The sequence below is a fragment of the Chanodichthys erythropterus genome, chromosome 17 (assembly GCF_024489055.1).
Source record: "Chanodichthys erythropterus isolate Z2021 chromosome 17, ASM2448905v1, whole genome shotgun sequence".
Taxonomy (NCBI): Eukaryota; Metazoa; Chordata; class Actinopteri; order Cypriniformes; family Xenocyprididae; genus Chanodichthys; species Chanodichthys erythropterus.
Genome location: NC_090237.1, coordinates 8,644,418 through 8,788,596, shown reverse-complemented (window position 1 = coordinate 8,788,596; position 144,179 = coordinate 8,644,418). Strand labels below are relative to the sequence as shown.

The 144,179-nt window shown below is 36.5% G+C and overlaps 3 protein-coding genes across 6 annotated transcripts in view; 2 read left to right on the top strand and 1 right to left on the bottom strand.

Moving 5' to 3' along the window:
- numbl (NUMB like endocytic adaptor protein) overlaps positions 1–57,194 on the top strand; it is a 63,041-nt gene extending 5,847 nt beyond the window's left edge. Inside the window, exons 1-10 of one of the 4 annotated variants that reach the window (XM_067365685.1) lie at positions 25,663–26,066; positions 33,924–34,075; positions 39,671–39,821; positions 41,876–41,950; positions 45,834–45,908; positions 49,999–50,139; positions 50,572–50,776; positions 50,842–51,108; positions 51,639–51,815; positions 54,071–57,194. In XM_067365685.1, coding sequence (XP_067221786.1) covers positions 39,696–39,821; positions 41,876–41,950; positions 45,834–45,908; positions 49,999–50,139; positions 50,572–50,776; positions 50,842–51,108; positions 51,639–51,815; positions 54,071–54,873 — 1,869 coding nt within the window. In that variant the 5' untranslated portion in view covers positions 25,663–26,066; positions 33,924–34,075; positions 39,671–39,695 and the 3' untranslated portion in view covers positions 54,874–57,194. Of the gene's footprint in view, positions 1–25,662; positions 26,067–33,923; positions 34,076–37,825; positions 37,899–39,670; positions 39,822–41,875; positions 41,951–45,833; positions 45,909–49,998; positions 50,140–50,571; positions 50,777–50,841; positions 51,109–51,638; positions 51,816–54,070 lie in introns of those variants that run through there. The other 3 variants (XM_067365683.1, XM_067365684.1, XM_067365686.1) reach the window with 3 other exon arrangements.
- A 6,347-nt stretch (positions 57,195–63,541) lies between these two features.
- si:ch211-11n16.2 (zinc finger FYVE domain-containing protein 1) lies at positions 63,542–78,511 on the bottom strand. The gene is made up of 11 exons (XM_067365682.1): positions 78,338–78,511; positions 74,753–75,257; positions 72,350–72,567; positions 71,594–71,700; positions 70,764–70,872; positions 69,221–69,318; positions 69,021–69,138; positions 68,768–68,938; positions 68,445–68,634; positions 66,594–66,692; positions 63,542–66,497 (listed from the first exon to the last, which is right to left on the bottom strand). Exons 1-11 carry the CDS (start codon positions 78,452–78,454, stop codon positions 66,265–66,267), a joined length of 1,965 nt encoding a protein of 654 aa, XP_067221783.1. The 5' UTR covers positions 78,455–78,511; the 3' UTR covers positions 63,542–66,264.
- A 2,138-nt stretch (positions 78,512–80,649) lies between these two features.
- Positions 80,650–142,967, top strand: dpf1 (double PHD fingers 1). Its single transcript, XM_067365689.1, is given in 13 exon segments — positions 80,650–80,697; positions 80,699–80,763; positions 97,810–97,839; positions 103,495–103,655; positions 104,008–104,115; positions 104,727–104,854; positions 108,544–108,633; positions 111,066–111,144; positions 114,998–115,129; positions 140,879–140,998; positions 141,083–141,195; positions 141,330–141,411; positions 142,897–142,967. Coding segments are annotated over 13 exon segments (1,227 nt in total).
- Positions 142,968–144,179: the final 1,212 nt, after the last annotated feature.

Below are 144,179 nucleotides of genomic sequence, written 5' to 3'. Positions count from 1 at the left end.
CACACTAAAAGTTTTTTAAAACTTATCAGATTTTTAAATTGTTAGAGACCAGAAACATGGTGATTAAAAAAATCATAGATTTAACAGTGATGTGACTAAGACAGCAACACCACACACACCCGACTGTGAACATGGGAAATTTGTCGTGGTCAAACGTGACTTTAGAGTAAAGAAACATGGCAGAAGACGGGCAAGAAGAAATGGCGATAATAGTATTTGGACTGCTTTTTACAGAACATTCATTTTGTTGGATGAAGTCGTGGAGACTGCTTCCGTCTTTTGTCAGCTCGCTTTCTGATTGGGTATCGCATCGTTTTGTTCCTTGTGACTATATATAGAGCCTGTGTGTGTTTATCCTCAGGGTTCCCTCCACACAGCAGGATTTCTGATTGTAATTATTGAACAGAAGGCCTTCTGAAGCAACGCGATGCATATGTGTAAAAAAGTATATCCATATTTAACAAGTTATGAAGTAAAATGTATAGCTTCAGCCAGACCGCCTTCCGTATTGTACTTACAAAGAAAGTGTAAAACTCTTCCCTATTCAAATTATGGAAAAAACTTAACAGTTTACACTTTGTTCATAACTTGAATACGGAAGGCGGTCTGGCAGAAGCTAGATATTTTACTTCGTAACTTGTTAAATATGGATTTTTTTTTTTATGCAAACGTATCGCGTCACTTTAGAAGGCCTTTATTAACCGTCCGGAGCCGTGTGGAGTATGTTTATGATGGGTGGATGTGGATGGAGACACTTTCTTCAGCTCATAATCATTGATCCCACTCACTGCCATTATAAAGCTCGGATGCATCAGGATATTTATTAATATATCTCCGATTGTGTTCATCTGAAAGAAGAAAGTCATATACTGACTTGAGGGTGAGTACCCGCTAGAAATTGTATGTTCCCAGAACATTGTCAGAACGTCCCCACTGTGTTAAGGACGTTGCCTAGTAAAGTTCCCAGAACATTCAGAGACGGTCACGATGTGGAGTTCTTTTGAGGTTTGGGGAATGTTATTTGGTGGACCTTCAGGGAACATTCAGGATGTTCTGGGAATGTTTAGGGGACTATTACTATAGGATGTTCTGATAACTTCTCAAATGTCCTCTTTGTAACGTTTTTATGTGACCATAAAATAACCAAAATGGAAAGTCCCCCTAAAGTCATATAAGGAACCTTGAACTGCAGCACTTTCATTACCAAAAGAGGACGTTTTAGGAACGTCCCGAATGTTCTGTAAAGGTTCAGAATTTTCGTCACCTTTAGAGAACTTTTATGCTGCGTTCACATCGAACGTCAAATTCGCACCAGACGCATCTAGTTGGACGCTTGAACATTTTGAAGTCAAACGCTTCAGATTCGCGTCATGGGAGGGGCTTCCATCTCTTTCTGCACAGATCCTCTGAATAAACACATCATCTTGTCAGTTGGAAACCAGTAGCGGCAATTTAATAACTCGGTTATGCCGGCCGGCTTTTGCTAGCTAGCAGGTGGGCTAGTATCAACGGCTAAAATCATGCAAAGCGTTTTACAACTAACAGACTGTCCGATTTCTTCTCTTATCCTCTTCCAGGCAAGGTCCTTTTTATTCCTGTCTCGATAAAAATACGATGACACATCATAGAGCTCAGGGTGGCCACACACAGCGACTATTATCTTTGTTCTGGTCTCCACCGCTGATCACGTCATAAACACGTTACTACCAAAGCAGAGTCCCTGATTGGTTAACGCGCTGCAAATTTTCGCCAAAGTTCCGATTTTTCAACTCTGGCGTCTAGGGCGTCAGACGCTCAATTCGCGCATCAGGCACGTGAACGCTCAATTTGTGCCACGCCATTCACGCGGCAACGGCCGATTTGTGCCGCGCTAGATGCTTGATTCACCCCGCAGGACGTCTAGACGCGCGTTTACATTGACTTAACATGTAAATCAGACGCCCCAAATGCGTTCAGTGTGAACGCAGCATTAGGGATCGTTGCGCAAGGTCCTGAGAACGTCGCCTTCTACGTGGGGTAAAGCTTGGGGTAATTTTTATTTGAAAGTGAACTAATCCTTTAACACACATTACACCACAGGTGTAATATCTGATAAGATAATGCGTAGAACCATCAAAATAATTGGGACTTTAGCTAGGTTTGTCAGAAGGGGAGAATTGGGCCCAAAATCAGCCCCTTTATTTTGCAGTGTGTGGGTGCCTTTATTCATTGAAATTTCGGCAAATAAAAAATATTCAGCCAAATCAGCAAAAAAATTGATTTTTGTTTTTGGAGTGGCAAAATCATTGAACGAACGTTTCAGTAGTGTTTCCCCGATGACATGTTTTTACTTTTTTAGAGTCTTTTTTATGCACAGAATGTGGATAAACTACAACAGGTAAACACTCTGGAATGTAGTCGATCTTCATTTTGAATTTCATCGTCACCAATATTGATTCTTAAATCCCAAGATGGATCTTTTAGTCTATGCTCTTTTCTTCTGATGCTCAAAGAAAACTTAACCAAACAGTACTTTTTGTAGTACACCTCCTAGTCCTATCCAATTACTGCAAACGTAAAGTTTGTGTTTGTTACGTTTGATGTCTCAGCTTTCAAATTCTGTCAGTTTTATCATGAAATTCAAAGAGTAAATGTTGTTTTGTCGCTCTTTAATGTGGCGTAACAGATACATGGGACCTGAAGTAGCATCTCAAAATCAAAGGTAGAGACAAACAGTAGATTTCATATTAAAAATGATGAGTATATGACAATGGGCATCTCAATCAGTGGTTACAGACTTGTGTGAAGGAAGGAGATTGAACTGAACGCAGTAAGAGCAGCTTGTTTGAGTCATAAACAGAACTACTGCGGATGCTTTACAAGAGCTCATGTTCTGTGTTCTCGTAGTCTTGTACTCTTGTAAAGCATCCGCAGCAGTCTGTGTGCTTACGTAAGAGAAAGAGAGTGAGAGGGCGAGAGCAACAGGGATAGAGAAACAGGAGATGGATAATCATAGTAGCGTCTATGTGTTTGTGCCTCAGAGAGCTCCCCTGTGTGGCACAACTTCAAAGTCAGCGACACCGCAATTACGGAATGAAATGAAATTCCCCTGTGATTGCGGTGGTGAGGCACTCTTCATTTATAAAGTAGCATCTTCTGTCTGATGCCTTTGTTCTTTTTAGCATTCACATCCGAAAGCCTGAATTCTAATTCTAAAGTCTAACAGCCATTGTTTTCTATCCAAAACAATCAGAAGATGAAAGTAAAGTTAATTTCACACTCTACAGTACAGAACAGTCCATTAAAACAGTACCATTAATGGCACCATCTGAAAAAATCAGGTTTCTATAATGTACTTCAAAAACCAGGGACATAGCAACCATTACAACTATTTTTTAGAAATGTCAAAGTTTGTCATAAAGTTTTTGGAAGATTATCAGTTTTAAAACAAAAACTTACCTGCAATGTAAAGTGGAAAATTGTATCTACACTGAAAAAAAAATTGGTCTAAGACTTATTTTGAAATAGTTTTTGCTCAGTAATTGCTAGCAAATTTCACAAATAATTACAAAGAAATGACACATAATGCATTGAAATTAATGTAATTTAATTTTTTCATTGTACTTTAATGGAAAACTAAGTGAGTGATGCTGGGGCATGGCATTGATTTTGAGCAGCCAGAGTTTGAAATTTTAAATTGCACGGCATTTCTCTCTGTGCGAATCCCTTTATGCTTTATTTTGCTAATCGTTGAGGCTTCTTTCAGGGGAAGGGCTCTGATAGCAATGCTATGCAAAGTGATAGAACTAGGGCTGTCAAACGAATAATCGCGATTAATCGTATACAAAATAAAAGTTTGAGTTTGCATAATGTATGTGAGTGTACTGTGTGTAATTATTATGTGTATATATAAATACACACAAATTAATGTATATATTTAAAAGAAATATGTTATTTATGCACAAAATATTTTCATTTATATATAATATAAATTATATAAAAATATAAATAAATACATATACTTGTAAATATTTCTCAAATATAAACATGAATGTGTTTGTATTTATATATACATATTAATTACACCCACATATATTAGGCAAACTCAAACCTTTATTTTGTATGCGATTAATCACGATTAATCGTTTGACAGCCCGGTCATAACCTACCAAATTGGCTAGTTGTGTTGATATGCGTTACGTGCCACAGTGGATTTTCACCCGCATTTGATGGGTTGGCGGGTGTTAATTTCAAACTCTGGTTATTATTACGTGTAGTTTTTATTCACCGTTAAGCAACAGGTTAACCAGTTAACACTGCTATACTAATAAGTTACCTTACTAATTGAATATTCGAAGAAGTGTTTAATTTGACCATCTCTAATTTTGGTGAGTAAATAAATATATTTTAAAAACCTTTGCAGTATGAGTAAATCACTCGCATATGTGACCAAATTTCAAGCAAGGCGACTAAAAAATGACTTTAATTAGCCAAAGGCTAGTAAATTGTACGATTTCACTCGTCTGTGATTGAGTTAGAGGCAAAAAATAAGTTTAGCGCAGATATAATTTCATTGCCTGCTGAGCTTTACGCACTATCGCTTGGCTGAGAGCGACCTCTCAACGTGAAAGGTCTACATGCAAACTGATGCAGAATTGACAAAGTAGATATAAAATAAATGCATGGCTCGACAATAAGGAGTGTCCGATGAACAAAATTACGGAACTGTCAGTCACTGTCCTGATCGGGCCAGTGCTGCATCGTTTATCATTTGCACGTGTTTTTAAGCATTGCCAATGTACACATTGAAGCACAAGAAGATGTGAAAGACAGCTCAGTTCGGTACTCACACGCTGCGTGAGAAGTTTTGTGTTAACTCTGAGGAGCACTTGCTATTTCCTGTTCATTGTGGATCTCAGTAGGACACAAGTTATATATAATATATATATTTTTTATATTTTAAACAAACAATATTGAAGTCTCTGGTCACAGCTTTAACATGTCAACTCCTTCATCGCAGTGTAATAGTTTCTGTAAATTGCTGTGGAATAAATCTTGCCATTTTTGATGCTTATTAAGGGAGCTACCTCTAAGGAAAAAACAAAAAACAAAATCGCTTCACTGAACAACATGTGGTTAAGGTGGAAAAAAAATAAATTTTGTCAGGTTTTATGTCTGATTGTTGAAAAGTGCTCTCAAAAGGTCTATATAATGTGATTTAATATATTTTTGTTTGTGAAGAATTGTTCTTATGTTGTTTCATGATTATATTTACGTATACTGTATATTTGGCCCCAGCTGGACCTTTGTCAACACCATCAGTATTTGTTAACTCTGTCAGTATTTAACACCGTCAAGTGAAGTTTTTTGTTAAAGGGATAGCTCATTTAATTACCCTCAAATTGTTCCAAACCTGTATGAATTTCTTTGGTCTGCTGAACACAAAAGAAGATATTTTGAAGAATGTTTTGAGCCAGACAGTTGATGGGCCCCATTGACTTCCATAGTAGGAAAAAAAAAAATACTATGGAAGTCAATGGGGTTTGGTTACCAACATTCTTCAAAATATCTTCTTTGTGTTCAACAGAAGAAAAAGAAATTCATACAGGTTTGGAACAACTTGAGGAGAGTAAATGATGACAGAAAATGTTATTTTTGGGTGAACTATCCCTTTAATTTTGAAAGAAATGTCTTATTCTTTTATTCAATTTATTGTGTAAAAATTTTAAAACATCAATGGATCTACATGGATCTATATGTATCGTTTACCTAAGAACATTGGTGATATATGTTTAATATTAAAAGGAGGGAGAAGAATTAAGGAATTTAGGAACTCTATTGTTCATAATAGTGTGAAAACAGAAAAAAAGAGAATGTACTTTATGATTTAGCTCATTTAACACCAATGTTACATAACTGAATACTTTACACTTTCTTGGATGGATTAAATTAAATTAGCATGCTTTTTAGTGTGTCTGACAGAGTTGACAAATTAAGTTAAATGAAGTGAGTAAATATTTTAATTTTTTTTAAAAAAAAGCACATTATCTGAGACATTTGCCTACAGAAATATCAATGTTTTAATAATGTAGTGTTAGTTTTTTTTTTTTTAATTTGTAACATCTAAAACATGTTTTGTCCCTTATCTCAAGAATCTGTGATATGTTCCCGACAGTTTTCTGCATCCCTTCGCCATCCCGACTTCTCACTCTCGGCTGGTTCCTATCCTAGGGGGGATTCGGGGGGAATATTCTGGGTTCAGGCCAAATTCCAAAATTTGAAGTCCTCCCCTCAGTCAGCTCGCCAAATACGCAATACCATTTTATTCTGAATATTTGTACAAATTTTACTAAATGGTGTACTCAAACAATTGGATATCGATCATCTTATGGATTTGCTTTGGGATCCAAGGGGGACTGGAATCATTGGGTGCCCAATCAGCAGCCCTGTCAAACACTTTCCCTGTCTTCCATTGTTTGGATAAACTGATAGTCACTCCCTGAGTCAGTGTTGCTTTGTCAGTTTAAAATCAATCTACGAATGCCTTAGTCTTTCGATTCTGAGCTGGAATAGGAAAGTGTTTAGTATCAAAAATATACACAGCAGCTTTAAGAAACCAAGATCACAGCAAAAGACGGCATGCACCTTGATTGCCAAGATATTTAGGCTTCTCTTCGGACTTTCCACAAATACTCATCTGAAAAGGTTAAAAGTATCACATGTCTGTGACTAGGGTAAAGGTGGGCGTGGTTTGTGCCGCTCCAGTCCTCAGTGTAATTACTCTGACTCATGCCTAATGCTAACATAGACAAATGATGGAGGGTGTGGAAGCTTTTCCATCTTTGCCTATCCTGACATTCCCCCGTTTCCAATCATGTCCTTTCCAAACATCTGTCAGAAGCCTTCAGCTGTTGAACAGATGTTGTGGATTCTCTCATCTGTAACCGAGGATCCCGCTGGAATGAGGTGGAGGAGGAAGAGTTGGAGGAAACAAACAACTGCCCAGACACTTTTACTTTTTATAGTGTATTTAGGCCAAATATGAAAATAGAAATGATGGTCCGTGGAGCACGGATGCTTCCAGTAATGCTGAGCGTTTGACATTTTGCACTTAATCAAACTGCGGTAACCCGGTGGCATCAAAATTAGAGACCCTCCCCTTGATGAAATCTGATTCAAGTGCTCATGGTGTACAGTAGTAAATGGAGATCTGTCTCGTCTGACCACATGTGATCAGTTCACATGAAACAGATGTTGTTGCTTTGGATCGATTTTAATATCCTTTCATGTGTCACCAATACCATTCCCACAAATAGTTGACTAAAGTGGCAGGACGGAGTTTATGGAAAGCTTGATTCTGTGTAAACACAGAACATGTAAACTTCTTCTCAGGGAAGAATTCTGTAGTCAGACAGAGAGACTGCAAAGCTGTGAAGAGCAAAAATTCTACAGAGCATCTACATTATAAAATAAATAACACAAAAATGCTATTCTTTTCTTCCATGGTTTGCTAAAACACATCTGTCTGTCCTGTTTTCTGTTTAGCCTCCTGCCCTCAATCAATACTTCTTGTGCGGAGCCCATCTCATCTATTATTGCAGCACTTGCTCACTATCTTGGTTTCACTCAGTTGCACTTTTTCATCAGTTTGAGTGAGGCTAGAAAATGAATGTATTCAATTCCACAAAGAATTTTCTGAACAAGAAGACCTGCCTGTGAGTGCAGTGCATTCATTAGGGAGCTTAGAAATATATGAAATATGTTTTCTCACTTTTATTGTAATGTCTAAATAGGTTTTTAGGTGTTCAGTATTGTGAAAAAGAAGCTGAATTGTTGGGTGCTATGACAAAATGGATGTCCAGACCTTTTTTCACCAGTTATTATATTATATTATATTATATTATATTATATTATATTATATTATATTATATTATATTATATTATATTATATTATATTATATTATATTATATTATATTATATTATATTATATTATAAATACATAGAACATTTAATTATTATTATTTTATTTTTAGTGTCATGATTTGTTTAAATATCAGATTTATTTTAATATCCATCCATCCATCCATCCATCCATCCATCCATCCATGTTTGTAGGGCTGCACAATTTGGCCCAAACTTTTGTGATTACATACATATATCTGCAAACTAGTCGCTTTTCGGCGAAATTCGCCGTTTTGAATCAAATGGGGTGTCGGTGTGAATTTGCAGGCACAAGAATCGAAAATGGCCTACTTTTCCATAGACTGCAGACCATATACATCTTGAGCGCACTTGAACCGATCATCTCTTCCGCTTTACAACACGAAATAAATGGGAATAAATATCCGAAGTTATGTTGAAAGATACAGTACAACTTACCGAAATCCATATCATGTCACATTAATTGATAAATCAGTGTTTCAACTGCGGAAAGGCATAAAAAAAACAGCTTGTAAAAATGTCACGTTTACCATCACATTTACCTCAGAAAAGCCGTTCAATGTCTAAAAACTCGTTAGTCAGCTAGTCACTCACGACTGTGACTAGGCTATTGCATATTTATTGTACTTAACATGTGCTTCAATATTGAATGTATAAATCTGTTTTATGACAGCCACCATTTAAATGTTTAGGCCTATATAAAAACAAGTAGAACGAGTAGATTTAAGTAGCTTACAAATCAATTAATTTTAACCTTTAATAATATATTGATGTACCGACTGTGGTTCCCTGTATAGTTTACAGCATTAATTGAGAGATATTTTTACTTTGAGGAAATAGTGTACCTGATATGCCCCAAATGAATCATTATTGAATTGAAGGTAATCAAATTGAAATCAAATTGCAAGCTTCTGAATCAACATCAAATCCAATTGTGAAATTTGTGTCAATGCCCAACGCTAGTGTCAATAAATGTTTTTTAATTTTTCTTTTCTTTTTTTTTTTACTTGAAGCAAATGTCGTTTTTTCCACTTATTTTCTTGTCAGAGTGCACCAGAATGCTTAGTTTACATGTTAAAATCATAAAATACCTTAATTATATTTCACTGTAAAATAGGCAAAATCAAGTATTTAAAAAAAAATCGTATATAATAATAATAATAATACTAATGATAGCCTTTGTGGTTTTATTTCAATTTAATTGTGCATCCCTAACATCATCACTCCATTATTTTGGTTGACAACAGATATGACAATAGATCTAATTAGTTGACTTCTAACCCCAACCAGGACACAAACCTGTGCTTTCTGGGTTTCCAGGCCATATCCTAAACCACAGCTAATGTTAGCCTGTTAGCTGGAAAAGTAAGAAGCACATTTTGCAAGCTTTTTTTTCTTCAAAAACAATGGGCCAATATGCATTATGAAAAAGTAATAAGTCAAGTATTCTAGCTTACACTGGTTTAAGCTGTGTTTTTTTTTTTTTCAGCAGGGTGTTCAGAATTTACAAACTGATTTGCTTTGCCTGCTGCACAACGAAACACACCACAACCGTGCATTGGAGAAGACAGATGATAGAACACTGAGCCAGTTCTTCAGTGATTATAATGGCGAGTCTAGCCAATATTAGTGGGAATAATTTCAAAAGGATCTGATTTTAAGTTGGAAAGAATATGTGAAGCATGTTGAACAACTTAACTTGTTGTTTTAGCGAAACTTTGTCTGCATTCGTTAGCCTGTATGCTAGCAGTTTGCTTTTTTTTGCTGTGTAGGTGCCAGGGCGAGGGTGCTTTTTACTGTTCTTATGTAGTCTTTATTTATTTATAGTGTTTGTGTATGTGGTCGCTATTGAGTGAAGTATACATTTAAATATGTCTATTTATTTTACTTTTTGAGTAAAGTGTTTTAAAGTGCTACTACAAGTACTTGAAATGCCTATTCTTATAGTATTTATGTTTGGTTGTCTTTGCAAATTCTTTTAAAATCATGACCAACATTAAATATAGGCATGACATCAATGGTTAATGATTTTGTGAATGTGTCTGCGTATTTGTTTGCTAGTAGATTAAGTTTATTATTAATATGTTTTGGTTAGATGAACAGAATTCTTTCATTTACCATTAGAAGTTTCAGTGATTCAAAATTTCCTTTTGATGGAATGCAAGAAATTTTTACTTGTTGCGTTCTGTGTGTTTTGAACTTCCTTTTTAGTACCAGCCTGCAAGTGAGGAGTCTTGAGTACCATTCAGTTGCAATTTCAAAGAAACACAGGCAGTCTAAAATTTAAATATTCTTAATAGAGTCTTTTTTCAGCTTGTTCATATCATAGGTGTACCTCAAGTAAGTCCTCATTAGCAATCCACAGTGCAGTCTTCACTTGCATTGTGAAACGGTGCCCACAGGCTGTCATTGCAGAAGTCTGGAAACATGATGTATTGTAATAAGAGCTCTACTGGAACTGTTTTTGAAAAACGAAGTGAATATTCCTCTCTACGGTTATCTGCCGTTTTACAGGACCACAGTATCTTCCTGCGCTGTGTATGGCCACTTTAGCCTCCATTATGGGATTCTTATAGACCATAAGAAGACTTAAAATGGTTAAGTGAGATGTGTCTATCAATAGAGCAAAGAGTTTCCTGAAAATACATGGCCTTTGCAAGCAGTGAGCATAGCCAGAGGTTTACGAGCAGGCTGGATAGATGCTAGAATCAATAGTTTCACTTTGTAAATGTTTTAATAGCTCTATTAATGCTAAAATAAAATAATCATTTCTAGGTAATACAGTGACAGGATTATGGATTTTAAGCAGATGGTCTCTTCAAAGGGTTAGTTCACCCAAAAATGAAAATTATGTCATTAATGACTCACCCTCATGTCGTTCCAAACCCGTAAGACCTCCGTTCACAGTTTAAGATATTTTAGATTTAGTCTGAGAGCTTTCTGTCCCTCCATTGAAAATGTATGTACGGTAGACTGTCCATGACCAGAAAGGTTATAAAAACATCATCAAAGTAGTTCATGTGACATCAGAGGGTCAGTTAGAATTTTTTGAAGCATTGAAAATACATTTTGGTCCAAAAATAACAAAAACTACGACTTTATTCAGCATTGTATTCTCTTCCAGAATCCTTTCCATTGAATTGATTCCATTGAATTGATTCCATTGAATCCTTTCATCTGTCGGCGTTGGTAATGCACTTTTACGTCATCGTTTTTGCCGATTAGGACATCCGCGACATGCACACTTACGCCCCATTTTAAAAAATATAACTTTAACACATCAAATGTGTTCTCTCTCATAATAGTGTTTTGTGAATTATTTGTTTTATTTTAGAGTTCAGACTGTGTCAGATTCGGACTGACTAGTGGTCAACCAACATAGGTTTCTCAATGACTAATGGAAATATTTTTGGGATTTATTGGTATTGATTGATACCATTGATACCAATCATATTGATGGATATTTAAAAGCCAAAATTGGATATTTAATTGTCCATTGCCCTATTTTTACATTTAGATCGCCTTTGCCGTGACGTAAAGTTGATATATATACAGTGTTAAATGTAATTGTTTTGCAAAACTAAGAAGACTCTCCATTTTTATCCCTATATTTACTTAACATTATTTATAAGCTTAGGGCGGAAACATTATTTTAATGTTTTTGAAAGAAGTCTCAGTCAGTCAGACACTGTTATCAATGTTGATAATCTCAACATAATCCATCAGTTTGCCACTATCTACTACAACTTTAGGCCCAGTTTACACCTGGTGTTTTAATCCATCTCTTTTGTCCACTTTCAACCACTTTCTGTCCTGATTTCTTCGAGGGGAGGGTCTTAAGGGCGGGTAATTGTATGGGTTTTTTCAAATCTTTCGATCTAATCGACAAAATAAGCTTGTGCAATTTTATATATAAACCTGGAATGACAGAAAAACACACTGAGAGCAGCAGCTTTCATTTCTGCTCTGACAGCCGTAATACCACGCCGAACGCTGTGAGTGCATGTTAGAAACCAGGAACGGTGAGACAAAATTGTGCTTGGTACGCTTTCGTCTTAAAACCAAACTTCTTCAGCCGACAAAGTTTGAATCCCACCTGGCTAGCGTGCTTCTCTTTTGTAACTGTTGACCACTGAGCATTAACACTATGAAAGCAATCCGGTCAAATGCGTTTTTGACTACCTCTGGAAGTGGTCGAAAGTTGACAAGCTCAAAACGTTTTAGATCCCATTTACACCTGTATTTGGCGTCGTCCACTTGTGATCCGATCGACCAAAACGCATCTTAATACCAGGTGTAAACAGAAACAAACCTTAGGCTACGTTCACACTGCAGGGCTTAATGCTCAATTCCGATTTTTTGAAAAAATTAGATTTTTTTGCAAGGCCGTTCACATTTTCAATTAAATGCGACCTTTTGTGATCTCCTGTGTGAACGTGAAATGACCCAGAAGTGACCCGCATGCGCAGAAGAGTATGCAACGGTCAACAACGTCACTCGTTGTTTGCGGAAGTAGACGGCCACTTCGTTTGTTCCAGGCTTTAACCTCCTTGTATTTGGCTCGGAGGCTTTTTATTTTTCGCTGACATTGGAGCCAGGATCGTCTGTAACCACGCTCGGCCATTCCGCTGGAAATGTTATCGTAAACCGCCCGGTTCCGATAAGAGCCCTCGAGTTTGGCCTGAATAGAGCTGTCACCCCAAATATTAATTAAATCTGTGACCTCGCTTCCCTTCCATTGACTGGTCTCAGCAGCATCGTCCGCCATGGTTGTTGTTTATCTTCTCGTTCCCGCCTACTTCAACGCACAATTATGACATTTGTAGCGTATCAATGACGTACGGGTCGGATATATGTGGCCTGGCCGTTCAGACGGAGGTCGCATTTCAAAAGATCGGATACGTATCGGATTCAGGACCACATACCCAAGTGGCCTGGGTCACATTTGAAAAGATCGGATCTGTGTCGTTCAGACTGTCATGAAAAGCTCAGATACAGGTCGCATGGGGCAAAAAAAATCTGAATTGGGTCGTTTCAGCCTGCAGTGTGAACGTAGCCTTAGAGTCTGAATGCTTTGGTGTCCAGAGCTATTTAATGTGAAGCACTGGATCCATTTGTAAATCATTTTGTATCATCCAACAGTGAGAAACAGCAATCTGAGCCATGTAAGGGTCCTAAGATTTGGACACTATGTGGACACCCTCCCCCAAACTCACTGAAACCCCCTAACTCCTCCCTTATACAGCTGGCTGTGTTTGGTCAGGGAGCGGAGCAGGACGGGGGGAGGGGGTCAGTGGAAGCACAGCTGGTCTGACCTCCCTTCAACCAGCTGCCGTAACAAAGGACCCCTGTCAGGCTTCTAGAAAGGTGGCCCGTCTACCCATCTTTTTTTTCCCTGTCCCATTTCTCTTCTGCCACTCTCCCTCCCCCACCCTGACTCCATTGTATCCCTGTAGATCTGTCCCAGCTGTTAGAATCTTTTTATGTTCCTTTCTTTTGGCGTGACCTCCCTTCCACTGAATTAACCCCGCTTCCATATGCATATACGACTTGTGCGCATACACGCTTTTACAAAACTGTTAGCACAACTTTTAAGAGACCAATGCTGATGCTGAATTGTGGGGTCGGTAAGATTTTTAAATGTTTTTGAAAGAAATCTCTTATGCTCACCAAGCAATGATTTACACAATATGCAAAAAAATAGCTTTTTTTTCTTTTAAGTCTGACAGAACGGGGTCCGACAGAATGCTGAGGCTGAAGCTTTTTGGCCAGATACCTTGAGGGTGGGCCTTGATGCCACCCAGTACCCGTCCCATTCCCTTTTGTTCCAGGCTGCGCGTGCCTAGCAATTCACAGCAATTGTGTTGGTGGAGGGGAGGCCGGGCTGTGTCCCTTTGTAGTCCAGCCATTGTTCCTGACACACGCTCGTGTTTGACAGACGCACGTGCTGACAATGGCCGCACAGCATACCTCTGCTAATTATTTGCCGGGGCCCGCTGAAAGATGAGACGCGGTGACCATCTGTGATCCGTGCTTTTAATCCCTGCATGCCCACCCGTCCGGCCCCTTCAAATCCCTGCCATTGTTGGGCCACACCTTTTAAATCTTTTTCAGTTTTCTTGGTCTGTCTCTTCTGGGGAAAGAAGAATCCAGACTGAATATGTTAGATCTCATATTGAGGATCTCACATATGTTGTCTCTTGACACATTGAACATCTTGAGCTCACAAAAAAGTATTCCCATCGTTTCATAACATTAAGGTTGAACCACTGTAGTCATGTTGACTATTTTAATTATGTCTTTACTACTCTTCTGGACCAAACATATCTTAATTTGTGTTCCAAAGATGAACGAAAGGTCTTTCAGTTTTGGAACGACGAGGTTGAGTAGTTAATGAGTAATTAATGACAGAATGTTTTAGTTTTGGGTGAACTAACCCTTTAAATGGACAATTATTAGCATTACCATTTTGTGTAAATAAATAATAAATAAAAAGTAAAACTCCAAAAGCTAAAATCAGTAATTTTAAATACTACAAATGAATTTAGGCATCATCGTGACATGGTGATTTTGAAGATTAACTTTAAAGGTAGGGTTGCCAATTTTTCGAAGAAGCTAGCAATAGCAAGCTAGCTTTGAAAGCATAAGATCCCACCCTCCCTTCAAAACATCTCCAAAGCCATGTCTTCTCCAAAACACATGAATGCGTACAGCAGGGAGCAAACAAAAGCACTACGAGAGACTGCGTTAAACTACCTCACAGGTAATGTCATGGATCGCTGTCTTGTAATTACGGTTACGACATGGCGTGAACGCAGTATAAGCTGGTTGTTTTGGTTCAGGCCTGCTGTTTTTTTTTTTTTGTGGTGTTCGCGACTGACATCTGTCTAAATCTGCATAGCATGAAATGCGCTGATTACGTCTATGTGAGCAGAAAGCGTGGACATATAAAAATGCATACATTGACAAGCAGGTAGGACATTCAGACCGATTACAATGATTGGACAAACATTTTATGGTCCTATGTCTTCCACAGATGATATATAATTACATTTAGACCTCTTAAATAGTGATTGCTTTCAGGATGTGAAGAGACTTTCAACCAGCATAACAAAAAATGTTTCTGGAACAAATCACCTATACCCTGCCTTTCAGTGAGGGTTTGATGATGGCAATCTAAGGTAATCTAAGTTTAAAACTGGGGAAATGAGCATGTGGAATTCAAGTGTTTACATGATTAAAGGATTAGTTCACTTTCAAATTAAAATTAGCCCAAGCTTTACTCACCCTGAAGCCATCCTAGGTGTATATGACTTTCTTTTTTCTGATGAACACAATCAGAGATATACTGCCCTCCAAAAGTTTGGAAACACCCCTGGCAAAGTGTGGATTTGGACGATATCAGCATAAATCCTTATCATTTTTTGGTGCAAATACATTAAAGTAACTTGACATTATCATTGAAGACCAGCAATAATAATTTTCATTTTGATTACATAATAATGGCAATATATACATGTCAAAGCCAGACTTTGCCAGCTGTGATGCCTGGTTACTGGTTTAAAGATTTTTGGGTCAGCACACCTTAATAGCTTCAACAATTGATTGCCAATTAAGTTTAGAATACAATGAACCAATTAGAACCCAGTTTAGGTCAGATAGTTGCTAATGGTGGATATTTTGATAAATCGAAAATTAAATTTTTTTCTATGTATAAACTGTTTATGTAATAAAATATGTTTTCGTAGTTTGTGCTATCCCTTACCAGTGCAAAATTATCACAAATTAGAAAGGATTCATGCCAATATTGTCCAAAAACCCACTTTTCTGGGGCGTTTCCAAACTTTTGGAGGGCAGTGTATATTAATAAATATCCTGACGCATCCGAGCTTTATAATGTTAGTGAGCGAGGATCAACAAGTGTGAGCTGAAGAAAGTGCTTCCATCCACATTCATCCATCATAAACATATTCCACACGACTCCGGGGGGTTAAAGGGTTAGTTCACCCAAAAATGAAAATTCTGTCATTTATTACTCACCTTCATGTTGTTCTACATCCTTAAGACCTTTGTTCATCTTCAGAACACAAATTAAAATATTTTAGTTGAAATCCAATAGCTCCGTGAGGCCTCCATAGGGTGCAATGGACACTTCCTCTCTCAAGATTCATAAAGGTACTAAAAAACATATTTAAATCAGTTCATGTGAGTACAGTGGTTCAATATTAATATTATAAAGCGACGAGAATATTTCTGGAGCGCCAAAAAAACAACATAATGACTTATTTAGTGATGGCTGATTTAAAAACACTGCTTCAGAAAGCATCGGAGCATAATGAATCAGCGTATCGAATCTGCTGTTCAGATCGCCAAAGTCACGTAATTTCAACTGTTGGCAGTTTGACACGTGATTTGAATCATGATTCGATAGACTGATTCATTATGCTCCGATGCTTCCTTAAGCAGTGTTTTGAAATCGGCCATCACTAAATAAGTCGTTATTTTGTTTTTTTTGACACTCCAAAAATATTCTCGTCGCTTTATAATATTAATATTGAACCACTGTGCTCACATGAACCGATTTAAATATGTTTTTAGTACCTTTATGGATCTTGAGAGAGGAAATGTCATTGCTGGCTATGGAGGCCTCACGGAGCTATTGGATTTCAACTAAAATATCTTAATTTGTGTTCTGAAGATTAACGAAGGTCTTACGGGTGTGGAACAGCATGAGGGTAAGTAATAAATGACAGAATTTTCATTTTTGGGTGAACTAACCCTTTAATAAAGGCCTTTTGAAGTGAAACGATGCGTTTGTGTAAAAAATATCCATATTTAACAAGTTACGAAGTAAAATATCTAGCTTCCACCTGACTGCCTTCTGTATTCAAATTAGGGTAGAATGTAGGGTAAGCATTTTGAAATGTGAGAGTTTTACAGAATACAGAAAGCGTATTCTATTCACAAAGTAGTAAAATACACCTAACTAATATTTCTCAGATTGTGTTCATCAGAAAGAAGAAAGTCATAGACACCTAGGATGGCTTGAGGGTGAGTAAAGCTTGGGCTAATTTTCATTTGAAAGTGAACTAATCCTTTAATTATCGGATTGTTCAAGGTTTACACCACCACTTTTAAAATCCAATCAAAATTTAATTCTGATCGAATGAGGAGTTTACATGAAGGCTTTTTAGTCCGCTTGATCATCAGTGGATTATTTGGGTTCACGTAAACGTAGCTAATATAATTTCTCATCAAATTCTAATAAGTAATTTGAAAAATAAATAGATAATAATACAATTGTCTTCTGCTCTATAGAAATTTTACCACTATTCATGATTTCTATCAAGTGGGGAAAGTTTACAGGAAGCATCTCAGCCAGGTTTGAATGAGTTTTTGTTAAGTCAGAGGCCCCCTTTCTCTCGCAAGGCTTTGTTTCCTAACAACCAGACAAAACACTCATGGAAAGGTGCGCTTCCACGGCTTAAATGACTTTCACTGACTGGTTGAGAGGTGGAGATAACAGTCGTTTCATTCTAGCATGGGACACTAACTTAATTCTGTCTGCTTCACTGTTCTTGCCTTTTAGTTTGAATCAATACATTGTATCTGCCTAGTGAAGGTCATCCAATGCACTGGGTGAAGTGCGCAGACTATAGCTAAAGCACAATCATTGCAGTCCACAGATAACAGCCGTCTGTTATTCTGGAGTATTGATGGACACCGAAGGTTTTCAAGCAGGTATTTCTGGAATATTTTCAATTTAGTTGGTTTATTTTGAGATAATGTTTTTATAGCATGGCCTGATAGCATAATGGTTTCTACTCCTCAGTGCAGACAACAGCAGTACATGCTGAACCCAAAGTGACTGACTTGCATTTTTGGTGTCCTTTAAAAAAAAAAAAAAAATTCCCAAACCTCTTGGTTGCGTACCACAACAGGGTGTCTCTGAAAACAAAAGGAAAAATGGTGCATCGTTGTAATTTCGTGTGGGAAAATCCAAACTTTCTTTAAACCCTCTTTAACTTTCTTTTATATTGTTCATCCTTAAAATTATATGAAAACAATTGTCATTTAATGGCATGGACAGGAACCAGGGTTGTCTGTGATGATAGGTTCATTAGCGTTTTTTTCAGTTCCACTCGTGCAGTGACGTCTTAAGTTCGCCCCATGACCGCAGGCAGCTGTCCCACACCATTAGCATAACAAAGTTGTCCACTTCTGCTCCCTGTGTTGGATGCCACTAGCTGTCAAGAAGGAACCATGTGGCATGTCCCAGCCCTGCTGTGGGCCATCTGTGGGCCTGTCCTCCTTTCCACTCTCTATTCCTGACTCACTCTTACCAGTGTGGTGGAAATCTCCATGTAACATACTTGAGTCATCGCCCCATTCGGCTGCAGTCTAATAATTGTGGGTACAGTTTTTGTGTTTATCCAATATATGGACTCGGACGTGGTTGGAGGTCCTGTCATACTGGCATTTGTCAGTCACTGGCCTTTTTCTTGCTTTCCCACTGTGATCCATTTATTTTCTGTCTTGAGTGTACTGTGAACTGTGCACCCAGCGGCATTTAATTAAATCTTTCAGGGAAATGTAGCCTTTGTGGGGAGAATTGAATAAAAACAAAGTGTTAACATATCAGCGAGCACTGTTGACATTAACTCTGACCTATTTTACCTTTTTAACAGTGTAATTAAAATAATTAAATGCAACAAATGTATAAAAGTAACTACTGGCTCCTCCTCTGAAATGACGTTTTCACTGTCATCACTTTGGCCCTCTTTACTCCTGGTATTAAAGGGTTAGTTCACGTATTTAGTTTCTGTCATTAATTACTCACCCTCATGTCGTTCCACACCCTTAAGACCTTCGTTCATCTTCAGAACACAAATTAAGATATTTTTGATAAAATCTGATGGCTCAGTGAGGCTCCATTGACAGCAAGTTTCATTGCCCAGAAAGCTACTAAAGACATATTTAAAACAGTTCATGTGACTACAGTGGTTCAACCTTAATGTTATGAAGCGACGAAAATACTTTTTGTGCGCCAAAAAAACAAAATAACGACTTTATTCAACAATATCTAGTGATGGGCGATTTTAAAACACTGCTTCATGAAGCTTCGACGCTTAACGTATCTTTTGTTTCGAATCAGTTGTTCGGAGCGTGTATCAAACTGACAAAGTGACGCCCCCCCAGTGGTGAACCATTGAAATTTCTAAACACTTTTGAAGTAACGAAGCCTCGTTTACTGAAATCATGTGACTTTGGCAGTTTGATATGCGCTCCAAAACACTGATTCGAAACAAAAGATTCGTAAAGCTTCAACGCTTCATGAATCAGTGTTTTGAAATCGCCCATCACTAGATATTTTTGAATAACTAGATACTGACTATATATTGTTTTTTTTTTTGTTTGTTTGTTTTTTTGGCACACCAAAAGTATTCTCATCACTTCATAACATTAAGGCTGAACCACTGTAGTCACATGACCTGTTTTAAATACATCTTTAGTACCTTTCTGGGCATTGAAAGTGTTAATTGTCTTGCTGGCAATGGATTTGGTACAACATGAGGGTGAGTAATTAATGACAGACTTTTCATTTTTGGGTGAACTAATAATTTTATAAGTTTTCTAATAATTTCCACAATTTTGTGTCTAATTTGCTATACACTCTAAAAAATGCTGGGTTGTTTCAACCCAAGTTTGGGTCAAAAATGGACAAACCCAACCATTGGGTTAAATTTTTGAATGCAACGGTTCGGTTTGTCCATATTTGACCCAAAGAGTGTAATATTCATATTGGTATTATGCAGTATCAGCCATCGAACACCCTGCTCTCAGCCAATGAAAACCACCATATGCAATTTTTCAAAAACACTCCCAGTCATTTGGCAAAGAGATTCTTTGTATAAATATTAGCATTAGGTATGTTAAACTTTCTCCTGACACTTAAGTAATTAAACTGTGAATTTTCCCCACCATGTGCCAGGAAGTAGTGTCAAGACAACAATTATTCAAAATGTGTTTGCAGTAGCGCTTCATTTCCGTGCTTCATTTCTCCCATAGCCTCATCCTTCCATGAGGCTTTGGTACTCACCCCATACACCCCTTGTAGGAGTGGTTGCCATGGGAGCTGGTTGCCATGCAGCCGAAGGAGGTGGTGATTGGGGGGTGTTGATGTAGATTGGAGTGAGGTATGACGAACAGTGAGGATTCTTAGCGTGACGGACCTCTGGGTATGATTGCGCTCTGGGTATCTTGTCAGAACCAACAGGGACCGCAATCATGCCTGTAGCAAAAATAAGAACGAGGGAGGCAAAGAGGCTGAGAGAAAGAGGAGAGGGCAGGAGGAAACCGCATTAGGGATAATAAGTTGTTTGAGACCAAGATTTAGTAATCGAATGCAATAGAGTTAGAGAGAACAAACAAGGAAGTAGCATTGCTACCGGTCTCAGTGCCTCTTTAGGCCTCGCTGGAGGCTCTCGCCTGCTTGATATCAGTGATTCTGCGTCAGATGGGCTGCTTTTTATGCCTTGAGGCTTTGAGAACAAGCAGACAGGGCCAGTGTGTTCACATAAGCCTGGGGCTCCCCTCCATGGTGATGGGACTGAATACAGGGCAGCTGAGGGAAGTCATAGCCCGGCCCTATGTTGGGATTTTTGGAAGTAAACTGCTGGTTACATGCACTCATTTATCCAAAAATAAAAATTCTGTCATCATTTGCTCACCATTCTTTCATTCCAAACCTATAAAACCAAACTTTTCTGAAGAGACAAAATCGCTTAGTTTAGGCTTTTATTCACATACACATTGATCAGCGCACATACGTAGAGCAAATCAAATATAGGAAACTGAAACTCAAACATGCAAGAACCAGTGTCATACAAATACGTTTGGGCTTTTGTACTTGTGCACTAAGCAAGTACATTTAAGCTTCTGTTTTCAATATTTGATGTGTTCTATGTATGTGTATTTATCAAAGTTTAAATGAGGAAAAAAGCCTTATTCAAATCTATTTATCGTGTGTATAAAGCGATCATGTCTCTTCAGAAGACTTGGACAAAGACTATAGAATAACACAAGACGCGTCACTCGGATTATTATGAATGGGAGAAAGTGCAACGCGCAATATGGCGGAATAAGTCCCACCTTCTAAATAAGAGCCAATCACTGACTGGTAAAGTCACACGTCACTGCAGCGACCGTTAGAAGCTCCGGTTCCTTTAGAAACAGTCAGACGCGCTCCTCTGAAACGAGACACAAAAGATGTGCACTTAGGACTGTGCATGTGCATTAGCTTGATCCAGCCTGGAAAATACAGTTTTTTGTCATGATTTGAGCATTTAGAAACAAAATTTATGAGACAGTTGTTGTCTGATTTCATTGGTTATTTCAAATATGAAATTTAATCGAAAGCTTGGCATACAGCTTTGGAGAATTTGATGTTTCCCCATTCAAAGAGATAGGAGCTGCACTTGGATGCCCGAGAGGCATTTCAAAGATGGCCGCCTAGTGAAATGACTTGTTTTAAAGGGACTTTGACTTGGATTAAACTGCTTCATGTGGATTACTTTTAAAGGGATAGATCACCAAAAAATTAAAATTCTGTCATCATTTACTCACCCTTATGCTGTTCCAAACCTGTATCAATTTCTTTCTTCTGCTGAACACAAAAGAAGATATTTTGAAGGAAAGTATTCGAAACCAAACAGTTGATGGACCACATTTGACTACCATAGTATTTTTTTTTTCTCTACTATGGGTGCCATCAACTGCTTGGTTACCCATATTCTTTAAAATATCCTCTTTTGTATTCAACAGAATGTTTGACAAACTTTTATTTTTGGGTGAACTATCCCTTTAAGATGTCTTTATGAAATTTTTGAAGCCTTTTGGGTGAATAGTGTTTCAATGAAGAGACAAATCTCAGAAAAAAAAATGACAATTTCAATTTTTGGGTGAACTAATGTTCAGTGTAGTCTTGGCTAAGATTACAAATAGTCACATTTTATTAGTAGAAATTAGTGTAGTATTTTCCACTCAGCCAAATTATTACATTTTGATGAAAGTTTACACATGCAATTTTTTTTCCCCCTTGGGAATAGTTTGCAGTGATGATTTGTATACAAAATGACCAGGAAAGTGTTACACACACACACAAAAAAAAGGGTCAGATTTGATTTAAAAGTAGATTTTAAGATTGCGGTATTGTAAGAAATAAAATTCCAATACACTGATAACTAAATTCTCAAGTAAAATTACAAATTACAATGAATTAATTGACTATCTGAGTCATTGGCAGTGGTACAATGCAGCTGTACTGACAGATTATCATGCATCGTGTATCCTCTGACGGATCAGTAAAGATACGCACGCCTGTGTCATATTGCCGCTCAGTGCAGGTAGAGGGCAATGTGCCACTGAATCATTGTGACTCTGTCATTCTCTAGTACGCTACCCTTACAGTCGAACTACATAAATCTGACCCCGCTTTCACTGACCCTCTAGAGAGGAGGACACATTGATTGCCTCTTATTTAACAGACTGGCAACTGAAAGCTACGGGAAGCCTGTTATATTCATACGAAGTCTAAATAGCATGTATAATTTCATATCAGAGATGATTGGATAAACATAAATCTCTGCTAACAAATATTACAGTAATGTATATTGTGTCAATCCATCTAAATAGGAGAGTTTCCTAACTCCAAGAGTTTCTATTTGGTGTATGTGCTGTAGGATTTGTAATTTAAAATACTAAATACTTTTGCAAGACTTTGCTCAAGATCCCTGTGTTTATTGCCTTTGGGTAAAACAACTATACAAAATGCTGGACATGATTAGTCTGGTTAAATGTCCATGTGAACACATTGATTTAGCCCTGCTGGTGGACTCTCATTTGGGTCATGAGAATTTAGGACAAGTTCAATCAACAGAGCGTGATCAATTCAGCACCAGAGGGAAGCTCCACCAGTCAGACCGGCCAAGAGACTCCCCTGTTTCAGTCTAGAAAAGCTGCAGCCACATGATCTGAAAGATAAGTGATGATATTATACAGTCAGCACAAGACAGCTGAAGTTAAAGGAACAGTTATGCTGCCTTTTAATCATTTCCAGAGACAAGTTTGTAAGTTGTAATTATGTGTGGTCAAGTGATTTTGGACATATTGAGCAATTTCATAATTTCTCTCTGCCGCTTCCAGATGAAAATGTTTTTATCACAAGTACAACAAAATACTTTTTACTATTCTAGTATAATGTGCAAGTTTGGAAAGTAAACACTATTGTGCTTTCAAAATGCTGCTTTAGCATCAGTGGTATGGTTTTAAAGGCCCGTTCACACCAAGAACGATAACTATAAAGATAACAATAAAGATATAGTTCTAAAAATCGTTCTAAAAATAAAAGAATAGCAGTGTCCACACCACAGCTATAATGATAACAATAGGCTATAGAGAAATTATATCGTTGGGATCGATTTTTTTCCAGCTGTTAAATGATAATGATTGAGTTCTAACTTAAGGACTCGCGTATTTAAAAAGGCAGACGACATTGCAGAGAAGTTAATTGCTGAGGTCCAGAAAAGCCACAGTCAAAAAATGATATCATTATGTCAGGCTAGCAAACATAGTAACATAAAATTACCGCAGGTATCCAGCGCTAGTTTCGACAACATTGTCTTTCTTCCTTTGAAGTTGCAGTGAGAAAGACTAGGTGTTGTTTTTATTCCACTATATTGACTACGTCAGCAAAATTCATTGTTAGATTAGATCGATTACACTAGCTATTCACTCGAAACATAGCATGCTGAGGACATCTGCTGGTTAAAGCTGTGTAAATGCAACAAGATCAGCAAAAAACACTAAAAATAACTGCAGTGCATGAGCTTAGAATAAACAGACCGTTATTGTTCGTTGGTGTGGACGCAAATATAGTTATCATTATAGTTATCTTTCTTGGTGTGAACAGGCCTTAAGGCGGGACTTACTGTGAGTGTTTAGGAAACATGTTTGAAAACAATTTCGGTTTGTTCGGTTTGTTCCACTAACATTGCAGAAATTACACACTGCCTGTATCTTAAGCATGACCTAGAATTTACTTCTTGATTCTTCAACTCAAAGCACGAAAAATCCACTGGTAATTGCGATATTGTGGTGGCTTTCATGTACACGTAAACAGAACCAATAACAAATAGATAAATATAGAATATATGTAGCAGGGTTTCCCAAACGGGGGGAGTTGCCGGAAGTTTGTGAGTTGAAAAAAGTTAATAATTAAATCATAATAATGTAAAATTTATTTAAAAAATAAAACTTACTAAAAAGGTTAAATATTTTTATTTGTTTACCTACTTTTCATGTGATCATTAACTGACATCAGAATACAGTGAACATGCAAATGTGTTTCTAGATGATTAATATTAAGTAAATATTTTCGTTCACAGGAGGTTTGGCTGACAGAAAATGAATTAAGTAATCTCTGTAAAATAATACAGTATATAAGTAAGCAATAAGGTACTCGAGGCTGTGCTGTATCGTGAATAAATAAAAAAAAAACAGAGTGCTTGAAACCCGTTCAGCCGTGACTTATTCACGATACAGCACTAGCCTTGAGTACCTTATTGCTTTTATAAAACGGTTAACACACAAAATATGTATCAATGCAACTTTCATGAAGTAAACTTTTACTAAAAGCCTTCCTTCCACCGGAAAAAATAGTCCCTGACCATGATCAGCAACAGAAGTTACATTATTACGCCATTAGATGGCAGCAAATTATGAGTGTGTCAGTAGTGAAGACTTTTATATTGAAAAGACTGAATTGTTGTGAACACGGAACATGACGCAACTGAAAAATGCTTTGACTAGCGCTGTCAGTCACGGGAAAACCCCTTAACTGTTAAAAGGACGAGATAATACATCGGACATTTAAACTAATTTTTTATTGTGAACATAGGACTGACCTGAAGGAAAATGCTAAATCTGAATGCAGGTAATAAACTCTCTCACTCGATCTCTTTCTCACAACACTCTTCTACATAATACAGTAAGCTTCAATGAACAATATCAATTGAGAACAAACAGTTTACGTTGTTAAGAGTGGTTGATAAGGGTGTTGTGTAGTGATACACAGAAGCGTTGGGTGAAGCGGTCATAAACGTGTTTTATCGTGAATAAAACACAGCTATTGACCAATCAGAATCAAGGACAGGAACTAACCGTTTTATAAATATTGAATAAATAACAAATAACAAATAGATTTCAAAAGTATTTCTAAATGTATTATAAATGTTAAGAAAATGTCTTTCCTAAGAAAATAACCAAGAAAACAATAAAAAGAAATATAGCAAAAAACAAAGAGGCAGTATGTGTTTAAAAGTTTGGAAGGCGTTTTGTTACGTAAGTAGTATCTTGAGCAGTATCCAGCGCACTGATGTCATTCTTCATTACTATAGCATTAATAGGCTTATAGGAATATGTGCACGTACTCTGCTCTGTCCTCAGTAACTAATCTATCAGAATAACAAAACTACGTCTTATTTACATAAGCTATTTTACGAGTACAAATAGTGCCTGAGCACAGCTGAAGAACATTGCAAGAGTACAAACACAGACAACACAGACAACTGGCACTGCAGATGGGCGACTGAAAGTGTGTCATCACCATCTCCAGTCTAATCACCTCCGCCCGCGCTCCTCCTCTGTTTCTCTCTCCCCTCCCCTCCCTGTCTCTCTATCTTTCGCTCTCCATCCTCCCCTCGCTGTCTATGTTGTGGAAAGACAAAAAGTTGATTTGTTCCTCAGAGGCTGCAGCTCAGCACATCCAGCCAAATTCGCATGTCTCTCTGCGTCAGCGCGTGTTTCTGTAGGCGAGGACACATATGGTGATGAGACTGAGCACATGTGTTATTGTCGCCTCCTCCAAGTTAATCTCTGAAGAGGAGGTGTGGTTGCTTCCTCCTTTTCTTGGATCCCAATACTGAATATTCAACGGCATTTTGCCTCAAGCTTTTCACCGAACGTCAGTTTTGACTGTGAAACATCCTCCGGTGGTTCAGTTTTGATACTTTACCTGGGTTTTAGTCTTCTGCCATCTGTCTAAAATGAGTTTCAGCAGTGACATGGATGAGACGGAAGATGGGAGGTGAGTTTTTTCTATTTAAAGAATGAGCCTCACGGGAATAGGGTTATATGGATGTTTTGCTTCGTGATGTGAAATTTGAGTTTATTAAAAAAAATCACATAGGCCCTAAAAGCAGTGCATCTTACAGATTAGTAAGCAAGCTTATTCTGAAGGCTTGTGTTTGGCTAATACTCTTACAGGAAGTAACTGCATGAGCCTCCATATGGCTCAGATTAATAGATAAATTGATATACCAACTGAATAGATTAGCTGATACTTATCTGTTTATTATTAGATTTGTTTGTTGTTGTCGCTCTTTGTGGTTATCAAATGCAATGTAGGCTGGTTATGATGAACAGAAAACAAATTAATGACTGATTATGTCTGGTGTTCCTCTCCTGGAAGGGCATCATTACAGAGAACGCAGTGGACTGTCATGTCTCTACCTATCAGTTTCTCTTACTGGTGGCCTTAAAGGGCCACAGTTACACACATGATATGCAGAAGGCAAAATAGGTCATTATAATTGTATATGAGGTATCATAATTTCCACTAAAAAATCCCCACTTTCCCCTCCTTAGCCCGTCAAACAGATTAAAACCTAGTAAGCAACACTGTCATAAAGTAAAACTTGAGTCATGTATATCTTGAACTGTTAATTTTCTTAGAATTTTTTACATAATCTTTTGTTGGTCCGGAACAACATTCATGTCAAAATTATGACGCTACCAAAAAAACAAAAACGGTAAAAATATCTAAACATCCCTAAACCAAAATATAATTACCCCAGAAGCAAAATTGTTTACATTATTGAGATTTGTTTACAGAGAATCTATCTTGAAATTGTTTATTTTTTTTATTTAATACAATTTATTTTAAGGAAATTCTAATAAGAAGAAAAATAAACGTAAGAAAACAAATACTTTTCCTTTCTAGGTTAATTTATATTGCTCTATGGATATATTTATGACAAAAAAATTTAGTTTATGTTTCTTTGACTCGAATGTCATTCCAGGACCAACAAAAGATGTTGATCCAGGATCATGTCCTGCTGATTTTGCCAAGTAGGACGATCCTGGATCAACATTTTTTGTTGGTCCTAGAACAACATTCATGTCAACAAACATAGTCCTAACCCCAACTAATTTACCAACCCTTAAATTGTCAGGAACTAATAGGTTGATAAGCATGTCATTCAAGTCCCAAGCCCCGCCCTAAGACTAACCCTACAATCTGATTGGTTGATTCTGAATGTTGCTTCAGAACAAGCAACAATATTGACTCAGGAACACATCCCAGTTGGCCAAATCACAGTAATCGACTTGGTCAAGTGTTTCAAGTGTGAAAAAACACTTCATTAATTGACGAGTCGGCCATCGTGATTCGTGACTAATCACCAGTCCAAGTTTATTTGGGTGATGGATCAGCTGGACTAAGCTAGCTTGAGGCAGCGCTACAGGCAGATCTTTGTGTGATGAAAATATATTTTATGAACATTCAAAATGGTCAGAAATGCTTTGGAAAACCAAGGTGTTTCGATTTTATCTCAAGGTTGAATTATCTCACATGCTTGTCTGGACAGGTCAATATTGCATCAGTACAGTAGCTTCATCTCTTGGAACCTTTTGGGTGTCAATCTACCCGCTGTATGTTGGGTAATCTATGAGAGACTGTGTACTTGGTTGCCATTTTGTTGAAAAAGGAACCCCAGAGCTATTTTCAACGTCCTGCCCTTCACCCAAAATAAACAAATCAATAATTCAAGTGAAGACTCATGAAGACCTTTAGCCGTTCTTTCCTTGCATTACTGTCCTGTCTGCACATTCAATAAAAGCTTGTGTGTGTCATTTATTTGGGTTTTAAAATACTTTGTTGTCTTTAAGCTGCGATAAGAAAAAAGTACACCATTCCCAGGTTGATTTCCTGTAACGCCAGGTTCACATCCTCCATTTGCAGTGCTTATTTTTTTTCTGTGCCCTTCTGACACGTCAACTTCTGGCTTAACCAACAGCATTACATTGGGGTGTGACAACATTTTTGGCTAAAATATGGGTGAATCCCTTGGGAAACTTCCTTTCTGCAGTTCCTGTAAATCACACACTGTACGTTTTAATTTATAAGGGATGGAGGATTTGGATTGAAAACATTTTTGGCCAAAGTCAGCAATGAAATGAAAATTCACCCTATGGTCATATTGTAAACAATTCATCAATGTTTCATTTGATTAAATTAGTTTTGACATTGTAAACTTTTTTTGTCACAACTCCATTATCTGTTGTTCTCTCTGGTGAAGTATGCTAGACTTCTCCAGTCATTTAAGCCCAAAGATATACTTCAGTTTTGATGCATACAGCCAAAAGCATATCCTTTCGAGTTAACTCCATTTAGTTGTGTGCGCGAACACAGGTGGTCAACATATTCACACTAGAAAGATTAATCTTTGTCCAGTGGTCTGATGTTGTTGTTTTGTCTCTTCAGTTTCTTTTTCCAGTCAGGGATAGTCCAGAAAAAAACAAAAAATGGACCAGGACAGTTTTACCACCTTATGAATTAACAAATTAGTTCGAGGCACAAGTGTACTGAGTATGTACTGTGCAGATAATGAAATGTATGTACACATAACATATCGTCGGTGTAAAAACTATACTTTGTTCTTTATTCCAGTTAAACCCCACTACTGCAAGCTTGCATTCATCTGCCTCAAGTTATGTCAAAATCAAACCTAATTTTTTTTTCTTTTTCGATAATCTGCTTGCTACACTGGTATGTGCTGAAGAATACTGAAGAGAAAAATCTCGCTACTTATGTTTCATCACAAATTTTATAGGGGTTAATTCACCCAAAAATGAAAATGATCCCATAATTTACTCATCCTCAAGCCATTCTAGGTATACATGACAATCTTCTTTCAGCCAAAGACAATCTGAGTTAAAAATAAATCAAAATAAAACCAATGGAAATGAATGGTACCCGAGATTTTGAAGCCCAAAAAAGTGCATCCATCCATCATAAAAGTGTGCATTTGAGTGATGCATTTTTGTAAGAATAATATCCATATTTATAACTTTCTAAACTGGCATCTGATAACGGCCGTCCGCGCGTTCACGAGAGAGTCGAGTTCTGGCAGAAGGGTGACCTCTGACCTGATGTATGATGTACGATGTCATTCCGTTTTTTCCATTTTAATTTTTCTGGATTCCGTTTTTTTCCATTTTATTTATTTTTTGACTCCATTTGAATGGTTAAATAAAATTTTAGCAATCAAAAAGAGTGTCTAATTTATTGAAATAATGAATCTTGTCCAATTTACCAACAATTTAATAAAAGTTTAACAAAAAAATTACATTTTTTAGGGCCCTGCGTTGTATTCTTTCCCCTCAAATTTTCTTTTTGCCAAATTCTGTTTTCTGGATTCCATTTTAATGGTTTAATTCCATTTTAATAATCAAAAAGCATGTCTAATTAATTGAATTCTTAAAAACAACAATATTAATTGATTAAAAAATATATTTTTATGATTTTTTTTTTCTTCAGAAGTTCTGTTGTGTATTTACATTTTTCTGGCAATCAAATGAACGCATCCCATTTAATTTATCTTTTAATCATGAAATTAAACTTTTTGTCAAACAATGTGCTGCACAACAGAGCTTTACTGTTAAAATTAAAACATGAAGAAACACTGAGATTATTGTTTAAAATATATTTTAATAATTTATTATTAAATTAATTTATCCAATATGTAATATGTTTCTGTCAAGTTAAATCGAACTTTTATTTTGACGGTTTGCCTAGAGCTTTGAGTTTCTCTGTGTTTATGATGGTAGTTTTCTCAAACGAAGTGGTTAAATGCTGATGAAGTGACTTTCAGAGCAGCTCTGGAGATGAATTTGTGCGTTCATATAGTGAGGGGACAGGACGAAAACACTGCGAGTGTCATACGTGCTTCAGCGTACGTGCGCCTGCGCGATTGTGTGTGAGGCGGTGTGAGGTAAATGAAACTGAGCTTCTTCATCATTCATTTTAGAGGATGTATGCGTAAGCTTAGGTGAAAATTGATGAATGCAGAAGTGCATAGGATAGAGCAAAACAAAATAAGAAGTCTAAAATGAGATGTATTAAAGAAAAATGTTGGAGGATTTCGATATAAGAGGATCAGGTCAGAGGTCACCCTTCTGCCAGAACTTGACTCTCTCATGAATGCACAGATGGCCGTATGGATATAAATGCATCGCTTTGCTTCAGAAAGACTTTATTAACCCCCTGGAGCCATATGGATTACTTTTATGATGGATGGATGTGCTTTTTTGAGCTTTAAAATCTCATGTACCATTCACTTCCATTATAAAGCTTGGAGCCAGGATATTTTTAATATAACTCTGATTGTGTTTGGCTGAAAGAAGAAAGTCATATACGCCTAGAATGGCTTGAGGGTGAGAAAATAATGGGATGATTTTCATTTTTGGGAGAACTAACCCTTTAAGTAAGGCTGCTTACATCCAAAAGAGAGTTTGATGCCTTTCCTTCACCATGTACTGCTAATAAGAAGCTATCCCTAAAATAAACGGCACAGCAAGGGAAATATCCTTGCCAAATAATAATCATGTCTCTCATGTGAAAATCCTCTCAAGCCTCTTGAGGGAAAATGTGGTTTGGGAAAAGCCTCAGAAGCCCTTGTTGGTTAGGCAGAACGTCAATCGAGTGCATAAGACTCGTCTTGCTGATAGCAGTCTCTGATTCAGCTGTCTCGCTGCATTAGAGCCCACGGCTGTCTAACTCTTTAAAATCAACTTGCACACAGACATGCATTTTATAGGAGGATTGTTTTACTAGGACATTGGTTTAGTTTGTCTGCTGAGAACATTCAGCGGCTTATGTCAGTGAATTGTGATCGAAAACTCTCATACACGATTGAATCGACAGCATGTACTGCAAACCTGAATGACCCACATATTCACACTGGCTGTGAGTGTGAAATGGTCACTGTGTCAGTGTCTTTTGTATTGATGATATTAGCACAGGCCAGTTCCTCTTAGGATAAACATTAGGTCTGACCCCCTTTCCCCCCGTCATCTGCAAACACGATTACTCACGTCTGTATCTGACGTGTGTGGGTGTCATGTTTATGTGTGTGAGTGTAACCTCATTCTCAGCAGGTGTGATACGGTCTGTGGCTTCTTTAGACGAGCTGCGGCAGATGGCCGGAGAAACGAGTTGCTTTTGCTCCCTGGGTCAGATAATATTTGCAAACAGGGTTTATAAGGTCCTAGAACTGGGTCACTTGTGTGCAGCTCTGAATCTGTTCTCCATAAATATGTGTACAACTTATGTTGGACTGGGGTTTTATTTGATGAATTATAATGAAAATGTGATGAAGTTTTGATGAAATATGACATATCTAGGGCTGTCAAACGATTAATCGCGATTAATCGCGTATACAAAATAAAAGTTTGAGTTTGCATAATATATGTGGGTGTACTGGGAGTAATTATTATGTATATCTAAATACAAACAAATTAATGTATATATTTAAGAGAAATATGTTATGTACAAAATATTTTTATTTATATATAATATAAATTATATAAAAATAAAAAATAAATACATATACTTGTAAATATTTATATGTACTCAAATATATACATGAATGTGTTTGTATTTATATATACATAATAATTACAGTATACTCACATATATTAGGCAAACTCAAACTTTTATTTTGTATGCGGTTAATCGCGATTAATCGTTTGACAGTCCTAGACATAACTTTCAAAACTGCAAAAATGCAGTAAAAATTGTGAATATTGTTTCCTATTAATATATTTTAAAATGTAATTCATTCCTGTGATGCAAAGCTGAATTTTCTCCAGTCTTCAGTGTCACATGATTCATCAGAAATCATTCTAATATGCTGATTTGCTGCTCAAGATGCATTTCTTATTATTATCAGCGTTGAAAACAGATGTGCTGTTTAATATTTTTGTGAAACAGGTATATATATATATATATATATATATATATATATATATATATATATATATATATATATATATATATATATATATATATATATATATATATAAAATTTTTTTTTTTTTTTTTTAGAATTCTTTGATGACCAGAAAGTTCAAAGTTCAAAACAAATTAATCTGTTTTAGCCGAATACAAATATTTGAAAAAAAAAAAATTACTGACCCCAAACTTTTGAACACTACTGTATATTGAATTTAGAGATGCATGATATATTGGCAACATAGAGTAATTTATTTTATCAGTCAATATTAGATAAATAATTGTGCATTATTTCGTTTTACATTTAAGTGCTGTCATGAAACTTTAAACTTTTTATTTTTAATAATTTAATATTCATTCAGTTTTCATATGTACATTATAATGTTGTGACACCTAAATTCACTTTTAAATTATTTTTTAAAGTGTATTATTCATTTATTTAGACAGATTAGTATAAAACTGAATATTGGTTATTTATCAGTTATCGGCCATAATAATGAAAATAAATACAGATTTATTTTATTGGTCCAAGTATTTATTTTGGGCCATTTATAATTGCTTTGTCCTGCTTGTCATGAAAATTCACCAAAATTTAATGTCAGTCCAAACTTGTATGACATTTTTTCTTCCATTGAACATAAAATAAGTGTCACATACTGCTTTGAGACTTGGGTTGAAGGTCCAAACACAGCTTTATTGAGGGTAATCCAGAATCGTAATATATAACAGGCATAGGGTTAAACACAGGACAAACAATCCAGATAACAACAGAATCCAAGACACAGGGAAACAAGCAGAAGATCAAAACTGACACATGGAACTAGCAGTCAGAAATGCAGTTTAACACATACAAGACTTCGCAAAGAGTGATTGAAAACACAGGGCTTATAAAGGCAGAGTTAACAAGGTAATGAGACACAGGTGGAAGTAATCAGAACATGATTAGTCCAGGCAATGGGTTATGGGAAATGGTGAGATAAAGCAGATGGAAGGAATGCCCTCTGGTGGCTATCATAGGCACTCCGGCTGGCAGGTGTGACAATAAGATATTTTGAGGAATATCTGAGCTTCTGTTTTCCATAGAATGAAAGCATATTGTGATCAGAGGCTTTCAACCTCAAAAAAAAAAAAAAAAAAGTATAATTTTAAAAAATGACCTTTTATGGAGCTTGATAGACCCTGATCACCATTCATTTTCATTGAGCAGCATGAATATTCTTCGAAAATTCTCCTTTTGTGTTCTACAGATGTTTGAATCAGTTTAAAATATAAGAGGATAAGTAAATAATAAGGACAGAATAAAAGATTACAGACTTTTCAAATTTAGTTGGTTTCCGATAATCCCTGCTGAAATGAATTATGACTATTTTCCAACCTATCCTCTCAGTTCCAGTTAAGAGGCCTGAGCACAGCCTACCGTAAGAGACAGGAGTGCCATGCTACAATTACTCCCTTTTCAAAAGCATCCAAAAAGCCTCCATTACACTGTCCACCCACAGTGTCTCTGAAATGAGTGCAGGCAGCTTCTGCGGTTCGATTCCTTGCACTGAGAGCATTGATTTTAGCAATAATGAGACAAAAGCTAAACCTGCTCCTCCGCCTCCATACTGTAGTGAGAGTCATACTGCAGCCTTTGCCTCATCAGTATCTCAGTACAGTTTTGAGATGCTGCAGGAGAGCTTAAGATGGTCTTTTGTAGATTTTGAGCCTGTTGCTGAGGAGCCCTTTTTGATTTGTTATTTACATGTGATGATATAGGGCTCATGCTCACTGAAGCGTTCAAAGTGAGTTTTTAGCCCCTTCACTGCACTTTTTTTTCTCTTTCATTTTCTTTCCCATTTACACCGTTTCTTTCTTTCTACCCATTAGGAATAGTTCACCCAGAAATGAGAATCCATTCATTATTCTCATTCTCCTTCAAGTTTCAAAAAGGACATAAAAGCATAATAAAAATAGCATAAAAGTGGTCCATTCAACTCATGCAGTGTATTCCGAGTCTTCTGAAGCCATACCTTTTCAGTGTGAGTATGCTATGATTCTAAAATAAATGTTAATAAATGTTTCACAAAGAAGTCAAGAATATTCATATTATAAAATGCATAATTTGTATGTCTTGTTTAATAAGATATTTGCTTGAATCTGATGGGGTATATGGTTGGTTCATCACAAATGTTCTGCCAAATGTTTTGTTTATGAAGTCTTGAATGTGTTGTTTTGGTTTAGTCTTGGTTCACTTTACCCATGTTGCTCCAGCTGGTTTTCATTTGGTGATGAAATCATGGAATGGCTTGGGTAGCTCTTATGGCTGTTGTGTGACTTTCACATAGATGTTGTGGAAATTTCCCTGGCGAGTCTCATAAGAACCTCTCAAGAACAAATTGTTTTCTTTGCCGTTTGTGTTAACGAGGGTTAGGACAGCAAAGTATTAGTAGGCGATACCAAATCTAGTGGAATTTCATGATTGACGAAACCAATTTTGATACCACAGCACAAACGAATATGCTGTTGAACAGTCTTATATTTAAATGTTACATATTCACGTAAACATTAAAGGGGTAGTTCACCCAAAAATCATTTACTCTCCCTCATGTTGTTCCAAACTGGTATGAGATTCTTTCTTCTGTTGAACACAAAAGAAGATATTTTAAAGAATGTTGGTAACCAGACAGTTGACGGTAGCCATTGACTTCCATAGTAGGAATTTTTTGTTCCTCCTATGGAAGACAATGGATGCCGTCAACTGTTTGATTACCAACATTCTTTAAAATATTTTATTTTGTGTTCAACAGAAGAAAGAAACTCATACAGGTTTGGAACAACTAGAGGGTGAGTGGTTACAAAATTTAAATTTTTGAGTGAAGTGAAATATCCCTTTAATAAATTAAATTAAATTGAATTAATTTTCATTTCAGCAAATTCATTGCTCAAGGCTCTTTATTATTCAGGCAAACAGTCAATCATACACATTCTGACTAGAGATTCATGGTATTGGTACCATAATAGTTTTTGGGATATTTTGTTTATTGTATTTATCGATATTGAACTTTTTAATTGTGCGTTAATTTACTGTATTTTTACATTTAGAGCAAATTTGTCATCATCTAACTCTTAAAGGTAATATTTAAAAACACTAATAATACTGTTAAATCTTTACATTTCACAAATACTAATGCGTTTTTAGGCCAAAACATTTTTTTGTCACATACAGCAAACATCTTCTCACTATCCGCTAGCTGCCTGTCCCCTGAACACACTGTAAAGAAACGCGGTCTCTGTAGTCGCCACAAGCTCCGAAAACGGCAACAAAATCAAACTGGTGCAGTCTGGACCACGAACCATAATAAACACGCTCCAGCCAATAACCGACAAGAATGATTTTAAATGCGCGTTCATGACTGTTTGAGGAAGCACGGAGGGGAGGGGGAGGAGGGAGGGGAGGAGGAGGAGGAGGGAGGGTCTAGCTAGCCTCTGTTTTGTTTGACAACACTTCGAACGTCAACAGGAAGTTACTCCACCCAGGATCGCTTAGAGAACCTTTAATGAACAAATTATAAAATTATAATATTATCTCACTAATGCCTAAATTCACTTCTAGCATTTAAAAGGATTGATTTTAGTTTTTATTTTTGTATTTTGAATTATTGACTGTAATGTTGTTAGTGTTAACTAAAACTCTAAAAAAAAAAATTCATATACTTGAAATAAATAACGCTGAAATAAAATGAAATATAAAAATTAGATGAAAAACTTAACCTTAAGACACCGAAACAAAAACTAAAAATGGTACTTTGGCAGCTAACTAAAATAAGTTGAGGTACTAAAATGACTAAAAACAAATTAAAGGTATATAGGTATATTAAAAAAATGACAAGCATTTTAAATGATTAAATTAAAATGAAAACTGAAAATATAAAAATCTAATTAAAAATATTAATAATTACTATTTTATATATATAACAATAAGGTACTCGAGGCTGTGCTGTATCGTGAATAAATCACGGCTGAAGGGTGTTGTTAGGCACGACGTGAAACAGAGTGCTTGAAACCCCTTCAGCCATGACTTATTCACGATACAGCACTAGCCTCGAGTACCTAATTGCTTTTATAAAAAGGTTACCACACAATACAATTATTAAAGCCAGAAATATGTATCAATGCAACTTTCATGAAGTAAACTTTCACTAAAAGCCTTCCTTCTGCCAGAAAAAATAGTCCCTGACCGTGAACAGCAACAGAAGTTACATTATTACACCATTAGATGGCAGCAAATTATGAGTGTGTCAGTCAGTAGCTTAGACTTTTCATTGAAAGACTGAATTGTTGTGAACACGGAACAAAACGCAACTGACAAATGCTTTGACTAGCGCTGTCAGTCACGGGAAAACCCCTTAACTGTTAAAAGGACAAGATATTGCAGCGGACATTTAAACCTGACCTGAAGGAAAATGCTAAATCTGAATGCAGGAAATAAACTCGCTCAGTCAATCTCTTTCTCACAATATTCTTCTACATAATACAGTAAGCTTCAATGAATAAAATAAATTGAGAACAAACTGTTTACGTTGTTAAGAGTGGTTGATAAGGGTGTTGTGTAGTGATACACAGAACAGTTGGGTGAAGCGGTCATAAACGTGTTTTATCGTTAATAAAACACAGCTATTGTTTATACTGTGTGTGTGTATATATATATATATATATATATATATATATATATACTGTAAATAATACTAAAATACCTGGTTATTGGCCATAATAATTTTGGGGTCTCCATATTTATGCTGTTTTTCAATGGTCCAGCTTTTTTATTATTATTTTTATGCATCTAAAGACCCATTGCACTCCATCCAGCTGTTTTTGAACACTAATACATCTATTGTAAGCACCTCCTGAGGAACGTGTCAGATGAACCTCAAACCAATTAGTCAACTAGTTTTCCAGGCAACTGATTAAAAAAAATCGTGACTGATGCAGCACCACCATCAAAAACTAAATTTGCTGCATCAGTCAGGACGTTTATGACTGGCACCACAGTGTGAGCAACACACATTAGATCTGTGACCTCAATAAGATTCAATGAGGGTGTTTAGTACTTGTCTCCCTCCCCTTCTACATCTCAAGCTCCTTCTTTCTTCTCCTTATAAAGTCTCTTCTCTTTCTCTCTCATTGGCTTTTGGCCTGTTCTCGATCTCCGAATCTCGTCTCCTCCCTCTCTGCTGTTCTGTAGCTTTGGCAGCCTTTCAGCCATTAGATCAATCCTGAAAGTAGAGCAGAATCTCGGAAGCTCCCCCCTTTCCTCTTCCTGCAAAAGCATTGACTGATCTTGATCAAGAACCCACAAACATCCAGACCCTCCTGTTGGGAATGTACTGATGTTACTGTAATGTCTTGTTGCCTCATTAAAAATGCCATGTGGTTTATTCAGCTGCCCGTTCTGGCCTCACTACCCGGACGAGCGGCAGGTGCCAGTCCTGCGTATCCCATCTGACCCCTACGGGATCTGTCGAGCTCAGCAACAGGCGTGTGCCAGAGCTGAGTAAAGCCTCCGGAGACCTAGACGCCAGGGCTATTAAAAAACACACACTCATATACAATCATTTGTTCTTTTGAATATGCGGGTGTGTTATGGGTGTAGGCATGTGGGCTTCGGGCCAGCCGTGCGTAGTGGTACTTCCGCCGCTCCATGTCTGCCACCTGTTACCCGTAATGCTTCATGGCATGGTGTGCTTTCTGCCTCTGACGTGAAGCTATAAAAGCTAAAGTGGTTTTGTGGCGTGTGGTTCACATTGAAGAGCGCAGTACAACAGCTTTTCAAGGAGAAGATATGCCAAGCCTTGTGAAAAGATGGTAATGATAACAACAAAGTCTCCTACATTTTTTTTTTTAATATTTAAAAGTTGATATGTAAAAATTATATGAGAAAAAGAAAGCAAAAATTTTCCGCCACTAAATAAAAAAAATAAAAAAGGTAATTGCAAATTTTTATTTCACAATTCTGACTTTTTTTCTCAGAATTGCAAGATTTAAATTCGCAATTGCGAGTTATAATGTCAGAATTGCATGTTTTTCTCGCAATTGCGAGTTTTTATCATGCCATTCTGACTTTATAACTCATAATTCTGACTTTTTTCTCAGAATTGCGAGATATAATTAATTGCGAGTTTTAAGGTCAGAATTGCGAGTTTATATCTTGCAATTTTGACTTATAACTCGCAATTGTTTATTACTCACAATTCTGACTTTTTTCTCAGAATTTTTTATATCTCGCAGTTCTGACTTTATAACATTCAGTTGTGAGTTTATATCATGCAATTCTGACTATAACTCGCAATTCTGACTTTTTTCTCAGAATTGTGAGGTATAAACAATTGCGAGTTATAAAATCAGAACTGTGAGTTAATATCTCGCAATTCTGACTTTTTAACTCGCAATTTTGACTTTATGACTCACAATTTTGACTTTATATCACGCAATTCTGACTTCATACCTCGCAATTCTGACTTTGTAACTTGCAATTGTGAATTTATATTTTGCAATTCGGAGGAAAAAAAGTCAGAATTGTGAGAATTACCTTTTTTATTTTTTATTTCATGGCGGAAACAAGCTTCCATATAATGTCATTACAAAACGGTATGATTTGTTTTCTTTTGTGCAAAACAAATAAGATATTTTGCAAAACCTGTCTTTTTGGGGCATGTTTAAATAGGTATATTTAGCTGAATATGGGTTATTATTATTAACTAAAACTAAAACTATTAAAAAGTATTTAAATAAGTAAAATATACATTTTTGATGGAAAAACTTAAACAAAAATTGTTGCCTTCGAAACTAAAATGAGTAAGTGAATAAAAAAAATGTGCAAAAATTTAAATAAAACCTGAAAATCAAAAAAATGAAAGCTAAAATGTTCAAAATGTTAATATTTTTTTTCACATTTTACAGTCTTTTTTTTTTTTTTACAGTCTTTTTACAGTCCCATTGACCTTTTTGTAAAAGAGCAGCTAGGACATTTTTCAAAATATCTTTTTTTGTTTTTGTTTCACTGAATAATGAAATTCAAGAATTTTCATTATTTTTCAACCATTTGCTTGTCATACTAAGACATTTTGTTTGATGTCTTAGTATGTTTACTACTGTACATTCTCCTCTATGGAATTATTATGATGTGTAACGTGGAGCTTCAGATATTTGCATTCTTCAAAGCGGCCTGGCTTTGTGGTGTTGTGCATCAGAATGTGAAATTACCAATGCAAATCAAGGGTAGAATGAATGACCTAATTATGTTGCATAAATAGGGCTCTTGAGAGCAAAGCAATTGTTTTTTAAGACAGAGGTGATGAATACATTCTCTGCAATTTCTGTTTAATACAATATACTGTGGTTATTTTCATTCAGTTAAAAATACCAAGAAATATGAAATGAATGTTGGTGGCTTTTTTGTGAAATCCAAATCAGAGTGATTACATCCTGCCTGTCCAGCATGACTGGAAATACTGCCGTCTGTATAATATGTCAACATTCAGTGTGTCCTGACTTAACAGTTGGAAGATGAGGTGAAGTAAGGGCCAATTTGTTCATGATATATTCTCCTACTAACGTGTCTTCTTTCTTGTCCTCAGCAACAGAGAGTTTGAGAGCGTGGAGATGAATAAGCTGCGTCAGAGCCTGCGCAGGAAGAAGCCCACCTACATGCCGGAGGCCAGCCGGCCGCACCAATGGCAAGCAGATGAAGAGGCTGTACGAAAGGGCAAATGCAACTTTCCTGTCCGGGTAAGTTGAGAAATCAGCTGTTTTTTTAATTCCTTGTTAATATTATTTAAATCAACATGAGCAGTGTTCGCTAAAATGTTGATTGCAGGGCTTCTAAATTCATCTAGAGTATTGTTAATAGACTTCTTGCTGTAATAATTTATAATAAGAACAATATGATCTACAAGTGCTGTCTCACAAGGCTTTCAGCATTCAAATTTACTTAAGACTAATATTGGTAAAAGGATATGACATTCTGATAAAAGATTACAAAGGCAAACATTGAAATATATGAGCACAGACGCTTTATATATAGAACCTTTTAGGGGTACCATTTAGAGTTGTGACTTTGGTACGTAGTAGGTACTGAAATTTTAAAAATGTGACACTTTGAGCGCTGTTGAACGGATTCTTAAACACCTCTGATTGGCCATTGTGTTCATCAAATATGTCTGTGATTGGTTACAATGATCAACGCACAGGTGAAAGTACACGGAAGTGTTCACGTGCATGTGTGCTCCGTGTGTGGGCACAGGAAACAGCCACACATTCAGAATTGAGTTCTCTTTTACACCATCTTGCCCTCAAATGGTTTAAAATCATTCGAATGTTTAAACTGACAGAACCTAAAACACATGCAAATGGTAAACTTTCATTGTATAATGGTCAAACTTTGCAATTTATCCGCGAATCATGTGTGTCCTTATATAAAACTTTTTTTGCATGAAGTGTTCTTTAGAATCGACCTCTAGGGTTCTATATTGAACCCCATTAAATCTTATTTTCTAACAGTGCACAATAAGACTAGGAATGTATACAAAGAAAGTAAACAGTGGCAGTTTAATTCAAACTAACTCAGGCTCAAGCCAACATAAATGTCTGTAGAGTGTAGTTTATGATGTTCCAGACTTGCTTATTTAAGCATTAACACTCATATAATTGCTTGAGACTTCAAATGGAAAAAAAAAAATGTCACAATAATGGACTGTTATTCAAAAGCAATGCTAGGGCAATAGGGCAAAAGAAAACAGGTATAATGGGAATTTCCAGATATAGATTGACTTTTGAAATGTTTGAAAGTCAGTAACACCCTCACAGTGTCTGGCTGACGGCCAAAGGCTTTAGAGCTTTGAGCAAAAGCAGACCGATCAAACCCCCACAAAATAATAACACCAAGCTGATGGCTGGAATAGGATGTTAAGGAGTAGAGTATTACAATATTGTTCACTACCATTCAAGTAAAATCTATTAAATGGGTAATTATGTGAATATTTAATGAATTAACGTGTTACAGTTCATTCATATTGTGAGATCTAACAGAACTAATCATGTCCCCTGACCTCAATATCAATATTAGCCACATTCTTGTATTAATATAAAGTAAACCAAATAAGTAAATCCATTTTTTAATCATTTCTGTATGGCTTTTCTCACTAAATACTGATAAATGCGTTTAATGTAATTAAGTAATCAGCATATTATGTCATTATTTTGGTTAAAAGCACTTGACAATCCTATTTTGAAATGAAAAGATGCTCTTTCAAGACTAAAGAAGGTTTGTATCATTAAGTAAAGTGGAGGATATATTGCAGTGGATCTTGCATAATTAAATTCAGCCTAATTTTACTCTCCAGCCTGAGGCATCAAGAATCTCTGCGAGACTGAGATGTAATCTTGTAATGGCCTCTGTCCTCGTGGCCACCATAATCACATAACCCTAGCTGGATGACTATTAATTGTGTCTGTGTGAGGACATTTGGACAAAATCTCACTTCAGAGTTTCCACAAATACATCCACTGCTGTGTTTTCAACGGGCTCCTCACTGAAATCTACTGTAGCTCTGTTTGGACAGGACTAGTTTCCCCTGAAGAGGTTGAGTAAATTTGTGTTTGTCTATTTTGATCACGTAACCTCAGCAAATAATGACAGTGTAGTGATTTTATTTTCACAACACATCATGTCATTCAGAGAACTAATGGTGTAGTGGAAGAAAAATAGAAAATGTGGATTTCATCATTCTCTCTCTCTCTCTCTCTCTCTCTCCCTTTTCCCTGTATTTTTTCTTTTTCTGCAGTACCTCGGTCTGGTGGAGGTAGAGGAGTCCAGAGGGATGCATGTGTGCGAAGAAGCAGTGAAAAAACTGAAAGTGGTGAGTACAGTAGTGCTTTTCATTCTCACACAATAAAACATACACTTGTTATAAAAAGCAATTTGGCAGCCAGAGAAGCTGGTTTAGCAAAAAATGTGATGTGTATATACAGTGCTCAGCGTAAATGAGAAAACACCCTTTGAAAAGTCACATTTTAAACAATATCTCAATGAACACGAAAACAATGTCCAAAATGTTGACAAGACTGAGTTTTATATAACATCTGTTTAACTTATAACATGAAAGTAAGGTTAATAATATAACTTGGAGAACAAAATTTTCAGTTTTACTCAAATTAGGATGATGCAAAAATGAATACACCCACTGAAAGTCCCTGAAGCAAAGCTAAATTTTAGACTACAAATGTCTAATTTAACAAGAATTCAATGACAGGCGAGTCTAATTATTCATAACACAGGAGTCCAGCAGACAGGTGACTATAAAAGGGTGTTAAAATCCCTTCCCATTTCATGCTGTCAGCAATGGCACCACATGGAAGAGAAATGTCACAAGACCTGAGACAGAAAATAATTTCTTTACACCAGAAAGGTGAAGGCTACAAGAAGATCAGCAAAGCTTTACTTATCAGTCAGAATACTGTAGCAAAAGTGGTACAACATTTTAAAAAGATGGAGCTGCAACCATCTCACAGAGACGTCCAGGTCGTCCACAGAAGTTAACACCTCGACAGGAGTGTCTTCTGATGAAAAGGGTTGAAGAAAATCAGCATGCAAGTTCAGTGCAGTTATCTAAAGAAGTAGAAAGCCAAACTGGGGTGACTGTTTCCCGTGCAGAGGAATGGCATGCATGGGTGCCGTCCACGAAAGAAGCTTCTCCTAAAGCCCAGGCACAAAAAAGCCTGTCTAGAGTTAGCCAGGGCCCATGCTGACAAATATGAAGACTACTTGAACTCTATACTTTGGAGTGATGAGACCAAGATAAATGTTTTTGGAACTGATGGCTTCAAAACTGTCGTCGCAAAGGTGAGGAATACAAAGAAAAATGCATGGTGTCTACAGTGAATCATGGTGGTGGCAGTGTCCTTATGTGGGGCTGCATGAGTGCTGCTGGTGCATTTCATTGATGGCATCATTAATTCATAGATGTACTGCTCTATACTGAAAGAGAAGATGCTACCATCACTCCGTGCCCTTGGTCATCATGCACTTTTCTGACATGACAATCATCCTAAACACACATCTAAGGCCACTGTTGGATTTCTGAAGAAGAACAGGGTGAACATGATTCAGTGGCTCCTAAACTGAACCCAATCGAACACCTATGGGAATTCTGAAGATACAAGTTGAGCATCACTCTCCATCCAGCATCCAATCTCTAAAAGATATCATTCTTGAAGAATAGAAAAAATATTGCAAAATGTCAGCAATTTGTTCATTCCATGCCTAGAAAACTTGGTGCTGTCAGTAAAAATCATGGAGGCCATGCAAAGTACATAGTTTTTGTGAGGGGTGTACTCATTTTTGCATCACCCTAATTTTAGTAAAACTGAAAAATGTGTAATCTAAGTTATATTATTAACCTGACTTTCATGTTATAAGTTAAACAGATGTTATATTAAACTTAGTCTTGTAAACGTTATGGAAATTATTTTTGTTCATTGAGATATTGTTTAAAATGTTACTTTTCAAACGGGGTGTACTCATTTACGCTGAGCACTATATACTGTATATATGAAAGAATTCATTTTTGGGTGAACTATCCCTTTAATTTTGACCCCTGGCACACCTATTCAGATCCATCTGTAAAACCCACACTGTTCCTCATTGTGTTCAAAAAAATCAATATTTATAGAGCGTAGCTGCTCTGTCATTGGCTATTGTCTTCAGTATTGCTGTTCTGTCAGTAGTCGTATCCTGACCCTTCAAATCTGAACTGTAATATATGTATTTATAATGTCTTTTTTTGTTTGTAAAACAGTTGTTTTTCATATTTAAGAAGACCTTTTTACCCACAAGTGCAGTTTGTATGACACTGACTGTGTGTGGCCTTGTCTCCAGGGTCCCTCCATCTGTTCATATACGCTTTCTCTTTCATCCCCATGTTGGTAGTTCCTGCTGTGTCTGTCTACACAGTCACTTCATTTATTTTCTCTTCTTCTCAAACCCCCAAAGCCTTCATCTAATTCTGCTCTGAGCTTGTGCTTGGTCCTTATTGTTCCAGCCAGTGTATAATGTTCTGCTGTCTTAGCAAATTTGGACAGTGACTTTTGGGCTGCTTGTAACATCAGCCGGATTCCCTCAGTTTTTTTTCCAGATTAAATTAATTCCACAGTGCCCTAACCTTCACTCTCTCAGACAGACATGCACTCACAACAGATTCAGTGAAAGATTTAAACCCTGTTCCAAAACCTAGAGAGCTGCCTTGCAGTCTTCTGAACCTGTCCTAAATGTGCACCTGATGTGTACTTTAAGGTTACGTGCGATGCTCCCTTGCTCCCTGAGTTTCCTGAGATCTCACCTTGGAATTATAAGGTTCTATCTGCATTCTAAGCAGTTTTGAGATATTGAGCTTCATTCCATATAGCAAAAATGATACAGGGAACAAGTCTCTGTCATTCATGAAAATAAATGTATTCTAAAAGTACAATATCAAAATTAAAGAAGCTTAAATTGTGTTTAAATTTGAATTTTGACAGTTGGAGTTTGAACAGTCTTGGCTAATTGGTCCCCTTGTGTGCTTTCGAAGTGCTGATTGGCTCACAAATAGAACCTTATAGAACGAAGTTAGGGTTAGACTTTGTAGATAGAACCTTTTTTTCTTCTAAATAATGAAGTCCCAAAATGTACACAACAACAAGAAAAAAAGAAAAAAAAAGAAAGAAAAAAAATCACATAATGTAAATAAGTTGTCACAGAATAAGAAAATGTGAATAACTCAAAAATAATTAAAAATGTCAGATAGAACCTTACAATTCCAAGATGATATATATATATATATATATATATAATATATATATATAATATATAATATATATATATATATATATATATATATATATATATATATATATATATATATATATATATATATATATATATATATATATATATATATATATATATACATACATACATACATACATATATGTGTGCTGGTATACTATTTTCACTCAGAAATTTCTAGTAAATTTCACAAATAATTACAAAGAAACAAGTAACACACTGAATAATATTTTGTCTCCAATCATCTTTTTTATATACACATTCTAAAAAACATTTTTTTTTTTTACAATGTAAAAAGTACTTTATACTCCACAAGTAGTAAGTACAGTACAGTAAAAGTAGAAATATTATTAAATATTATTACAGATTAAAATATCTGTTTTCTATTTTAATTTATTTAAAATTGTTATTTATTATTTGGATCATTCTGATATGCTGATTTGGTGCTGAAGAAACATTTCTTATTATTATCAATGTTGAAAATGGTTGAGCTACTTATTTTTGTGGAAAGTGTTAAACATTTTCTTACGGGATTCTTATAGAAAGTTCAAAAGAACAGTATTTATTTGACATGGTATTTATTTGACTTTTATTATTATTATTAATATTATCATATTATTATTAATATTACATTTTCCATTACTTAAATGTTTTTTTTTTGTGTCAAATTTGATGTCAAATCTGGCCTCATTCAGTCTTGTTCCTGGAACTCACTGCATTGCATCACAAGTCAGCATGTTATCGGGCAGCTACACTGTAGGTAAAATCGAGCTGACAAAAGCTAAAACTGTCATAGAAATATGTCATGGACACAAAGTCTTGTGCTAGAATGCTTGATGCAGAGCAAATCAAAGCCTCTGCAGTAGCGCTAATTTCCAATTGTGTCAAAAAGCTGATGTTGTTTCAATATTTCTTCTCAGAGTGGGAAAAAAACTGTCAAGGCTGTGCTTTGGGTGTCCGCTGATGGCCTGAGAGTAGTGGATGACAAAACCAAGGTATGTGTGTATAGACATTTTGTTGTGCACCCATGGAAAGCCATTAATCAAGGGTAAAAAGTCTTTGATGCCCCAATAAGCTCCCAAGCCATCAATTAGCCGAGTCCATCAGCAAGAGAATAGGTCTGTAGGAAACACAAAATATGCAGTAAGAGGAAGCTGGCCGACCTCCAAAAGACCCGTCACATGATCATGAGACATCACTTAGACTGTCTCAGACACAAGACGACTTTTGAGGCCAAGGGTTCCCGTGTCTCTCACGGTTGGGGTTTTCTTTTGAAAGTCAGAGGATTAATGTAACATCCTTCCCTCACACAAAACCCGGAAAGTTAACCAGAAAAGGTCAAAGGCCTCACATAATGAGTTTTCAGCTCACATAGTAGAAGGCGGAAGGCCACAAAGCTTTCTTTTTTGTTTCTCGTAAGGGCCTCAGACTCAAACGTCCATTCACTATGTCCTTCTGGTAATCCTGCCATATGCATATGAGTCAGCACTGCCACCTAATCCTTCCTGGTGCTGTCACACGCCACCTGTGTGTCCTGTCCCTCTTCTCCTCTCCCATGTTAAACTTCAGGGCTGTGTGAGTAATCGAATTTTAGTTTCATTATTTTTTTTAATTACTTTATGACGCCTTTCTTTTCCTTTACATCCCTTTTGCCCCTCCTTAAAAGATCAAACTTAATGTCCAAATCAGTCTATAATTGTGACTTTATTAGTCTATTAGAGGACGTGCTTGATATTAAAGAGTTATTAAAAGCATATCAAAGGCCCGTTCACACCAAGAATGATAACTATAGCGATAACACTAAAGATAATCGTTCTGAATTTAAGAGAATAGCAGTCCACAGCATTAATGGCACAGATATCGTTGTAATCACTTTCAAAATGATTTTCTCCAGCTGATGAATGATAAAACGATTGACAGCTAATCAGAATACAGTGGCAGACGACATAACTGAAGCACATGCTTATAATAAACAGAACTGTTGTGGATGCTAATACAGTTATCGATATTGTTATCTTCATAGTTGTCGTTCTTGGTGTGAACGGGCCTTAAGCTGAGAAAGAAAACTCAAACTCTTCCCCAGGTGAGTTTCTGTGTGTGCGCTTCGAGACGGAGCGAAACACGAACAAGCAAAGTATACCTTGGACTTCGGGTGTGTGCCTAAAAGGTCAGATTTGTGTCAGTATTGGATCCGTGTTTTGGTCTTAAAGTGACAGCAGCCTAACATACCTACTGCTGTCTGTCATTAATGCTAATCAAACAACAAAAGGCAGAGAAAATCACTCACTGCTCATGACTGAATAACCTTTGTAGCTTTAATAAGAATATTTAAGAATCACCTTTTTTATTGTACTTGTCCTGTTGTTTGTATTGATTTGTCTTTGGTATCTAAAATATCCTAACAACCCTATTTCCTACAAAAAATATATTTGATATATATAAGATTTTGGACATATCTCCAGCTCCTAATCATGTTAAATAACCATGATTAGAATATTGACCAAAATAGTCAGAATTAGCAGCCCTGCTTCACTTTCAGTGTTCATTATAGTGAAAGGGTTATTGATTACAAGACCAGACTTTCTTATTCCTGGCAACTGAGATGAGTCAGCATTCATGGACCTATAAAGTTCTTCCTGTCCACTGTAAACTCCCGTTATCCCCCACAGGACACATTCATCCATGACAAAACTTCCAGAGCTCTGACCGGGGCCCCTTCAGTCAGTAATTGGCTAACAATGAATGGGCCCCTCACCTCGACCCAGTCCTCCTCTGCTTCACTGACCCCTCACCTACCACTTCTACACTGTTCAACTCATGTATTATGCATTTAATGTGGCCCCCTAACAAGGAAACACTAGCCACTGTTACAGTGGGAGGTCCAGGCTACACAAAAAGCTTTAGTCATGTTAGAACAATCAAAAGGACAAAACCTGTACACTGTGGTTGGGTTATGGACAAATAAGATTAAATAAAAAGACAAATGTTTTAGATACATTAATTCAAATAATGTTTTTAAACTGAAATCACTTTATTACAGTCTCAGTACAGTTATGGCACTTTTGCAATATGCTCCACATACACAAAAAAAAATCTAAATTGACTTTGACAAGAGGTGTATTCAAATCATGGAAATTTTTTCGTAAATGTGTAAATTCTGAGTAATTTGCGCATAAAACGGACCTTCCCAAAAACTCCAGATTCACCAAAGCTTTGTAAAACTTTAGATTTTATAGTTAAAGGTACACTATGCAACTTTTGGCCCTCTAGCGGTTAAAAAACAAAACTGCATCTGTTTTGTGGAAGAACATTGTTTTGGTTGTGCTTTTTCTCTGTGTGAATATGGTTATCCTACTGTTCATAAAACATTCACTACTAGGCTAAGGATATATAACCAGTTTAGATGAAAGATTAGTTACCCATTAATAGACACGGTACTTCCTTGAAAATAAATTCCATCACAGTGCTACAACAACCACAATGAAATGACCCTTCACAATAGATAATGCTTTACAATGAACTACATATGACAATTTATAAATATATAAATATCTTACTCACTTGTTAAATAATAAAAACGCCATCTCAGTGTCACTTTTACATTTCAAATCCCTCAGTTCTTACTTTCTCCGAAAAACCAAGCCAATGTTGATTCTTGTTTTATTACGAACTCTGTTGTATTCTCTTTTTGCCAGCAGATGCTCCTCTGTTTTGGCATTTCTTTAAAACGGGTGATTGCCCGGAGATTGGAGATTTAGTGGCTCCATATCAACCTTTCTCGCTCGTTGTGACAACTAACCTATGCTACTCCCACATCATACAAGCTGGAGCAACTTTTCTCTATTGATAAATATATGACGAGACCTGCACGGACAAGTGACGTATGAACGCAATTTCTCGAAATAACCATCCCGACAGGTCTGAAATATAAACATTTATAATAGGCTTATCATAGTGAATCAGGGTAAGACAAAAACACGTTTTGGAAGAAGAATTTAGGCAGCTGAAAATGCCAAGCTCTTTTCTGAAAATGCCCAGCTTGAGAGCACTTTGAAGGTGCAGCGTTTTTTTCCAGCTGTTTTGGTTGCTATAGCCATGCTTCCACCGCAAGAACCTTCCCCAGGAACTAGTGATTCGACCGCAGAACCACGTTCTAAATGAAATTCCGGGTAAAAATTTCGCCCTCAGAAAGTCCCTGCTCACGAGGTAGTACTTTTTCAAAGTTCAGGAACTTTCGGAAGTGGGACTTGAGAGCTGAACATGCTGATTGGTTGACTTCATGCAGCATTTTATTTCAACCAGCATTTTTACAAGTCTGTTGCAATGCGTACAGTAAGAGTTGTTTGCTATTCGAATCAACAATAGAGTTTAAAAAGTACAACAGATGGAATATTAGCAATATTAACTCCTCCATTGTTGTTCAATCGTTGTACAAGTAGGATGTGATGGTTGGTCATTGTGGTATTTGTCCAACCCCACCTCCACTGTGATTGGACGGCTGAATAAAGAGTGAAGTCACAAGCACTGTGTTTTACCCAAAGTTGAACGTTCTTGGCGGCCAGAAAAATATGACAAGCATCCTTCCATACTCATCTTCCAAGAACTAGTAGTCCCCAGAGGTATATCAGAGCTCGAGTTGAAGCCACGTCCACAAGCTCCTCCACTGTGGACAGCAAGCCAAATACGTTTCACCTCAATAGTAAAAGATGACCTATATGGGCAAACAAACTAATGAATTAGCATTAGAGTGTAATCAAAATGCAGTCATCAGTTTGCCAAAAAGAACACAAAATGACTGAACATTTATGTCAGAATGGCCTTACGAATGATTTACACAAAATGTAGTTCTGCTCGTGTTTCATGAATAAAGCCCATTGTCTGTATAATTTTAATATGTGCAATAATAATTTGAAACCCAATACAATAATATATATTTTTTTATTAAATATTGATTGAATGGAACTGGGCATTGACACACAGCATTTTCAAAATGCTTTGTTTTTATTTGGATTTTACAACTTTTTATAGTGTTTTTTAAGATGCCACAAACAACAACCAATCTGTTCCTTTTTATTTTCTCTGTAGGACCTCATTGTTGACCAGACCATTGAGAAAGTGTCTTTCTGTGCACCTGACCGTAATTACGATAAGGCATTCTCCTACATTTGCCGTGATGGAACGACTCGCCGCTGGATGTGCCACTGCTTCATGGCCTTGAAGGACTCGGTGAGGAGAACCCAGCGGGGATTAATTCTTCAGCCTCTGTTCCCTGCAAAGTGGGATTAAGATAGGGATTATGGCAGTGTTATCTCAAGCGGAATAACCGCTTAGAGACTGTTATCTGCACTTGAGGCACAGAGAAAAACACATTAAGAATGGAATTTTGATTAGGATCCCAATACTATGTTAGACAAAAACAAACTTTTGTGACCACTTGATGTTTTTGTCCATCCCATAACAACAATAACAAAACTGGATATGTAAACACAGACTAACCTAGTTGTGCTACTCTGTAAAATATAGTTTTTCTTTCATTCAACAGTAAAAATATATAAACAACCTTTAAAACATGATACTCATAATTTATATTTTTGTAATATTTCTTTTCTTACCTCATTATGGGAAAAAATGCTAATGCAACATCATCCACAACATTAGGGTGAACGTTTGAGTCATGCGGTTGGATGTGCCTTTGCTGCCTGCCTTGAGCGGAAGCAACGCAGAGAGAAGGAGTGCGGGGTCACGGCTTCCTTTGATGCAAGCCGCACCTCGTTCGTGAGGGAAGGCTCATTCCGCATCTCCTCTGCTGGACAGCAAAATGACCGGGAGGATATCATGAAACAGCTGCAGGACAAAAAGAAAGGTCAGTCTCATTTCCGTTACTCTAAAACACCAAAGGCGTTCTTTAGTGACTCTGCCTCTCTGCAGAAGCATGTGGCATTTCTGCAATGCCACCTGGAAATGCTTCACCTCCAGAGGGAGCGGCTTCCCCAGGGGAGAGGGCAGAGCCAGGTGGGCCTCACGCCATCCCGCGCCGACACGCCCCTATCGAGCAGCTGGTGCGGCAGGGCTCTTTCCGAGGCTTCCCTCAACTTAGCCAGAAGAACTCACCTTTTAAACGGCAACTCTCCCTACGCTTGAATGATCTCCCATCAACCCTGCAGCGCAAAACGGACTTCCAGACCAAGAACCCAGGTCAGTTGTTTTTGTGTACTCAAGCTGTGTAAGTGTAAAGCAAGCATAATATTGACCCAGCCCTAACTTTATGTGCACTCTGAATCATCAACTAGAGGACTTTGGCATGTAAAATGCATCTCATTTTGAGCCTGCATACAAATATGTACAAAAGCACATATCTGAAAACTCTACTGCCATTGATTGTACTCATAAACTTATTTGAGCATGCATTCTAGGCCATAAACTGCTGCATTTACCTGTTATTTACATGAGGGACCCTTCCATTGATCCTTTTTCATGTAGAGCTCATTAAACAACATGTTTTGCACAGAATTATGCTGCTGTTTCTGATCTCTAGCTTAATCCCCTAGACTAAAATCTAAAAGGGGAATTATGGGTCATATTTTTAACAATGCCATGTCTGTGCAATTATACCTTATATCATAGATTCAGGTTATTGTAGCAAGCAAAATCCCATAAACTGCATGCATGGCCCACCAAAATGATCCACACAGGTGTGATTGAGCTTCCCTATTGGTTTGTGTCAGTTCCAGAGATGGATCTTTCGGTGACAGGAGAGGCAGACAGCATAAACGCTCTGTGCAGCCAAATCAACAGCTCTTTCACCAAACCCTCTGAGGACCTGTGTGCCAAAGCCACCGGCAACTGCTTGCCAGTTTGCAGCGCTCCACCTGCCATACCCCCTCCACCTGCTCCTCTGCAAGGTAAAACAGACTGCATAATCCAACACAAACATATAGATATATTGTGAACAGGGGTTTAGAAGACACTTGATATTCAGTAATATTATCGATCTGACTACACTGACACTATCAGTTTCACGAATAACGACACTATTGTCTTCTGTAAAGCTATTTATAGCTCAATTAAACTTCATATTTGATCATATTTGATGAACTTTCCACTGTTAATAAACTGAATTGAATCAACATTAAACTGACTCAAACTGAATAACGACAACACTGTCTTCTGTAGAGCTGCTTTTAGCTGATTTTTGAACTCATTTGATTAAGTTTACACAGTTATTGAACTGAACTGAATCAACACTGAACTGACTAAATAATAATACTGTTCTCTTTGTAGATCTGCTTTACAGCAGAATTTGCATTTGTCTCATATTTCTGTGCTTCCGTTATTTTCCTTTTAATTATTGTAAAGCTCCTTAACTTTCAGGTCCCTATCATACACTCGACGCAAGTGTTTTTTGCTAGTTTCAGCCTGTAACACAGTTCGTAAATGTGGGAAGAAGGAGGCGGGAACCGGCGAACGTTCAACGTAACTTTAATGTAAAATAAACAAAGAACAAAACGAAAGTAATGCCGGCAGACCCTCACGGACGTCTGCCGGCCACACAAACATAATAAAACATAAAATAATATCCAGGTCTGGTCCTCTCTCGTCCTCCGCGGTCGTCGCTCCTCCTTTTATGCTTCCGGAGCTCCTCCGTGAGAGACTCAAGGCCGGTGTGCCTCCCAGGTGATGCTTGTTATCACTTGCGTCACCGGCCTCGCGCCGTTCCCTCACGGCTCTCGCCCACCCTGGTCGCCACACAGCCTGATCATTTTCACGTCCTTTGCTACTTTGTTTAAATAGCAAATGCATTTGTGCCCATTTGTGCACCCATGGGCGTGCTGGTCTGAAAACGAGGTGTGTTTAGGTGCATTGTTGGCGTGTTGCTATTTTGAGGCAACTGAAATAGACGTCGCCATTGACCTCGCTTTAACCTTGCGTGTGAGCAGATCCGTTTCCTCACTAGAGAGGCGTTCTGTTTTTGCACTTGCAATTCTCCCATGTAAATAGCGAATCTGCCATGGCGCAAGCGCAGCTGGCTTTTAAAGGGAATGGGAGATGAGACTCTGATTGGTTTATTGCACGTTACACCCAAAACACACCCATTACTCATTAAGAGAATAGGGAAAACCCTTTTAGACTATGCACCATGCACACAGACCATTTTTTTCCGTCATTAAAGTAGCAAAAGTGGATTCGGACACACCCTAAGTGCACTTGCGTTGTGAGCTTTAGACCTTGCGCTTAGATTGTTAAAATAGGTGCGCTCTGTATTTCTTGCTTTTTCTCCCTATCACGTTAGTAATCATCATAAATTCGGTATCATTCAAAAGCTTAAATACTCAAAACTCATTCTGTGAAAATCATTTTGAAACTGTACATTGTGTTACCATGAAAACAGTAGTTTAATTCCTTTTAGCATGCTACACCCCCTAGTGGGTGGTCTCATGTTTAAAAGTATACTGCACTATTTAATGAACAAAAACAAAATCTCACAGGAACCTTAATTTTTGTGATATTAATGTCAAATTTGAAACACAACTAGGTTAGACTTACGGCTTTGATTTTATAACAGTTTTATAGTCCAAGTTATTTTGTAAAAGATACATTTTGTATAAATGCGACATGACAAAAGACAGTAGAACCCATTATAATCAGTGATGCTGTCTACACTGGATGCGGAGCAACACGATGCGACAAATACCCGACAGTAAACTGATGCCTCCTTCCATTTATGACATACTCCAAGCACTCGCGATACTTCTCATAGGAAGGACAAATAGATTTCCAGCTGTCGCTGGACGCGAGTCCAGTATAGACAGCTTCTATCTGTTGCGGTGCAACGGTCACGTCCTGTGTAGACACTGTGTCAGACATTCTAACGTCGATTCAACATGTTCATTTGGCAAAAACAGACGGCAACAGATTCCAAAAGGGGTAACGCACTGATTCAACAAAATCCGAAGAAGAGTCTGTTGCCGTCTGTCAGTGTGGTGTGAATTGGCCTCAACCTTGGATAGTACATTTTCACATCTATGCTCAAAAAGGGGGCTTACAGTTAACAAGTTAAAATAATCTGTATTGTATAAAATGCTATATAAATATAGATGACTTGATTTGAATAGGATAGGCATATTTTAACGTTCTTACCCCTCCTGTTGTTTCCCAGCTACAAGCTCATGGGTTCAAACAGAGCCTGCTGTCCAGTCTCCTCCTCCCGTGCCTCAGAGTGGCCACAAACGAACCCCATCTGAAGCAGAGCGCTGGCTGGAGGAGGTGGCTAAAGCGGTGAAAGCCCAGCAGCAGACTCCACCTACTCTACCGCCACCACCCACTCAGCAACCTCCACCCATGCCCACCATTCCCATCGCACCTGGTTCCCTCCCCAGCTCAATGCAGCCGTTCCCAATGGCCTTTGACGTCACTCCTGCACCTGTTGGCATGTTCGCCCAGCAGCCTCTTCAACCGGCTTTTGTACCTATGCAGCCATACATGCCCAATCTGGCCAACAGCATGACCTATCCCAATGCCAGTGTGCCAGTAGTGGGCATCACACCGTCGCAAATGGTTGCTAATGTATTCTGCACTGCAGCCAGTACAGGGGGTGGAGTGGCGATGGGAGTCGGGATGGGGCCTAAGACAGGTACGCTTGGCGGTGGCCAAAATTCATCTTTCCCCACCCTGCCCGGAGGTTTCCCAACCACCACATTTGCCTCTCCTCCAACCGTCAATGGCCACCCGCACAACTCCTTTCCATCAACGACCGCGACCACCAGTGTTACTCAAAACGGTAGTACCATAAAAAGTGGTACCAGTTGGCCAATGGAGGGTCTGAATCCGAATCCCACAAGCAGTTCCCAGGAAGCAGAGCATTTTGAGGCAAAGTGGGCTGCTCTGGAGTCCAAATCGCAACCGAAGGCGCAAAACCCTTTTTCGAATGACTTACAAAAGACTTTTGAGATTGAACTATAATTGTAAGGAGAGTCTGAAAGTCTGGAACTGTTTCATAACCCATTCCCCTTCCCCTTTTTTGGTCTCCTAAAGGGTTTTCTTATGCTCCCGGTCTGTTTAAGGGCATTGGTTGTTGTAAAAGATAATCCGGTTGCATTTTGTGTCATTTTGAGAGTCAGACTCAAGATTCGGAGAACGGAAAGACAGTCACAATGGTTCGGCACTTACAGGATGGCTTAAAAGAGAAACCTGCACATTACTTTCATCAGTAATGACCCTTGCTTGGAAAATGAATCATTTTACCTAAAGGAATTACTGAAATTAGGGGATGGTCAGAATCTATTTATTGTTTTTATTTGATTTATAATGGTTATTTTTAATCAGAATTTAATTATTCTTGGGTTTCCCTTATTTATTTTTATTGATCAGGGTCAAAATTTACAAGTGGAATAAATTGGCTACTTGAAAACTGACTCACCAAATGATGGATTTTAAAATAATTTGAGCTACAGTATCTTGTAGATCTATGAGTTTACTTTGTGATGTAAATAGCATGCTTTCAGTTTACTTTTATTTATTGCCCTTTCTGTGGCCGTTTAGTTTCATTATTTCAAATGAATCAGTCGTGAACCATTGAAGCATCCGCTCTGAACCAAGTGGTAACCAAAAGTTCCACCAACAGACACATTCCAACCCTGATTATACTATCGACTCCCATAATGCAATGAAAAACTAGACCCAAATGCCAGTGTAGTGACCTTGATCTTTGTTAATTAACCTTTTGTGCAACATCTAGAACATTTCTGGGGGTTATAGTTTTATTTTTATAATATGTTTAGCCAGACATTTTCAAATATGTGAATTTGGTCAACGATAACATTAACTTTCAATGGGTTCATGGGGCTTCTCAGTTATTAAGAATGTATTTCAAAAACTTTGTGACCATTCTAGGGCATTAAAATGACAAAATGGGTTAGAATGGGTGCTTCTGAAGAGCAACTGTATTAGAAAATATTTGAAAAAGGTTGAAGATGGAGGTTATAGTGTTCGTTTTTGCAAGCAATGGTACGACTACACAGACTCTTAAAGGGACAGAGTCATATGGTCCCGTTCATGCATGCTTAAAATATCCCATATTACAGTATGTTAAAACATTGAATATGCATATTAGTCTTGGCTTTCGTTTCTTATCACCACTGTTTCACTCTCGCTGGTCTAAGAAAGGGATAAATGGTCTTTAATTGCAGGTGAATAATGTCACGCACTCTACACAATAGATCCTCATGCAGTTATTCTGAAAACCAATCCTTCTCATTCGTGAGGTTCATATTAACCTTGTGCATTTAGGCACATTTATCATTTAAAGGGGTCATATGATGCTATTTTAAAAGTTCATTATTTTGTATATTGGGTGTAATGGAATAGGTTAACATGATTTCATGTTCAAAAAACACATTTTTCACATAAAACTGTCTTAAATAGTCCCTCCTTCCGAAAAGCCCAGAGAGATCTGATTGGCCAGCTGACCCAGTGCTTTGTGATTGGCCAAAAACCTCAAGCGTGTGTCGGAAAAGTAACGCCATATATACCATATATAGACATTCCCGGAAGTAATGTCTGGCCTTCAATAGAGGTCGATTCAATAAATCCTTTTGTGGGAGACTTTGTAAATTTGCAGATCTTACATGCACAAACCAATACATTCAAACTAAAAGCATCATATAACCCCTTTATTAATGCTCAGTGTTTGTATTTTTATTTTCATCAGAGCGTACGAATAAGATGTTGAATGATCTTTCTGGAGTGTGTTGAGCCTGCGAGGTTCAAAGCTAGATGATCAAAGTCAGACTGCACACTGTGCTCGGTGAGGTGAACTCCAGACGCTATTCCTGTGGAGACTTAATAGCAGTGGACATTCAAGGCAGGCACAATGTTTTTAACTCCTGTTTCAAAAAGCCCATTTGGACCGTAATGTGTTATAAATTGACCTCCCGGTTTTCTTATCAATTGTTTATTGCAGGGTCATGCAGGTCTATTGTGGCACAATGAATCTAAAAATAGTCCTTTTTCCAAAGACAATGCATTTGAAATTTGGCCAAGCGATATGTTGTATGGCGTTAAATGGATGAATTCATTATACTCAGTTGCCCTGGTCTTTTTGTCCACTCTCTCCCCTTGACAAAATCTAGGTTTTTCAAAACCAGGGAACTAAATTACCTCATAAAGTTGATTGTAAACTTTAGTGTAGTGATAACAAACCAGTGGAGTTTATTTTTATTCTTTATTTACAGAATTTTGTATTTAAACCTACATATTTCTATTGTAATTACATTGTATAAAAGATAAATAAATAATATAATATAAACAATGGTACGTTTGTTGGTGGCTTGATTCATGTACATCACACATGCTTATGAAGATGCATGCATATGAAAAATTATATATATATATATATATATATATATATATATATATATATATATATATATATATAATATAAACCAAAATAAAATATGTATCTACATACACAATGCTTGTGTATATGATTTCTTGATTTCAGCAGTCACTCCTACTAGCCACTTTGGTGGGTTGAATTTTATATTCTTTTAAAAAGGCATCTGAAATTATAAACTAAGTTTGCTAATTTGCTCTGGATGAATATTGTTGGTGTTACAGGGCTTGAATTTCAGCCTGGGACTGCTCATTGTGCACATAATTTTACTCATTCCCGCAGATTTTGTGCTCACACCCAAAGTGCGCACACATAAAGCCGCCTCTCATAACTAAATTCTTTTTTGCTGCTTATTTCGCTTAAAACGTCAAATACACACAAAATGATGCAAAAATTCCAGTCTTGCCGAGTTTTCACTTAAACATAGTTATGTGTTAATGGGATAGTTCACCTAAAATGAAAATTACCCCATGATTTACTTACCCTCAAGCCATCCTAGGTGTGTATGACTATCTTCTTTCAGCCAAACACAATCTGAGTTATATTAAAAAATATCCTGGCTCTTCTAAGCTTTATAATGGGAGTGATTGTAGGATGAGATTTTGAAGCCAAAGAAAGTGTATCCATCAATTATAAAAGTAATCCACGTGGCTATGGTGGGTTAATAAAGGCCTTCTGAAGTGAATCGATGTGATTGTGTAAGACAAATATCCTTATTTAAAACTTTATAAAGTAAAATAACAAGCTTTTATATATATATACACACTACCGCTCAAAAGTTTGGGATCAGTAAGATTTTTAATGTTTTTAAAAGAAGTTTCGTCTGCTCATCAAGGGTGCATTTACCTAATTAATAATACAGTAAAAACAGTAATATTATGAAATATTATTACAATTTAAAATAACTGTTTTCTATTTGAAAATATTTTAAAATGTAATTTATTCCTGTGATGCAAAGCTGAATTTTCAGCATCATTACTCCAGTCTTCAGTGTCACATGATCCTTCAGAAATCATTCTAATATGCTGATCTGCTGCTCAATAAACATTTAATGTGTACAATTGTACAAAATATTTGTGTACAATATTTTTTTCAGGATTATTTGATGAATAGAAAGTTCAAAAGAACAGTGTTTATCTGAAATCTAATCTTTTGTAACATTATAAATGTCTTTACTGCCACTTTTGATTGATTTAATGCATCCTTGCTGAATAAAAGTATTCATTTCTTTAATTTCTTTTCAAAAAAAATAAAAATAAAAATTCTTACTGACCCCAAACTTTTGAACGGTAGTGTATAATGCTATAGAAGCTTTGTATTTCAGATAATGCTGTTCTTTTGAACTTTCTATTCATCAAGGAATCCTGAAAAAAAAGTACACAACTGTTTTCAACATTGAAAATAATCATAAATGTTTATTGAGCAGCAAATCAGCATATTAGAATGATTTCTGAAGGATCATGTGACACTGAAGACTGGAGTAACGATGCTGAAAATTCAGCTTTGCATCACAGGAATAAATTACTTTGTCAAATATATTTAAATAGAAAACATCATTTTAAATTTTAATAATTTTTCACAATATTACTGTTTTTACTGTATTTTTAATTAAATAAATGTAGCCTTGGTGAGCAGACGAAACTTCTTTTAAAAACATTAAAAATCTTAGTGGTTCCAAACTTTTGAGCGGTAGTGTACATACACAAATACTACCATGATGCACATATACTTAATTATATTTTTAAAAACATAGTTTAAATTTGCTTCATGTTTATTATAAATCTTTTTTTTTTTTTTTTTTTAGTGCAATGACAAAAAAAAAAGAAAAAAAGAAAAAAAAGACCACATTTCTATGGAAATATGTAGAATTAATCTCCATCACCACATTAATGTCTTCGGTATGGTCCGTCTGGGGCTATGAAACAAAACGGAAAATGTTGATGTGCTGCTCCATTATTTCACTATACTGGTCATGTATGGTTCCTCTTGTTCACAACAATCTAATAGAGACCCTTGAAAAGATTTATGAATGGACTTTTTGAAATTAAAAAGTCACAGACCATCAGCCGCTATTAGTGCCTCTTTGTGTGTCAGAAGCTGAGGATCAGAATTGTTAAATGGACCCAAGCAAGGCGCCATATCTTCCCCGGGGAAGCGTGAGAAAATGAGAGAATGCTTTCCGCGGTGGAGACTCTCCTCTTATTGTCCTGCACCCACAGAGTGACTGTGTGGATGAGGGGGAAAACGGGACAGTGCAGGATAAGTTGCCATGGATACAGAAGCAAAACAGCCATTAATAATCATCCAAAAAGAGCCACAGTAAGCAGAAAAACACTGGGCACACGGATATAAATTAAACTCGCAAAGGCTCCCAGTATAAGAGAGGACGCTGGTGAGTATACTATATTCTTCATTGATGCATCCACCGCATCTTCTTTTTTTTGGGCCATGTGTTATATTTTATAAGCAGGCTATTTGCAGTCCATATTCAGATAAACAATGGCCCAGATTAAGTTCCAACCAAAACAACTGGGCAGTTTCATTTGACATAATAATGTGTGAAATGGGGATTAAGGAATTACAATAATGCTTTCTGCTGAACTGGCACGTGGTGCTCTTTTTTTCTGCCGGGCTGGAGCTCACGGTCCGGGCATGTGCATCTGCAGGAGGAGATAAACACAAAGTGCATGACAGCGTCCTGCAGTGGACTAATCTGTTCATGCAAATGATGTTATGCATTTCTGATTAACAAGCTTATAGTGAAATATGTAATGATTCAGACTCGAATAGAGCGGCGGACCTCAATGGCTTAAAACAGCAAACAGGCAACAATTTAGTGGAGACAGGAGCTATAGCTGTCCGAAAGTGAAAGTGACATGTAGCCAAGTATGGTGTCCCATACACGGAATTTGTGCTCCGCATTTCACCCACCCAAGAGCAGCAGTGAGTATTGAACACACACACACACACACCCGGAGCAGTGGGCAGCCATTTTTGTTGCAGCACCCAGAGAGTGATTGGGGGTTAGGTGTCTTGCTCATGGGCACCTCACTTGTGGGTAATGAGAGCGGAAGAGAGCGCTGTTCATTCACTCCCAGCACCTGTACTGAGACTCAAACCCACAACCTTCGGGTTACAAGTCTGACTCTCTAATCATTAGGCCACAACTTTGGGATGTGAATGTTTTATAAGCAGTGCATTACATCATTTCTGTTCAGTTTCCCATATTCTTCAAAATATCTTCTTTTGTGTTCAGCAGAAGAAAGAAACTCATACAGGTTTGGAACAACTTGAGGGTGAGTGAATGATGACAGAATTATCATTTTTGTTTGAACAATCCCTTTAAGATTTTCATTAAATACTTTGATGAAGTATTTGTTAGATCTTTGTCTTTGTGCGTAATCTTTCTCTTCCTGTACAAGAACAATATAAATGATAAAAGACCCATGGATTAAACAGTGGAGTCAGGTAACATAGGGCTATTTTGATTGTTTTGTTCTTAAATGAACCAAAGGTAGAAATTGCAGTTTTTTGGCAATGTGCTAAATGACTGAGGCCCGTTTAGTCCCTTTTTTTTTTTTAGTAGACTTTTGATAGCCCTTCAGTTTTTTGTATATGAATCAATGTTAAAAATATAATAAAAATGTGCAAGGTCCTAGAATGAGTGAAATCCTGAATGGGTGTCTCAGTGGGTCTCTTGTTGGGAGTGGTGTTGCTTCCCTCTGCTGGTTACAGTGTGGTAGTGCAACTGACTGCATTTTTTTTTTTTTTTTAAATCAGGGCCATAGTGTTAATTTAGTATTATTTATATACTATAGTGTTTATTTATATTGTGAATTAGCTTTTACTTTTATATTTTCATTTTAGTGTGTGTTTTAGTAGTTTTGTTATGTGCTTTTAACATTTTAATGATTATTTTTTGAATATTCCTATTCAGCTTTATTTCAGTTGCATTGACATTAGTACTTATACTAAAGCATTAAAAATGTTGCCTTGGTGTTTAAATGGAAAAAAAGTTTCAGTTAAAGTTTTTTTTTTTTTTTTAAAGTTTAATTTATTTTAAAACTAATATTGATTTTATTTTTATTTCAACTTTATTTTAATTTTGGAAAATTATTTAGTTTTACAATAGATTTCATAATGTAGAATGAATACTTAAATGAATAATTAAATAATGATATGAAATTATTGACTGCCTTGAGATATATAATATATATATATATATATATATATATATATATTATATATATATATATATATATATATATATATATATATAAAATGTATATATGTGTGTATATGTATTTTATTTATATATATATATATATATATATATATATAATTTCAGTTATTTTATGTACTTCTAAATCAGTGTCATTACATTTTATTAATATTATCAAACATATATTATTATTATTATTAAAATTTCTGAGAAACAGTGATAAACTACTATTCAAAAGTTTGGGGCAAATAAGATTATATATATATATATATATATATATATATATATATATTATTTCTATTAATACTGTTATTTAGCAAGGTTGCATCAAATTGATATTAGAAGTGACAGTTAGGACATTTATAGTGTATACAGAAAAATATATTTTTTCAACTTTATTAAAAGACTTTTTCCAAAATATTAAAAAATGTCAATGACTCCAGTAATGTATATATTGGCATTTCATCAGCCCTGCTCTCTATCAGTACCAGCAACTGAAAAGCCTATATATTTTATCACTAAAAGGAATGAAAAGTGGGCTAGTCATTTGGTAAAATACCATGGTATTCCAATAGTTAGTTTCTGACACATTTGATACCTGATACCTTCAGTAGCCCTGCTTCACATGATGCACTGTATGTGATGCTCTTAATGATACTCACACAAGTGCTGACATGACAATCAGTAAACCCATTTCCTGTAGATGTGATGAGGCCGGCTGTATGCCAGACAGTAATGTTATAAATGGAGGAAATGCGAGTACAACCTGCATGATTTAAATCAGATTTTGAGTCTGTTTCATCTATTTAAGGCCCTTGAGCAGGAAATCTAGACCTCTACCTCCAGATGACCTGGCATTTGTTCACTTACAGCGCTACAGCCTATAATTTTCCATAGATCTCTGTTATCTTGTGAATCAAGAGGGCAGGCTGTTTTCAAATAGCTTTAATGTTCTGAGTGAACCTGAAAAACAGTACCGGCCAATCAAAACAAAGATTGCAGGATTGTCAAATGCAGGTGGAGTTATATGCAAATAAAACAATTGCTTTGGTTAAACCCCTTCATAGAAGACTACAATGTTCTATTCCAGACAAAAGTACAAAGAGACTGTAAAACAAACAAACAAACAAAAAACATCAAAGTTAAGAAATTCCACATGGATCAAATATGAATAAAGTGCGTTATATAAGCCATTTTGCTGTACATGTTAGGAAACCAAGAGTAATCCTGCTGTGATGCTCAACATTCAGTCATCAACGTTCAGTTTAGTGTAAGTCCGCATTAACCCGTAAAGGGATAGTTCACCCAAAAATGAAAATTTGATGTTTATCTGCTTACCCCCAGTGCATCCAAGATGTAGGTGACTTTTTTTCTTCAGTCGAACGCAAATTATGATTTTTAACTGCAACCGCTGCCGTCTGTCAGTCAAATAATAGCAGTGATTGGGAACTTCAACTATAACAGTAAATAAAACTTGCTTAGACAAATCAAAATTAAACCCTGCGGCTCGTGATGACACATTAATATCCTAAGACACAAAACGATCGGTTTGTGCGAGAAACCGAACATTATTTATATAATTTTTACCTCTAATAGACCACTATGTCCAACTTCGTTCAGCTTCCTGTTAGTGAGGCGTTGTGATGACGGAAGTGATGTCTCGCCCATATACTTCAATGAGAGCGAGACATCACTTCCGTTGTCAGAGCGCGATCAGACCTCACTAACCGGAAGCTGAACGAAGTTGGACATAGTGGTGTATTAGAGGTAAAAATGATATAAATACTGTTCGGTTTCTCGCACAAACCGATCGTTTCGTGTCTTAGGACATTAATGTGCCGTCACGAGCCGCAGGGTTTAATTTGGACTTGTCTATGGAAGTTTTTTCAACTCTTATTGTTCAAGTTCCCAATCACTGCTATTATTTGACTGACAGACGGCAGTTGTTGCAGTTAAAAATCATAATTTGCATTCGACTGAAGAAAAAAAAGTCCTCTACATCTTGGATGCACTGGGGGTAAGCAGATAAACATCAAATTTTCATTTTTGGGTGAACTATCCCTTTAAACGCTTACCTCGGGTCTTTAGTGACCCGGGACATCATTCACTAACCTCCTCCTCATTATTTTTTTAAAGTTAGACATCAACCTCAGTTCTTAGTATTCCTCAATCAAGTCATTAAAAAAATATAACAAGAAAAAAAAAAAAAAAAAGAATACAATTCCCATGAATTTTTTTGTAAAAATTGTATATGGTCGCTAACAACCCGACGTATGTAATAATGTGAGTCTATTTTTTTCTGCACAACAATAATTGAATCTTTGATGACTGAATAAGTGCAAATTCAATTCACCTTTATTCCACAAGGTGGCAATGTCTGATACACAATGATGAAGTGATGTTTCACTCATAGTTGCCGCAGGCTCACTCACTCTGGTGAAGCTGTCAGCGATCAAAATATTGATTTTGAAGATGTTAAAAATGTTTCGAAAATATGTTTGAGATCACAAATATGAGCCATATGTAGAATGTACGAGGACAGTGATGATGGTATAAAACATCTGCTCAAACTGAACTCTTCCAAGCTCCAAAAAGTAACAAAATATGCTTTATTTTATTCTGCTGTAATCGTTACTCCAATATCAGGAAAGTTTTATATTATTGCAACAGAACCATTCGTGTTAGAAATACATCAGGGTCGCTAAAGACCCGAATATGTAATAATGATTGGCGAAACATTCATACACAGCCACATTGTGAAATCATCCTGTTATATGCCACTACTGTCTATATGCAAGATAGTTGTTGAGGACCCATTAGGCATCGCAAATGCTTCTGAATAATTCCATTTTCATTATATATGTACAGTTTGCATCGTATGTATTAGATAATATGGCTCTCAACTAAAGAAAGTTGATAGTAAAGATTAGATAAAGTGCAGTTGTCAAAAAAAAAAAAAAAAAAGAACTATACTGATAAAAAAAATAATGAGATATGAGCTCACAGGATTCATCACATGATAAACTGCATTGTCTTAACTGGAATGTGAATTCTAGGCTCTACTTCTGTTGTTCTGTTCCTGGAATAAAGTATAAAACTACCAAAAAAAAAAAAAGGTAAGGCTGATATCTCGTATTCAAATGCTTCTTTATTAGTGTGAAACATCTCCTACGTACTGTATATCAAATGATAATTTACCAAACATTAGATATGTTAATATTTACTGCTCTCTGTCTTTTAGTCTGTTATCTTATCTTTGGGATAAAAATGTAGAGATGTTTAAATTATTTACAGAAATGCACTTTTAGAAGGCGATTCGTTTTCAGTGCCAGCACTATAGTCAATAGCTAGAATCTATCAAAATCCATTCAAATTCATACTTTGTCTTCTTTTTAATTTCTGCAACAAACCTCACAAAAAATGTGAAGAAAGTTATGGGTTGTTTACTCAACCCCACAGTTAAAATAAAAAATACATACTTTACATACCAACTTTTTTTTTTTTTTTTTTTGCATGGTAAGATATATATTTATTATTTTCATGACCATCAAGCACATTTCCTCCCCTAATTCTCAGTAATGTTATATATATACACACTACCGCTCAAAAGTTTGGGATCGGTAAGATTTTTAATGTTTTTAAAATAAGTTTTGTCTGCTCACAAAGGGTGCATTTATTAAATTAAAAATACAGTAAAAACAGTAATATTGTGAAATATTATTACAATTTAAAATAACTGTTTTCTATTTGAAAATATTTTAAAATGTAATTTATTCCTGTGTTGGCAAAGCTGAATTTTCAGCATCGTTAATCCAGTCTTCAGTGTCACATGATCCTTCAGAAATCATTCTAATTTGTCAATTTGCTGCTCAAGAAAGATTTAATGTGTACAACTGTACAAAATATTTGTGTACAATATTTTATTTTATTTTATTTTATTCTTACTGACCCCAAACTTTTGACCGGTAGTGTATATTGTTACAAAAGCTTTGCATTTCAGATAAATGCTGTTCTTTTGAACTTTCTATTCATCAAGGAATCCTGAAAAAAAAGTACACACCAGTTTTCAACATTGATAATAATAACAAATATTTCTTGAGGAACTAATCAGCATATTAGAATGATTTCTGAAGGATCATGTGACACTGAAGACTGGAGTCATGATGCTGAAAATTCAGCTTTGCCAACATGAGAATAAATTACATTTTAAAATATATTCAAATATAAAACAGTCATTTTAAATTGTAATAATATTTCACAATATAACTGTTTTTACTGTATTTTTAATTAAATAAATTAAGCCTTGGTGAGCAGACAAAATTTATTTTAAAAACATTAAAAATCTTACCAATCCCAAACTTTTGAGCGGTAGTGTATATATTCCAGGATGATTTTCACTACTGTATTTCAGTATTCATTATTTCAGAACTGGATTTTTTTGTATTACAGTAATGAGAATTTGTGGATAAAATATGCTTAATTGTCATATAATGAACTCTGATATTTCTACAAATTATTTTCATTATGTAACTTAATTTCTTAGTTTTCTCTTTTGATTTTAAGCTTAAATAGAACCCACTCTCTAATTCTGCAGCTAATGCTTTGAAGAGCCTGAGTGTTTGTCTATGCAACTGCAGTGAGTTTCATATTTCCCCCATCCATGAATATTCTGTCTTAGGCTTGAAAACTGCCTGCAACCTGGTTCTGAGCACCAAGAGATACCAGCTGTATTAGGGCGTCACAGGGAATCATTGCGGTCAGCGCAGTCGTTACACACTCTCACTGGGTGGTCCCAACCACGAGAGGGCACTGGCCTGGTCTTACTGGAGCAGTTCCCACACACTCCCTGCCCACATGCCCTGCAGTGGTGCTTGGACATGCTGGGGATGAAGCGTTTAGCACAGCAGTGGCACTGAGTGATCTCATGATCCGGGATCCAATAGTCTGGTCTCGCAACCCCCTTTACGAAACCTGTATTAAAAGACAAGATGTGCAAAAAAACCTGTAATTTGTCACTTCACACTCTTGTGTAAATTCAGACACTTAATGTGTACTGGTAACACTCACAGAGAGGGTAGTCCACCGCGGTGGAGACCATATCGAGAGTGGACTGAGCTACTTCCGTCACTCTGCGGGCAACTAGTGTCCGGGTTTCCGTATTGGCCACTGCAAGGGAGAGAATGTATTGTCTCTCAGCTCAGCAAAGCAGTCAACATCCCACACTGAGGCCATTAAAAACTGTTTTGGAAAATGCAACCCTGGGAGATATTCTCTGCAGACTGCATGGTGCATTACATACACACAAATAAGCACACAGAATCAGTCGAGATGAGAAAATACAAACAGAATCTCAAACGATAGCATAATTTTGCACTAAATAAGAGTACCAAATCCCATATTTGAAATGGTTTATTCTGTGTGTAGAATATTAAAAGCTATTTTTAGGCCACTGATATTACTGGAGTCTTGGATAAACAGATGAATACACTACTGTTCAAAACTTTAGGGTAAGAAATCAATACTTTCATCCAGCAAGGACACATTAAATTGATCAAAAGTGACAGTAAAGACATTTATAATGTTATAAAAGATTAATATTTTTCAAATAAATGCTGTTCTTTTTAACATTCTATTCATCAAATGCCCTTTTCAGATGGTAATTGTTTCTCATGTTGACGCAAGGTATTTTCAACATTTAAAGGGGCTAGCCGGTGATTTTATTGCCGTCTGAATCCAGAATGTCAGTGTTTTTTTTCCACCACCCACATAAAAATCCCCAGCCGAATTACCTACTGATTTTTGACAAACACCAAGATCATGTGGTGATTTAATTGCCATCCAAATCCACAACTCTGAGTTCATAAAAGAGATCAATACAAAATTGACAGTTTAAATCCTTTCTGACCACTGCAGAACACCGTATGATAAGTGTTGAGCTTCGCATGTAATTTTTTTAGTATGGAAATGTTGGAAAGCATTTATAAGAACAATATTTCATCGCCGCTCCACCACAGCAAGTGGAACCTGTACAAAAAGACATAAAAGCACTTAACATTTAAAATGGGCCATTATTGGCAGCAACAGGTGTGCAATACCACTTTAAAATATGTATGATATACAATTCTATACATTAAATATATAAACCAAGCAGCTTTATGCTTACCTCATGTAAATAAGAGGCTGCATTAAATTATTTCGGCCAATTTCCATATTTTTAAAATGACATGCATCATTTTGAAACCATTTTAACTATATAGCATGGCTATCTTCCTATTTTTAAACAGGAGATTTAAACAATCATAGGATATTACAATTTTACATAAGATATGCAATATATAGGATATTATTATTACATTAAATATAAATTTATTTACATTTAATTCATGTGCCACTTTATTTACAACAGACTATCATGTGACTGACCATGTGAGCAGCACGCGTTCCCAGGTTCGTAGGATCACAAAACTCGTACCTTCATGTATGAGCCATGCAAAAATAATTTTTTCACATGAGAAACAATTACGGTTACGAATAGGGCTAAAGAATCCTGAAAAAATTAATCATGGTTTCCACAAAAATATTCATAAGCACAACTGTTTTCAACATTGATAATTATAAGAAATGTTTCTTGAGCAGCAAATCAGCATATTAGAATGATTTCTGATGGATCATGTGACCCTGAAGAGTAATGATGCTGAAAATTCAACTTTGATCACAGGAATAAATTACATTTTACAACATATTCAAATGGAATTGTAGTAATATTTCACAATAAAAAAAAAAAACAAAAAAAAGAAAAACAAACAAACAAACAAAAACCTTACAGACCAACCCCAAACTTTTGAAGTGTAGGGCAAAGTTTAAGAATTACTTGCTGAACATTGAAAGTGTGCTTTTAAAAGAGAACGATGTCCTCACCCTGTCCAGTTTGCTGGGGTCCTCCCTGCCGGTAACATTCATCACACACTCGTACAGGGGTGCCGCCCCAACCCCTCTCGGGAACTGGCATGCTGTGAGTGGAGCAGGCCTGACAGAAACCCTCGCCACATGAACGACAGTGGTGCTTCCTCTCCGCCTCCTCAAACGCTCGCTTACAACCATGACATTTCTGAACAGACCAACATGATGTTTATTTGTTTTTACATAATAAAACAATTGATTTGCTTGATATTTTCTTTCACATGCTGTAAGTATATTTTGACATTCTTTTTCATATATTCCTATAGGGCATATCGACTTACAATGATTTCAGCATTGGGTTTCCAGTAGGGTGGAGCCACCTGGTCTGTGAGCCAGGCAGCGACAGCTTTGGTTGGGCCTGAGCTATATTCCGACACTGACTGGATTATGTAATTCACTCCATCCAAAACCCGCTGAGCTGCATTCTGATGGTCTGTCTGGAAGCCACCGTTCTACAAGCATAAAAACAACATTAACCACTGTGAGCATCAATGGAGTCAGCATGTGGATGGGGAACACAGAGAGATAACTCACATCCTGCCAGACATGCTTGACCTCTGGCCGCACCACACTGCTCTCTGGATCCTGGTTGCCCATCCAGTACTGTCTACTCCGGTAGATGATGCCACAGCTGGCGCACTCTAAAACATAGCTGTAGAACAAGACCAGGGTTCAGAGCATGGACGAGGACCAGCTTCTGAGGTTAGTTTCAGTAGAAAAAACATCTTACTCACCCTGACCATGCATACTTGGCCAGACCAAGCCATTGATTATCTGTAGAGGCAGATGTTTTGGGTACGACAATCACTTCCCTTCCGCCCTCATAGCACTTCTGTAACAGAAATGGATTATCACTGTTTTCCCATCATCTTTTTGTTTAAAACTGAGAAATCTAATCCATGTTGGACAGTTTTTGCAAACACATTAATCTGAAACCTCAATTAACATAACAAAACAAGTGGCTAATCCGCTTAAATCTAGGGACTAGTCTTAAAGGTACGCTATGCAACTTTTTTTTTGTTCAAAATCAACAAAATTTAAATAATGAGTCAATACATCATGTCAATAGATTTTTGTATATGTATCTTACAATGATTCACTATGGTGAGCCTATCATAAGTGTTTATATTTTAGACCTAACGGAATAGTTTACGTGGGAAACTGCATACATGTCACTCGCTTGTGCGTGTATTGTCATATCTGTACGTAGAGAAAAGTTGCTCCGGCTACTTTGACGTGTGTATGGTGTGGGAGTGGCATAGATTAGTTGTCACAACGAGCAAGAAAGGTTGACAGGGAGCCATTAAATCTCGAACGTCCCTTTTTTAACAAACCCCGAAAAGAGGAGAGTCTGCTGACAAAAAGAGAATGTGAGAGCTCGTAATAAAACAAGAATCAACATTAACTTGGCTTTTTTGAGATGGCGAGAACTAAGGAATTTGAAATGTTGTAAAAGTGAAAGTAAAAGTGACATTTGTAATACTCTACAGGTAATAATGTGTTTTATTGAACTGATAAATTGCTATATATAGCTCTCGAATAGAGTTCATTGTAAAGCATCACCTATTGTGAAGGCTCATTTCATTGTGGTTGTTGTTGCGCTGTGCTGGAATTTATTTTTAAGGAAGTACCGCGTATATTAATGGGTAAAGCTACAGTAACATCTTCAGCTAGTCATCTTGAGATCCTTTACATCTAAACTGGTTATATCTAATCCTAGTAGTTAATTTTTTATGAGGCAGTATGATAACCATATTCATCCACAGTCACGCAGAGCCGAAGCACAACCAAAACAACGTTCTTCCGCAAAATGCATGCAGTTTTTTTTTTTTTTTTTTTTTAACTGCTAGAGGGCCAAAAGTTACACAGTGTACCTTTAATCAGTATTCATTTTAATTCAATTTAGTGTGATTTATTTACATGGAAAAAAACCTGCACATTTGTATTGCCAAAGTGTTCGCAGCATAGCTGTGTTGTGCATACAATGAGAAACTGTGCAAAATAAAGTAGTGCAAATGGAGAAAATAAGTAATATTAATAAATAAAATATAAACAGTACAACAGAAAGAAAAACAAACAAAACAAACAACTAAATTATAAAATAAAAATAAATAAAATCAAAACAATAAAAAGGAATTGAAATTAAAACATCAAACTAAACTAAAAGCTAAATAAAATAATGTGAAACAAAACCAAAAAACAAACAAACAAAAACCAAAAACAAAACAAAACAAAAAACAAAACAAAACAAAACAGCGATCTTAACCTTGATGTTACCTTACAGATGAGAACTTTATTGTTGTATTGGTGGGCATACTGACACAATCCATCAGCCATGTGCGGGACAGCGTCTTTCTGGTGGTTCATGCCATTTTTACACCGAACACTAAAGTCGTGGGATTTTGAAGAAGTTAGTTATGATTTGCTAGCTCTTAAAAGGTTCTTGAACAATACTGCTCTATTAAATCATACACACAAACACAAGCAATAACAACAACAATTTATGCAAAACCTAATTACATTCAAGTGCATTGACAACTTTTTGTTTTTTCTGTGCAACTGTACATTAGTTTTGCATGCTGAATAGAGATCCTAGTTCTTTATAACTGTGAATCACCAAATAATGAAGTGGCTCAGTGTTGATGCAATGAAATTAGAGTCTGGTGTATGACGCAGCAGAAATTTCCTTGATTTACTATGCATCAAACACATAGCATCTGTGAGGTGCATTAAAGTGATATTTCACCCAAAAATAAGATTCTGTCATCATTTACTCACCCTCACGTTGTTCCAAACCTGTATGAATTTATTTTTGTCTGTTGAACACAAAAGAAGATATTTTGAAGAATGTTTGTAACCAAACAGTTGGACTCTATTATTTTTTTCCCCTTACTATCCAGGTCCATCAACTGTTTGGTTACCTTCCAAATATCTTCTTTTGAGTTCAGCAGACAAAAATAAATTCACACAGACTTGGAACAACTTGAGGGTGAGTAAATGATGACAGAATTTAAATTTTTGGGTAAACTATCCCTTTAAACACAACCTGCAAATTAAACAAATCCATTCAATCTATTGCTCTGAGCATAAAGCCTGTGTGGACTTACTTGCAGCTGAGACAGACTGATGGGCAAGTGAAATATTCATCAGGAAAAAATGAGCATATGCTGATTTTGTCATCTGAGATCTCGCCACAGAACCTGTCGCTCAAGGCCTGAGAGAGAGCAGAGCAGTGAGGTCCAGTGAAGCGTAGTTTCAGAAACATGATCAGTGGACAAAGGTGAACACAAACACTACATGCATACACTGACCCCAAAAAGTACTTCAGGACACTTACGCCATATTTACTGTAAGTACATTTACATTTAAAAGTTTGGGATCGGCAAGATGTTTTTAAAAGAAGTCTCTTATTCTCCCCAAAGCTGATTAAAAATACAGTAATATCGTAAAATATTATTACAAAAGTTTTACACTGTAATGTGTTTTAAAATGTAATTTATACCTGTGACATGAAGCTGAATTTTCAGCATCATTACTCCAGTCTTCAGTGTCACATGATCCTTCAGAAATAATTCTAATATGCTGATTCGATGGTCAAGAAACTTTGGATGCATGCCCCCCATTCACTCCCATTATAAAGCTAGGAAGAGCCAGGATATTATTAAATATATCTCCGAATGAGTTTGTCTTAAAAGAAGATGGCTTGAGGGTAAGTCACGGGATAATTTTTATTTTTGGGTGAACTATCTCTTTAATTGCATTAGATACAAAATAAATCAAACAAAACATCAAAGCTTAAGTGTCTAAATTCTTTTTGGGGCCACTTTACACAGACATACACAAAGAAATGCGTGAGGAGCTACCTTCAACGCACTGAACACAATGGCAGGCTGGCGCGGGGCTCGCTGGGATGTGTTGTTCACTTGCTGATTGACTATCTGCAGTAACTGTGAGTAGTCTGTGGGGGGAGTGATGGTCTGGGTGCCCACATACTGAACGGAGCTGAAGGCGTCTGTGCTCTGGCCCAAGTCATGGAAGCGCTTTTGCAGCAGTGTGTCTGCTTGCCCCAGGGCAGAGACATCTGGATAAGAAAACAAACCCATATTTCTCTAGCCTGACACTTCATCGGAAGACAATAGTTCAAAAGTTTCAAAATAAAAAGATGAAAGAAGTGTTTACAGGCATATACAGACTTTTTTATGCGTTTTATATAATGTTTTTCATGAACAATGATTTACAGCATGCTGAAAACATGAGGTTTACCCAAGGGTACAATTGTAACTGAGCAGTATTGTGATCTTTGTAACCTGAGTCACTCTGTCTTGGGATTTACCTGCAATCTGTGTTAGATTAGTAGCTTAATCATTAAGTCACCTAAATCACCTTTCATTCCCATTCTGATGCTCCAGTGTTTTGATTTTCTTTTGGACAAATGACAAAAATAAAAGGATTTTATGAATATCCATGTCCTTTGAAAATGTGCCCTAATAAAATAAGTTTATTGTGCAGTAATCTTTTATAGAAGCAATAAGGCACCTGAAGATGCAATATTGTATTATATTTTATATAATATCTTTATCTCTTTGTATCTATGTTGGTTTCATAAGACTTGACATAGGAATATGTTTTTACCATATTCAAGAAAAGTTACAATTTAATTATTTAAATTCAAAAATGTCATGTGGTCTAACAATAAATAAAAAGTAAAAACATTTTCCATGCACTTTGCGTAAATGCGCACACATTATTTGTTAAAGTTTTGAAATATACTTAAGTATATAAATGAATTCATTTTTTTTTATTATTATTTTCAACTTGACGCAGTCATGTTTTTTTTTCCTGTTATGTTGATTGCACCACATGACTATTTCAAACTTTTAAATTTTTTCAACTAATAAGCAGTGAAATATTTTTTCTAAAAAATAAAATAAATTAATTATTTTAATTAGGCTTTTTTCTTCATTATGATAACAGGACAGTTCAAAATGAATTTTAATTCACAAATTAAACACATTCTTATCATACATTTTAAGGGATAGTTCACCCAAAAATGAAAATTATCCCATGATTTACTCGCCGTCAAGCCATCCTGGGTGTAAATGACTTTCTTCTTTTAGACGAACACAATCTGAGATATATTAAAAAATATCCAGGCTTTTTCAAGCTTTATAATGGTAGTGAATGGGGCTTGAGATTTTGAAGCCCAAAAAAGTGCATCCATCCATCATAAAAGTAATCCATACAGCTCCAGTGGGTTAATAAAAGCCTTCTGAAGTTTTTGTAAGAAAAATATCTATATTTTTACTTTATAAACTAGAATCACTGGCTTCTGTATGTGAGTCAATTCCAGTGAAAGAGCGAATTTTGACCTGGCACGACGTATTGACGAATGTGGAAAAACAGAGGATAGAGCAAAACAAAACACCGGTCATAAATTAGAAGTCCAAAGTGAGAATTTTTAAAGAGAAATATCGGAGGATTTCGATATAAGAGAAGAAGAGCTTGAGTCTTGAGAGCTTGATTCATTTTTCTTACAAAAATGCATCGCTTCGCTTCAGAAGGCCTTTATTAACCCCCTGGAGTTGTATGGATTACTTTTATGATGGATGGATGCACTTTTTTGGGCTTCAAAATCTTGAGCCCCATTCACTACCATTATAAAGCCTGGAAAAGCCAGGATATTTTATTAATATAATTCCAATTGTGTTTTTCTGAAAGAAGATAGTCATATACACCTAGGATGGCTTGAGGTTGAGTAAATCATGGGATAATTTTCATTTTAGGGTGAACTAACCCCAAGTCTTTGTCTGTATGCATGCATTGCATTTCTATTGTATTTTTGATTAAAATAATAGATAAAACTTAGCAAAAAATAGCATTTTGTTATTGGCCCGGCATATTACTGACTAAAATCTCTCTAAAGATTCATCATTTGACTACAGAGACAATGAAACAAATTGAAATTCTCATCACTAAGCAAAGAGAAATAAAAGTGGGAATGATGAAACAATTCAGTTTGACTGACAACTTGTGTATTTCCAGTGGGATTCTCCACCAGTCTGAATTCAGGACTTTTTCAAAGATCCCCCTGGCTATGTGTTTAGGCCCCATGAGGGTGTGCAGACCCAAGTTGAAGCAACAATCCCTTTGCCTCAGGCTAGTCGTACAACAGCCTTTGGCAACAACATGTATCAGAAAAATGCTGTATTCATATTGATAAACACTTCGGGTCTTGTAAATGTGAAAGTCTGCTTGCTCTGGCTTACCTTGGCCTAGCAGCTGAGTGCGAGAAGTCTCCTGGAAAACTATTACGGCAGGTCCCAGGCTGGAGAGAGGCACGTCCAGCCCGCAGCGGTTAGACAGAGTGCGGAGCTCAGGTGTAAAGTGCTTCAGGTAAGCTGCCGACGCGCTGCCAAGGAACTGAAACATGTCGTTGTGCAGCCTCTCAGCTCTTGTGCGGTAAACGACCACGTCTGATACGGCCAGAACCTTCAGCAGCAGACGCATCCGGCGGTTCTGCTGACTGGCGGCACCCAGCAGGCCCTCTGTATCCAGTACGATCAAGTTCAGGTGAGGATCGTAGGCGGCCCATACGCCCACCGTGCACGAGGATGGAGACGGAGATGTGGCAAATACCTCCTTGCCATCGAAAAGCACGTGGTTAAGCGTGTGGGACTTGCCGTCGCCCGTGTTGCCGAAGATGGAAAGCACTTTGACTGCTTGAGCAGCACTGCAGCCTAACCTCTGCAAAAAATGGCCTTCGTTCTTTACCTGGGAGAGAGAAAAAGTATGAGAGACATTAGGTTTATAGAGAATGGTCCGAAAAAGAGAATATATCCAGTGAGTGGCAGTCCCTTGGGGCGAAAGTGCCTCATTGATGCCAGAGGTCAAAGGCAACAGTAACTTAAATAACCACAACTGAGGTTTGCAGAAGAGTATCTCTGAACACACAACACGTCAAACCCTCATGCAAATGGGTGGCACTCCTGTCAAGACATGCAGATGGTAGAGCCCAGAATTTGGCGTAAACAACATGAAAGCATGATCCATCCTGACTTCTATCAACGGTTTAGGCTGCTGCTGGTGGTGTGATGGTGTGTGGGATATTTTCTTAGCACACTTTGGACCACTTCTGACCAATCGAGCATCGTTTAAACGCCACAGCCTACCTGAGTATTGTTGCAGACCATATCCATCCCTTTATAACCACAGTGTTTCCATCTTCTGATGGCTACTTCAAGCAGAATAACACAACATGTCAGCTCAATTAATCTCAAACTGGTTTCTTGAACATGACAATGAGCTCACTATACTCAAATGGCCTCCACAGTCACCAGATCTCAATCCAGTAAAGCACCTTTGGGATGTGTTGGAATGGGAGATTCGCTTCAACTGCATGGAACATCTCTGAGGAATTAAGGCAGTTCTGAAGGCAGAAGGGGGTCCAACCCAGTACTAACAAGGTGTACCTAATAAAATGGCCGGTGGATGTATGTATGTATCTATCTATCCAAGTATCTATCGGTGACACTTAATATTCAACAATATTACTCAATTGACCCTTCCGAGAGTTTGATTGACAAGCGATCTAACCAATCATAACGCAGAATCTGCAATTTTGTCCAACAAAGCAGTCAGGAGTTAGTTCACCCAAAAATTCCTGTCATTTATTAGTCACCCTCATGTCGTTCCACAGCCGTAAGTCCTTCATTCATCTTTAGAACACAAATTAAGATATTTTTGTTGAAATCCAATGGCTCCGTGAGGCCTGCATAGCCAGCAAAGACATTCCTCTCTCAAGATCCATTAATGTACTAAAAACATATTTAAATCAGGGTATAATCAGGGTACAGTGGTTCAATATTAATATTATAAAGTGATGAGAATATTTTTGGTGTGCCAAAAACAAAACAAAATAACGACTTATTTAGTGATGGCTGATTTCAAAACTCTGCTTCATTAAGCTTCGGAGCGTTATGAATCTTTTGTGTCGAATCAACGGTTCGGAGCGCCAAAGTCACGTGATTTCAGCAGTTTGACACGCGATCCGAATCATGATTCGATAAGCTGATTCATAACGCTCCGATGCTTCCTGAAGCAGTGTTTTGAAATCGGCCATCACTATATAAGTCGTTATTTTGTTTTTTTTGCCGCACCAAAAATATTCTTGTCGCTTTATAATATTAATATTGAGCCACTGTACTCACATGAACTGATTTAAATATGTTTTTAGTACATTAATGGATCTTGAGAGAGGAAATGTCATTGCTGGCTATGGAGGCATCACTGAGCCATCGGATTTCAACAAAAATATCTTAATTTGTGTTGTGAAGATGAACGAAGGTCTTACGGGTGTAGAATGACATGAGGGTGATTAATAAATGACAGAATTTGGGTGAACTAACTTGAAAAATGGTGTGTATTTACATCTTTCTGCATTTGAAACAACATTCCTTCTGATGTTCATTCATGTTTATTTGATGCTATAAATGAACTAGTAAGAAAAGATGATCGGTTCACGAGCTGCTTGAGCTGAGCAGCAATCTGTCATAACACAAAATGTTTTTTATTGTTCGAATTTCTTTAGCTGGGACTTTGTTAAATATCATAAGTAACCTGCTCTGTCTTGTCTGTCGACGTGTTGTCAGTGTCCTCTTTGCTCCACGATGTATTTTTCACTCTGTGTGACGTGACAGCGCCACGGCTTGTCGGACAAAGCAACAGTAACTACGGGGGGCGGGTCTTTGCGAAGGGTCAATTGACTGCACTGACACTATTGGATAACTGAACTGATCTGCAAGATGTCTTTTTTCTTTCTATTTTTTTTGCAGAGCTGCTTTATAGATGAAATTAAGTAATTTAATAACTGATAACTAATAATCTTTACATCATAACTGAATCAACACTAAACTGACTTCAGCTGAACAATGACCCTATTTTCTTTTAGAGCTGCTTTACAGTCTGTTTGCATCATTGAATCATTTACCTGTTATCATGGTAAAGCTGCTTTGAAACAAACTGTATTGTATAAAGCGCTATATATAGGTGACTTGACTGAATCTAAAAGGGACAGTTCGCCCAAATATTATTATTATTATCCTGAATGATGACTGAGTCATCCTGCTTTTTATGTTCTACTGAAGAAAGAAAGTCAGATTGGTTTTGAACAACAAAAGAGTAAGTACATAATGAAGCTTCATTTTTGGTCTCTATACAGTAACAATCTCACATGAACGTAATTAACCACTTTCATGTCTGTAAACTGTCCAAAATAGCACTGTCACTGTTAACTCTCAGCCAATAGATAACAGTTAATATTATATTCATATGCCATGGAACTAACAACGTACATCAATAATATAATGGTATCATTATGATACGTGTCCAAAAACATAATATACCATGGTTATATCCACATATACACACAAATGGTAACACTATGGTAAAGTTTAAAACCATAACATAACAGCAGTATACAACACTGAGATCATTTAATGTTTATAAATCACACTGTGTTGACAGATGTATCATGTGCTGTATCACATGGCCCTGTATTAATGTGGATGTACGTGACAAAAACACAAACCCCTGATATAATCAATGATGATCGACCTGTAAAGATTACATATCAGTGAGATCCCTAAATGTTGACAAGACAGCTCTTCCTCGTGATTTAGTTGACAGTTTGGGGTTAGTTTATCTGTATTATTCATATCACACATATTATTATTAGTTATTACCATGCTTATGATTTGACAAACACCTCTCAAAGTGTATAAAAACAACAAAGACACTACATGTGCTTTTACCTAATAGCTTGATGGCTAACATAGAAGCTAACAAAAACAAACCTGCAAGCTTTCGTTTTCGTCCACCAGGAGAAAACTCCGGCCATTTTCCTTCTGCTCGTCCATCTTAGCAGGCCCGAGACTAATCTCATCCATATCTTTCAGCAGCATTTCAGACATCGTGAAAGATTTAAAACCATCCCAACTCCCTGGAAAGCTAGTTACACTACAACTGTCCCAGGACTACTTGGTTATCAAGCTGAACTGCAGAGGGCGCTGTTGCTGTTCTATCAAGCGCCTTCATTTTGTATTACTGAGCATTTTCTTGACTCCCTCTAGTGGTTATTCTGATGAACTGTCTTGTAGAGGTCTTTGTGTGCAGAAAACAAGTTTATACTGGAGTCAATAAAAACAAGTCTCCATAAAATGAGCTCTCACATGAGCTTATTATTCTATAATAGTTATGACAACATTTTGTAAACTGCTGGTGCAAACAGAATATAACTGATGTTTAATTATGTTTCAGAATTTCTTACATTGCAATAATGAAATGAGGATTAGCTCAACTCTAAAACCCCCTTTAAAAATGCAGAAATTTTAGTGTTCTGCAGAAATCCCTTATGAATCAACAGGACATTTTTTTGTTCACAGTCTTTCCATAGAGCTTGCTAAGGTTCATTAAATATTTGTTAGCACGGATCTATAAATATCACATGTCACAGAATGCCTTCAAAGTGGCGCCATTGCAGTTAACTGGACTGAAGAGCACTTTATAGTCACTTTTAGAGGTCAATCTGGCCTCTTGTCACAGTATTTGAATCCACATGATTGATGAATATGCATTTTATAAGCAGAATAAAAACATATAGGAGAATTATTAGACTATAAGTATTAACGTTATTGTCTCTGTAGTTAATATATAGGCTATGTCAGCAGTCCACATGGAGGAGGATAACATACTTTATTAAAAATAGAATATAATGTCTTAAAGGATAATTGTAATAATTCCTGATAATTTACTCACCCCCATGTCATCCAAGATGTTTATGTCTTTCTTTCTTCAATCGAAAAGAAATAAAGGTTTTTGATGAAAACATTCCAGCATTATTCTCCTTATAGTGGACTTCAATGGCCTCCAAACGGTTGCAGGTCAAAATAACAGTTTCAGTGCAGCTTCAAAGGGCTTTAAACAATACCAGACAAGGAATAAGGGTCTTATATAGCGAAACGATAGCTCATTTTCTAAAAAAAAAAAGAAAAAAGAAAAAAAATTATATACATTTTATCCATAAATGCGCATCTTGAACTAGCTCTCTTCTTCTTCTTCTTCTTCTTCTCTATTTGAATTCCAGCAGTGTAGACACTGCTAAGTGCATTACTGCCCTCCACAGGTCAAAATTTGAACTCAGTTGTCATATACAATATGCTACCGCAAATATATATTAGTTCAAATTTTGACCTGTGGAGGGCAGCATCTACACTGCTGGAATTCAAATAGAGAATAATAATAAGAAAAAGAGAGCTAGAGATGAGCATTTATGGTTAAAATTTATATAATTTTTTATTTATTTTTTTAGAAAATGAGCGATGGTTTCTCTAGATAAGACCCTTATTCCTCGTCTGGTATCGTTTAAAGCCCTTTGAAGCTGCACTGAAACTGTAATTTTGACCTTCAATCGTTTGGGGTCCATTGAAGTCCACTTTAAGGAGAATAATCCTGGAATGTTTTCCTCAATATTTATTTTCGACTGAAGAAAGAAAGACATGGACATCTTGGATGGCATGGGGGTGAGTAATTCGTCAGGAACTAAAGTAAACTAATCCTTTAATGAAAATGTAAAATGCAGAAAAGTTTGTTTGAGGGTTAGATTTAGGAGATGAAAACGGTGTATACTAATGCATATTTGAAAAATGTGTGTTCAAATATAAATTAGTGAGAAAGATATGTATGATTATTAAATAAAGTATTTAATAAAGCAATGTGATATTGATCAATGCCAACCTAATGTTGATGTAATTATCTCTTATATATAGTAGGCTAGCCTATAATTGTAAGAACGAATGATTTCTTTCTGCCATCGCTCTCTAAAAATATTCCCATTTCTCTATACGAATCAACAAAGCTACCAACATGAGAGCAAAATACTGACAGACAGTCCAGCAATCCAACCTTGAATTTACAGTAGATGTTTTGGCTTACCCATACAAAATCAAGGCGGGACTAGTATACAGTTAACCCCAGTGCATTGTTCTATTTGTAGTTCAAGCGCCGCTGACTCCTGCAGACACAAGGGAATTAAAACTACATTTCCCAGCGCTGATCATCAGTTAGCCATGCTCCTATTGGCTGGCTGATCCAGCCGCAGCCCCAGAGAATGAATGAAATTGAAATTGCTGCTATATTACATGTACAATACCGGGGATCTGCAGTCTTACATTGTATCATTCTATATCAAAATGGCCACAGTGGTCCAAAATCCTCTGAAATCGTAAGTAAAAATATTTATATTTTAATGCTTTATGGGATACATGTCATGTAACTAACAGCGTTCGTTCAAATTCACAAATATGCAAACATCTTTAAAAGTATAAAATGCCGGCGAGGTTTAAACTACGAATGCATGTTGAAATGCAATAAATCATAATGCATGCGACGACATTTTGTCATCTGAGCAAATATGGCATGTTGTAAAGTGCAGAGTCTCGGGTGTCATTTCTGCATATGCACAGTGATATGGAGGAATGTTGGGAATGTTGACCCGGCGTCAGTATTGATCACTAGGAACTTACAGTTGTTGGTATTGGAATCGGAGAGTTCACTGGTCACCAAGATAAACGATGACACTTGAACATTTTTGCTTTTGCTTTTGTATAAAATGATGTCAAACAAAATGATATGCTGCCTGTAAGAGGGATGTGCAAACTGGCTGAACTGGAAAATGTTACAATTTATCACACTAAGCAATGGTTTTGCATCGCACGCGGTGATCACATACATAAGATTGTACAAATCACATGCATCGTGCATATGAATTATTAGCGTTATGAATGCATGATATTTTAGTGGCGTGTAACATTTGATATATTTCATGCGCCGTTGAATTAATGCACATTCCGTGAAGTTTCCATTAGATTCCTTTGTGCACACTGACACATTTTTTCAGCGTGCGGCACGCAGACGCCACACGGGCTCAGTGCCAAAAATTGCTTTACATTCGTCTGCTAGAGACGGGGACCTTCCGAATGGGGAGACGTGTTTGTATTTGGCATGAATATGTGACTGTAGCTCTTATATCTTATTAAGGGGGAAATTGCACTTTCCTAACCTGCGAGGTTGCATCTCTTGTAACTGCCTACCTTGACCCAAAACGTCTTAACAACGGTGTTTTGTGGTTGCAGTTTGGTAACGTCACGTTGGTAACGTGTTGGTATTACGTTTTGAAAAAATACCAAAATACAACCAGGCCACATTACAAAGCTTGTGGAATGTTAGGTGTCTACTTTTTTTTAACTTAAGCTATTATAAATTATTAATTTTATGATTGATATCACTTCAAGTTTGTGAATGGAGGCGACTTTTTTGAATGACAAATTTCTCGCTCGCGCAAAAACCGTTAACTGACTAGAGCGGCGCGCGCAGGATTCAGTCAGACAGGATGAGGTTTTGTGAGGTAAGACACTTACTTAACCATATATATGACAAATTATAAGTCTAAATGTGTCAGAAATAACAAATGAGAGTAATATAAGTGAAATAACATTCGAGTATAGCGCTACAACACCGGTTATTCACATTTACACAACAGCCTTGGCATAATTTGGATTCGGACAAATAAAAAATACTTATTCAGAGGTGCCAAATTAAGTTGGACTTAACATAAGTCTAGCAAATATACATTAATATAGCTGCTTTCGTCACTATGTGTATGTTTTTCTTAAAAATCTGGAGTTTGAATACACACCTGTCCTACGTTCAGTTCATCACGTGACTCACGTGACCTTTTTGAATGCAGAGTGGACGCCATTTGCGTAAGTGCTAGACGGCCATTAAACGTAAATTTCCTGTCCATACTGTACCTATACACATAACTTACCTTATAATAGTTTTTATGAAGTGTGACAATGGGTATTGAAACCAAAAACAAAATCAAAACGTATCTTTTGGACATTTAATTAGGCTACCTTAGCGTAACATATAAATAGCCCTATTGGTAACAAATACTATAGTCATTTAGGCTATAGTAAATACTATAGTGTTTTTGAACCATACTCTAGTAAATTGTAGTATACTATATGTTATAGTATTTACAACACTTTGTTAATGAATGCTACAGCATACTATTAACTATAGTGAACTGATCAACTGTAAAAAAAATAACAAATGAGAGTAATATAAGTGAAATAACATTCGAGTAAAGCGCTACAACACCGGTTATTCACATTTACACAACAGCCTTGGCATAATTTGAATTCAGACAAATAAAAATACTTATTTAGAGGTGCCAAATTAAGTTGGACTTAACATAAGTCTAGCAAATATACATTAATATAGCTGCTTTCGTCACTATGTGTATGTTTTTCGTAAAAATCTGGAGTCTGAATACACAACTGTCTTATGTTCAGTTCATCACGTGCCTCACGTGACCTTTTTGAATGCACAGTGGACGCCATTTGCGTAACCAGTGCTAGACGGCCATTAAACGTCAATTTCCTGTCCATACTGTATAAACAGTAACTTACCTTATAATAGTTTTTATGAACAATGGGTGTGACAATGGGTATTGAAACAAAAAACAAAATCAAAATGTATTTTTTGGACATTTAATTAGGCTACCTTAGCGTAACATATAAATAGCCCTATTGGTAACAAATACTATAGTAATTTATAGTAGCCTAAATACTATAGTGTTTTTGAACCATACTATAGTAAATTGCAGTATACTGTATAGTATTTACAACACTTTGTTAATGAATGCTACAGCATACTGTAGTATTAACTATATAGTGAACTGATCAACTGTAATAAATACCGTAGTATACTTTAGTTTTTTGCTACAGTAAACTGTAGTGTATATTGTAGCATTATACCCTATAGTTGTAGAAAACCTAGTACAGTATTGGGTAAAGTAATTATATTACTATAGTTGTTATATTACCACAACAAATTAATTCAAGTTTTTTACTATAGTATGGTTCAAAAACACTATAGTATTTACTATAAATTACTATAGTATTTTTTTCACCTGGGTAGTTAAATCATTAGTTGACATGAACTAAAGAAACATACTTGCAAAGCATTTATTAATCTTAATGTTAATTTCAAAATTTACCAATACATTATTAAAATCAAAAGTGGTATCTGCTGACATTTAGGCTAATAGACCTGAACTAATCAGTTGTAACTTAACAAAGACTAATACTGTAAATATTGTTTGTTAATGTTAGTTAATGCATTATTAACTAATGGGACCTTATTGTAAAGTGTTAGTACATGAGTATTCAGTTGCACTCTCTAATACTTTTCTGTAAAGAAATGAAACTTCTGTGGATTTTGTAAATCCGCAGTTTTGATTCAGTGACTTGTGTAAGTAACTCATACATGACAAATCCTGCAGTATCTTACTCGGGTTCTCTTTGGTTCGAGTGGTGAACTTTGTTATTGAATGTGGCCGGATGTTTTCAGGTGTACGTCTTGAAATATTTGCATGAGAAACATGAATGAACAGAAAGAGGGGCTGCAATCAGCGTCTGAATTACTGTGATGTTACGCTCTTCAGTAACCCTCTTCAAAGAACCCAGTTAAAGTGCAGTACTTCTGGAGCCATGAGGAGATATCAGTTGAGGAGCCAATCTAATTTACATTACTGGCTTTTTATAAATCACTCATTTTTAAGAGATGGTGATTAAATTATGCCTGCCTTGATTGCTGATTATCTGCTATCTGGCATGCCTTCACCAAAATGATGGCATTTCATTGGGAATCTTTGAATCGTTGGATTAGTTTCCCACTGTTCTCGTTGTGTATTTCTCTTTGTTTAGTCTTTACTGGTCCTCAGATCTCTTTAGTAATTACTCATGTTCACTTACTGTCTATATTTTCTCCTCTATCTTCCACTATCTCTTTCTCTCTGTCTCCTAAAGTGATGGTGCCCTGTCTCTCCCAGTCATTTCACAGGATGCGGAATGCAGACTTCTTGGATAGTTATTCCGCTTTGCCTCACTGATCTGAGAAAAATGAATTCTAGATAATTCTTCACACTGTCGCTCTTAAGCCGAAGACTGTCAACCCCGTTCTAGATCCTTCCTCCCCATCCTTATACTCAGGCCCTTTTTAATGTTTGTTTGCATAAGCAGCCGCAATTCTATAAGGGCATCTTTTTTTCTGAGACTGGTGGGCTGTTCTCTTCATTTCACTCACTCACTTTTTTTTCCCAGAGAGACTCTCTTTGTCTTCAAGAGGAGAGAGAGAGACACAGATAGGTATTTTTAGCTCTATGACCTATTTCTCCGAAGCTACCTAACTCACTGTCAGTCATCACACTGTTGCTCAGGGATCTTATAATATGCAACTTAGCATCTATAGTCCATATGTAGTGTACTAGAGGTGTTTCAGTTGTTTCGAAGGTTAGAAAAGCATGGTGTGCTCACTTTCACTCTTTTTTTCTGGGAGGTGAGACACCTTGTGGGAAGATCATCAGATGTGGACTGAGGAAGTCCGAGGGAGGGTGTCGCTTGCTGATGATTCAGTCTTGTCAGTGTGAACATCTGAGTCAAGTAGTTTTGAGAATAGGAGCCTTGGCTGTGGAAAAATATCTGGATATTAGAATTCCCATCAAATTTAATATTGTTTTTTTGCCACAAGATTTTACCTCATGATGATACTATAGCGATACAGCATAAATCAATATTTTTTATATTTTTATAATACATTTTTTCAAATCAAATGCGCTCTCAGCTAGAATCCATACGCTATATACCAGAGTTTTGGATAGCCGTGAATTAAATCTAGCAAAATACAATATTATTATTCTATTGCAGCCCAGATAGTGAGATTTACTATTGACTAATCTGCCAATATTTGGCCATTTTGAGATTGAGCCATTGAACTGAAGACCATATGTCAGAATTAACAGAAGTGTATATTTTGCCTTATGTCAGTTCCAAATTCTATTGATGGGTTCATCATTGATAGTAAACTATTTATGTTGTAATTTTTCTTGTGAATTTTGAGTATAGTATGCCAAAACACCCCTATGGCAATTCAAATTATTTTACATTTTGGAGAATAGGTGATGAATTCATATTAATTTGTACGAAAACATGCAAATGAGATAATACAAATTAAAATGAATTCACCACCAATTTGTCAAAATGTAAAATAGTTCAGATTGTCATAAGGGTGTTTTGGCATATACTCAAAATTCATAAGAAAATTATTAAATAAATAGTAGGGGTGTGTAACAGTACAAAGAAGTCACAGTTCGGTATGTACCTTGGTTTTGGGGGTCACAGTTTGGTACAATTTCGGTATGGTCACACTTTAGATTAGGGTCCACTTCTCACTATTAACTAACTATGAAATGTAACTTTTGTCTCAATAAACCCATAATTACTACTTATTAATAGTTAGTTAAGGTAGTTAAGTTTAGGTATTGGGTAGGATTGTAAGATGTAGAATATGGTCATGCAGAATAAGGTATTATTATATGCTTTTTTTGTACTAATAAACAGTCAATATCCTAGTAATATGCATACTAATAAGCAACTAGTTAATAGTGAGAAATAAATAAAGTGTAACCGGACAAAGGAACAAATCCACAATGCTAGGTTTCTTTTATTTTATTTTGAACACACTGCAAATCACAGTTCGTTCCACTAGCAGCATTTTGTCCCCTGTTGGTACAATATAGCTTCCTTAAGTTTACTAAGCACTAAGCAGTAAACAGAATAAACTCTGGTCATATTTTTTTGCAGGGCTGATAAAAAACAAAAGGTATTTGGTCACAATCAGCTACAAAACTGAAAAGCATATTGTGTTATAAAAGTACAAAATAAATAGAATAATGAAAAATAAAACTTGTGCATTAGGAGAGTTACAATTTGATTCACTTAAACTATTCCGTTTCACGCACCTTTCAAAGAATTCTCCTTTGTCCATGAGTGCAGAAAGACACATTTGACGTGTGCAAGTTCTCAAGTGCTCAAGTCATTCTGCTGTTCTTCTTCTGCTCTTTTTCCAGTTATGGTGGTTAACAAACAGCATTGCATTACCGCACATGCCCCCCTCTGGATTGGTAGAGTGTGTATCACCTGTGACAGACTGTATTCGTCGTCTTATTGCATGCACCGAACCGTGTCCTTCGTACTGTACGCTTCGGGATGAATACATGTACCTTACACCCTTAATAAATAGAATACGGTTAGGTTTAGAGGTGGACATTCATGCTTTTTTTTTTTCTAAAAATCATGTTTCCGTACCAATCACGTCATGAATTCATACCAATCATGAATTCATACGAAATTGCCACCTTATAAAATTGTTACATTTTCTCATTGTGTTGGTAAATGCTGTGTAAAATCATTTCTTTTCATTAAAGCAAGTTTGTGTACATTGCATTTGCTATCATTGAATGGTATATACATTGGCGATAGGCCACCCTGCTCCACAAGACTAGACTCAGTTATTAATATAATATCACTGATTCCCACTCCTAGTTGCTTGCTTACATGCTCAAGTCAGAAATGCACACCCTCAAGTCTCTACAATATTCTGGACATTAGATATGGATCAGGTTCTTCCATCAGTGAAAGTTTATGGGATTTTTTTTTTTTTCACCCATTTGATCATCTCCCAGGCGAAAATTGTAAGACCTGTGACTTCGAAAAGTAATATCGCACCTCTCCTCAGCAAGCCACATGGTTTGAGGTATCTTTTCCTTACAAAAAGCATTGTTTGGTTTAGAATGTCTTCAGCTTCAGTCTGTTTTTGATGGGATGGATCTCACTGATGTGTTGAGCTGGTGGTCTGCAGGGTTTACTGCATAACGCAATCAGAGGCTGGTCTGAACTGAGATTGCCTATAGGGCAACGCTTTAAACAAATAATGATTGTGCCTAGTACAGCCTCTAGCAGATTATAGTATTATAGTATGTCTAAACATAAAATGTCCCTCACTCCCTCAAATATATGGCCTCTGCATTGGGAGGTGGGCATCTGCATCCATCAGATTATTAATATAAAACGCATAGACTCCTTTGTGTGTTTGTTCACTCTTTGAATATTGAACTTGCGTATTCTACATGGGCATCTTTGGCTGTGCGAGACTGTGTGTACTTTGTTCTGAGTGCTAGTGTGTGTGTCAGTATGAATCAGAACATGCATGTGGAGCAGAATAGCAGTGTATGGCAGGGTCCATTGCTAAATGTGGGTCCATCAGAGGAGATTTATAGCTGTTCTTCTTTCGCCGTTATTAGGTGGATAGATCCTCTCCCAAGATTTCAGATATTATTAAAGTGCAGAGGGTCGAAATATTAATCTCTCTACCAGACAAACTGTCCCACTAGCCATTTTCAGTGGAGATCTATATGAATACTCGTTTAAAGGCAACCATAGATGGTCCAAGAGGGAAACATAAAGGCTTAAATATGATCTGCGAAGAACATCACGCAAGAAGCGCAAGGTGGAGGGCAAGTTCTACAGTGTACGGTGCTCACAAATCAGTTGATATGTCCCCAAATGTATTTTATGCTGTGCAAATAATGTGATATGAGCAACATCACATGAGTAGCAGTGCGATATGGCTGTATATCTGCATGGCTGTGATTCAGCCATAGGTAATACTAGTGTGATATTGCATTTATACAACAGTTCGACAGCGCAGATGAGTAAATATATATAAGAAACAACAACGGAGTGTCTTTAAAGACCCTCTTTTGTGAGGAACTACTTCCTTCCGCCATGGATTCAGATCTCAAGTTGACAGTTTAACACTTTAGCCTTACTAATTTTAAAATGTCACTTTAGATCTAGTAACGAAGGAATGTTGAGTCGCTTCATTGAAGCTTATTGTGTTTTGTAGATTATTATGGTATTATGAGAGAGAGATCAAATAAAAAAGTGTATTATCTGCTTCTGATATAGCATTCACTATTCAGGTTTATGTCCATAATGTTATATCTATTATAAAAAATTAGTTTGAATATCTGTTGAGGAAAGGGATGTCTTTGTCCTTTTAAAAGTTAACTGGATTTCCTACAGCGCTAAAGCAACGTCCTTGTTCTAACTCATTCATAAAGAGAGTCTTTGTCGTCATCTAATGGCGTAATAATGTAACTTTCACCGATCCTATTCACTGCTCCTATTATGAAACTTACTGTTCCCCTTAACCCAAATTGTTTTGCTTTGGAACAAGTAATAGATTAATAAGACCAAAGATTGCCCGTTTGATATACCCCGTTTGATAAATTAATTATATCTCATTTAACCACTATCTAAGAGACAGTGGCAAATTCCCGAAGGACTGGCCAAGATGAAGCTGTTCTCTGTGGGTACATGAGTGCTGAACGGCCGCTGATAGCCTGGAGCTTGCATATGCGAAAGCGTCAAAACAAATTGTAAAATAGGTGCTATGTTTATATATGAGTCACATATTTGAGGTATAAATAACTACATTCTCACCTAAAAAAACTCTTTAAACTACATTTCATGACATAACAATGATGGATTTGCTCGACCGCCATGACATTTGCCGCAAGATGAGTGATACAAATGGTGAAACGGTACCAGTGCTGATACTGGGAGAATATTGCAAAGCTCTCAGCCAATCAGATTTGAGAACCAGAAAGAACTGTTGTGTAAAGTCTTATAATAAGCAATGGGATTTACCCTGCAGTACAAGTGCACCTGTAAGCATCCCTGTCCGTCCTGCGGTCTTTTCAAGCAGTGAAACATGCGGCAGGACATCAGGTCCATGTTACACCACAGGCAACGATTTATGTGAACACACAGACTGTGCCAGCAAACACAGCAGGGCAATTCAATATAGTAGACAAATGCCTCTGAGGATATATGGTTCTCTACAGCAGTGAAGGATCATGGGTATTCCATTTGAGCATGGGTGTTTGGGAGCATCACGGTCCACGGTGAACGCAGGTGTCTTTAGCAGACAATCTCTGAAAATTCATTGAGCATCTTCAGCATTAACACTTTTGGCGAGTACGTTTCAAATAGCTCATATCCTTCTGCATACAAATGAGATGTTTTGACACTTTTTAAAACTGAAGCTCCCCTCCAAGGTGATGCTGATGAATATGGAACTAATTTCATGCTGTTTTGTGCATCCTTGGGATTGTGCTTGGTGAACCAGGAGGAATTCTCCACTGATAGTGGTTGAGGGTAAAGCCATAGACTTACAGTTTAACACAGTTTTCATAGACAAATTCATATGAACTGGAATCTTTTATGAACTTACCTAAATACCAACATTTTAAAGCATTTGGTGACATTTTAATGCGAGGAAAGCAACTGTGCTGTTCTGCGTGCAAGCGCTCTATTTGTCATATGCAACCTGTTTTATAATAAATGTCATTCTCCTTTATTATTATTTCTTCATCATATGACGAAATAATATACTTGAAATGTTTTTTTTTAAATATTTTTAAATAATATTTTAATGATATACTCTCATTTAAAGTCTTTGCCTACTGTATATGAAGTCCAAATAGATTTAACACATCCTTGAACACTAAAGAGAAACGGCGGATTAAAGTCGCTATGAAACTGAAGTAGAGACAGATGTTTTCTTCTGTATTGTGATGTACAGATGTATCCGAGTATAACCAAAGTCCCTTTCAAGCAAGTCATTTTAGTTGGCGGCCATCTTTGAAACAGCTATTTCAGTCATGCAAGTACAACTCCTATCCCTTTAAGTGGGGAAACATCAAATTTTTCAAAGCTGTGTCACCAAGCGTATGATTAAATTTCATATTTGAAATCACCAGTGAAATCTGACAACAACTGTTTCATAAATGTGGTTTCTTATGGTCAAATAAAGCTTTTTTTCACGCGATGACTTTACCAATCGGCAATTGGCTCTTTTATTTAAAAGTGGGACTTATTCCACCATATTGAGTGGTCCACTTTCTAACGGATTATCGAAAAAGAAAAAAATGTAGGGTGGGGACTTTGTTCTATGTATCAGTTGTTGACTGGATTTTCGAGATGAGTGCATTCCTACTCCAAAATGAATGCCAGCTGATTGTAGTTGATTGTGAAGTGGCAGGGATTAAGTGGACAAAATTATTGGAGGATGAAATTATCTGGCATACGTCACCAGAGAGACGTGTGACAGTTTTTGTCCAGAAGATCAAGTAATGACATTTTGATTCAAAATTATGAGGTAAAAAAAAAAAAAAAAAAAAAAAAGAAGGCCTACATGAATCGTTCAAAATAAGATCTAGCAAATTAGATGAATTTCTGGTGAATTTTCATTTCATGTCGACTTTAAAGGGATCAAAATATGGACAAGAAAGCATTCATTTGCATTACAACCCTTTTTCTCGACAAAAAAAATGGCTACTTGCTAGTGACAGAACAGGCTCCAAATCTCAGTTCATACAGCAGACACAGCAACTTCAGTTTATATTGATATCACTGCTTATTTTGTATTGTTTCATACTGTTCTTTACTTCAGTGTTTAGACTTAGTATTCTGGCTGTCCACTGTCCGACATAATCAACATGCATTTTCTTTTAAGTCAATAAGATACATAAATGTTTATATAACATTTGGCCTGAGTTTTGACTCTGCATCTTTTAAATGTGCTGCAGTTCTTCCAGTCCTCAATAAGCTAGTCTTCAGCAGGCTGGAGGAAATGCAGCAGCACATCTGTAGAGCGAGAGGCAGATGAAGAAAGAAATGAGATAAATCATTTGACTGGGTAGTGTAGTGAAAAAGAGGAGGGAGGGGTAGTGGGGCGGATGACGAAAAGGGAGAGGTGCTCGAGGAGGTTGCTATTGCAAAGTGTAATCTACAGTACTGATGGGGGATGGGTGTGCCAATATCCTCTCTTAACAGTCCTAAGCTCATGAAAACTGTGAACCACATCAACATATTAGTCAGCCTCCACCATCAGTGGCACCAGCCACAGCAATTCAGCTTGGCTACAAGTCCTTTAACACCCACATGTGATGCTAAGATCCACTTACAATGAAGTACCATAGTATTCTTTGAAGTATCTCGGACTGCTGGTATGAATCATTCAGTCCATGGTATTACCATCTGATATAGTGGTACTGCCGTAGCATTTTTTGGTAAGTAGAGTTTAGGCTTATGTAAAGATTATCTGGCACATTCCATGAATAATGCACACTGTATAACATTTTAAAAAGCATCGAAGAGCCAAATCATGCATTTTTCATTTATTTATCTTCTGAGAGCTATTAGATATGTTAGATAAGTTAAAAACACCTATCATGAAACAACTAGTTTCAAGCACATCACATTTCTCTTCATTTGATTCTCTTTCTTTTCATGGCTTCACCATCTTAACTAAATCTAACAAATAAACATTAAATAAAAATGTTACAATTGTGACTGAACTGACATTTTTCTTGTTACGAAAATGATATTACACTCTTTAAAATTATTTAGAGCCCTTCTACAGTAACCTCATTACATTTACACAAATTGTAGATATGACATTCGAAAAGCTCAACCCTGTTATGTTATTTGAAGAAAAAATTATGGTTACAATTTATTTGGTAGCACTTTGTGTCATTGCTACACGTTACATGTAGTTCCTATAGTAATAACTATAAATTATGCATAATTACATGCAATTAACCCTAAACCAAACCCTCATCCTAAACCTAACCCTATATACGGACACATTAAAATAAAGTGTAACCCTTTATTTTAAGGTTTCTTTGTTACACTGCAATTATATATTTAAGTACTGAGTAATATAACCACAAGTACTTACTGTAGGGTTAGGATTAGTTTTTGGTTTAGGGTTAGTGTCTCGTAATAATGCATAATTTATAGTTATTACTACAATAACTACATGTAACGTGTAACAAAAATACCAAAATGTTACCAAAATTATCAAAGCATTTTTTTCTCTTTAATTGATGGGAAATGTAAGTTTATTGGTAATAACTAGGCCTACATTATTTAATGTTCATTGTGAGAAGATGTCACGATGAACATTTTCTCAAGGTTCAGCACCTCCTTTCACTGACTAATTGTTAAAGAAATAAAAATAAATAAAATGTAAAATGCTTCAAGAGTTTAAGACACTATATTGTATCCTATTCATGTAGGTGCTGCTACATTTTTGAAAATATTAAAAAACATATTATTGATATTGTAAGTAATGAAAAAGATGACTCTGGAGCATATAAAATATTATTACCCAATATTTTTTAATTTATAAATGAATATCGCATAGGCTAAAGGATATCTTTACTATACTGACAGTTGCTGGTTGCTAAATTACTAAATTAAAATTATTATATTGTGGTCGATTTTTATGAGCATGTGTGTGTTTGCATTCAATCACTTGGGAGTCTCTGTACTGTGGTTCAACAGGAGTTTACTGACACAGTGCAGCCTCTAGAGGGAGCTCTCTGTTACTTTTCAAAAGGACAACTGTTAATTGAGACTAATTGGCACTGTAGGGAGTTTTCTGGTAGTGTACTGAGTATAATGAGGAATACACCAGTACGTTTCAAGACAAATTTGGACAACATCTCCCTCTGCCTCCTCACTGCTTTAAATTAAATAGGCTACAGAAGAAGAGCTAATTTTGGAGGTTGTTCTATTTTTGAGGGTCATAGTTGAGCTTTGCACAGGAGTGACAGTGTGGATGCTCGAAGCTATGCACTCCTCTCCAATCATTTCTTTTTTCTTTCTCTTTTGGTTTGGGGAAAAGGCACCATGCTCTTGAGGTTCTTGTTTTTCTTTGTTTAGCAAGTGTGTGTGTGTCAGCCTGGCTTTCTTTGTGTAAATTGTAAGTGGTTATTACATGCATGCATTCATAACGTATCAAGCATGCGTTATCAATGCTGAACACATTTTAGTGCAATATTTGACATGTTGACAATTCTCTTTAAAGGCTTTAGCTGCAAAGAAAGGACTCTTTAAGTGGGCAGCAGCTACCAAAAATAGCTTTAAGAGAGTAGATTATAATTTGGAGGCTTTCTTTCATTAGCCTTTGCTTTGATATATGCTGCCAATATAGCAACACTGTGCACCAAACTCCAATGTAATGAAAATTCAAGAGTAACTGCCTCAGATGTATCTGATTAGATCTGTGCTTCATTTGTCACTAATGCTGACAAATTGAAGCCTGGCCTGAAAGTTTTTGTCCAAATTCTTCTTCACAATAACGCAGTCACTTGCTTCTATTAACTGTTTCCCCGCCGGTGTTGTTTTTATTTTTTTAAAGTTGCCAATCAGTGCCAGCCCCCATGCCCCCATAATATTTTGTTGTATGAATATCTGAACATGCAATATATCAAAAGAAAGAACAGAGACTCTGCTTTTACACAAACAAACAAACAAAAAAAAAAAAAGCATTTTATTCTAGCTTAAAGCTTTATGCCTTTCTTTTTTATCAACACTTGAATGTGGGTAAATTAATTTAATTTAAAGGGGACCTATAATGCTCCTTTTACAAGATGTAATATAAGTCTCTCGTGTCCCCAGAATTTTCCTGTAAAGTTTCAGCTCAAAATACCCCACAGATAATTTATTATAGCTTGTCAAATTTGCCAAAATGTATGCCTAATTATGCCAAAAACACGCTGTTTTTGTGTGTGTCCCTTTAAATGCAAATGAGCGGCTGCTCCCGGCCCCCTTTCCAGAAGAGGGCGGAGCTTTAACAGCTCGCGCTTCAGTTGCTCAACAACAACAAAGCTGGAGAATCTCACGCAGCCAAAATGAGGATTGTCAGTAACGGTGTTCAGCCTTACATTGTTCAAACAGGAGTTGGACACTGATGGAGAGACTCAGGAAGTTACAACATTTAGAATGCAACTGGACGTTTCTGAATGGCTCGTGGATAAATTTATGTAGTTGCTATGGAGTTGATTCAACTCATCGACTAGCATGTGGCGTCATGTTAATCTTTTGTGCAAATTCAGCATTGAATTGACCCTCGTTTGTGAAGCAGTCCGAAGTAAAATGACGGCATGTCAACAACACTCTACTACAACAACTCTTCCTCTTCTCTAAAGCAGCCCAACATGGCCTCTGGGGGCAAGGTATATGTACATTTTGTGATGTTTACTATCCTGGGAAGAAGCTGTTTGTAGTCCCTACCAGCTGTTTGTTGTAGTCCTTAAAAAGCGACTTCTGTAAAAGAAAATATCTCCCTTTGCATTGAACTTTGAGCGTCGTAACTTTGCAGATGTTTTTTTTTTAATGCTTAAAAAGTGACATTACACACTAACTAAAGTGAAAAAAGTGAAATCATAATCAAGGACCCCTTTTTAAAGAGCAACATTTTGAACAAAAAGCTGAGAGAATTGTGTTTTTTCCAAACTACATCTGAATCGGATTCAGAACGATGATTAAAAACATAGATGGAGTAGATTGAGCCCATCAACACCCCCAAAGCTTCACAATCCTATACCTCTTCCTGGTTCGACATTTCATTTGTTAACGTTAGGTACAAATGCTGTTACATGCTGTTTAATGTTTGATGATCGCGTTATTGTGCATGTAGCAATGCTTCTGACGATTGTTTCTGCTTCTTCTTCACCTGTGTTTTGATCCGGAGATTCTGTACTCTTTCAGAAGATATGTAACAGTGCCCCCTACCATGTAACAGTGAAAATATGGATTGCCGGAAATTTCCGTCAATGGTGGGGGAAGAGTTAAAGAAATCCATAGGTGCTCATTACCAATCGAACATTGGTAACCTATGGTATGAGGAACTGTGGTTAAATTACAGAGAGAACTGCAGGAAACAGTGTTGATCAAGCAAACTGGAATTCACAGAGTTTGTCCTACTTTTAGACTGTATTCCATATGGCCGGCTTTCGTTCATCTTCCAGCAAGACACGTTTCACAGCTTTCAAGGCCACTGCCACAGTATAATATAATGAGATTGCTTTTTTTTTTTTTTTTTACACAAACAAACTGAGAGCGGCCATTTTCTACAGCTGTCAACTTATTACTGAAAGCCAGACTTGTTCCACTAGCAGCACACACAGGAGTGAGGTGATGGAATGGAGAAGGGGGGCTTGACGGCTCTGTGCTCAGACTAGAAAGAGGCAGAGGGGGGAGGGAGCATTGGGTTGAACCTCAGGGGTGAGTTGCTTTGCATTTGTGTCTTTTTCACTACCCATTTCCTTCTATAAGGCTTTCAAGTCTGTGCCCAAGTCTACATCACAGTAACTAATTTTTACTTTAAATTATTGGGAAAAAAATGTTTGCATTCTGTCTGCATGGGTCGTGATTTGCCAACACACTGATGACAAAACAACATTCGCCATAGGGGACAAGGACTGCCACTTAAAAATAGAAGGAAACAATTATCAACTCATATATATTATATTATATTATATTATATTATATTATATTATATTATATTATATTATATTATATTATATTATATTAGTATTTAATTTGTATATTTAGTTATTATATTTTCTATAATATATTTTATAGTTTTTATACTTATAATCCAAAAAACTATTTAATTCATGTAAAATAATACATTTTTAAATCGCTTTTCAAATTGTAAAATAAATAAACATGTTTAACTGTTTATTTAAATGTCAAATGTCAACTGTCCGTTGACAAAGCAATTTGTATTGAACTATAAAAATTATAATATAATATATTAGCATTATAATATAATATATTATATTATAAAATATTAGCAAGGAAAAGAAAAGCAATTTGTAAATAAATACTTTATAAAAATGCTATTAAAATGTTTCATTTAAAAATTATTTAACATTTTATGGTTAGCATTTGTAATATTTACTGTTATATTTGCTACATTTTTAAACACTGATTAAATAAACAGTTTAAATATGTTTATATTAATTATTTAAAATGTATTTACAATTTTGTTTTTGAAATATATTTAGCAATTTGTGCATTTATTTATTAATTGTTTTGTAAGTGACATTCCAAGTCCATTCATTCGCTAGTCCTTAAAAAAATTCATAAGTAGACATATTTAGATATAGTTATATACAAGTTATTCAAAAATGTAATATACTACCATGGGATATATAACATATTGGTATATTATTTATTACTGTATATTATATTACTTTTTAATTATATTGTGAACTAATATATAAACTAATATAAAATATATTGTATAAATCAGACATGGGCACCAAACAAAAACTAATGTGTATTTTTCTCCTGCTGTGTTTCTCATTGGTCAGTTACATCAAAGTGAAATCATAACACACAGCATCAACTATCTGAAGGCTAAAATCAAATTCACACACACACTCACGTACATAGACACACACACACACTGACCTTTCACTCCCTCTAAGCATAGTTTTACTCACAAAGAAGTGAGAGCTCTTCCTCATGGCACACTGGCATACACACTTTTCCCCGTGGATGCCATTCCTGGCCGGCTCTGCCAGCACAAAAGCCAAACTCTGTTTGGTTTGCTTCAGGCTTTTGCTTCCTCTTATTGATTTTTCTTATATTAGCTAACCTCACCCATTTCTCCATTCTGTCAGCTTTCCTCCAAGATACATAATGTTTTTAGAGCTCTCATACAGCGTGAATACAATGTCTCTCAGTAATGTAATTAAAGAGGCAATAATAAATGTTTTCTGTTTGCTATTCCTGTAACTGCCTATCCTGTCAGCTGTAAAACTGCAGCATGCTGCTGCCTCATGCTGCTCTTGTGGCAAGTCAGAAAAAACAGGCAAGGTATCCAATCCTAGTTTCAGAGCCAGATATAATCAGACCAGTTAATCGGTTGGTACATACAATCAAAAATTCTTCCAAAAGCATTGTCAGTGGATAATAAATAGTCTGCTTTCAAACTTTTGTAGTAAAATTGTTGTGTCAATTTAATTTTGTGTCTCTCCTTTGGGATAATTCATCCAAAAATGAAAATACTGTAATTTACTCATGGTTTTCCAAACCTGTATGGCTTTTTTTTCCCTTTTTTTTTCTCAGTTCTTTTTCTCCACACAATGAAAGTAAATGGGATCCAGTGTTGTTTTGGCACAAACAATAGAAACATTCTTCAGAATATTTAATTTTGTGTTCCACAGACGAAAGAAAGTCATACAGGTTTTGAACGACTTGTAAAGTTTCTTTTTTGGGTGAACTATCCCTTTAAATTGTATTACATCACCATTTTATTGGTCATAGGTCATCCTGTTCTTTAAATACTGGCATCGGAAAAACCTATATAGGTTGACCATGGTTAAGAGGCTTTGTATGTAGTTCATTGTCCATAACCTCTACAGTCTGGAAACAGATATTTTCTGCATCTTCTCATGTCTGTTTCTGTCTCTTTTTTCCCCACTTCTTAGGCAATCAAGTGGAACCGTCATAAAGAACAGGTATGCTTTTTAAATCCAATACATTGATCTTCCTTCTCCTCATTGGTGCATAGTCATACCCAGAACACAGAGTGTTCCCATTCACTATGGTGCATTTTTTTTTGGGCAAAATCAAGTCTTTTCAATAGCAATCCACACAATCTGGAATTTAAAATAAGAGTGAAAAATTGACAATGGACAATAGATTTTTTTCCCCCATTAGATTTTGCAGAAACTCCACTAATGTGGCCACACTTTAAACCACCAGCAGAAGTGGGCTCATTAAGAGTCAACATGTTTATAGGTTCCTCAAATCAGTTTAAGTAACTGTGACTTGCTCAACAAGATTTTCTTCAAACAGTTGCTCCACAATGAAAGTTGTTTACCTGAAAGAGAAAATAACTATAGAAGAAGACATTTCATGCTAATGCATGCTGTGGCATCCCTTGTGGCAAAGAGGAGAATGGAGCACAAATTTGCATTCACATCATATATTTCTTCAAAAAAATTAAATATTATTTTATAAGTAAGAATTCCATCCCAAAATTTATTCATTTGTTTCCTCATTTTAGATAAATCATGCCATGTTTTACCAATTAATTTCATTGTTTTAGTTTAATCATGGCCAACTATCACTCATCATGACTACTATTTAACTAAATTAAAATTACACTCTAAAAGATGCTGGGTTGTTTCAACTCAAATTTGGGTCAAAAATGCCAACCATTGAAATTTTAAAGGTGCCCTAGAATCAAAAACTGAATTTACCTTGGCATAGTTGAATAACAAGAGTTCAGTACATGGAAAAGACATACATTGAGTTTCAAACTCCATTGCTTCCTCCTTCTTATGTAAATCTCATTTGTTTAAAAGACCTCCGAAGAACAGGCGAATCTCAACATAACACCGACTGTTACATAACAGTCAGGGAGTGCGCTCCCAAAATTTGCATATGCCAGCTCATGATCAAGCCATTAGACAAGGGCAGCCAGTATTAACGTCTGGATGTGCACAGCTGAATCATCAGACTAGGTAAGCAAGCAAAAACAATAGTGAAAAATGGCAGATGGAGCAATAATAACTGACATGATCCATGATATCATGATATTTTTAGTGATATTTGTGAATTGTCTTTCTAAATGTTTTGTTAGCATGTTGCTAATGTACTGTTAAATGTGGTTAAAGTTACCATCATTTCTGAGGTTCAGGGAGTGCGCGATTTAAAGGGGCTGCAGCCTGAATCAGTGCATAGTTAATGATGCCCCAAAATAGGCAGTTTTTTTTATTAATTTATTTAAAAAAAAATGTAGGGGGTATTTTGACCTGAAACTTCACAGACACATTCAGGGGACACCTTAGACTTATATTACATCTTGTAAAAACTGGTTCTAGGGCACCTTTAACCCAACGGTTGGGTTTGTCCATATTTCAGCCAATTTTGTGTTGAAACAACCCAGCATTTTTGAAAGTGTAGGTAACGAATTAGTACAACATGGCCATGATTTAACTGAAATGAAGGAACAAATTAGTACAATGTTAATAAGCATTGGGAACAGCCACAATATCTATTTTTTTCTTCTGCATGTCATGTGCAAGGCTCTGTATATTTCAGATCTAATTGATTGCTTTTTCATTGTGCTCGTGGGATATGAAAACAAACATAAAGAGAAGCCACCTTATCTCACCAATTCAGGAAGTTCTTGAGGGAACTGCTGTTTTGCATCCAACTCTTATTGTTGGAGAGGCCAATTATGGAGTATTCTGTTTAAAACATTCAAACTCCAATCAGAAAGCCTTTCAGAAATTGCCCTTGTCTTGAAAGCTCATTTAACAAGATCTTACCCTGAAAAACAATTTCTCACACATAACAGAGACTCCAACTTTGTTTTTTACTCGCTCTCTGACCTTTAGATATTGTCGGTCCATTGTGTGAGATTGACCACAGAATGAGTATCTGCTGAGTGTAGAGGTGTTTAAATGGAGAACCGCAGCACTTCACCACAGGACTTAATATTTCCTCTCAGGTGGACCTGAGCACATGACATTCGATGCACTGTAATTTACTGCCCCTGCACATTTAGTGACTTTTCAAGCAACCCACATGTTGAGGATTGATTTCAGCCCACACACTGAATGACCAAGATGTGGCCCCCAAATCAAACATGGACTAAATTAGGTAGAAAATGTGTTGTTTTGCTCTGGCCGCCATTTTGTTTCGAGAAATGTGGGTTATTTATTTCAGCCTGACTGAGTTGTTAGTCTTGAGCCACAGGGCTTTTCATCATTCCCCTGCAAGGAGAAATGGATGAGTTCACCAATCACAATTGTTTTATACTTACATCATCAACATCACCTCAAGCCTCTGTCAATTTGTTATCAGGCTTGTTTCAGGGATGCAGTCATTGTTGCATGATGCAATTTTCCTTCATTTCTCACTCCTGTTTGCAGACCAGCGCTTTTGATTACAATGAAACAAACGTTGACGCATCAGCAGAAACCAGTCAGACTGTGTCCCAAAACTCCAGTCCTCACCAGTACTTCCATAGGGCTAATTTTTACAATAGCGTATAACATAGCAGGGAGTTAACTGTCATTTATTCAGCCAGTTCGCAAAAAGAAAGAAAGAAGAAAAGGCAACCGTGGAAGAGCAGGGTTAAGAAGACTATTGTCAGGACTTTTTAAGCATCCCTCAATTATTTCTGCACTTTTGATCTTTCCTTGTGATAACAATGGGAGAGAAAATGCAGAATAACCTTCAATGCTGAATAGACTAAAGCAGAATCAAAAGAATATCTTGACTAAATTCAATGGCACTTTGATTTATAATATTTGATTGATATATGCCAAACATTATTATTTGATTCTGTGCAAGTTTCATAATTACTTCTAATTGTCCTTGAATTATGGTTAAAGCATACTGCTGAATGTACTTCAAAATTCAATGTCATTTCTATTAAAAATTAAATGTACGTTATTACTGTACAAGTAATACTTAAAGGGTTAGTTCATTCAAAAATGAAAATTATCCCATGATTTACTCACCCTCAAGCCATCCTAGGTGTATATGACTACCTTCTTTCAGATGAACACAGTCTGAGATATATATTTAAAAATATCCTGACTCTACCAAGCTTTATAATGATAGTGAATGGGGGGCATGTTTTGATGCCAAATGCAGACGGCCGTACGCATCGATTTATGGTGAAAGAGTGAACTCTGACTCGATGCGTGATGCAATCACGAATGCGGAAGTGCAGAGGACACAACAAAACAAAACACCGGTTGTGAATTAGAAGTCTAAAACAAGAAATTTTAAAGAGAAATGTCAGAGGATTTCGATATAAGAGAAGAGGAGCTTGAGTTTGTTGCCCAGCCCTATTTGTTTTAACCACGAGAGGCGTCCAAGCTTACGATAGTCCTACTACCTACAACCTGCAGCGTCATACATTGTGCCAGATTTGGCGGAAGTCAACTTGTGTATTATGCGTATGGTCGTCTGGTGGAAGCTAGTTATTTTAGAATATTTTTCTTATAAAAACCCATCGCTTCACTTCAGAAGGCCTTTATTAACCCCCTGGAGTCGTATGGATTACTTTTATGATGGATGGATGCATTTTTTGGGGTTTCAAGACACCCCTACCCCCCGTTCACTATCATTATAAAGCTTGGATATTTGTAAATATATCTCTGATTGTGTTTGTCTGAAAGAAGATAGTCATAAACACCTAAGATGGCTTGAGGGTGAGTAAATCAATAATTTTCATTTTTGAGTGAACTTTCCCTTTTAAATATGTTAAGAAACATAGTCATGTAAGTGTACTCTCTTTAAGTACACTCGGATGGCCTTTTATTTCATTATATTGTATTATTAACAAGTACAGTTTTTTTTAAAGCTTTTTTAAGATTTGGAATACATTACAAGTGCGCATTCAGGACAACCAAATGCATTACTTTTTCACAAGGGAGCCTCCCATCCACCCACGCTAAAATAAAAAAAATAAAAATCTCATTAAACTTTGAGTCATAAGTTTTCATATTCAAATATGAATGTAAATCAACCACTGATCTGTAAAACAATATATAACAGTTGCTACTGACTTATTCATGAGTTATTATAAAGTGTTTCCCTGATCTTAAAATTGTTTTACAAATACAGCAGTTTGCTAAGCAGGTTTCTCACTGCAGCCTCAGCAATAAAATCACTGTTTGGTACTTTTGTCCTGAGCAGTTTCAAACATGCAAACATACTCTTGAGGACAGAACTGTTGACTGTGCTCTTTTTTTCTTTCTTCCACATGAGCCATTAATGTTCACCATGGTGCAGTGTTTTTAAACAGCAGTTACTAATACCTGAACCTTTTATCCACGAGTGAGATTCTGTACAGTACAATGCACATGTGATATGTTTTTTTAAAGTTATATTTATGGGCTTTTTGTGCCTTTATTCAGAGAAGACAGGAAAGTGGGATCGGCAAAGGACCTCAAGACGAGAATTGAACTCGGGTCGCCGTGAACGCATTTGCACCATATGTCGGCACCCTAACCACTAAGCTATCGGCACCGACAACACAGAGCTGGAAATGAGATTTATTTTTTCCAATCAGAATCCAGCCAAGAATTTTATTTACCTCCTGCATGTCAACTACAAAGGGTTCTCTGCATACATGGATGAAAATTTAAAGACCCCTTGAAGTTACTTGGACAAAAATCTGTTTAGTGCAACATGACTCATCAATACTCTAATTTCCCAGAAGAGAAAGACTGTACATTTTGAATGAGTATGTGCTTAAATATGAATTTTCTCAAAGTTTAAGTGTTCACTAGCATATATAGTAGATGGCTTCAAAGCTAACACACATAAGCCACAAAATCTCAAATTTTGATTTCACGGGGCCTTTAAATAATAAATACTTAAAAAATATATATATATATTGGTTGTTTGAGCAGTTAACACACATGTGACATTTAAATAATAAATATAGTTTTTTTTATTAGTTGTTTGAGTAGTGAAATCATGCCTTCTTAGATTCAAGTGTTTGTTGCAACATATTCCCCCATTTCCAGCCTTGGTGAAGAGTTTTATCACTAGGCCATTGAGCACTGCCACAGTTATAATGCTCGACTTTGTGCAGATCGGCAAAGGACCTCGAGACAGGAATCGAACTCGGGTCGCCGTGAACACATTTGCGCCATATGTCGGCACGCTAACCACTAGGCTATCGGCACCAAAAACACATGTTATATGTTTCTAACAGAGCTGGAAATGAGATTTATTTTTTCCAATCAGAATCCAGCCAAGAATTTTATTTACCTCCTGCATGTCAACTACAAAGGGTTCTCTGCATAGATGGGTGAAAATTTAAAGACCCCTTGAAGTTACTTGGACAAAAATCTGTTTAGTGCAACATGACTCATCAATATTTTTTACTTTAATTTCCCAGAAGAAAAATACTCATTTATGAGAATTGTCTTTGTTCACTATCATATACAGTAGATGGCTTCAAAGCTAACACACATGAACCACCAAATCTCAAAATCACAAATCTCAAAGTCAATTTCATGTGACATTTAAAAAATAAATATTGTTTTTTTAATTAGTTGTTTGAGCAGTGAAATCATGTCTTCTTAGATTCAAGTGTTTGTTGTAACATATTCCCCCTTTTTAATTGTTTCCAGCCTTGGTGAGGAGTTTTATCGCGAAGCCATTGAGCACTGCCGCAGTTATAATGCTCGACTTTGTGCAGAGCGCTCCATGCGCCTGCCCTTCCTCGACTCCCAAACAGGCGTAGCACAGAGTAACTGCTACATATGGATGGAGAAGACCCATCGTGGGCCAGGTGTGTGTCTATATGTACCATATATTGTACTACATACACTCTTAAAAATAAAGGTTCCATGATCCATTGATGCCATAGAAAAAACATTTTTGGTTCACCAAAGAACCTTTAAGTGAAGGGTTCTTAAAAGAACCATTTTTTCTTACTGTGAAGAAAATTTTATTAATTTAAAAAACCTTTGTTCCACTATAAAGAACCTTTTTTGCAATGGAAAGTTTCAGTGGATGTTAAAGGTTCTTCATGGAACCGTCAATGCCAATAAAAAACCTTGATTTTTAGAAGTGTAGGTGATTTTGCAGTTTTGGATGTTTAGGTCATATTACATATCCGGCTCTGGTTCTGTTTGACACAGGTGTGGCTCCAGGGCAGCTATATACCTATCCAGCACGTTGCTGGAGAAAGAAGAGACGGTTAAACATCTTAGAGGATCCACGTCTTGGACCCATCGAGTTTAAAATCGGTGAGAGCTGGTGTTGATGAGAAGGACACACATAAAGCTTTTATCCATTTTTGGGGGGCTTTTTGTATTTTGTACAATTGTATTTTCTGATTCAACAACCTAAAAACTTTTTTTTTCAGTCAGAGAAAGAAAAACAGAAACTTAAGGTATCTACTTAGTCTGATTTTATTTTTAAACAGAGAAAAAAAAACAAAAACACAAATGACCAATCTTCACAAGTTTGGGATTTAAAAGATTTTTTAATGATTTTGAAAGTAGTCTCTTATGCTCACTAAGGCTGCATTTATTTAATCAAAAAATACATTAAAAACAGTAGTATTGTGAAATATTATCAGTTTAAATGAACTGTTGTTTTCTATTTTATATATTTTAAAAGTAATTTATCACTGTGATGGCAAAGCTGAATTTTCAGCATCATTACTCCAGTCTTCAAAATCAAACGATCCTTCAGAAATCATTCTAATATGCTGATTTGATGCTCAAGAAAAACTTATCAATGTTCAAATCAGCTGAGCTGCTTAATATTTTCGTGGAAACCTTTGCACAATATGGAATATGTTTATGAGCTGAGAAGAAATGCCTTGGTGTAATTGTTTGCGGTGTGTGTTCAGACTATGAAGCAGCATTAAAGAAGGAAGGGGGTGTTCCTGAGGGTCCCGTGCTGGAATCACTCCTCAGTGGAGAACTGCTGGATAAGAAAGTTGAAACAAAGGAGGAGGAACCAATGAGTGAATGCCAGGTAAGAAAGATTCCTTGAATAGGGGATGTTCCCCCTAGAAAGATTATGTATCCACACACTCAACAGTCAACTAGATAAAGAGTACCTTTACACACTATTGCCGTGAAGTACACACTAAGACACCGTCCCTGTGTGCCATTTTTGGTACACAAAACGCTCTTCCCTCCACTCCATTCAGTGTTTCTGTCTGCCTTCCTTCCTCTCTTTTACTCTTTCTCTCCCCTTCTGATTTCTCTGTAGTACTTGTGTCTCTTTTTGGCAGTAACACAAATCCCTGCAGGGCTGACACACCCCCACTTCCTTGTTAACTACAAAGTGTGTATACTTGCAAGTGTGTTTTTGCTATTGTGTTTGTGTATGACAGTACGTTTGGCAAAGTTATTGATTTTGCAGAGTGTGGATTTTCAATGTCTCTGACTTTACGGGTACTTAAATTTGACCGTGCTGATGTGTGAATGCTTATAGATCCTAATGAACCAGCCTGCCAGTTGATTAAGCTGTCACTAGTGTCACCACCCTCACTGTTTTGTGCTCAACATGACATCTATCCCAGGGGTGGACAGTTAACCAATTAGCACTTCAATTAAGAGCCACTCTTTAGAGCGCTCCTTACCCTGGGAGCAGACCTGTGATCCTGCTGCCTGCGTCGCCTCAGGCACCTGCAGGAGTTAAAAAGCTTTGTGCCTCCCTGCTACCTCTTTTCACTTCCCACAACCACACATTATGAGTACATTTACAGTTGTGCACTTTCTAGGCAATTATCACAGTTAAGGCTGATATACTTCAAGTGAAATCAAAGAATGAACTGGTTATTTCAAATTAAATCAGGCCAAAGCGAAGTTCGTTTGAAGTTCGAAACAGATTGCCAAAGCAAACTTTCCACAAAAGTTCACTCCGAGAGGAAAACACCTTCGAACTACCATTGGTCCATGGTAGTTATGTAATAGATAGTTGTGGCTCTGAGACTCCACCTTCATTGATGTGGAAATCTTCTCTGGTTAATTTTTTCTGTTGAGTCCGTTGATGTCATACGTGAGTAAAAACACGAATGCACTGGAGAACTGCTTCTAATTGAAAGCAACATTGACACTGACATTTTTTTTTCATGTTTAATACTGTAAAGTGGCTTACTTTAAAGGTACAATATGTAAAATTTTTGCAGTAAAATATCCAAAAACCACTAGGGTAGTGTTATATATTTTGTCCAGCTGATTACAAACAATATCTCTAATGTTTTCAACTACTTGTAAATCATGAGAAAATTCCCATTCTAAACAGTGACACGGGGCAGTGCAGTCGCCTGTCAATGACGTCAGTTACCCTTTGTTACTGCCTTTACTGACGTAGAAACCACATGACAACAGTGCCGTGGACAAATGCGGAAGTAGTGTCTAGCGTCCAGCAAACCACTAGCTTGCTTCAAGCAGTTCCTTATTTACTTCTTGCACGTTTTATGGTGGATTGTGTTACTTATTTATGGAACATAATTACTGTTTACCATCTGCCGCTGGTTCTGTCGACAAGGGCAGCTCCCGTAAACTCATGACCGGAAAAGCGGAAGCGGCGCCGGCGACTGTGTCATAATAAAAGTCCCGCTGCTCGTGAGGCGTGTGTTGATCAATCGCTCCAGCTCCTCGTTCAGCTCCCGCAACACTCGGTCCTGCTCTGCTTCATACTACAGTAACGTTAATAATCGCATCCACGAACATGAGTTCTTCCAGACTCCAATCCCTATTCTTTTGCACCGTCCGTTGAGAAGTTTCCGCTCTAAAACTTGGCGTCATCAAACTACGCCTTTGTTTTGAATAAGCTTCTAGCGACCTCTAGTGGAAAAAAATATCACAAATTGTACCTTTAAAGTATAAATGTGATGTGACTTCATTAGAGTGCCGAATTGCAGAGCTTGTGCAAACATATCTGTGTCACTATGATCAAATGCTTTCTTAACTGCAGTTTTCTCACCACTAATTTTTGTTGTTTATACTATAATTGAGAGGAAAGCACTTAGTACATATTCATCCAAACACCGCTCCAGCAGTGTAGGCAGCATCAGGATGTTTACTAACACTATACCTCTGAAAATGTATTTCGAACATCTTTTTACTCCTAAATGAAGAACAAAAAAAAAAAAAAACTTTGCTTTGAGTGCCTCAGAGCCTTTAAGGTGCACCACATTAGCAACAATTCTCAGGCAAAAATGTCCAGAGATTTGTACTATTAACTTTTGAAGGGTTAATTCACCAAAAAATTTAAATTATCCCATAATTTACGCACCCTCAAGCAACCCTAGGAGTATATATTCTTTCACAGTAACACAATCGGAGTTATATTAAAAAATATCCCAGCTTTATCATGGAAGTGAATAGTATTCGTGATTTTAAAGCTCAAAAAAGTACATCCATCATCATATGGCTCCAGGGGGTTAATAAATGCCATCTGAAGCAAAGCGATGCATTTTTGTAAGAAAAATATTTATATTACTTTATAAACTATAATAACTGGTTTCCGGGCGAAAGCCGTAAGCGAGTCAAGTTCCCGAGTGCGCTTCCGCGTTCATCAATAAGTCAAGCATCGTATCAGAGGTCACTCTTCCAGTGGAACTTGATTTGCGTACGGCCTTTGCCAGAAGCCAGTGATTAGTTTATAAAGAATAAACCCATTGCTTCACTTCAGAAGGCCTTTATTAACCCCCTAGAGCTGAATGGATTACTTTTATGATGGATGGATGTGCTTTTTTGAGCTTCAAAAAACAAGGTACTATTCACTCCCATTATAAAGCTTGGAAGAGCCAGGATATTTTTAAATATAACTCAGATTTTGTTTGGCCGAAAGAAGAAAGTCATATACACTTAGGATGGCTTGAGGGTGAGTAAATTATTTGATTATTTTCATTTTTGGGTGAACTATCCTACAAATTCTACCTGACAGACAGATGAAGAAAATTAGGGATGCACCTAGTCTGACTGATATAAATAAGTAGATGTTTTTGTTTGTTTGTTTGTTTGTTTGTTTGTTTGTTTTTTTCCATTCTGGAAACCATAATTTATTAAATCTCTAAATATCAAAATCAGTCATTTTAAATTATGATGTAAAGTATGAAAAAGAATATGTATATTCAATTTGCGATTTGCTCATCACATTTGTTAGTGTTTTTTAGGGTGCGGTCACATTTAACATTGTTCACCAGATTTTCTTGAGTAAAATCCAGTCATCTCAATAGGAAACAAAGCGATTGGGAATTTTGGATGAGGTTGAAAGATTTCACAATGGGTTCAAAGGAGTTATGCATTCTCACGTTGGCCAACACAAAGCTGCTTTGTTTGAAAGCAACTTCTGTGTGAGCTGTGCTTTGTAAGTTTCTACACTATTGACAATAGACAATGGACCTTTTTTGTCTGCGTTTTTTCACAGAAAGACAACAAAGGTAATCTAAATGTTAAAAATACTCTCAACTAGACAATTAAGATTTTTGTGTGTTTATTCAAACAACTGTAACCCATGTGTCCACTGCACAAACTGCTTAATGCCATTACAAGCTCATGTTTACTGTTAACCAATATAAAATGTTTTTAATATATATATTTTTTCATTCAGTCTTATTCTTTCCTGCACCAGCCTGTTAGATATTCCAGTGTTTGTTTATACAGTACAGCTGACTTGTATGTGCTGGTCTTTCCTTGTGGTCACAGAAGCTGCTGGTGGGAGATTTTCCTCATGAGCTGGACATGGAAGAGATGGAGGAGGATGTTCCCAAACGCAAGAATCGCACCAAAGGACGGGTAAAACACGTGCAGCTATAATGTTCTGCTTGGACCTGCAGTCACTAATTAATTAGTATGAATCATACTAATACTAGAGTGAATCATCAGGTTTTGCAGGCTGATTACTCACAATGCTCTAAGAATCAACTGCTTTTGCTTCAGAACTCATTGCAACTCATTTATTCCAAGCCAAATGTATATGGGTCATATTTCCATATAGACTTCCCGGCCAAATTTTTTTTAAATTGGATTTAAATATGCAAATGCTTAAGAGTCTATGATTGGATAATTATTGCAGTGATTATTGTGTTTCTAGCATGGTATATGTTTGGCGACAGTTCTTTTAATCCTAATTGATGGAGTGTGTAGCTTTTCATTTCTTAAACAACCATGCAGACATATCATGGTTAATTCCAGGATGACAATGTCAAGATTCTTCAGGCTCAAATTGTGAAAGAATGTTTGGGAGGGAGCATGAAGAATCATTTTCACACATGAATTGGCTCCTCTGAGTCCAGACCTTAAATTCATTGAAAGTCTTTGGGTTGTGCTGGAGGAGACTTTACAGAGTGCTCACCTCTTGCATTGTCAATACATGATCTTGACCAAAAATTGATGCATCTCTTGATGGAAATAACATCACAACATTTATTTCCATCAAGAGGTGCCTATTTAAATCCAAACAGCAATACTAAATGTTTAATAGTACTATATCGCAGACCTGTAGGTTTACAGTGAGCCCTGCAGGGTCTTTGTTTAATCTAGAATTCCTGTTTCTTCAAGGCTGTGTTCTGAACAAAGCAGGCCATTGTAGCTCATCATCCATTGATCCATTATGGCTGTTTAGCACATCTCCAGGTTTGATCCCTACGTACCTTTCATCATTGCGTTCCACTGGCTTTGTGTGGATTCAAAGCAGCTCCTTCCCAACATCCATAAAAAACATCCTTTAATACCACTTTAAAGACAACACCTGATGTCTGATAGCACACTGAAAACATGGCTTAGTTCGGCTGTAATTATAACCCCACATACATGAAAGGCTTGAATTGTAAGTGGTTCTGTGCAGAAATGCATGTAAGCTACAATAGTCCAACCATGAAATAACCATAGCCTGAAGAAGGAAAACTGTACAAATAGCTGTTTTTGTTGAGGGACAAGGTTCTTAAGTGAAATAAGACTTAAAAAAACTGGGCATTTGGATATAAATATGGTATATGATTAATTTTACATGAACTTACATGATAAATCAATACTTTTTATCCAGAAATTGGTGTTGGACAAATTTCTGAATTTAATGCTGAAATGTGTCATTTTTTTGATGCTACAATATTTCTTTTATCGCAGCTTAAAGGGTTAGTTCACTTCAGAATTAAAATTTTCTGATAATTTACTCACCCCCATGTCATCCAAGATGTTTGTCTTTCTTCCTTCAATCGAAAAGAAATTATGGTTTTTGAGGAAAACATTCCAGGATTTTTCTCCATATAGTGGACTGCAACGGCTACCAACGTGTTGAAGGTCCAAATTGCTGTTTAAAACAGCTTCAAAGGTCTCTACACGATCCAAGGCAAGGAATAAGAGTCTTATCTAGCAAAAAGATTGGTCAGTTTCTAAAATAATTCAAATGTATTTACTTTTTAACCACAAATGCTCATCTTGCACTAGCTCTGTGATGCGCCATGCATTATATAATCACTTTGGAAAGGTCTCGTGTGACGTAGGCGGAAGTATCGCAGTAGGGTGAAAAACTCCATCTTCAAATTTTAATTTTGAAGTGAACGAATCTTAATTAATTACATGTAAATATAAATAAATCAAATACATTGAATAAATTGAATAATGATTATTATTAACATGTAATGTTTCTGCATACAATGTCTTTATGAAGATATGTTTATGGTTAATTCATACTGAAAATGAGATGTTTTACTAAAAACTATCAGTTTCTTAGAATTTAATTCCACTTGAATTCTACTTTTAAATTCAAATTTAAATGGCAGTTGTTCATTCTATTTGCTATGTTAATTCAAATTTAGCAATGGAATTTAAATGTCAAGATATGGCGGACAACCCTGGCAGAAATGCATGCGATTTTCAGTATTCTAGTCTGGCAGAAATACATACGAGATTGTCTTTGATTCACTCCCTAGAATCTGTCACCTTCTGTGCTGTTAATTGGGGCACACTTCTTCTTCTAAGATCTCTCACACCCCACATAGTTAGCCGGCAGTGTGTAGAAGAGATGCTGTGATAATTGTGTGCTAGGTGTAATTAATGCTGTGTAAGAGGATTTGCTTAAAGCTTGATGAAGGAAGTGGGGAGGCGGTGAGGGGGGTGCCGCATGGCCAAAATAACGATGGTTCTCTAGCTGCACCTGTGTAAAATAAACTGGTTGCCAACTGTAAATTAATCCATGTGTGTTTACATGCAATTTTTGATGTGTCCAGGCATGTGGTGTTGGGGGGATGAGAAAGAGACAGGAACCAGCATCCCTAGAGGATCGAGACAAGCCATATGTGTGTGACAGTGAGTACCATTCACAAATAAACAAATGAACACAGAATATAACTCTATATTCATTACCAAACCCAGTATTGGGAAAGGAAGGGTAGAACTACAAATAGAAAACCATATAAATGTGCCATATAAATATGTACAATGCAATTTTCCCTTGATAATGGGATATTTAATGTCAAGTTTGTTGTGACTTATCTCGCATGGTGTGACAACATTCTTATGGAAGCTCGTTTCCTCACTAAATAATAAAATAAAAAGGTAATTGCGTCTTTTTCATCTCACAATTCTGACTTTTCTTCTCGCAATTGCGAGTTATAAAGTCAGAATTGCATGATATAAAGAACACAATTCTGACTTTATATCACACAATACTGACTTTATATCACGCAATTCTGACTTTGTCACACAATTCTGACTTTATATCACACAATTCTGACTTTATATCACACAATTCTGACTTTATATCTCACAATTCTGACTTTGTCACGCAATTCTGACTTTATATCACACAATTCTGACTTTATATCTCACAATTCTGACTTTGTCACGCAATTCTGACTTTATATCACACAATTCTGACTTTATATCACACAATTCTGACTTTATATCTCACAATTCTGACTTTATATCACACAATTCTGACTTTATATCTCACAATTCTGACTTTGTCACGCAATTCTGACTTTATATCACACAATTCCGACTTTATATCTCACAATTCTGACTTTATATCTCACAATTCTGACTTTATATATCATAATTCCGACTTTATAACTCACAATTCTGACTTTATAACTCACAATTCTGACTTTATATCTCACAATTCTGACTTTATAACTCACAATTCCGACTTTATATCTCACAATTCCGACTTTATAACTCACAATTCTGACTTTATAACTCACAATTCTGACTTTATATCTCACAATTCTGACTTTATATCTCACAATTCTGACTTTATATCACACAATTCTGACTTTATATCACGCAATTCTGACTTTGTCACGCAATTCTGACTTTATATAACACAATTCTGGGTTTATATCACACAATTCCGACTTTATATCAAGCAATTCTGAGTTTATATCACACAATTCCGACTTTATATCACACAATTCTGAGTTTATATCACACAATTCCGACTTTATATCAAGCAATTCTGACTTCATATCACTTAATTCTGACTTTATATCACACAATTCTGACTTTATATCACGCAATTCTGACTTTATATCACACAATTCTGAGTTTATATCACACAATTCCGACTTTATATCAAGCAATTCTGACTTCATATCACTTAATTCTGACTTTATATCACACAATTCTGACTTTATATCACGCAATCCTGACTTTATATCACACAATTCTGACTTTATATCACACAATTCTGACTTTATATAACACAATTCTGACTTTATATCACACAATTCTGACTTTATATCAAGCAATTCTGAGTTTATATCACACAATTCCGACTTTATATCACACAATTCTGAGTTTATATCACACAATTCCGACTTTATATCACAATTCTGACTATATCACACAATTCCGACTTTATATCACACAATTCTGAGTTTATATCAAGCAATTATGACTTTATATCACACAATTCTGACTTTATAATTCGCAATTCTGACTTTATATCACACAATTCTGACTTTATATCACACAATTCTGACTTTATATCTCACAATTCTGACTTTGTCACGCAATTCTGACTTTATATCACACAATTCCGACTTTATATCTCACAATTCTGACTTTATATCTCACAATTCTGACTTTATATATCACAATTCCGACTTTATAACTCACAATTCTGACTTTATACCTCACAATTCTGACTTTATATCTCACAATTCTGACTTTATAACTCCCAATTCCGACTTTATATCTCACAATTCCGACTTTATAACTCACAATTCTGACTTTATAACTCACAATTCTGACTTTATATCTCACAATTCTGACTTTATATCTCACAATTCTGACTTTATATCACACAATTCTGACTTTATATCACGCAATTCTGACTTTGTCACGCAATTCTGACTTTATATCACGCAATTCTGACTTTATATCACACAATTCTGGGTTTATATCACACAATTCCGACTTTATATCAAGCAATTCTGAGTTTATATCACACAATTCCGACTTTATATCACACAATTCTGAGTTTATATCACACAATTCCGACTTTATATCAAGCAATTCTGACTTCATATCACTTAATTCTGACTTTATATCACACAATTCTGACTTTATATCACGCAATTCTGACTTTGTCACGCAATCCTGACTTTATATCACACAATTCTGACTTTATATCACGCAATTCTGACTTTATATCACGCAATTCTGACTTTATATCACACAATTCTGACTTTATATAACACAATTCTGACTTTATATCACACAATTCTGACTTTATATCACGCAATTCTGACTTTATATCACGCAATTCTGACTTTATATCACACAATTCTGACTTTATATAACACAATTCTGAGTTTATATAACACAATTCCGACTTTATATCAAGCAATTCTGAGTTTATATCACACAATTCCGACTTTATATCACACAATTCTGAGTTTATATCACACAATTCCGACTTTATATCACACAATTCTGAGTTTATATCACACAATTCCGACTTTATATCAAGCAATTATGACTTTATATCACACAATTCTGACTTTATAATTCGCAATTCTGACTTTATATCACACAATTCTGACTTTATATCACACAATTCTGACTTTATATCACACAATTCTGACTTTATATCACACAATTCTGACTTTATATCACACAATTCTGACTTTATAATTCGCAATTCTGACTTTATATCACACAATTCTGACTTTATATCACACAATTCTGACTTTATATCACACAATTCTGACTTTATATCACACAATTCTGACTTTATAATTCGCAATTCTGACTTTATATCACACAATTCTGACTTTATATCACACAATTCTGACTTTATATAACACAATTCTGAGTTTATATAACACAATTCCGACTTTATATCAAGCAATTCTGAGTTTATATCACACAATTCCGACTTTATATCACACAATTCTGAGTTTATATCACACAATTCCGACTTTATATCACAATTCTGACTATATCACACAATTCCGACTTTATATCACACAATTCTGAGTTTATATCACACAATTCCGACTTTATATCAAGCAATTATGACTTTATATCACACAATTCTGACTTTATAATTCGCAATTCTGACTTTATATCACACAATTCTGACTTTATATCACACAATTCTGACTTTATATCACACAATTCTGACTTTATATCACACAATTCTGACTTTATAATTCGCAATTCTGACTTTATATCAAGAAATTCTGACTTATATCAGAATTTTATAATTGTATAATTATTGAATTATAAGAAATTGAATATAATTGAAATTACTACTACTAATAATAAAATATTTATATAATAACTATTCTTATACAAATATGTTTATTTCATTAAATTAAAATTAGTGATGATGATGATGATGATGATAATAATAATATTAAAATATAATTATGCATATAATAATATCTATTATTATACTAATATAATACGTATTAGTACTTAAAATTATTAAATTAAAATATTTTTTGTAATTAAATTATAATAATAAGTGAATTACAATAATTGACAGTAAATAACAACAACAACAACAATAATAAAAATGTTATATAATATATATAATAATACCTATAATTAATACTTTTCTTCATGACAAGATTAACCAAACTCTTGTACGCATTATTACGTTTTTTTGACTGTCTTTTTGTTTCCTTGTGTGTTCCTCTGTGTTTAGTTTGTGGGAAGCGCTACAAGAATCGTCCAGGTTTGAGTTACCATTACACTCACACACACCTGGCAGACGAGGAGGGTGAGGAAGACTCTGAGCGGCACACACTGCCCTTTCAGCGCAAGAACAACCACAAACGTGAGCCCAGCATCAGCCTCAGCCATGGATTACACACTCATACCACAACCCATAGAGTACCACTATTCTAACACAATTTACCCACTCTCATACCCCTTTTCCACTGATCCCGGTGCTGGTGCTGGAGCCGCTGTTCAATCTGACCCTGTTCCACGCATTTCCAATGAATTAAAGGTGATTCTGGCCTGGACAAAATTGACTCCGCCTCTTAATCTTAAACCAGGCACCATTATCGCCAGGGACCAGGGGCGGGAGACCACTTAAAGTTTCCAAAACAACAACTCATGACAGAACTAGATCGTTCATTATAACCAACAAAGCTAACTGGAAGTGTCCAGTGCAGCAGTCGACTCCCTGTTTTGTCCTCTTTTGTTCCTACTTTTGTTGTGCTGCAAAGCTACTCCAGCCACTTTATTTTCCCCATCTGTCTGAAATAAAAATATTTTATTTACAAATATGTGTGAATTGATTACTATGATTTTTTTATTCATTATATATTGAGCTCCTATAATATTAATAATTTTCTTCCTTCTTTGTTTTTAAAGCATTGTGGTGAATTAACATCGTTATTTAAGTATTTTGTCATCAACATCAAAGCCTGGATCTATTTGGTGTTCTATGGGTTTCCATAGAAACAAATATCTGGTTCTGAAGACGTTAAAACACTAGAATCTTCGAGTTGTCATCTTGTAATTATGGTAATTACAACACAACATGAACAAAGCAAAAGACTTCTAAACAAAGCTTGTGTTCATTCATTCACACTTCACACAAATCCGATTTGGATTCAGTGTCCGCACTGTCATTTCGCAAATGAAGAAATTTGATCCATTTGTTGAGTTGTTGTCAATATCCATATCTACTTCAGCTGCTAATGATATAATCAGTCAGAACGATGCCAAGAGACTTTCTCATAGAATAACAAATAGCAACTGTTAATGTGGAAAAACACGATGGAAAACTGGAAATTTTGCATCTGCTCATGTTTTTTGTTACATCTCACCACGGTGCTGAAGTCACGAGGCATGTTTTACAAACTCATGCATATACAGTTTCCAAAATCTGTAATGGCCAATGACAAAAAGAGCACAATGATTTGAAATCCAATGGACTGAGACATTTAAAAAAGGTCTTGTAAAAAAGGGATTCATGCATTTTCTTCTGTTCACACTAAATGGATTTGATTTTGATATGCCAAAAAAAAAAAAAAAAAAAAAAAAAAAAATCTGCCTGTCTGAAAAAAGACTTATGTTTTAACATAAGAGTCATGTCAGTGAAAATGTGGTACAATTCTGAGAGACGTCCCTGAGCACCAGCACCATTTTGGTGGAAAAAGGGTATTAACCATCTCACACATGCATTACAACAAGGAGTCACATGGCAGTTTTTGTAATCAGTATTTGGTCATTTTTCAGTAAAAAGAAAAAGTAAACGTCCTAAAACAAGATACATTTACATGGAAAGCTAGATTTTTCTGTAAAATGAGGGAATATATCTCAAATTACTTAGTATTTTTACTTTAATCTTTGGAAATTTTTAAGTGTAAATCTAAACAAAGTCAGTGAGGTTTATCTTACTGTTCAAAAGTTTGGGCTTCGTACGATTGTTTTTGAAAGAAGTCTCTTATGCTCACCAAGGTAGCATTTATTTGATCAAAAATACAGTAAATGCAGTAATATTGTGAAATATTATTACAATTTAAAAGAACTGTTTTCTATATAATATATTCCTGTGACGACAAAGCTGAATTTTCTGCATCATTACTCACATTTCATTGTCACATGACCTTTCAGAAGTCATTCTAATATGCTGATTTGCTGCTCAAGAAAAATGTCAGATTATCAATATTGAAAACAGTTTGCTTATTATTTTTGTGGAAACCAAGATAAAATTTTTTTTCAGGATTCTTTGATGAATAGGCAATATTTTTTCATGACTTTTATGGCTTTTTCTTTTTTAATATGTACTTGCTAGGGGTGTAACGGTACACAAATCTGACAGTTCGGTACGTAACTTGGTATTGAAGTCACGGTTCAATACTGTTTTTTTATCAACAGTGGTTTATTGAACAAATTGTGTCTCTCTCTTTAAATAAAATCAATTATGATTAACATTTTCGTAAGGATAAAAAAATGTCTATCTAAGCTAATGTACAGGGAGCCCTTTCTTGCACATTACTATAATATTAAATGTTACAATTAACAGCAGAGCCCAAACTATTAAATTCAGTTGCTATTTATTTTTAAATATAATAATCAACATTCAAAAAAAATTGCACATAAGGCAGGTTATGTATTAACTTCTAAATCTAATTATAGAAATTGTTCAATTAGTTTTCTACTCCAATTCATTTTTGAAATATCATTTACACCGTTTTACACAACTTGTTTTTATGACAAATTTATTTAAAGATATATTAAATAATTAAGACATTACTAACAGGTAAAGTAAATATAATGAATATATAAGCTAATATAGTGCATATATTTAGTGAAATGCTCCCCTCTAGAGTTCATTTTCCCTAGCGAACTAACATGCTGTGGACACTAAATGACTTGCCTGAGGTAAATATCATGCTATGTGACATTATTCTCAAGCTTTTTAATGATATCCACGGTTGAAACACTGGTTGAGAGATCACGCATAAACTAGTCTCGTTGCCAGACCTTCAGACTGACGTCAGAATGTCAGGACTCTATCGCAGCTTTCATTGGCCACCCGAGAAGACGTTTGAGTGACATGTTAATCAACCAATCACAGTATGTTTTATTCCGCGCCATGTTTAGGGGTGTAAAAATGTAACGTTGATGTCTCTACAACAACAAACCGACATGCTTCTAATAAATTATTCATTCTAGAACGTTTACTGCAACAATGGAGCCGTGAACTTCACATACTTTTGAAAATCGAGCGTTTAGTTGATTCTGATAAGTCGCATTGTCACAGTAAACACGACAGCGTCCTTCTTCCACGTTAGGCATTTGTTTTCAGGCGGACCGTTAAAGAACAAGACACACACATCACCCGGACATCCTGTAGAATTCAACCAACCAGATGAAGACTTCAAAAATCCTGAAGTGTTTCCAGTTAAGTGTGCCATAAGCATCAGACGTTCAGCCAATGGTCTGTGGGCGTGACGCCTGAGGCTGAGACTACGCATAAACATATCTATGCATAGATCATCTGTTCTTCTTCTTCTGCACTTTTTCCTGTTGTGGCGTTAGCAAACAGCATTGCATTACTGCGCGTGCCCCCTTCTGGATTGGAGTGTGGATCACCTGTGCCGTCTGTATGCATCGAACCGTGGCGTGAACAAATACATGTACTGTTAAACCCTTTTAAAAAAAAAAAAATCATATACATTACTGACCCCAAACTAGGAAAAAAATGTGTTTGCCAAGATTTGCAAAATGTATCTTGTTTTATAAATATTTAGTTTACTGGTAACCAAGACAAACATACAGATTAGAGAAATGCTTTGTTTTTGCAGTGCACACTGTATCATGCTAAAGTCATGTGACAGTATCAGTATCAAGATCTTCCACCCCTTGTTTATGCCTTTGTTGTGTTCAGTCTGTAGCCTTTTGCCTGACAAAGACAAGGTAACAGTGACCTCATTGCAGTGTCCTTGTGAAATCATGCCCATTTGCCTCCCAGAGTTATCTGGCTGAGTGCTTGGCTGAATTGGCCTGCCCATCGCTCTGTTTACCCCTCACCGCCACTGGCTTTTTGGTTCAAAAGCTGGTTATATAGAAAAGTGCAGAAAATTAGGGCCGTGTTAAATTTTGCAGATTTTTTCAGACAGAACACAAGCGTAAGCGTCTGCAGGATGGTATGTTTTCCCCCTTCCCATTTTCTCATTTCACACTCACCCCGTATTCCCATACTCCACCACGAGCGATATTATTAATAAGAGAGGTTTTAATGAAACCTAGGTCCATGCATTATTCATGCAATATTTAGACCAAAAGAGAAAGATGTAGATGTAGGCACGATAACTAGAGCCATCTGACTCAAGATGGCGAATTGGAGCCAGACCAAATCCGAAATTCCCATCCTCTGCCGTTATTTCGTTTTACAGCTGTGCTACCTCTCTCTTTTCTATCAGTTTGATGAATGACAGATTATTCAGCCAAGAGATGAGATTTCACCTCTCATTCTTGCTCTCTGTCTTTCTCCTTTCTACTTTTTGCCATTCCTTTCTCGCTTTCTCTCCTTTTCCCATCACCCTTGTCTTTCTGCCTATGCTTTCTCCTCTGTCTCCTTTTGATTTAAGATTCATCTATCAGTTCTCTGTATTTTTCCCCTCTTTATTTATTTCCACTGCAGAAGTGAGGCTGCTTGGCTGAGATGAGCGACTGCATTAAAATTCATGCCTGCTCATATTCTTTTTCATATAGTGTTGTGGTGCTGCTGGTCGGACGGAGGGGGTTTTGGGGGCTGTCCAGCAGGGTCTGGGGGAGGGGTGCTGTCTGGTGTCAATGTGTAGGGAAAAGGGTAGAGGGGTAGATGGCGGGGGGATCGCTGTTTGCATTTGAGGTCGACCCTCTAGATGTGCACCTGAAAATTGGATTTTGTGATTTGAGAGTTCTAGTTAAAATCCTCCCCCACACGCACACACACTCTCTTTCTCTGCACCCACATAATGTTTGGCTGTTAAAAACAGACAGGATTTTACAAGATTTAACCCTAATTTCTTACAATAAAATGCTTTTTCTGAATTTTAAAGTGAAATCGATGCAAAATACACTATTTTGAGTATTTTGTCATTGAAAATGTCTAAACATCCTGAAAACAAGGTAGATTTCTGTGAGTAGCAAATTTTTACATTAAGATGTTTCGTCAGAATATATATCTTAAATTTCATGTATTTTTCTTAACTCATTGACACCATCAACAAAATTAATAGTACCCCTTTTTTGAAGAATCCTTCAGAAATTATTCTAATATCCATTTGAAATAATAAACTAGGGATAGATAGATAGATAGATAGATAGATAGATAGATAGATAGATAGATAGATAGATAGATAGATAGATAGATAGATAGATAGATAGATAGATAGATAGATAGATAGATAGATAGATAGATAGATAGATAGATAGATAGATAGATTTAACCCTACTTTCTTACAATAAAATTATTTTTCAAATTTAATGTGAAATCATTGCAGATTTTCTGTCATAACATGACAAAATACTGGGAAAACATAACTGTATTGCACTGCATTGTAAGATAATATACTTTTTTTTCATTATGATAATTAGCGTTCCCTTTGGCTAGGAACTTCTTAACTTTTAATTAGTTTTCTCCCATCTAGTGTACAATTACAATACAATTTGTTGCATTGTTCTACATGGAGAAAAGAAGCCACACATTATGAATAACTCTTAAGTATGTTCATAATTTGTGATTTATATTATATGTGGCAAGTGGCATTCTAAATTACAGAGATAACATAGTCTTGTATAAACTGTTATGGGGAACATGAGGTTTGCACATGGTGACAATCAACAAACATTATTTTAGATTAAAAATAAACTGTATAACACATGCAACCTAAAGTGAATATAACAACAGCAACAGCCGAATCACCCAACAAATAGTTAAAAATGCAACCACATCATTTATTTATGCCTTAGAGCATGCTGGGAAGCTAAGCACCAACATATCACTGTGGACATCTCACTATAACAGTGGATTTATAGATATAGAAGAGATTACTGTAAAATAATCAGATTATCATTGATTCTACAGCTGCTAAAACACAATCATCCCATGGTTCCTTTCACTTTGAAGTCACAATATGCCATTATCATTTAATAAATTATACAAAGGTACTATGGAAATTAAAGTACAGCAAATAGTAGCCAGGATTATACTGTCAGTTGATACAGTACACTTTAAATTTTTTATAGTCAGGGGCAGAGCTTGGGGGGTGGGCATGGCCACCATTGACCGAAGCTTGGCCACCCCTATAACCACTCTGCTCACAATTGCCTTTTCTGTCTATTTATCTTGACCAGAATTTAGTTTATTTAGATGTAGAACCATCCCCTTATGACCACAACACACAGGAGAATTTTCAAGCGTGCACACAAACTTTGCCTCGGTGCCAGACGCAAATCAAACAAGAGTGCGAAAAAACAAAACATGGGCGCCGAGGGAGACTCAGCATCCCCCGGTGAACAGTAGATATACGAATCATTGAACAGTTGGGTAAATAAAACATAAATAAATGTGGAGATGATTGAAGCAGTGCCAAAACTTAAAATAATTCATGTATTTGTTTTATATATGCATCACATTTATGAACGTCACACTCAAATACTGCTTTCTGAGCTCACAATATAGGCACAAATTAAATGTAATTTTCATCTGTAATTTAATGCACAAATAAATGCGAGTGCTGTTCATTTGTACTCAAAAACAGGTGCCATTTTTTGCATTTGCTGGAAGAGTACAAATGGATTGCATTTAATTGTGTATAAAATGACAGATTTTACATTCTGGCATTTGTTTTATGTGCTGCCGCCTTTATCATATTCACATTGCTGCACGTTGGATTCAAAAGAGAACATATGTTGCAATTAAAGTGTTAGTTCACCCAAAAATGAAAATTATGTCATTAATGACTCACCCTCATGTCGTTCCAAACCCGTAAGACCTCCGTTCATCTTCAGAACACAGTTTAAGATATTTTAGATTTAGTCCGAGAGCTTTCTGTCCCTCCATTGAAAATGTTTGTACGGTAGACTGTCCATGTCCAGAAAGGTAATAAAAAAATCATCAAAGTAGTTCATGTGACATCAGAGGGTCAGTTAATAAAAAATACATTTTTGTCCAAAAATAACAAAAACTACGACTTTATTCAGCATTGTATTCTCTTCCGGAATCCTTTCCATTGAATTGATTCCATTGAATCTTTTCATCTGTCGGCGTTGGTAATGCACTTTTACGTCATTGTTTTTGGCGATTAGGACATTCGCGACATGCACACTTACGCCCCATTTTAAAAAATATAGCAATACCAAAATACAAACAATGTAGAATAGCTTGAATACAGCGTGCGTCTCCCTCAGACTGTAAACGAAGCTCGGGCGCACCGGATAACACGTCAGCAGCGTCTTACATCAGCAGCGTCACTGCGGAGTCGTGAACCCGGATTGACAACAGACTCGGAAGAGAATACAATGCTGAATAAAGTCGTAGTTTTTGTTATTTTTGGACCAAAATGTATTTTCAATGCTTCAAAAACTTCTAACTGACCCACTGATGTCACATGGGCTACTTTGATGATGTTTTTATTACCTTTCTGGACATGGACAGTTTACCGTACATACATTTTCAATGGAGGGACAGAAAGCTCTCAGACTAAATCTAAAATATAATTTAAAATAACTGTGTTCTGAAGATGAACGGAGGTCTTACTGGTTTGTAACGACATGAGGGTGAGTCATTAATGACATAATTTTCATTTTTGGGTGAACTAACCCTTTAATTCATTTTGGCAACTAACTGAATGTTAAGCATTCAGTGTTTGATTTTTCAGTTGCAAGTTTTTGAATTGAAACAAATGAAACAGTTGAAACAGATCTTACACTCTAGGATTAAGAAAAAAAATGTCAAATTCACTCAGTATTAGTTTATCTGTTCCACCACTACCTACAATTAAGTACAATTATTCAGTATTCAGTTGTTTTGTTCAGATGTGCTTTAAAGGGTTAGTTCAGCATCATGTTGTTCTAAACCTGTAAGACCTTCATTTGTCTCGAAACACAAATTAAGATATTTTTGATAAAATTTGATGGCTCAGTGAGACCTCCATTGACACCAAGATAATTAACATTTTCAAATGCCCAGAAAGCTACTAAAGACATATTTAAAACAGTTCATGCACAGTGATTCAACCTTAATATTATGAAGCGACAAGAATACTTTTTGTGTGCCAAAAAACAAAACAAAATAAGGCTTTGTTACCTCATAAGTGTTTCGGTGTTTGGCAGTTTGATGCACACTCCGAACTACTGATTCGAAACAAAAGATTTGCAAAGCTTCAAAGCTTCATGAAGCAGTGTTTTGATATCACCCATCACTAGATATTGTTATTTTGTTTTTTTTGGCACGCAAAAAGTATTCTTGTTGCTTCATAGTATTAAAGTTGAACCACTGTAGTCACATGAACTGTTTAAATACGTCTTCAGTAGCTTTCTGGTCATTGAAAGTGTTAATTATCTTGCTGTCAATGGAGGCCTCACTGAGCCATCGGATTATATCAGAAATATCTTAACTTGTGTTCCGAAGATGAACGAAGGTCTTACGGGTGTGAAACGACATGAGGGTGAGTAATAAATGACATAATTTTCATTTTTGGGTGAACTAACCCTTTAATTTAAATTGATTTCAGTTGCCAAGGCAACATTTTCATTTACTTTAACTTTTTCATATAGCCTAATTTTTATGTTTTGTTTTATTTCAGTTAACAAAATCGTTTTAGTATTAGTTAACTCTGTTTTGTATCTTATATTTTTGCTACTTTATTTTTGTCAGACAAAAAGTGGGCTGTTTTATTCCAAAATTGTTTTAAAAGGATACTTCCCTCTCAGTCACTTCCACCACCGAATGTTATTGAGCACAATACATCATCTGGGATGTGGTAGAAATGTTCAGAACTGATTTATTAAAAAATGACAGAATCCTCCTGACATTGGCCATTGTTAGTGGACAAATAAACTAGTTAGAGTGTACACTGATGGAGACAAGCGGTCAGCAGGAGGACAGTTGGAGGGGTAGCCGGTTTTTTGTAGAGATAGTAGTGGGGGTTGTTTTTCATTGCATTGAAGGTCAGATTTGATCTGTCTTTCTATCTGTTTGTTTGCATTCTACATTCATTCCTAAATTGTATTTCTTTTCCCTCTTCTCCTTGCTTTTCTTTTCCTCCTCCACATGTAACACATGCACACGCACCTGAGTAATCACATACTCTTTTTTTATGAACAATTGTGGTGATTATGGCTGGTAAGCAAACTGCTCTGAAAGCTCGGAATGACTGCCTTCTTCAGATGAATTCCCTCATGCTGTTTGTACGAGAGGAATCGTGATTGTGAGGCTGAATCACGGCACAAATAATAATGGCATATCAGCACACCTGGGAACGAGAGGAGGCTGAACTTATCAACAGCAGCACAACAACCAATTGCAATAAACTGATGCAAAAAATCATCTTGGTTAAAATAAAGAAACAATGAATAGCATTATGACTTAAAGATACTTTAGATAACGTAACATAAATCCCATACAGGCTATTTCACGTGCATTATCTTTATTACAACAAATGGTTTGTGTCTCATATTTAAATCTGTATACACAGATTTAGACTGTGATGACGATGTCACTAAACATGTTAGAGTTTCTCTAAGGCTTAAATGTCTTGGTCGTAACATTTCTCCTGAACTCAATGGATTATAAAGGTATTTTGAATGCATTATACAACATCTTATAAATACTCTCAGTTATGATGCATTACAATTCTATAATTTAGTATTTATTTGGCTATTAACTTTAACAAATAATCCACAGATTAATGTGACATCAGCACAAGAACATGATACTACATTTTGAATAATCACAATAAATAAATAAATTCACAATAAAACGGAGAACATGCATTAAGAAAGTAGAGTAAATTTTGATTTTATTTCAACATTAAACATAACAGCACAATGTCTTTATGCATTATACAAATGAACAGGTAACTATTATAATTTATTATAACTGTCTTTACAGTTGCTACCTTGGCAATGCGTTATATAAAAATGACTCAAGTAAAGTCTAATTATACGCTAGACTCAGGCAATTTCTGCAAAAGCTCAAGTATACTTCTTTGTATGAGTTTACCTGTCTCCACTCTACGCTCCGCTAGGCCCCGGTCGCTACCTGCCACAGTTGCACTCCTGTCTGCTCCGCAACAAAGCAGGAAGAGCAGTGGCCGTTGCCTAGTGATGGTGTTGCCATGGAGACTGGCCAGCCAGACTCCCTCTATAAAGAATAGGTTGTTATATGTACATCGAGAGCGGGGAGGGGAGGCAGTGGAGTTTGGAGTTTCTCTAGGTTTGAGGATGGAGGGGTAGGGAGGTTCATTAAATCAGAAAAAGAGAGAGACTTGCTGAATTCACTTTATGATTTGGCATATATATGAGGCCAGACAGTAGTGTTGAGTTATACTGTGTTCTGCCTCATTTGCTATTCTGTATTAAGAAGAGGGCCGAGGGCTGTTTGGCTTTCCTAGACTGGATCCTTAGGATAATGCAGACTCTCACTTCACCGTCCTTTCTCTTGTTTTTCTTTTCTCTTTCTTTTCTTTTCTTCACTTTCTTTCTCACATGAACATGTAAACATGCTCGTATAAAAAGTTTAGTACCAGAAACTAAAAAATTGACTTTCTAATGGATGACTGCTTTCTACTGGTTTGAGCGCTTTAAAATGTGTAATATTACATATATGTAATATTACATATATAGTTAAATATATATATTAGAGATGCACCAATAATAAATTCTTCTGCCGATAGCCGATTATTCAAAATGATATCAATATATATGTTTAGAAATGCACCGATATATCAGTGATTAATCGGTATCAGCCAATAAAAGCACATTTTCACATTATCGACCTTCGGCAGATAGTTTAAAAACAGCCGATAGTCAGGGACGATATATCCTGTCAGCCAAAAGAGGGCAGGAAAATACACTGAATTCGATCGGCAATATCGGCAGATATCACGCTGAATAATCAGTTATCGGTATCGGTGGAGAAATTTAGTATCGGTGCATAACTAATGTACCGTATGTATATTAGAGATGCACTGATACTAAATTCTTCTGTCGATACCGATAGCTGATTATTCAGAATAATATCTGCCGATATACACTGAACAAAATTATAAACGCAACACTTTTGTTTTTGCCCCAATTTTTCATAAGCTGAACTCAAAGACTTTTTCTATGTACACAAAAGGCCTATTTCTCTCAAATATTGTTCACAAATCTGTCTAAATCTGTGTTAGTGAGCACTTCTCCTTTGCCAAGATAATCCATCCACCTCACAGGTGTGGCATATCAAGATGCTGATTAGACAGCATGATTATTGCACAGGTGTGCCTTAGGCTGGCCACAATAAAAGGCCACTCTAAAATGTGCAGTTTTATCACACAGCACAATGCCACAGATGTTGCAAGTTTTGAGGGAGCGTGCAATTGCATGCTGACTGCAGGAATGTCCACCAGAGCTGTTGCCCGTTAATTGAATGTTAATTTCTCTACCATAAGCCGTCTCCAAAGGTGTTTCATAGAATTTGGCAGTACATCCAACCAGCCTCACATCCACAGACCACGTGTAACCACACCAGCCCAGGACCTCCACATCCAGCATCTTTACCTCCAAGATCGTCTGAGACCAGCCACCCGGACAGCTGCTGGAACAATCGGTTTGCATAACCAAAGAATTTCTTCACAAACTGTCTCAGGGAAGCTCATCTGCATGCTCATCGTCCTCATCGGGGTCTCGACCTGACTGCAGTTCGTTGTGATAACTGACTTGAGTGGGCAAATGCTCACATTCAATGGCGTCTGGCACCTCTGTCAACGTTGTGGATCGAGTGGCCCATGGTGTCGGTGGGGTTATGGTATGGGCAGGCAAGGCATAGGTTATGGACAACGAACACAGGTGAATTTTATTGATGGCATTTTGAATGCACAGAGATACCATGACGAGATCCTGATGCCCATTGTTGTGCCATTCATCCATGACCATCACCTAATGTTACAGCATGATAATGCACGGCCCCATGTTGCAAGGATCTGTACACTGTTCCTGGAAGCTGAAAACATCCCAGTTCTTGTATGGCCAGCATATTCACCAGACATGTCACCCATTGAGCATGTTTGGGATGCTCTGGATCAGTGTATACGACAATGTGTTCCAGTTCCTGCCAATATCCAGCAACTTCGCACAGCCATTGAAGAGGAGTGGACCAACATTCCACAGGCCACAATCAACAACCTGAACAACTTGCAAAGGAGATGTGTTGCACTGCATGAAGCAAATGGTGGTCACCAATCATGCTGTCTAATCAGCATCTTGATAACCACACCTGTGAGGTGGATGGATTATCTCGGCAAAGGAGAAGTGCTCACTAACACAGATTTAGACAGATTTGTGAACAGTATTTGAGAGAAATAGGCCTTTTTTGTACATAGAATAAGTCTATATATATATATATATTAGAGATGCACTGATACTAAATTCCTCTGCCGATACCGATATGTGATTATTCAGAATGATGTCTGCCGATACCACTACCAATATCAACAGAAAAAATCTCTCTCAATCAATGCTTAAACTATACAGGGAACCCTCTCATTTTGTACATTACTATAATATTAGAGGTTAAAATTAACAACAGAGCCCAAACTATTGCATTCAACTACATGAGAAATGATACATTTCAGTAAGTTGTACTGTTCAACATACCCTCTGATGTGCATTCGAGTTTTTTTTTTGTGCTATAACTGGAAGAAAAGACTCACACTCCGTGCTGCCGCTTGAACTGAGACTCAACAGCGATCTGTCGCGTCACATTTAAGAGCGTTAAAATGCTATTTATTGTTTGACTTTCATGATAAAATTGACAGAATTATCAGAAGTCAACAAAGCACAAAGCTCTTTGCAATTATTAAATGGGAGGGGTGCTACAAACAATGTTTGGTATAGGGACAAAATGTGGACCTAGCAACCCTGGCTTGAACTACAGGTGAATTAAAGGGTCAAATAGAGCTTGCTTTAATGTATCTAGTTTTTAATTGTTAATGAATTATTGTCCTGTAGACAGCCCTAAATTCAACACAAGAGACTCTTTTTGATTGAAAGGATATAATCAGCTGTGATCATTGGCTGTTTTTAAACAATCAGCCAGTGGCCGATAGTGAAAATAATTGCTTTTATCTGCCTATATTGCATGAAGTTGTTCTGGATTCACAATCCCAGGGTTCTGCAGTAGAATTATTAATTTTCAAATGTTTACACTTTCCATCTCTTCAATGAAAGTTGGAGAGTGGAAAAGTCACACTGTGACTGTCTTGTGTGAAGAGTCATCATGCTGGTGCGTGTGTGTGTGTTTTGTATTTATTTTATTCCCTTTGTGGTGGGGTGTAGTTTTACTTTTGTAAGCACATTCATTGAATGGTATGATAATGGCATTAATTTTGGGATACAGGATACTCTTTGTGTATCTGCTGCATCATACTGTTCAATTCTATGTCACTGTGTCTATCTCACAGTCTTGGTTTGTATGGGTGTGTGCATGTCAGACTGACTGCACCGCAACCATAGATCAGGTTTTATTATGCACCAAAAGCTGATCCTCCTCTCCCTTCACAGTGTCGTTCTGTTTAAGGTCTGTTACGCAACTCAGCCCGCTGAACGGTCAAACTACTGAGGCCTTTTCTTTCTTTGTTTCTTTCTTTGTTTCTAGATCTATCTATCTATCTATCTATCTATCTATCTATCTATCTATCTATCTATCTATCTATCTATCTATCTATCTATCTATCTATCTATCTATCTATCTATCTATCTATCTATCTATCTATCTATCTATCTATCTATCTATCTATCTTTCATTTGTCTGTCTGATTACTGTTGGTAGATTCTTGACCTGACAAACGTCAGACAATCGGGTAATCTCATGGTAATCTCAATAATATCAAACTTGCCAAATATCAATGGATTAAATGATCTGGCCAGTATATATCCAATTTACCATTGGTACTTGTTTGGTTTTATTTCCTAACCCAAAAATACAAATGTGGTTTGTTTATCTGTGACCGTACATAGACATTTGTGTGTGTGTCTGGGGTAGTATGATGAAGGGGGTTATTAAAAGCAGGAGTCCGCCCCATTTGTCATGGTCAAGAAGTGGGGTGCAGTATGCGGGCAACCTCAAAAAATGATTAGGCAAAGATGTACCAGTAATAAAGCTGAGCTCAGGAGGGGGTTTGTATGTGGAATGTGTCATTTGTTTGTGCAAAATCCATCCACACTGCAGCAAAACTTAATGAGGTGCCTTAATGTTCTATTTTAAATCTAGTTTGGTTTTGCGAGACGCTATTGTGTGGTTTTCTGTAGTGTGGGGCACATGTTCAAGGTATATTCAGTATATTCAATATATAGCATTTTAATTTATATGTATATGTATTTTTTTTTTTTTTATCAAATGAGGGTCAAGTCAAAAATGATGCAGGATTATGGTCCTGAAATGCTATTAATAACTGCTTGACTTCCTAAATGTGTATCTGTCTTTCTCCTTAAGCCTTTTTTTTTATTTTTATAGCAGACACACGTCAGACCAGGCTTGTGGAATTGTCTTTATGTGAGAGTTGCTGCTATAATGCACTCTAATGGGTTGTTTCAACCCATGTTTGGGTCAAATATGGACAAACCCAACTGTTGTCCATATTTGACCCAAACATGGGTTGAAACAACCCAGCATATTTTACAGTGTGCTTCTTAGGGGTGTAACGGTACACAGAAGTCACGTTTTGGTACATACTGTACATAAATTGTCGCCTTTAGATTAGAACTATTAACTATGACTTTTGCTTCAATAAACTTCTAATTACTGCTTATTAATAGTTAGTAAGTTAGTTGTTAAGTTTAGGTATTGGGTAGGATTAAGGGATGTACAATAAGGTCATGCAGAATAAGGTACTAATAAAAAGCCAATAACCCTCATGTACTTAATTTTCCACTTTCCACTCCGCTCTGCATTCTGAGCCTTACAAAGTTTTCTCGTTTGTCCATGAGCGCGGAAAAGATGCATTCGACGTGTACACACTATCTAGTGGTCTTTTTTTCAAGTGCTCAAGTCATTCGTGTATGCGCTGTTCTTCTTCTGCTCTTTTTCCTGTTGTGGCGATTAGCAAACAGCATTGCATTACCACACACGCCCCCTTGTGGATTAGAGTGTGGATTCCGTCGTCTGATTGCATGGACGAATACATGTACCATTACACCCCTAGGGCTTCTGCATGATTTTTGATGGCCTCATGAGGACTTTTTGGGATGTGTGATCATGGCAAGGTTCATGCCAACAGGTGCTTGTGAGTCCTTCCTGCGGTGCTGTTACTTGAGCTGCTTTCTTTCCCAGCCAATTGTGTCCTAATTAGAGATGTGTGATCTTGCTAAAATAGAATCATGTCACTATAGGATCATTTGGAGAAGAATTGGGGTGCGGAGAGAGTGAGAAATAATAAGGGAGGGAGGTATTTGAGGATTCCTCTTCCTACCTCTCTTTTTCGATTCCCGTGGGGCCGCAGACACACTTGAAAGCTGTGAAGTGTGCTGTTCTGCCTGTATTCTCCTCGTAATTGGCCAAATGCTGCATTGGGAAAGATTTAGGGAGGCAGGAAAGAAGGCATGGCAAAGAAACTCCTGCGTCTGTCTCTGAAACTCTCTATCTACGATTTTCGTTTGGCTTGACTCATCTCTCTGTTCTTCCCATCTTCCTTTTTTGTGTTAATATAGGGCTTTGTTCCAATACCTAGTGTGCTGCCTCACTGTCTGCTGCCTACATAGACAGATGTCTTCTATGAAAGCAGCATCCTAACTGTCATGGAAACTCAAAGTGACTGATTTGGAAAACTCTTCATAGGCAGCCACTCTGCTTGGGAGACTCGATTCAACTTCAATAGAGTTTTGGCTTTAGCATGATAATCATGAGAATAAGCTAATGAAACAATACTCAACTATAAATGAACTATTAATAACTATTAATATCAGTAGTTTCTTAAGAATCAAATTTATCACAAATTTTTATCACACACACATAAATATATATATATATATATATATATATATATATGTTTGTGTGTGTGTGTAAGAAATTTGAAAATAATGTAAAAAAAAAAATGGTAATGCACCTTTACCTTCAATGTTACACCTCGGGTGTGCATTATTTCCGAAAAATTTAATGTCCCGGAGTCAATTATTCCACTTATACTATGGTTACCACACCTTAAGACACTGTTCAGATGTTGCATTTCAAGACATTTGTCAGGTTTTTGCCCTTAAAACACTCTTGTGTGTGGGACTAATTTTTTTAAATACCTGAGTTTGTGCGTCTCTCAATAACAGTGTTCGTCAGCCGTCTCTACTAAAAACAAAACCCTAAGTTTATCTACATCAAGAACCGCACAGTTATTATCATGCTGGTGCGAAGTCATGTAGCTTTTAAGTTGCTAAACTATTTTACAGATTAATCAATCAGAGCAGCACTGACAAAACGTTTCTGTGCAAGTGTGTGTTTGTGTATGTGTGTGTGTTTGAGTGAGAGAGAGAAAGTGGGAGAAAGAGAGTAAAGTGAAACTTGTATATTCATTCATTACACGCAGACTGATATATTTCAAATGTTTATTTCTTTTAATTTTGATGATTATAACTGACAACTAAGGAAAATCCCAAATTCAGTATCTCAGAAAATTAGAATATTACTTAAGACCAATACAAAGAAAGGATTTTTAAAAATCTTGGCCGACTGAAAAGTATGAACATGAAAAGTATGAGTATGTGCAGCACTCAATACTTAGTTGGGGCTCCTTTTGCCTGAATTACTGCAGCAATGTGGCGTGGCATGGAGTTGATCAGTCTGTGGCACTGCTCAGGTGTTATGAGAGCCCAGGTTGCTCTGATAGTGGCCTTCAGCTCTTCTGCATTGTTGGGTCTGGCATATCGCATCTTCCTCTTCACAATACCCCATAGATTTTTTATGGGGTTAAGGTCAGGTGTGTTTGCTGGCCAATTAAGAACAGGGATACCATGGTCCTTAAACCAGGTACTGGTAGCTTTGGCACTGTGTGCAGGTGCCAAGTCCTGTTGGAAAATGAAATCTGCATCTCCATAAAGTTGGTCAGCAGCAGGAAGCATGAAGTGCTCTAAAACTTCCTGGAATACGGTTGCGTTGACCTTGGACCTCAGAAAACACAGTGGACCAACACTAGCAGATGACATGGCACCCCAAACCATCACTGACTGTGGAAACTTTACACTGGACCTTAAGTAACGTGTGCCTCTCCTCTCTTCCTCCAGACTCTGGGACCCTGATTTCCAAAGGAAATGCAAAATTTACTTTCATCAGAGAACATAACTTTGGACCACTCAGCAGCAGTCCAGTCCTTTTTGTCTTTAGCCCAGGCGAGACGCTGTCTGTTGTTCAAGAGTGGCTTGACACAAGGAATGCGACATCTGAAACCCATGTCTTGCATACATCTGTGCGTAGTGGTTCTTGAAGCACTGACTCCAGCTGCAGTCCACTCTTTGTGAATCTCCCCCTCATTTTTGAATGGGTTTTGTTTCACAATCCTCTTCAGGGTGCGGTTATCCCTATTGCTTGTACACTTTTTTTCTACCACATCTTTTCCTTCCCTTCACCTCTCTATTAATGTGCTTGGACACAGAGCTCTGTGAACAGCCAGCCTCTTTTGCAATGACCTTTTGTGTCTTGCCTTCCTTGTGCAAGGTGTCAATGGTCGTCTTTTGGACAACTGTCAAGTCAGCAGTCTTCTCCATGATTGTGTAGCCTACAGAACTTGACTGAGAGACCATTTAAAGGCCTTTGCAGGTGTTTTGAGTTAATTAGCTGATTAGAGTGTGGCACCAGGTGTCTACAATATTGAACCTTTTCACAATATCCTAATTTTCTGAGATACTGAATTTGGGATTTTCCTTAGTTGTCAGTTATAATCATCAAAATAAAAAATAAAAAAACTTTTGAAATATATCAGTCTATGTGTAATAAATGAATATAATATACAAGTTTCACTTTTTGAATGGAATTAGTGAAATAAATAAACTTTTTGATGATATTCTAATTATATGACCAGCACCTGTATATTATATTATATTATATTATATTATATTATATTATATTATATTATATTATATTATATTATATTATATTATATTATATTATATTATATTATATTATATTATATTATATTATATTATATTATATTATATATAACTCAAGTGTTCTTGAGTGGGGAGTGCCTTATGATGCCTTAAAGGGATAGTTCACACAAAAATGAAAATTCTGTCATCATTTACTCATCATTAAGTTGGTCCAGAACCTGAATGAGATTCTTACTTTTGATGAACACAAAAGAAGATATTTTAAATAATGTTAGAAATCAAACAGTTAATGGTAGCCATTGACGTCCATAGTAGGAAAAAAATACGCTGGCTACTGTCAAGTGTCTGGTTATCAACATTCTTACTGAAATATCATATAATTTCTTACCAAAATATCATACCAAATATCATTCTGGTTACCAAAATGTCTTCTTTTGTCACAAAAATATCTAAGAAATGAATACACGTTTGGAATGGGGGTGAGGAAATAACGGGTGAATTATCCCTTTATCATGCTGGCTATGGAGGCAGCTCACTAGATTTTGGAATAGAGCATCTGTCTGCCTCTCTCTCTCTCTCCTACCATCTTTTGTGTGTGTGTGTGTGTGTGTGTGTGTGTGTGTGTGTGTGTGTGTGTGTGTGTGTGTGTGTGTGTGTGCTTTTGTTTATATTACATTGTGGGGACCAAATGTCCCCATGATGTAATATAAACCTGAGTTCACCTACATCGTGGGGACCAGCCAGCGGTCCCCACAATGTAAATGGGTTTATAAATCATATAGAATGAGTTTTTGTGAAAAAGTAAAATTTTGCACAGTTTCCTGTGAGGGTTAGGTTTAGGGGTAGGGGCAGGGTAGGGGGATAGAATGTACAGTTTGTTCAGTGTAAAATGCATTGAAGTCTATGGAAAGTCCCCACAATTCACAAAAACAAACATGTGTGTGTGTGTGTGTGTGTGTGTGTGTGTGTGTGTGTGTGTGTGTGTGCGCATGTAAGAGAAAGCAGGATTGATTGCCTGTGGCTGACATTCGAACACTACACCTTAAACACGACTGCAGGCTTTTAATCATTGATAGGCTTTTGCTTGAGTAAGGCAGGCTACAGGGCAGCCCCAATCTCACTATAGAAACTGCTGATTCACACTATGCTATTTCCAATTTTATATTTAAGCCTTTATTTTATACATATATGCCATCTGTTTGTGTTTTATGCACGTGAGACAGCAGGAAAGCTTGATGAGTGCGTACATATGCATGCACTCCACAGGGACTTGAGCACATCGCGTCTTTGAGAGAGGCATAAAGATAGAGGGACAAAAGAATAGATTTCTTTCACAACTTCTCATTTCTATATAAGAACTGTTGGAAAACAGAATGCATTATTCCATATACTTGCATGTTTTCTATAACTTTAAGAATCTTTGCTGCTGTACTGTCAAGTTCATCCTTCTTATTTTCTCTCCCTATCTATTTTTCAATATTACATTTTGTAAAATTAATAAGTGCATTCTGCATTCTTAAACCCAAAAATGAAAATTCAGTAATTTATTCACCCTCATGTCACATCCTGCAGGCAAAATTTGTGTAAGGCAGATTGTAGCACTGTTTTCTGGAGTGCAGTTCACTCCTTCACCAGTTTCCATGTTCTAATTATGCCGTGTGAATGTGAAACTTTGAATACGGTAGAGCTCTGTGGTTCCTTATTTTCGACGAACTGTCCAGCTGTCAGTATAATTATCCTCATAACTTACATTCTGACCCTTTTGTTCTCTATATAACTAGCTTTTACTATTTTTATTTTTTACACACTGATTATTAAACTGAGTTGCATGGCAAGAGTGTGAACTGGCTGCTTGTTGTATGCTAGTCTCAGTTTCAGGCCAATGAACCATCGACTGACCATCTGGTCGTGTCAAAAACACAATGCTCCAATCTGATTGGCTGTAGTGTAGACTCAATTTCTGGGAGTCAGGGTACAAATATTTCAGATCAGTTCACAGTGAAATAGCAGCTGTAGAGAAATATACTGTATTTTGTTTATAGCATCATAAAACAGTATGTTCATGTATCAATTTTTTTGTTAGAATTACACTTTTGAACACATGTATATTAGCAGCATCTCTCAGAATTATTCATGGGACAGGTGCTTTTTCAGACATTTAGAAGAATTGGTTGCAAATATAAATTTGAATGATCCAAAAGTACAAGGAATTTTCATGTGTTGCAAGGATATTTTTTTAACGGAATATGTATTATTCATTTATGATATATTTTCATTGAACAATTTATTCAGATATAACAAATAATAATAATAATAATAATAACAATAATAATAATAGTTATTATTATTAATAATTATTGCTTGTACCCTAAAAAGGAAAAGTGGTTTGGAGAATGGATGGATAGATGGATTATTATTATAATTAATTTATTTAGTATTTTTACTGGGCCATATATTATTAATTTAGGATGTATTTTCAGTAAACAATTAGTTTATTGAGATATAACAAATTATTATTATTATTATTATTATTATATTGGTCATAAATAAACAATTAAAATAAACAGCATCCACTTGTTTTTATGTTTTAGAAATAATAATAATAATATTAATAGTTATTATTATTATTACTATTGCTGGGACCCTAAAAAGGAAAAGTGGTTTGGAGAATGGATGGATAGATGGATTATTATTATAATTTATTTATTTAGCATTTTTTAATGGGATATGTATTATTCATTTAGGATGCATTTTCAATAAACAATTATTTTATTGAGAAATAACAAATTATTATTATTATTATTATTATTATTGTCATAAACAATTAAAATAAATAGTATCCACTTGTCCATATGTCTTAGAAATAATGATTATAATAATAATTATTATTATTACTGGGACCCTAAAGAGAAAAAGTTTTTTGTAGAATGGATGGATGGATTATTATTATTATAATCTATTTATTTAGTATATTTAATGAGATAATGTATTATTAATTTAGGATATATTTTCATTAAATAATCAGTTTAATGAGATAATAAATAATTGTTATTATCATTATTATTATATTAGTCACAAATAAACAATTAAAACAAACCACATGTCCATATGTTTTAGAAATAACAACAACAATAATAATAATAATTATTATTATTATTATTGGGACAAATTAATTTAATTATTAATTTAAGTGGAATGCTTCCAAGATTCTAATGCTTAAAAGTAAATTTGAAATTTGAAGATTTTTGAGGATATATATTATTATTATTATTTTGCATTCACACGTACAAATGCAATCCAGTCTGGATTTCATTGTAAAATTGGAAACTACAGATACAATTATTTTTTGATTTTTGATTTTTTGAAAATACAATTTTGATTGTATGTATTTGTTTGCATAATTGTGTGTTGCCCTGTCCATTACTAAGCTTTTTTGAATTTGATACTATTTTAACTTTATAATAGTGAAATAGAGGACTGCAGATGGTCTCAGTACCTCCAGTTTCTTTTTCACATGATTCAAAACTGTGCCGAGAAATTTGTTTCTGTCCTGAAATGTGTTTCACCGTAAGCACCACGGACAGCTCCAGAGCACACTGTGTGCTCATCGCTCTGAAAGTTCAGCACTGCCTCTAATGCTGCTGATATCCACCGCTGCAGCTGCAACCAACACAATGCAGCCTCTCACAGACTACAAGGTCTACAGTGTGTCTAAATGCGAGAAACCGCTTCAGTCCAGTTCTTGCCAGGTTGTTTTGTCTTCCCCGATCAACTTTGCATGTGTAATGTGTGCTCTGTGGAGTTATTTGCGTATGTTTTCATGCAAGGTTTGGACAGCGACCACTTTTTCATCTGCACTGGGTTTTTTAATACTTCCTCTGTCTCTTATCTTATCCTGGTCCATTCTCTCTCTCTCTTCTCTCTGGAGATTAGGGAATAAAACAGCACAGATTCCCCCCACTCTCTCATGCTCCCTCCCCCACTGATAGGATCTCTGGAGGATGGAGTGGATTAATGACCTCGCTGGAGAGGGCCAGATCTCTCCAAATCACCCCACAGTGCAGCACACCCTGCTCATCATCACTGTGTGTGTGTGTGTGTGTGTGTGTTTTACAGTAGCACATATGCTTATTTCCACTCAACCCATCACTAGTCGCACTGTGCTGCATTTAATTCAACCCACTGAAAGACAGACCTGTTCAGCCATGAATTCACACTGATCTGAGAGCTACACAGAGACGTCCTTGTCTTCCTTGTTAATTATATACACCAGTCTCCTGCTGTGTATTTGTTTCTCTCTGCAGCAGTTTCCTCTCTTCCTGTGACAATATTTAACAGACCTCCAGTTCTCCCAGTGGAGAGCGTGTCCCCCTCCCTCCGCTCAGACTGCAGGCTTCAGCAGGCCCATATACCACTGTGAAAGGAAACATATGGACAGAAAACACACTACACAATCACAGGCTTCATATGAGCGGAAACAGAATATCACAGTGACTTGGGGCGGCATCAGCTTATGCCCAGAGTATACTTCGGCCATCCGTGCATTTCAAGTTGTATAAATTAGCATTAGTTATTTGTAGGGGTGCAACGGATCTCAGTTGATCCGTACGGACCAGGCCCCACGGTCCAATAAGTTTAACAATCATAGAGTGAAAGTTTATCATTTGCACATGTTTTCTTCTTGACAGTTTATACATTCAAGTGATTTTAAACCATTTGAGTGAAAGAAAAGGCAAAATAGAACTCAATCACTAAATTGCTTCCTCTTTCGTGTCACTTTGCGCTTGAACCAAGGCTGTAACCATCTCTTGAACATTGGGGGGGACCAATTTTCTCTCTCTTTTTTTTTTATAAATAAAGCAAATTCTAGGTCTAATTTTAGTTGGGAATAATCATTTTTAATAAACCATTTTTAACCATTTTATTTGAAAATAATATTTGCATTAATTTTCATTAAAATTTGCAAACATGTACTTTTATTTGTATGCCTAATATGTCGAAAACGTAAAACGTTTCTTGTCTTGTCAGACTTGTCAGACATTATTTACATGAATCACATAGTCTAAATGCATATTTTCAATTCAAAATGGCCATATTTGAGAAAAAAGTTGAGTAGTTTGCATCATTGGATGTTACTGTCGGTCTTTTAACTTTTCGGTCTTTTAACAAACGATATTTGCTATTTACATCTTACCTGACTCTCATTTAATGTTTAACTGACGCTTTGCGCTGGAATTCCCGCTTCTGCTTCTGTGAACAGTAAACTCCACCTACTTTGTTTTGATTGGCCATCTAAATCATTTTGCTATTGACGCTGTTAGACTGCTGAGACAGACCAGTCACCAGACTAAAATTGTAACTTTTAAACTTTTGTCATCCTAAAAACATACAGGTAGTTGCGTAATGGCGCGTTCACACCAGACCATATGAAGCGTTAAGCGCGAGTGATTTACATGTTAAGTCAATTCAAAGACACGAGTAGACATCCTGCGGCGCGAATTGAGCGTTTCGGGCGAAACCCGCAAGTAGAAAAATGTGAACTCTGGTGAAAATTCGCGCCGCATTAACCAATCAGGAGTTTGCTCTAGTAGTGACGTGACGTAGCGAGCTGTGAGGCAGAAATCCGAAAAACATAGAGGACAAAATCATCGTCGCTGTACATTTTCATACTTTTATAGAAACAGGAATAAAAAGGATTTTGCTTGAAAGAAAGTGAGTGAGGAGGTCGGACAATCTGGCAAGTTGTAAAAAATGGTCTTTGCTCAATTTGAGCTATATATATACATATTGAGACTACAAGCTAACTTAAGCCGACCAATTGAGCTTATTCGCTGTAATTTACAACTATTTCCCCATTGACGAGTTGTGTTTATTCAGAGGAAGTGTGCAGAAAGTGGAAGAGTCTAGAACACATAAAGGAGTGGGAGAGCCCCTCTCATGACGCGAATTCGCGTCTGTTGTGAAGCGAATTTCACACGCAAATGAAGTGAATGTCACGCACGAATGAAGCGAGTAAACTCAAAATGTCCAAGCGTCCAACTACGCGTGAATAGCGCGTTTTATTCGCGCAAGTTGCGTCTGGTGTGAACGCCCCATAATGAAGTGCAGCAGAGCAGTGCCAGAATTTCAAATATTGGGGGGACAGTTTGCTCATTTTTAATTATTGAGGGAGACTTGTCAAAATTACCTTGTTAATTAACTTGTTAAAATACCTGTCTCGGTGTAACGGACATAGGCCGGTAAGTGCTCTGTGTGTAAACCTCACTCCTGATCTCAAGAGGAGTTTGAGAAGAAGCGCGGCTAATGCTAGAGCTCCCGACTCCCATGCCAATGGAACTTTTCAAGTTCCGCTAAGAGCAGGCAGTTCAAACAGTAGGGGTTACATAGGTGCCATGACCCGGATAGGAGTGAGGTTTAGGGGGGTGAGTGTAACGGACGTAGGCCGGTAAGAGCTCTGCGTGTAAACCTCACTCCCCTGATCTCAAGAGGCACTTGAGAAGAAGCACGACTGATGCTTGAGGCTGCGTTCTTAGCCTCATTCTTAGAGTGCCCGACTCCTATGCCGGTGTTCGAGTCCCGCTTAGAGCAGGCAGTTCAAACAATAGGGGTTACATTGGTGCCGTGACCGGGATGGGAGTGAGGTTTAGGGGGGTGAGTTGTTAGAGCACCCGACTCCCATGCCAGCGGTTCGAGTCCCGCTTAGAGCAGGCAGTTCAAACAATAGGAGTTACATTGGTGCCGTGACCCAGATAGGAGTGAGGTTTAGGGGGGTGAGTGTAACGGACGTAGGCTGGTAAGAGCTGTGCATGTAAACCTCAATCCCCTGATCTCAAGATGGGCTTGAGAAGAAGCACGACTGATGCCAGAGGCTGTGGTCTTTAGCCTCCTTGTTAGAGCACCCGACTCCCATGCCGCAGTTCAACAGAAGGGGTTACGTTGGTGCCATGACCCGGATGGGAGTGAGGTTTAGGGTGGTGAGTGTATCGGACGTAGGCCGGTAAGAGCTGTGCATGTAAACCTCACTTCCCTAATCTCAAGAGGCGCTTGAGAAGAAGCACGACTGATGTTTGAGGCTGCGTTCTTAGCCTCCTTCTTAGAGTGCCCGACTCCTATGCTGGCGTTCGAGTCCCGCTTAGAGCAGGCGGTTCAAACAGTAGGGGTTACATTGGTGTCGTGACCTGGATGGGAGTGAGGTTTAGGGGGATGAGTTGTTAGAGCGACCGACTCCCATGCCAGCGGTTCGAGTCTCGCTTAGAGCAGGCGGTTCAAACAGGAGGGGTTACATCGGCAAGTATTCTCGTAAAAACAGTCGGTTATGTCTTATGTGAACGTAAACAGTTGAGAAAGAAATCAGATGTGTATCATTCGGTCTTAAAGTAACAGCAATCTATAAATACCTGTTGCTAAGTTAGTAATGTTAATCAAACAACAAAACACAGCTTTAACCAAGATTAATTAATGTATATTTAATTTATACAGTGAACACTATAGTGTTACATTTCTGTACCTGAATACTACTGATAGACCTTACTTTATTTGTAACTTGTTATGTTGTATTTATCTATGCTTGTAATTTGTAATAAGTTTAGTGATCCACTGCACCGCTAGTTATTTGTATTTTAAACAAACATGAAATAAAGATGAACAATTGTATATAACTTAGATTAATAAATGCTGTAAAAATTAATTGTTAGTCCATGATACCTAATGCAGTAATTAATAATAACATATTTCGTAATTTATTTCTTTTCACTTAAATGTTTGCGCTTTTCTCTTCTCTTTGCAGCCAAAAAAGCAGCTGATGGTTCTGTCATCCCGAACGGCTACTGTGACTTCTGTCTAGGAGGCTCTAAGAAAACAGGCTGTCCTGAAGATCTAATTTCCTGTGCGGACTGCGGCCGATCAGGTGCGACCTAACCCGTGTAAGCTCGGCTCGGAAATGGGATTTATTAATTTTCTCAACATATTACCTTCTTTTCTGTTCTTGCAGGTCATCCGTCGTGCCTGCAGTTCACCGTCAACATGACGGCGGCAGTGAGGACCTACCGCTGGCAGTGCATTGAGTGCAAATCGTGCAGCCTGTGTGGTACATCAGAGAACGATGTAAGTCAACTGAACGATGCAACTTTGTTTTCCAGTGCAATCTTTGTTGTGTTTGCAAACTGTTTAATCCAAGCCCCCAGCACTGGTGTTTGGGGACATGTGCATACAAGGATCAACTTGCATTATTTTTACAGGATCAGCTTTTATTCTGTGATGATTGTGACAGAGGGTATCATATGTATTGTCTAAGCCCCCCTATGTCGGAGCCTCCGGAGGGTATGTACTATGTGTTTTACATTTAGGTGTTTTAAGTGCACTGAAAACAAACAAACAAACAAAAGAATCATATTCTTAATCAGTATTTTTGTATTATTGTTGAGTAAAAAGGGATAGTTCACCCAAAATTTTAAATTATCCCATAATTTACTCTCTCTCAAGCCATCCTAGGTGTATATGATCTTCTTTTAGTCAAACACAATCAGAGTTATATTAAAAAATATCCTTGCTCTTCCAAGCTTTATAATGATGGTGAATGGGGTCCGACATTTTGAAGCCCAAAAAAAGTGCAACCATCCATCATAAAAGTAATCCACACGGCTCTAGGGGGTTAATAAAGGCCTTCTGAAGCAAAGCAATTGGTTTTTGTACGAAAAATATCCATATTTAAAACTTTATAAACTAAAATAACTAGTTTCTGGCAGGTGGCCTACGCAAATCGACTTAAAAAAGTAACTTATGAAGCAATGTATGTCGCAGGATGTAGAAGTATTGTAAGCTTAGACGCCTCTCGTGGTTTAAACATATAGGGCTGGGCAACAGACTCAAGCTCATCTTCTCATATATCAAAATCCTCTGACATTTCTCTTTAAAAATTCTAATTCGTGACCGGTGTTTTGTTTTGCTCTATCCTCTGCTCTTCCACGATTTGCGTAGGCCATCTGCCGGAAGCTATTTTAGTTTATAAAGATATAAATATGGATATTTTTCTCACAAAAACCCATTGCTTCACTTCAGAAGGCCTTTATTAACCCCCTGGAGCCTTGTGGATTATTTTTATGATGGGTGGATGCACTTTTTTGGGCTTCAAAATCTCAGGCCCCATTCACTAACATTATAAAGCTTGGAACAGCCAGGATATTTTATAATATAACTCTGATTGTGTTTGTCTGAAAGAAGAAAGTGATATACACCTAGGATGGCTTGAGGGTGAATAAATCATGGGATAATTTTCATTTTTGGGTGAACTATCCCTTTAAAGTAAAACACGGGTTGTTATTGAAAACATTTAGATCCTTCATTATATATAGTGTTTCCTGAGTAAAGAAAATGGTGTACTTATTCAAAGAACCAGTTCTTTATTTACCCTTGCAAACAAGCAGAAATGGTCCAAAATATGTGTGGCACTTTATTCACGATATGATATCTGTTATGAGGTTTGACTGAGTGTTTGAGGATCCAATGAAATTAAGAGGTTTAGTCACAAAATACTTACAAAATATTTACAAAACCCACTGACAGAAGTAAAGGGTGACCAATAGTAATGATTTATGAAAAAAATTCAAATGATGAAATACAGAGATATAAGGCTTCTGCCTGAGAGCGACGATATATTCTCTGAAAAAATACATCTATAAAAGAAATACTGATAAACAGTGCATTTTTGCACTGTACAAGACCTGCTACTTAAAAGTGCTATTTCTAACTTTGGCCAAATATTCCACGCTTCAGTTTTATACAACATTTGTGTCTCTTTCTTTGCAGGGAGCTGGAGTTGCCATCTGTGTCTGCGCCAGCTAAAGGAAAAAGCGTCCGCCTACATCACACTAACCTAATCTCCGTGCCCTACTTCACCCTAGCAGTCTCATCCTACTCTATCCCATCATCACAGATCCAAAGAGACTCCCCCAACATCCACCAGAAGAGAACATGTTTCATCTGCCCATTGCCTGTGTGGTGACTGCAAGGAAAACGTAGGGTGCGACTAACATTTTTGTAAGTCAGTTGGGACTCAAGCAGACCTTTCCTCGTCAGTCCCTCCAAAGAGTTCTTTCCTTCAATGATCAGAGAGGTCTTCTTCTTGTCTGACTCCATCTTATGGTGGCTAGACAAGTAGTGCCAAACGGTTTGTCGCTGAGGAGACATTTTGCACGAATCTGAGGGGGGCGTTTCAGTGGGAGGAGTCTCTGTGACATCATTAGAAGACGCACCAACTGCAGATGAGACGAGTGCCACTTGATCTCACAGCAGCTTTTCGTTTGTTTAGCTCTGGTGAGAGATGGTATCAACGTGCCATTGATTTTTTTTGCGGTATATTCTTCAGGAGCAGACACCAGCACGTAATGAGATCATGTTTAGTCATTAAATTTGGCCTTATTCTAGCTGTAATTAGACTTCTGTTGTAGAGATGAATGAATTCTTCAATAATTAATATCCCTTGAGGATACAACTTTTGGTTCTTGCAACACATTACATTCGATTTTTAAAAAAAAAAAAAAAGGTGATATATCATGAACATAGTCTGTGTTAAAAGGAATATTCCAGGTTCAATATGAGCACTTGTAGAATAATGTTGATAACCACACTTTTCTTTAAAAAACAAAACAAAAAAAAAACAGTGAGGTAGAGGTCAATCTACAGGACCCAACGCAAATATACTACCACAAAATGTAGTATCTAAAAGTAATAGTTACTCACATGTATGTGAAATCCTAATGTGAAACAAAAAATAAACAATTTACAGATGCAGAGTTGGATATTCTCAGTGTTTTTCGATTTGTATGCGACAACGTACAGCAAATTCCTTTTTGCCTTCTGCGACAAATGCCAACATAAAATTTGCTCTTGAGATCTGAAGCAGAGAATTGGTGGGAATTGGAAAAAATTGCCTATGACACCAGACTGAGACTGAAAAATCTGTCTGGACCTCCTCCTGTGGGCTATTGTGACGGGAGCAAGACAAAACGTGAAAGTTGCTGCCGTGAGAAGGACAAAATAACTAACTTTTTTAACTTCTAAATTAACTTTTTTTTTTTCGCAAGAGCTGG

Bases quoted from the DNA above. Each gene is read 5' to 3' on its own strand.
- si:ch211-11n16.2 (XM_067365682.1), bottom strand. From the start codon at position 78,454: ATGTCTGAAATGCTGCTGAAAGATATGGATGAGATTAGTCTCGGGCCT. The intron at 75,258-78,337 runs GTTTGTTTTTGT...TCTCTCTCCCAG, and splicing joins ACGAAAACGAAAGCTTGCAG to GTAAAGAACGAAGGCCATTT. The intron at 69,139-69,220 runs GTGAGTAAGATG...CTTGTTCTACAG, and splicing joins GCCAAGTATGCATGGTCAGG to CTATGTTTTAGAGTGCGCCA.